Source organism: Pseudophryne corroboree, chromosome 6, assembly GCF_028390025.1.
Source record: "Pseudophryne corroboree isolate aPseCor3 chromosome 6, aPseCor3.hap2, whole genome shotgun sequence".
Taxonomy (NCBI): Eukaryota; Metazoa; Chordata; class Amphibia; order Anura; family Myobatrachidae; genus Pseudophryne; species Pseudophryne corroboree.
Window position 1 is genome coordinate 85440645 of NC_086449.1, and position 144179 is coordinate 85584823.

A 144179-nucleotide genomic window follows, 5' to 3' on the forward strand; every position below is an offset into this window, starting at 1 on the left:
GTGGGTACTGTATGCATGACCAGTATAACTGTTGTGGTTACTGTATGTATGACCAGTATAACGGTTGTGGGTACTGTATGTATGACCAGTATAACGGTTGTGGGTACTGTATGTATGACCAGTATAACTGTTGTGGTTACTGTATGTACAGTATGGCCAGTATAACTTTTGTGGGTACTGTATGTTTGACCAGTATAACTATTGTGGGTACTGTATGTACAGGATGACCAGTATTACTGTTGTGGTTACTGTATGTATGACCAGCATAACTGTTGTGGGTACTGTATGTATGACCAGTATAACTATTGTGGGTACTGTATGTACAGTATGACCAGTATTACTGTTGTGGTTACTGTATGTATGACCAGTATAACGGATGTGGGTACTGTATGTATGACCAGTATAACGGTTGTGGGTACTCTATGTATGACCAGTATAACGGTTGTGGGTACTCTATGTATGACCAGTATAACTGTTGTGGGTACTGTATGTATGACCAGTATAACTGTTGTGGTTACTGTATGTACAGTATGACCAGTATAGCTGTTCCGGGTACTGTATATATGACCAGTATAACTGTTGTGGTTACTGTATGTACAGTATGACCAGTATAGCAATTGTGGGTACTGTATATATGACCAGTATAACTGTTGCGGTTACTGTATGTACAGTATGACCAGTATAACTGTTGTGGGTACTGTATGTATGACCAGTATAACTATTGTGGGTACTATATGTACAGTATGACCAGTATAGCTGTTGTGGGTACTGTATGTATGACCAGTATAACTGTTGTGGGTACTGTATGCATGACCAGTATAACTGTTGTGGTTACTGTATGCATGACCAGTATAACTATTGTGGGTACTATATGTACAGTATGACCAGTATAGCTGTTGTGGGTACTGTATGTATGACCAGTATAACGGTTGTGGGTACTGTATATATGACCAGTATAACTGTTGTGGTTACTGTATGTACAGTATGACCTGTATAACTGTTGTGGTTACTGTATGTATAACCAGTATAACTATTGTGGGTACTGTATGTATGACCAGTACAACTGTTGTGGTTACTGTATGTACAGTATGACCAGTATAACTGTTGTGGGTACTGTATGTATGACCAGTATAACTATTGTGGGTACTGTATGCATGACCAGTATAACTGTTGTGGGTACTGTATGCATGACCAGTATAACTGTTGTGGTTACTGTATGTATGACCAGTATAACTGTTGTGGGTACTGTATGCATGACCAGTATAACTGTTGTGGTTACTGTATGCATGACCAGTATAACGGTTGTGGGTACTGTATGTATGACCAGTATAACTGTTGTGGTTACTGTATGTACAGTATGACCAGTATAACTTTTGTGGGTACTGTATGTATGACCAGTATAACTATTGTGGGTACTGTATGTACTGTATGACCAGTATTACTGTTGTGGTTACTGTATGTATGACCAGCATAACTGTTGTGGGTACTGTATGTATGACCAGTATAACTATTGTGGGTACTGTATGTAGAGTATGGCCAGTATTATTGTTGTGGTTACTATATGTATGACCAGTATAACGGTTGTGGGTACTGTATGTATGACCAGTATAACGGTTGTGGGTACTGTATGTATGACCAGTATATACAATATGTCAGAATGTGACTAGGACATAACGGCAGTGCTGTAACTAGGCATTTTAGCGATGTGTGCAAGAAACGACATTGGCGCCCCCACATGCAAGACAGGGGCAGTGCGCGCCGTAGGCGCACAAAAAATATAGAGGGGCGTGACTTTATGGGGAAGGGGCGTGGCCACAAAATAATAGCAATTCATACTACGGTGCACAGTAGTCTCCATTATTCAAATTACGCTGCACAGTAGCGCCACTACACCAGGTAGAGACCCTTTTATACATTACAGCAGACAGCGTCCCCCTTTTTACACATTACAGCAGACAGTCCCCCTCTTTACACATTACAGAAGACAGCGTCCCCCTTTTTACACATTACGGCAGATGGTGTCCCCCTTTATACACATTGCAGCAGCCAGCGTCCCCCTTTTTACACATTGCAGCAGCCAGCGTCCCCCTTTTTACACATTGCGGCAGCCAGTCCCCCTTTTTACACATTGCGGCAGCCAGTCCCCCTTTTTACACATTGCGGCAGCCAGGCCCCCTTTTTACACATTGCGGCAGCCAGTCCCCCTTTTTACACATTGCGGCAGCCAGTCCCCCTTTTTACACATTGCGGCAGCCAGTCCCCCTTTTTACACATTGCGGCAGCCAGGCCCCCTTTTTACATATTACGGCAGATGGTGTACCCCTTTTTACACATTGCGGCAGCCGGTCCTCCTTTTTACACATTACGGCAGCCAGTCCCCCTTTTTACACATTGCGGCAGCCAATCCCCCTTTCTACACTTTGCGGCAGCCAGTCCCCCTTTTTACACATTGCGGCAGCCAGGCCCCCTTTTTACACATTGCGGCAGCCAGGCCCCCTTTTTATACATTGCGGCAGCCAGTCCCCCTTTTTACACATTGCGGCAGCCAGGCCCCCTTTTTACACATTGCGGCAGCCAGGCCCCCTTTTTACACATTGCGGCAGCCAGTCCCCCTTTTTACACATTGCGGCAGCCAGTCCCCCTTTTTACACATTGCGGCAGCCAGGCCCCCTTTTTACACATTGCGGCAGCCATGCCCCCTATTTACACATTATGGCAGACGGTGTCCGAGAGAGAGAGAGAGAGAGAGAGAGAGAGAGAGAGAGAGAGAGAGAGAGATACTTACCATCTGCCTGCTGACAGGCTCCTCGTGCAGCTTCCTCGGTGCAGGCAGGTGAGAAGGAGGAGGAGGGAGAGGGACTGGAGCCGCAGCAGCGCTATGTAATTGGTAGTATGCGCCGCTGCAGCAGTCCCCTCTTCTTCCGTATTGGCTGCCTGGCGCTGCTGTGGATGCTGGGATGGAGGAACCACATCCCAGCATCCACAGCAGTGCCAGGCAGCCAATACGGAAGGAGAGGGGGCTGCTGCAGCGGCGCTTACTACCAATGAAATAGCGCTGCTGCGGCTCCCGTCCCCCTCCCTCCTCCTCCTTCTCACCTGCCTGGCGCTGCTCTCTTCTCCCTCCACAGCGCGGTGGCGCACAGCACAGAACAGGCGGCATGTAATGAGTCAATTTAACTCATTACATGCCGCTGGCCGTGCGCCCTCAGGGCAACTGCGCTGTGTGCAAAGCCCACTTGGCACACACGTAGTTACGGCCCTGCATAACGGGGCACAGCAGAGGCAAGACCCCCCCTTCCCTGCAGCCTAGGGCTCAGTAAGGACACTTCCATTAGAAAAATGGCCTTGGTGTAAAAGGTGTATGAGTGAGCATACCAACCTCATCTTTGGAAAGGAACCTGTTGCCATGATACTTAGGGGTCTATTTACTAAGCCTTGGATGGAGATAAAGTGGATGGAAATAAAGTACCAGCCAATCAGCTCCTGCCATTTTTCAAACCCAGCCTTTAACATGTTAGTTAGGAGCTGATTGGCTGGTACTTTATCTCCGTTGACTTTATCTCCATCCAAGGATTAGTAAATAGACCCCTTAATCTGTTACGTCCTATTAGTATTATTGTATTTTATTTAAAAAAATAATCCAAGTCTGATGGATTAATCTTCACACCCTCACAACTGCAATAAAACAGACTGATACATTTATCAATGTAATCAGGGGTGTTTCATGGGCTAAGATACAGCTGGACAAATGGAAGTTCCCTTTCATATATTGGTTTTCAATAACTGTCAAGAAATCATGGATAAAGTATTAAACAGACATGGTTAGGCAGTCTATGTGAAGTCTAATTTTATAAAACTATTGAGTACCAATTTATAGCTATACTGACATGTTAAAACACAATATGAAACAGTGGTTCTCAAACTGTGTGCCTCAGGTCACTTGCAGGGGAGCCTTGGACTGGTGGTCCAGGACCAATTTAAATTATTTATGGTCAATGTAATAGGCAAACCCAGTGCTGGTTGCTGCTACCACACAATTGAACCTAAGGATGATATATAAATTATAAACACAATTCATTTAATATTTCTTTCTAAATTTCATTGTGCCTGTCATCGCTCATTGTGTTGACATTAAAAAATGTTGACATATCATCTGTCAACATTGTGAACATATCATATAACAACCCCTCTGGGAGAACATTAAAATGATCTTCAAAATCCATATACACGAGGACAAAAGTAGTGGCACACAACGTTCCTTATATTGTGATGGCTCCCAGTGATTTGTTCCACCCTTGGTAAATTCAGCCCTTTTTATTGACCAGTTTGACGTAATCTGCACCAAAAATTACACTTGATTTGACTTGACGTTACTGTTATTTGAACCATCTCCCTTTAACAAAACTGTACACTTACATTTTTATTCTATGTTACCAGGGTATTGGTATAATAGAAAGGCACAAATCATTAAAATATTAAGAGTACATTTATTGTGCTTATACTTGTATGGTTTACTAAAGCAGTGGTTCTCAAACTGTGTTCCGTGGCACCCTGGGGTGCCTCAGGACACATACAGGGGTGCCCTGGATTAGTGGTCCAGGAACCAAATAAAATTATTGATAGTCAATGTAATTGGCAAAATCAGTGCTGGTGGCTGTCAATCATAACATATGTGGACGAACAGAGAGGGTAATTCAGACCTGATCGCTAGGGTGCATTTTTTGCAGCCCTGCGATCAGATAGTCACCGCCTACAGGGGGGAGGGGTAAAGCCTTTGCTAGTGTGCGTTTGCTTATTTAGCAGAGCTGCACAAACATCAGTTTGTGCAGTCTCTGCGCAGCCCAGGACTTACTCAACCGCTGCGATGGATTCCTGGTGATAGGGCCCGGAGCTGACGTCAGACACCCTCCCTGAAAACGCTTGGGTGAGCCTGCGTTTTTCCGGACACTCCTGCAAAAACGGTCATTTGAAACCCACAAACACCCACTTTCTGTCAATCACCTTTCGATCGCCCCGTGTGATCAGTTTTTTTACACCATCCCGTCGCTAGGCACCGATGCCCGGTGCTGTTGTGCACCGTGCCGGCGCATTGCAGTGCATATGCATGCGCAGTTCAGAGCTGATTGCCCGCTGTGCGAAAACGCACAGCAGTGATCAGGTCTGAATTACCCCCAGAAGCCAATCTTGTCCCTCACTACACAATTAAACCTAAGGATGACATATAAACACAATTTACTTAATTTAGTATTTTTTTCTAAAATTCTCAATAAGAAACTTTTGGCTTAGGGGTGCTATGAAAAAAATTCTGATACTCTAGGGCTCCGGGATTCAAACAAGTTTGAGAACCACTGTACTAAAGAGAAGAGCCATCTTCAGTTCAGACAGATTCAGTGCTGAAGATACAGGTCTAAGCAATTTGTCATATAAAACTTTTGGAAGTGTTCCATGGTAGAACTCACTGAAGATAACAAGATCAATTCACATGAAAACCTCCAACATTTAATGTAGTTTTCCATATTTCTCATTGACCTATAGGGGAACATGAAAGGTGGTTGTACTGCTGAACATATCTCATCACCATTTATATTGTCCATGTGTTGCAGCTTGGACAATTATAACTCAAGAGATACTGTACTCTGTTCACCAGATTTGTATCATGGATTTCTGGTGATTTAAGGGCTCATCGTGTGCCCTGAGCCTACCTGCAAACCAATCCACAAGAACTGCCTCAACAGCAATCCAGTAACTACAGTACAACGGCCTTTGGGCTGAGCTGAAAAATAGGGCACTGGACCCAAAGACAAAAAATTTGCTTGGTATGGTGATGCAGGTCAACATATGTTCCTACATGGAAAGGTATGATATGTGTAGGATCCTGTTCATATGAAGATGCTCAAAAGATGGGGTCATATGTACATTCCTGAGCTGAAAATGAATACAATAGCCTCCAACGAACTTGGGTTGACCACCTGAAAATCTGCGTTTCGAAGTGGCCTAAAGATCTCCTGCAGTTTACACTACAGTCATTTCTATCTGTCAAGGTTTTGGGCACATTACCAATATAAATTAGTCACAATGAAAGTGAAACTAGCACTCTGCTAGCTACAGGTTTTCACAGCCTCAGTGAAATCCGGCCAGAGCTTCAGCAGCTCATCTGGTGTAAAGCGGTGAACTGTAATGAGCTTTGCAAACTGGCATCTGCTGTACTCAATCTTTTCCCCTAAAAACCAGTTTCCTGCTGGCTTGCTGATTTGAATCCCTATTTTTTCCAAACAAATTCCCACAAAAACATCTTCGAAAGGGAATATGTTTAAGGACTCTGCTTGCATGTAAATCTTTTCCGCAAGGTCCCCAGATAAGACGTAACCTGTGCCAGAGCAGTAGGGTGGGTAAATATTTTTGGAGTAAGCCTCGAATGACACATACCACTTGCTGCCTTTGTCTCTGAACGGTGGACCTCCAATTACAACCAGCCCTGTAAAATAATTCACTCTGGGAGGAGTTTTTGGCTGCAAGACTTTCTCCACAAGAAACCAAGGGTTGAAGAACATGTCCGTGTCAATTTTCATAACGTAACTGACACCAGGACATAAGCGGCTGGTCCACTCCATACCCATCAAAGTCTTGAGAGTGAGATTGTTGTAGGAGTCTATAAAGTCTTGCTGTATGATATCATGAAACATGGAGCTCTCCTGTATCACCTTCTCTTGAATTCCATTTTCATTGCTAGTTGGCCTCCCCAGCAGAAAAAGTCTTGTGATATGGACACCCTCCATCAAAGTCTCATTGGCCCAAGTCTTCCTCAAAACATTTCTTGTCTGGGTTTCTTCAGGTCTTGAAGGAATGAGCAGCAGTAAAAATGGTGGACCACTTGTACATTTTTTGTCCTCTTCTATGAGGTAGGGAAACATGGCTGTAGACCGCTTCCAGGGAACTGAAGTGGTATTGGGGAATGAAAAGATATCTCTGCGTGTCTTGATCGTACTGTGATATATATAGGAAAGCAGCATAACAAAGATGACAAAAATGGCACTTTTTGATCTCCTTTTCCAGTGACCGCAACATAGATGAGCAGCAGATGGATTTTTTTTTTCTGAGGGGATTCCTGCAACAAGAGTAATATATAAGACCTGTTACTGGCTGCCCAACGACCAATTCTTATGTCTTGTGGATCAATGGAGACAACAGTTTTGGGGAGACAATGTGGTATGCATGTATTTCTCAGGTCTTTCAGTAATTCTTTTTTAGGCAATATTAGATACACAGATAATCAGAGGCTGATACTGAGTTGGACTTATCCCACTTTGTGTTGAGCAAAATACGTGAAGTAACTTGACTGAAACCCATAAGAATGGCCATGCACATATGCAGCATGTATGCTTTTAACATGTAAGACCACTTGTAACTTAGGCGGAACAGGTAAGGGGCTTCTATTATAGGGGGTCATTCCGAGTTGTTCGCTCGCAAGCTGCTTTTAGCAGCTTTGCACACGCTAAACCGCCGCCTACTGGGAGTGAATCTTAGCTTATCAAAATTGCGAACGAAAGATTAGCATAATTGCGAATAGACACTTCTTAGCAGTTTCTGAGTAGCTCCAGACTTACTCGGCATCTGCGATCAGTTCAGTGCTTGTCGTTCCTGGTTTGACGTCACAAACACACCCAGCGTTCGCCCAGACACTCCTCCGTTTCTCCAGCCACTCCCACGTTTTTCCCAGAAACGGTAGCGTTTTTTCTCACACACCCATAAAACGGCTAGTTTCCGCCCAGAAACACCCACTTCCTGTCAATCACATTACGATCACCAGAACAAAGAAAAAACCTCGTAATGCCGTGAGTAAAAAACCTAACTGCATAGCAAATTTACTTGGCGCAGTCGCACTGCGGACATTGCGCATGCGCATTAGCGACTAATCGCTTCGTTGCGAGAAAAAAATAACGAGCGAACAACTCGGAATGACCCCCATAGTGCAGTACATTAAGGGCATGTTTGCGCAATTGGTAACTAATTCAGTCTTACACAGAGCTGCACCTACACCTATATAAGCCATATCAGTTGCTGGTGCAGAAATGCTTAGGAAAATACACACTGATGACAGTAGCCAAGGCTACCAAGTCACTTGTGATTGCCAATTTGCAAATTCCTCTCCTTTGCGTGTGCCTATTATACCTGTGTGCATGCTCTAGCAATTTCATTTATATAGAAGAGAAGGAAAGCTGTACCTATGTATTAGAGAGGGCTTAGGTTGTACTGAAACTAAAAAAGATTAAAACAAATGGTCAAAGACAGAAATGTTTATGTATGTGACGTAAGGCAGATGTGAACTGGGCACATATACTACTCTCGCAATGCGCAAGCCTCAGGCATTGGGAGAAAAAACCTTGTACTGTGCTCGTCCCCACACATTCTCTCTTTTTTTTTTTTAAGACTGAAGAATTAGTGAGGGAGATGTGGTAAATAACCCCATACTTACCTACTTTTTATGTCTCCTCTCCGTGAGAATCCTGGAGAGAAGATGCAGCAGGATATTTCGGGGGGCAGGGCCAGACTGTGATATCATTAGGCCCTACCCCTAAGACTGGGAAATGCCTGCGATTCGTGGGTCTCCGGTTAGGGGGCGTGGCTAAATGGTGCAAATTTTGTATTTAGCCCCTCCCCTTCACACTTTAGGGTTTTTATCCCCATCCTACACGCTTCACTAGGAAGCCGGTGGGATGCAGGATAGTCACCTACTTTTTCCGGGACTACCCCAAAAATTGGGAGGCTCCCGCAGCTTCTGGGAGAATAGGTATGTATGTAAATAACCAATGCAAGGAAATGGATAATCCAATTTGAATGCAATTTTTTCCCCCTAAGCATGTAATAGCTACTGTACATTATATGGGTGAGGTGCAATCAGGGAGATTGTTAGTCTCTCCAGGAAGTCAGAGAGATTGCAGCTATTTCAGGGTGCCAGGGTACCTGTGAGAGGAGGGACTGATAAGCTGTCTTGGACATGTTCAGAAATATTCCAGGTTTAGAAGTCAAAGACCATAATGGAACAACGCCCGAGACTTGCAGTGATGACCCCAGAGGTGGGGCTGCAGCACAGTCCAAAATTCAAATAGGGGAGCCACCAACTGTCACCCCAAACACTGCCAAACATCACCGGCAGGGACTCACTGGCAGTTGGTGTGGCTCCCCTATTTGAATTTTGGGCTGCAGCGCCACTGCCATACAGTAAGAATTAGGCAGACTGTGGGAGTCTCGGGGAGGGACCCCATGACTCGGCTTGTTGAAGGGAATGTAAACACATTTTTGATGGAGGCTCCAGTTCTCTTTGAACTTACCCATTATTCTCTCATACAGCTGCTACCAGAATAGTGAAGCTCTGAAGCTGGTCCCTTACCGTCCACTGAAGCAAGTCTGAGCGGCCATCTTGGTTCATGCAGCAGCACTGGAAAACAAAATATTTTTAGTTTTAATTTAAGGGTCACTTAAGAAATTAGGAATCATCACAGTTTACAAGCCTTTATAAAGAAGAATAGTACTAGACAGGAACACGTTGCTGATCCTTTGGTTCATGCATGCAATCTGTTCTGTTAGTGAGAAAGCAAACATTGCTTTTTAATAGAAGAGTGAAACACATACCTTGGGGTAAATTTACTAAGATTCGTAATTCTCCCGATTTGGTGGGAGAATAATCACGAATGACATCGAAAGTGTAAAACTGCAACTTTTTGAATTTGTTACGATGGATTTACTAAGCTGCCGTATTTTGCCTTTTCGGGTTTTCCGATGTCGATGTCATTCGTTTTTTTTTTCAGTTTTTTACGGCAGTGATTAGCAAAACACTGCCGACTTTTTTACAATGAATCTCGGCCGGATCTGTGTGATCCGTGCTGGGGTTCATTTTTTATTTTTATTTTAAAATTAAACACTGTAAAATCCAAAAAAAAAAAATTGCGTGGGGTCCCCTCTCCTAAGCATAACCAGCCTCGGGCTCTTTGAGCCGATCCTGGTTGCAGAAATATGGGGAAAAAATTGACAGGGGTTCCCCCATATTTAAGCAACCAGCATCGGGCTCTGCGCCTGGTCCTGGTTCCAAAAATACGGGGGGCAAAAAGAGTAGGGGTCCCCCGTATTTTTAAAACCAGCACCGGGCTCCACTAGCTGGACAGATAATGCCACAGCCGGGGGTCACTTTGATATAGTGCCCTGCGGCCGTGGCATCAAAAATCCAACTAGTCACCCCTGGCCGGGGTACCCTGGGGGAGTGGGGACCCCTTCAATCAAGGGGTCCCCCCCCCCCCAGCCACCCAAGGGCCAGGGGTGAAGCCCGAGGCTGTCCCCCCCCATCCAATGGGCTGCGGATGGGGAGGCTGATAGCCTTTTGTGATAATGAAAAGATATTGTTTTTAGTAGCAGTACTACAAGGCCCAGCAAGCCTCCCCCGCATGCTGGTACTTGGAGAACCACAAGTACCAGCATGCGACGGAAAAACGGGCCCGCTGGTACCTGTAGTACTACTACTAAAAAAATACCCAAAAAAAGACAAGACACACACACCGTGAAAGTAAAGATTTATTACATACATGCACACAAACATACATACATACTTACCTTATGTTCACACGCAGGTCGGTCCTCTTCTCCAGTAGAATCCAAGGGGTACCTGTTGAATAAATTCTACTCACCAGATCGCGGGTCCCAGGGTCCTCGGGGCATCCATTTGTAATCCACGTACTTGCATAAAATAAGAAAACGGAAAGCCGAGCCACGAACTGAAAGGGGCCCCATGTTTTCACATGGGACTCCTTTCCCCGAATGCCAGAAACCCACTCTGACTGATGTCTAAGTGGGTTTCTTCAGCCAATCAGGGAGTGCTACGTTGTAGCACTCTCCTGATCGGCTGTGTGCTCCTGTACTGAGTGACAGGCGGCACACGGCAGTGTTACAATGTAGCGCCTATGCGCTCCATTGTAACCAATGGTGGGAACTTTCTGCCCTGCGGTTGACCTAAAGTGACGTCACCGCTGAGCAGAAAGTTCCCGTTTTCTTATTTTATGCAAGTACGTGGATTACAAATGGATGCCCCGAGGACCCTGGGACCCGCGATCTGGTGAGTAGAATTTATTCAACAGGTACCCCTTGGATTCTACTGGAGAAGAGGACCGACCTGCGTTTGAACATAAGGTAAGTATGTATGTATGTTTGTGTGCATGTATGTAATAAATCTTTACTTTCACGGTGTGTGTGTCTTGTCTTTTTTTGGGTATTTTTTTAGTAGTAGTACTACAGGTACCAGCGGGCCCGTTTTTCCGTCGCATGCTGGTACTTGTGGTTTTCCAAGTACCAGCATGCGGGGGAGGCTTGCTGGGCCTTGTAGTACTGCTACTAAAAACAATATCTTTTCATTATCACAAAAGGCTATCAGCCTCCCCATCCGCAGCCCATTGGATGGGGGGGGACAGCCTCGGGCTTCACCCCTGGCCCTTGGGTGGCTGGGGGGGGGGACCCCTTGATTGAAGGGGTCCCCACTCCCCCAGGGTACCCCGGCCAGGGGTGACTAGTTGGATTTTTGATGCCACGGCCGCAGGGCACTATATCAAAGTGACCCCCGGCTGTGACATTATCTGTCCAGCTAGTGGAGCCCGGTGCTGGTTTTAAAAATACGGGGGACCCCTACTCTTTTTGTCCCCCGTATTTTTGGAACCAGGACCAGGCGCAGAGCCCGATGCTGGTTGCTTAAATATGGGGGAACCCCTGTCAATTTTTTCCCCATATTTCTGCAACCAGGATCGGCTCAAAGAGCCCGAGGCTGGTTATGCTTAGGAGGGGGGACCCCAAGCAATTTTTTTTAATAAAATATCAACTTTCCCACCCCTTCCCACTGATATACATGCACGGATCTCATGGATCCCTGCATGCCTATCCAATCACGGAAAAAAAAAAGCAGGTCTGGTTTTTTTAGCACTTTTTTACGAGTTGTAATTTTTCACGGCAGTGTTTGTTTTTTTTTTGCTTTGCACTTCTTAGTAAATTACCGAGATTCATACTTAAACAGCCGCGTTTTGACCGATGGTGTATTCATTCGTAATTTTTTTCTTGGACTTGCAAAAAATTACGAATGCCCTCATCACTGCCGTGATTATTGCTTAGTAAATTACCGAGATGACACTTTGATGAAAAAATGGCATCTCGGTCAAAATCGGGAGCTTAGTAAATTTACCCCCTTGTGTGACTAGCGAGTGTCAGAGTACAGTGACAGAAATGCAGAAACAGCGATGTTATAGCAGGCGGCTCAATATCCTCTGTCCTGTAGCTTAAACCAGTGGCTCCCAAACTTTTTGAATGACGGCACCCTGGAGTATTAGAATATTTTTCACGGCACCCCTAGGCCAGATGTTTCTTATTGAGAAATTTAGAAATAAATGTAAAATTAAGTAAATTGTGTATCCTTAGGTTCCCTTGTGTGGTGAGGGACAAGATTTGCTTCTGTTTGTCCACATAGATATTTTATGATTGGCAGCCACCAGCCACGGCACACAGTTTGAGAACCACTGGCTTAAACTATGTCCTATACGTCCAACAGGATTCAGTATGATATCCCAGCAGTCGGGATTCCGGTGGTCAGAATACCGGCGGCGAGCGCAGCATGTCCCCTCGTGGGCTCGCTGCGCTCACCACGCTTTGGGCCAGGTGATGACCTTTAGTTGCCACAGGGTTATATTCCAGCCCAGATGGTGGCATGGACTGCCACCCTAGTGGGGATTCCAGGTGTGTCGGGATTCCGGCGTCGGTCTCCTAACAGACGGGATCCCGAAAGCAGACAAATTGAATGCCTCCCCTCCAACAGTGCACTATGCGTCAGCAATGTTTGCACACATTTTGGGGGAAATGTATCAAAGCTTGGACAGAGAGAAAGTACTAACCAATCAGCTTCTGTCATTTTTCAGACACAGCCTGTGTGTAACCTGGCAGTTAGAAGCTGATTGATTTGTACTTTTTTCTGTCTCCAAACTTTGAAATATCTCCCCCGTGTATATGTGCATATTGATCGGAATGGAAGTGTGCGTTACCAGTCTATAGAGCTGAAAATAACATTTTCACATCATTGCCACCTGAGACAGATGTTATTTTCTGCAAGACTAATAAGACGGGTGTAAAGCTTCTTATCGGCTTTCTGCATGTGGCTGTGGGAATGAGACAGCTGCCAGAAACAAACACATTAGTCAGGATATATTATGCTATCTCCGTTATTTGGACCATGACATAATAAGCCTGTGTACAAGCACACCCAGACACAGTGCACAACCCCCCCCCCCTCCCCCCAAAAAACTGTTTACTCATCACTGTCAAAAAAGTTACCCATTGTCCCTAGACTCCTACATCAAAGAATAATCTAGCAGTAGCGATAGCACCACATTATGCATCACTCTGACTGTATTCAGTTCTAAGTAATAAGCTGCCCAGTATCATCAGAGGCAGATTTAGACCTCATGGGGCCCTAGGCAAGATAAAAGTTTGGGACTCTCCTCCTTCAACAATCCAGCACTATATGCTCATTCCTAGTTGCGAATCACAAAAGTACCTTTGTGCATATGTAGTGCGATCGCAGCATGTGCACAGTCCAGCAATAATCGCTCAGTTATATGAACATCTGCATTGCGTACAAATCTGAATCAGGCCCCAGGTCTTGTGAAAGTAGATTTGAAACCTGTGTCACATTTAAAGTAAACCAACTGCCCACATACAGTGGATGGAACCATATCGCCAAACATTTCTCATCGGGGGAGATGTACTAAGCCTGAAAAGTGATAAATATCACTGTGATAAAGCACCAGCCAATCGGCTCCTAACTGCCATGTCACAGGCTGTGTTTGAAAAATGACAGTTAGGAGCCGATTGGCTGGTGCTTTATCACAGTGATATTTATCACTTTTCAAGCTTAGTACATCTGCCTATGAGAGAACATCACTTAGCAACATTGGGGGTCATTCAGACCTGATCGCTAGGCTGCGTTTTCGCACAGCGGGCGATCAGGCAAAAACTGCACATGCGTATGCACCGCAATGCGCAGTCGCATCGCACGGGTACAAAGTGGATCGCTGCTCAGCGATGGGTTTGTGCGACGGATCCGTTTGCACGGGCGATCACAAGGAGATTGACAGGAAGAAGGCGTTTGTGGGTGTCAACTGACCGTTTTCTGGGAGTGGTTGGAAAAATGCAGGCGTGTCCATGCGTTAGCAGGGAGGGTTCCTGACGTCAATTCCGGTCCCCGACAGGATGATGTGATCGCAGCGGCTGAGTAAGTCCTGGACTGCGCAGAGACTGCACAAAATCTGTTTGTACAGCTCTGCTACACATGCGCAGGTCAAATACACTCCCCCTGTAGGCGGCAACTATCTGATCGCAGCAGTGCAAAAATTGCTTGCTAGCGATCAGGTCTGAATTAGGCCCATTGTCATTAGTCCCTAATAAATTGCATTCTCAGGATTATTGGTTCAGGACCTAGCATTTCTTGGACTGGACAGAACCTAGGTGTATAGATGAGTGTGTAAAGGAGACTGCAATTCCACCTTCCACAGCAGTTGAAAACTGGATGCATGTCATCCCTATCCTAATCCTAACTCATAACTAGCCCCAGGCCTCACCCTGACTATAACCCCAATTCCCTAACCCCAAACTCAACCCACTAAAACACTACAAAACCCTAATACCCTAAACCAAACCCCCAAACTATACCTAATACCCTAACCCAAACCTCTAAATTAACCATAATACCCTAACCCTACATTTTTTCCTCTTGGTACTATAAAGGCGGGTGGTCCTCTCCCCGTTACTCCATACATAAACCACACAAGCCTTATCTGAAAGAGTGCTAGGGATTAGAAGGTCACTGCGAGGTGGCATCTGCAGTGGGGGCCGTATTGTGGACACAAACAGCTGGTGGTGTGGTGGGTTAGGGTACATGCACAGTAATGTGTGTGACTGTGCCCTGCTTTGTGCCTATGACATATAATGATGGTGATGAGTTATCACCACAGACTATGGTGGGCTTATCTCTCCCGGGCTCTGTGGCACAGGGCTTTCATTTGCATTTTCACACTGCAAGCATAGCCAGATTAAGGGGGGGATGCAGGGCATACTGTACCCCGGTCCCTCCTCTGTCAGGGGGCCCCCGGTCAGAGCACACTGACATCAGTAGCTTTCCCTCTAATGCAGCAGCGAACCAGACATCCAGAATGCGAGCAGGGCAGTATGAAGTGCAGGCAGAGACACAATAGTTTTCTTGAACTATTGACAGAGCTTCCCAACCAGAGGAGACATAGTGTGGTGGAGAGAACTGTAAGTGACACAGGGTGGGCTCCTGTGTCATTTACAGCTCTCTCCACACCTGGGTGTCTGAGTCCTGTGTAACTTGTTATCTAATGAGGGTCTCGAGAGAAACACACACAGAGTTCTCCTGAGTCCTGTCCCAGTGTGTCAGTAGTACAGAGGCTGGTGCTATTTTTGCAAGTGACAAGATAAATTATAGATTTTATTTTTCTATGTGTGTTTTAAGTTTAAGTTGTCTTTATTCCACTACAAGAACATTTTATAAAATAGTTGTCTTTCAATTAGGTGGAGCTATAAACAGTTTCCAGGCATTATTAAACCATTAGTTAAAATCTAATATACACCATTGGGCTAAATTTAATAAACACAATCCATACATCCCAACATGACCCATTCCAGGTGGGACAAAATGTTCTCTACCTGGACTTCCTTCTTAAGTTATGATTGTAATACCTGTGTTAAAACACCTTTCTTATCAATTAAATACTGTAGTTCAACATAGGTGACTACAATCATATATTAAGAAGGAAGTCCATGTAAAGAGCATTTGTCCCTCCTGGAATGAGTGATATTGGGAGGTATGCACAATCTTATATACAGCCCCCGCCCGCTCCAATGGGGCCCCCCTGTCTAAAGTGCCACGGGCACCCCCAAGGCTTAATCTGGCCCTGACTGCAAGCACTGGGTGCCTGACTAATGTATCAGTGACATTACTGGGGTGCCAGGGTAATTTCATATGCTAGACACTGACTACCCAACAACCCTGCAATTGATAGATGTCAGTAGAAGCATACGGGAGAACAGCCTCCCACATTTTTTTTTCAAGTACACTTTAGGAGTTATTGTTTTATGGTAGGTGGGAAGTGGACAGGACTGCATTACATTACACTTATATTACAAGTAATTAACATGCACAAGTGCAGGCAACAGGACTCCTGGGGTATAGCCGTGTACGTATACGATGTCATGACATCATGTGGCAGTTGCGCAGTGCTATTCTGAGAACGTTTTGGACAGGCTGAATTTCTTTTTGGGGCCTGTTCAAGGGCCTCTTGGGACCCACGGGGCCTTAGGCGGGCTCCTAGTTTCCTTGTGGGGAATCCGGGCCTGAGTATCATGTATAACATAGTGGATAACGGGACCAGTTCTAAAACACTGGGGCCTGTTTTAACAGAAACTTTGCCCAAGTTTCTTGCTGGTTTAGCCCATTCCCTCATCCCTGGCACAGTCACACAACATTTAAAATTCAGTCAGTCCTGACGGAGACTGCAGCCTGTACCTTAGATCTCTATATAGTCAATAGGTTGACAATAAAAATATATAAATCATAAGGATATTAAAGATCACAGTATTTCCATGACCATAGGAAAGGGGTTGTAATAATTAGTAATGGACGCTAGCTCAAGTCACACAAGCCATCAACCCTGGATCCTCATTCCTTCTTCACCTCACCTTTTGGGGGCTTATTATATAAAGCATTTTCACTGTTATTTTGCCAAAACCAAAGTTTTCACCATATTTTCTTTTAAATGAAAGGGGCCAATTCCAGCAGCAGAGAAAAAGCCACTTATCCCCTGTGATATCAGGGCTTTTCACTGCTTCATTTCATTCATAACCAGAACTTTGTGGGACCCATACCAAAATATCAAAGAGGCCCCTGTCCAAGAAGTTCTTGAGACACCTCTCCGCAGCACTCAATTGTATGCCCCATAATAGTGCCCTTAGTTCATTTTCTGAACCATAGTAGAGCCTTAGTTAATATTATGCCCCATAGTAGTGCCCTAGTTTATTTTATGAACCATCATAATTCCCTAATTTACATGATGTCATATTATACCTCACAGTATTCACATTATAGATGCATCATTGTGTGAAGACTGATAAAATGGAGAGTGATAAACTACCAGTCAGCCTTCTCCTGTCATTTTTCAAACACGGCCTGTGACATGGCAGTTGGGACCTGATTGACTGTTACTTTTACTTTCTCCACTTTATCACTCTCCAAGCGATGATGCATCTAGCCTTATATTATGCCACATTAGAGTGCAATCCATTTCATATTGTGCTATAGAACAGTGCCCCGGTTCTTATTACTGTATGTAACATTATAGTGCCCTCCACATTACTATGAGCTGATCAGATTATGCCGCATTATAGTGCCCCCTTACCATTATAACATCCACCACACACTCCTGTCACTGAAAATTTAATGTCACAGGCTGGGCAATGGATCAGACCCAATTGCTTAGCAGGCAAATCTTGGAATTTGGTATGCAACTTTATATCCTGGGTCCAGGTTCCCCAAAGCCTCTGGGCCCTATAGCAATGCCACCCCTTGTACCAACTATAGTTACACCCATGGTTCTACTCCAAATTGCTGCAATGCTGAAGGGGAAAGCTAATCAGAGGGGAATGGAAACTCTTCCCCATTGATCTATTCTCTTCCATGTACTGCGGCCAATCAGAAGCATTGATAAGCCTACTTCTAGACATACAGGAGACCCCACAAACCCCCACTTGCTATTCCTATGCCCAATCTGCCCTTGAATATATAATTATACAAACCTTATTCACTGGCGGTGAATATACTAGTGAAAAGAGAATGGGACACGACATGATGATATACATCTTTGTTGGCAAGCACAGACCAGCTGCAGCCAGGGGCAAATGCACGACAAAGTCTACAAACATCCATTACAGTGTGGAAAATCCAGGGGGTCTGCATCTCCAAGTGGCACAGATATTTCAATGTAGCAAAGATCAACAGATTCCAAGAAATGCACAGGGTCGGGCAAATGTAAATAAAAAGTCACATTGCTTGAATGCACATGACAATTATTTAAAACAAGTAGAGTGGTCTATCTCCCGGGACGATGCTGACCACAGGAATACATGAGGTCACCAGATGTCGTAGAGCTAAAAGGTTTATTGGAAGGATCTGTGTGAGGAAATGGACCTTTCGAGGTAGTTTGCCAGAGGATCAGCCTGGGAGCTTGGACTTGGCTGCAGGAGAGCTACAGATCTGGTCTCTGTAGAAGGCTGCTTACTAGTAGAAACAAGAAAATCATAACCTGAAGCTAAAATACAAAGACAAGCCAATAGGTCAGAGGGAGAAGGAGAGAAGCGCTTTCAACAAGCACAGGGTGAGCAGATAGCAAGCTGAATATAGAGGTCCGGATCCAGGCAGCAGCAAGGAAATGTTTATGTATAGCTGCACAGCAAGATTACTTGTTGCACGATAAGAATAGAAGGAGACCGAGGTGTAACGAGCCTGGGAACATCCTTAATTGGCCACATGGGTATCACAGGTGCAAACAATGAATACATTAGGACATAGGTCTGCAAACTCGGTCCTCATTACCCCACAGTGCATGTTTTGCAGGTAACCCAGCAGGTGCACAGGTGTATTAATTAGAGATGTGCACTTGAAATTTTTCGGGTTTTGTGTTTTGGTTTTGGGTTCGGTTCCGCGTCCGTGTTTTGGGTTCGACCGCGTTTTGGCAAAACCTCACCGAATTTTTTTTGTCGGATTCGGGTGTGTTTTGGATTCGGGTGTTTTTTTTAAAAAACCCTAAAAAACAGCTTAAATCATAGAATTTGGGGGTCATTTTGATCCCAAAGTATTATTAACCTCAAAAACCATAATTTCCACTCATTTTCAGTCTATTCTGAACACCTCACACCTCACAATATTATTTTTAGTCCTAAAATTTGCACCGAGGTCGCTGGATGACTAAGCTAAGCGACCCAAGTGGCCGACACAAACACCTGGCCCATCTAGGAGTGGAATGCAGTGTCAGGCAGGATGCCCCTTCCAAAAAACACTCCCCAAACAGCACATGATGCAAAGAAAAAAAGAGGCGCAATGAGGTAGCTGTGTGAGTAAGATAAGCGACCCTAGTGGCCGACACAAACACCTGGCCCATCTAGGAGTGGCACTGCAGTGTCACGCAGGATGGCCCTTCCAAAAAACACTCCCCAAACAGCACATGACGCAAAGAAAAAAAGAGGCGCAATGAGGTAGCTGTGTGAGTAAGCTAAGCGACCCTAGTGGCCGACACAAACACCTGGCCCATCTAGGAGTGGCACTGCAGTGTCACGCAGGATGGCCCTTCCAAAAAACACTCCCCAAACAGCACATGACGCAAAGAAAAAAAGAGGCGCAATGAGGTAGCTGTGTGAGTAAGCTAAGCGACCCAAGTGGCCGACACAAACACCTGGCCCATCTAGGAGTGGCACTGCAGTGTCACGCAGGATGGCCCTTCCAAAAAACACTCCCCAAACAGCACATGACGCAAAGAAAAAAAGAGGCGCAATGAGGTAGCTGTGTGAGTAAGCTAAGCGACCCTAGTGGCCGACACAAACACCTGGCCCATCTAGGAGTGGCACTGCAGTGTCACGCAGGATGGCCCTTCAAAAAAATACTCCCCAAACAGCACATGACGCAAAGAAAAATTAAAGAAAAAAGAGGTGCAAGATGGAATTGTCCTTGGGCCCTCCCACCCACCCTTATGTTGTATAAACAGGACATGCACACTTTAACCAACCCATCATTTCAGTGACAGGGTCTGCCACACGACTGTGACTGAAATGACGGGTTGGTTTGGACCCCCACCAAAAAAGAAGCAATTAATCTCTCCTTGCACAAACTGGCTCTACAGAGGCAAGATGTCCACCTCATCATCATCCTCCGATATATCACCGTGTACATCCCCCTCCTCACAGATTATCAATTCGTCCCCACTGGAATCCACCATCTCAGCTCCCTGTGTACTTTGTGGAGGCAATTGCTGCTGGTCAATGTCTCCACGGAGGAATTGATTATAATTCATTTTAATGAACATCATCTTCTCCACATTTTCTGGAAGTAACCTCGTACGCCGATTGCTGACAAGGTGAGCGGCGGCACTAAACACTCTTTCGGAGTACACACTTGTGGGAGGGCAACTTAGGTAGAATAAAGCCAGTTTGTGCAAGGGCCTCCAAATTGCCTCTTTTTCCTGCCAGTATAAGTACGGACTGTCTGACGTGCCTACTTGGATGCGGTCACTCATATAATCCTCCACCATTCTTTCAATGGGGAGAGAATCATATGCAGTGCCAGTAGACGACATGTCCGTAATCGTTGGCAGGTCCTTCAGTCCGGACCAGATGTCAGCATCAGCAGTCGCTCCAGACTGCCCTGCATCACCGCCAGCGGGTGGGCTCGGAATTCTGAGCCTTTTCCTCGCACCCCCAGTTGCGGGAGAATGTGAAGGAGGAGATGTTGACAGGTCGCGTTCCGCTTGACTTGACAATTTTCTCACCAGCAGGTCTTTGAACCCCAGCAGACTTGTGTCTGCCGGAAAGAGAGATCCAAGGTAGGTTTTAAATCTAGGATCGAGCACGGTGGCCAAAATGTAGTGCTCTGATTTCAACAGATTGACCACCCGTGAATCCTTGTTAAGCGAATTAAGGGCTCCATCCACAAGTCCCACATGCCTAGCGGAATCGCTCTGTGTTAGCTCCTCCTTCAATGTCTCCAGCTTCTTCTGCAAAAGCCTGATGAGGGGAATGACCTGACTCAGGCTGGCAGTGTCTGAACTGACTTCACGTGTGGCAAGTTCAAAGGGCAGCAGAACCTTGCACAACGTTGAAATCATTCTCCACTGCGCTTGAGACAGGTGCATTCCACCTCCTATATCGTGCTCAATTGTATAGGCTTGAATGGCCTTTTGCTGCTCCTCCAACCTCTGAAGCATATATAGGGTTGAATTCCACCTCGTTACCACTTCTTGCTTCAGATGATGGCAGGGCAGGTTCAGGCGTTTTTGGTGGTGCTCCAGTCTTCTGTACGTGGTGCCTGTACGCCGAAAGTGTACCGCAATTCTTCTGGCCACCGACAGCATCTCTTGCACGCCCCTCTCGTTTTTTAAATAATTCTGCACCACCAAATTCAAGGTATGTGCAAAACATGGGACGTGCTGGAATTTGCCCATATTTAATGCACACACAATATTGCTGGCGTTGTCCGATGCCACAAATCCACAGGAGAGTCCAATTGGGGTAAGCCATTCCGCGATGATCTTCCTCAGTTGCCGTAAGAGGTTTTCAGCTGTGTGCATATTCTGGAAACCGGTGATACAAAGCGTAGCCTGCCTAGGAAAGAGTTGGCGTTTGCGAGATGCTGCTACTGGTGCCGCCGCTGCTGTTCTTGCGGCGGGAGTCCATACATCTACCCAGTGGGCTGTCACAGTCATATAGTCCTGACCCTGCCCTGCTCCACTTGTCCACATGTCCGTGGTTAAGTGGACATTGGGTACAGCTGCATTTTTTAGGACACTGGTGACTCTTTTTCTGAGGTCTGTGTACATTTTCTGTATCGCCTGCCTAGAGAAATGGAACCTAGATGGTATTTGGTACCGGGGACACAGTACCTCCAACAAGTCTCTAGTTGCCTCTGCAGTAATGATGGATACCGGAACCACGTTTCTCACCACCCAGGATGCCAAGGCCTCAGTTATCCGCTTTGCAGCAGGATGACTGCTGTGATATTTCATCTTCCTCGCAAAGGACTGTTGGACAGTCAATTGCTTGGTGGAAGTAGTAAAAGTGGTCTTATGACTTCCCCTCTGGGATGACCATCGACTCCCAGCAGCAACAACAGCAGCGCCAGCAGCAGTAGGCGTTACACGCAAGGATGCCTCGGAGGAATCCCAGGCAGGAAAAGACTCGTCAGAATTCCCAGTGACATGGCCTGCAGGACTATTGGCATTCCTGGGGAAGGAGGAAATTGACACTGAGGGAGTTGGTGGGGTGGTTTGCGTGAGCTTGGTTACAAGAGGAAGGTATTTACTGGTCAGTGGACTGCTTCCGCTGTCGCCCAAAGTTTTTGAACTTGTCACTGACTTATTATGAATGCGCTGCAGGTGACGTATAAGGGAGGATGTTCCGAGGTGGTTAACGTCCTTACCTCTACTTATTACAGCTTGACAAAGGCAACACACGGCTTGACAAATGTTGTCCGCATTTCTGTTGAAATACTTCCACACCGAAGAGCTGATTTTTTTGGTATTTTCACCAGGCATGTCAATGGCCCTATTCCTCCCACGGACAACAGGTGTCTCCCCGGGTGCCTGACTTAAACAAACCACCTCACCATCAGAATCCTCCTTGTCAATTTCCTCCCCAGCGCCAGCAACACCCATATCCTCCTCATCCTGGTGTACTTCAACACTGACATCTTCAATCTGACTATCAGGAACTGGACTGCGGGTGCTCCTTCCAGCACTTGCAGGGGGCGTGCAAATGGTGGAAGGCGCATGCTCTTCACGTCCAGTGTTGGGAAGGTCAGGCATCGCAACCGACACAATTGGACTCTCCTTGTGGATTTGGGATTTCGAAGAACGCACAGTTCTTTGCTGTGCTTTTGCCAGCTTGAGTCTTTTCATTTTTCTAGCGAGAGGCTGAGTGCTTCCATCCTCATGTGAAGCTGAACCACTAGCCATGAACATAGGCCAGGGCCTCAGCCGTTCCTTGCCACTCTGTGTGGTAAATGGCATATTGGCAAGTTTACGCTTCTCCTCCGACAATTTTATTTTAGATTTTTGAGTCCTTTTTTTACTGATATTTTGTGTTTTGGATTTTACATGCTCTGTACTATGACATTGGGCATCGGCCTTGGCAGACGACGTTGCTGGCATTTCATCGTCTCGGCCATGACTAGTGGCAGCAGCTTCAGCACGAGGTGGAAGTCGATCTTGATCTTTCCCTATTTTTGGAACCTCAACATTTTTGTTCTCCATATTTTAATAGGCACAACTAAAAGGCACCTCAGGTAAACAATGGAGATGGATGGATACTAGTATACTTATGGATGGACGAGCGACTGCCGACACAGAGGTAGCTACAGCCGTGGACTACCGTACTGTGTCTGCTGCTAATATAGACTGGATGATAATGAGATAAAAATAAAATATATATATATATCACACTAGTATTGCAGCCGGACAGGTATATATATTATGTAATGACGGACCTGCTGGACACTGTCAGCACTGCAGACTCCTAAAGTAAGCTACTAGTATCAAGAAGATAGAAAAAAAAACCACGGGTAGGTGGTATACAATTATGGATGGACCAGCGACTGCCGACACAGAGGTAGCTACAGCCGTGGACTACCGTACTGTGTCTGCTGCTAATATAGACTGGATGATAATGAGATAAAATTAAAATATATATATATATCACACTAGTACTGCAGCCGGACAGGTATATATATTATGTAATGACGGACCTGCTGGACACTGTCTGTCAGCACTGCAGACTCCTAAAGTAAGCTACTAGTATCAAGAAGATAGAAAAAAAAACCACGGGTAGGTGGTATACAATTATGGATGGACCAGCGACTGCCGACACAGAGGTAGCTACAGCCGTGGACTACCGTACTGTGTCTGCTGCTAATATAGACTGGATGATAATGAGATAAAAATAAAATATATATATATATCACACTAGTACTGCAGCCGGACAGGTATATATATTATGTAATGACGGACCTGCTGGACACTGTCTGTCAGCACTGCAGACTCCTAAAGTAAGCTACTAGTATCAAGAAGATAGAAAAAAAACCCACGGGTAGGTGGTATACAATTATGGATGGACCAGCGACTGCCGACACAGAGGTAGCTACAGCCGTGGACTACTGTACTGTGTCTGCTGCTAATATAGACTGGATGATAATGAGATAAAATTAAAATATATATATATATCACACTAGTACTGCAGCCGGACAGGTATATATATTATGTAATGACGGACCTGCTGGACACTGTCTGCAGAATGCGTTTATAAAAACACCACACGACGAGTGTTTAACTTTTTCAGGCAGACAATCACAATATACTGGTGGTCAGCAGACAATCACAATATACTGGTGGTCAGTGGTCACTGGTCAGTCACACTGGCAGTGGCACTCTGGCAGCAAAAGTGTGCACTGTACTTAAAATATGTACTCCTGCTATAACTGCTCCCCAGTCTCCCCCACAATTAAGCTGTGTGAGCAGTGAGCACTCAGCACAGTCAGATAATGATATACAGTATTACATATGATGCAGCACACTGGGCTGAGCACAGATATGGTATGTGACTGTGTCACACTGTGTATCGTTTTTTTTTCAGGCAGAGAACGGATTAATTAAACTGGTGGTGGTCACTGGTCACACTATCAGCAAGTAGTACTCCGTCCTAAGCAGACAATCACAATATACTGGTGGTCAGTGTGGTCACTGGTCAGTCACACTGGCAGTGTGGCACTCTGGCAGCAAAAGTGTGCACTGTACTTAAAATATATTATTTATGTACTCCTGCTCTAACTGCTCCCCAGTCTCCCCCACAATTAAGCTGTGTGAGCAGTGAGCACTCAGCACAGTCAGATATACAGTATTACATATGATGATGCAGCACACTGAGGCTGAGCACAGATATGGTATGTGACTGTGTCACACTGTGTATCGTTTTTTTTCAGGCAGAGAACGGATTAATTAAACTGGTGGTCAATGGTCACACTATCAGCAAGTAGTAGTACTCCAGTCCTAATATGCTCCCCAAAATTAGTAAATACTAAATAGTGTCTCTAACTCTCTACTCTCTTCTCTATAAACGGAGAGGACACCAGCCACGTCCTCTCCCTATCAATCTCAATGCACGTGTGAAAATGGCGGCGACGCGCGGCTCCTTATATAGAATCCGAGTCTCGCGATAGAATTCGAGCCTCTCGAGAATCCGACAGCGGGATGATGACGTTCGGGCGCGCTCGGGTTAGCCGAGCAAGGCGGGAAGGTTCGAACCTGCCTCGGACCCGTGTAAAAAGGCTGAAGTTCGGGGGGGTTCGGTTTCCGAGAAACCGAACCCGCTCATCACTAGTATTAATTACTCACAGACACATTTTAAAAGGTCCACAGGTGGAGTTAATTATTTCACTTGCGATTCTGTAAGGAGACCTGCAAAACATGCACTGTGTGGGGTCCTGAGGACCGAGTTTGCAGACCTATGCATTAGGATTAGGATTACACAAAGGACTCCAATGCATGGAAACTGTAGTGATTCACAGAACAAGCGGGTGATCTGCAAGACCACCATCTACAGACCAAACAGAGGGAGACAGGAGAGGCCACATCCTAGTATAACAAGGACAGAGATTAGCAATCACAATATGCAGGTCTGGATCCGTTAGCGACTGCAATAGCAGTTACTATTAGATGCATGTCAGCAGCTGACTGAACTAGAAGAAATAAATAATACCTTCCTATAATGCAGATGCCGGGTGTAACTATAGTGGTTGAGGTTGCTATGGGGCCCAGAGGCTGAGACAGGGACGGATTGTGACCTCTTTTCTACCCTGTCATCAGTGTGTGCACGTGTGACGCAAAAGGAGCGTGCGGACACTGCAAATTGGGGCATGCCGCAAGTTAGGGGGCATGGATTTGCGGCACGCTCCCATATTTGCTTTAGAAACGTGGCACTAAGGGCGGTGGCAGCGGGGGACAAGCCAGAGAGCTGGAAACTGCGCTGCGAGCGGCCTTCCCGGCTCTCTGTTGACCGGTCCGGCCCACCAGCCCATCGCCCCTTCTGGCATTTGCCAGACGTGCCACATGAGCAGTCTAGCCCTGGGCTTAGAGGTAGGCTTAATATATTATCCCTTTAAGCCAGGACATTCATGAATTACACAGGTTGCTGTCGGATGTCACGTGATGTCTGCAGCCCAGAGCCCAGCAGAGAGAGCACCGAGACAGTCACAGAGGAGGAGCAAGAGATGATGATGATGATGATTATAGACCCTGCGCTTGGTGGCTCCTCTACTACAGCAACTGCAGAATGGGTACAAATGTAACGGGGGACAATGGAGGAAGTGCCCCCTTCTGGTTTGGAACCCGGTGGCAGCAGACTCCGTTGTCTCCGGCAGTTCTGCCCCTGGACAGACACATAGATAGATAGACAGACAGACAGACAGACAGACACAAAGGGGATCATTCTGAGTTGATCAGGTGAAAAAACTGCATTTCTGCGCATGCGTAAGCACCGCAATGCGCACGCGCGGCGTACGGGTACAAAGTCCTTTGTGGTTGTGCTCAGGTTCCAGCAAAGTTTTTCTGCACACTAGCGGCCGTTAGAAGATTGACAGGAAGGGGGCGTTTCTGGGTGTCAACTGACCGTTTTCAGGGAGTGTTTGCAAAAACGCAGGAGTGTCCAAAAAAACGCAGGCGTGGCTGGGCGGGTGTATGACGTCAAATCCACGAATAGGCTGAAGTGATCGCAAGCGCTGAGTAGGTTCAGAGCTACTCTGAAACTGCACAAACTGGTTTTGCAGAGCTCGACTGCACATGCGTTCGCACTTCTGCTAAGCTACAATACACTCCCCAGTGGGCGGCGGCATAGCGTTTGCATGGCTGCTAAAAACTGCTAGCGAGCGATCAACTCGGAATGACCCCATAGTTAGATAGATAGATAATAGGCCGAGACATAGATAATAGGCAGACAGACAGATAATAGACAGACAGACAGACAGACAGACAGATAGATAGATAGATAGATAGATAATAGATAGACACATAGATAGATAGATAGATAGATAATAGACAGACAGATAGATAGATAAATGATAGATAGAAAGATAGATAGATAGATAGATAGATAGATAGATAGATAGATAGATAGATAGATAGATAGATAGAAAGAAAGACAATCACACATAAAATGAAAACTCACTTAGTTCCTCTGTAGATAGATAGATAGATAGATAGATAGATAGACAATCACACATAAAATGAAAACTCACTTAGTTCCTCTGTAGATAGATAGATAGATAGATAGACAATCACACATAAAATGAAAACTCACTTAGTTCCTCTGTACTGGACCCGGGCAGTCTCTCTGTTGAGTCCTGGCAGGTGATGAGATGGCTCAGTCCATGGAGATAGGGGCATCTAGTGGCTCCTGCTAGTACTGCAGTCAGCTCCTGGAGTGAGTCTCGCCCTTACAGCTCCCCCTGCGAGGGTCACTGTGCTGCCACAGGAGGGAGGAGATGCGTGGCTTGAGTGACCAGTAGAAGAGCCGGTATCCAGGCTGTCGGCTGTTTGTACAGTGATAGGCTCAGCGGCAGCCGGCTGCGCACAGCACAGGGATGCAGAGCAGGGAGAGCGCCACTCCTGCCTGGTGCCTACCTGCTTTGCATCCCTTTGATAAGCGGGTTTCGACGGCTCTGGTCCTATATAAGGTATTGCAGTAATTTGTTTTTCCTACATATGTGAAATGTATCTGTAGTTGAATATATGCTCATATTGCTTATTATACTAATGTATAACTTGTGACTGATTGCTAGTGCGGCTGCTGAATTGCACAAAGTAAACAAGCAGCTATCTTTTACAAAGAAGCAGCCTTGGATATGGGTTTAGTAGCTTCTCAGACATCAGCCTCAGCTGTAGCAGCAAGCAGAACTGTATGGCTATGTACATGGAAGGCTGACTCAGAGGGGGTAATTCAGAGTTGATCGCAGCAGTAAATTTTTCAGCAGTTGGGCAAAACCATGTGCACTGCAGGAGGGGCAGATGTAACATGTGCAGAGAGAGTTAGATTTGGGTGGGTTATTTTGTTTCTGTGCAGGGCAAATACTGGCTGCTTCATTTTTACACTGCAAGTTAGATTTCAGTTTGAACACACCCCACCCAAATCTAACTCTCTCTGCACATGTTATATCTGCCCCGCCTGCAGTGCACATGGTTTTGCCCAACTGCTAACAAATTTGCTGCTGCGATCAACTCTCCCGGGAAACTCTCCAGGAACATCTGCAATTGACGATAGCCAGTTTACAAAGCCACGGCTGGCTCATAAATTGGGCGAAGTCATCCCTGGTTCCGTCACAACGCATGATGCACTTGGGGGCTGTATTGGATTCCAGGCTTCAGACAGTTTTTCTACCTCTGAACAAAATTTCCACAGTACAGACAAGAATTCAGGAGCTACTACACAGTCAAAGAGTATTCTTTCATGCTGCAATGCGAGTGATGAGATCTATGTTGTCAATGTTCGACATGGTGGAATATGCTCAATTCCACTCGAGGCCCCTTCAACGTCTCATTCTTTCCAGATGGAATGGACTACATCAGACGATAAAAACTCAGACTATAGTCCTTCCTCTGGAAGTACGGAGGTCGTTAGCCTGGTGGCTGCAGATATTCCATCTGGACAAAAGGCGACCCTTTTGGATCTCAGAGTGGGAGATTCTGACAATGGACGCCAGTATTTAGGGGTGAGGAGCAGTGTCAGAAGAGTGTTGCTTCCAGGGGCAGTGGACCAAGAAAGTAAGGTGCCTGCCAATAAATATATTGGAACTTCGGACCATATATATGGCACTCACTCAGGCAAAGGACATACTTCAAGGAAAACCGGTGCAGATTCGCTCAGACAATGCATGCAAGGGCAGTAGCGTACCTCAATAATTAGGGAGGAACTCGCAGCCAAAAAGCAATGAAGGAGATAAGCCGCACATTAAGGTGGGCAGAACTTCATCGTCGAGCCTTGTCCGTAGTGTTCGTTCCAGGAGTCCTAAGCTGGGAAGCGGATTTTCTCAGTCAACACGCCATTCATGCAAACGAATGGGAATTACACCCAGAGGTTTTCCAGATTCTGGTAAACAAGTGGGGGCTTACGGAGACAGACCTCATGGCTTCTTGTCAGAACAACAAAGTTCCTGCATACGGGTCAAGGACAAAGGATCCAAAAGCGACCTTCGAGGATGCTCTGTCAGTGAGATGGGACTTTCGTCTAGCCTATGTGTTTCCCCCAATCGCCCCGTTGCCCAGGGTGATGCAAAAAGTCAAACAGGAAAAAGGTGCCGTGTTACTAATAGCTCCTGCTTGGCACTGAAAACATTGGTACACAGATCTGCAGAGGCTGTCAGTGGATACTTTCTACTCCCTCAATGTCCAGATCTTCTGTCTCAGGATCCTTGTTATTACAAGCACCTGGATCGGCTGTCTTTGACGGCGTGGCTTTTGAGACTTCCATCCTGAAAGCAAAAGGATTTTCACAACAGGTAATTCAAACAATGCTTAGAGCCTGGAAACCATCCTTGGCTCGCATTTATTACCGAATATGGTATGCTTATATTCAGTGGTGCAGTGCCAGGAAGTTTGGCCCTAGGTCTTTCAGAGTTTCCAGAGTCCTACCATTCCTTCAGGCAGGAATGGATAAAGGTCTAGGGGTGGCTTCCTTGAGAGTTCAGGTGTCAGCATTGACTGTATGGTTTCAAAAGAAAATTGCTAACCTACAAGATGTTCACACTTTTATCCAAGGAGTGCTACACATCCAACCTCCTTTTGTTCTTCCAACAGCTCCTTGGGACCTAAATTTAGTCCTGAAGGCGCTTCAAGTTGCCCCATTTAAACCGCTGAGTCAAGTGGATCTTAAATGGTTGACAGCTAAGGTTCTCTTTCTACTGGCTATTGCTTCAGCTAAAAGAGTCTCAGATTTAGGGGCATTATTATGTTGAACTCCATTTCTGATTTTTCATCCAGACAGATTTGTTCTCAGAACCAAATGTGGATATCTTTCTAAGGTGGTCTCCAAGTTCCACCTTAATGAAGAAATTGTAGTTCCAACTTTCCAAGGACTGGACCTTTCTACGGGAGATGCGTCACTGGATGTAGTCCGTGCTTTAAGATTCTACCAGTGCCTTCAGAAAGATAGATACTCTCTTCATTCTCTATGGATTTTACAAGAGAGGATGGCCTGCTGACAAGCAGACACTGGCGAGGTGGCTTCGGATGACTATTTCAGAAGCATATTCTCAAGCTGATCTCCCTATTCTGGCTAATGTCTCTGCTCACTCTACTCGTAAGGTAGGTCCTTCATGGGCAGCACAACGTGGTGCCTCAGCTGAACAGATATGTAAGGCAGCCACATGGTCTTCCATTAACACATTCATTAGACATTATGCCTTTGATATCTTTGCTCAGGAAACTGCATTCAGGTGAAGGATTCTCCTGTCCAATGTTAAGGCAGAATATTTATCTTATATAATACCCTTTATGAGGTCTAAGAACACTGTACGCTATCTACGTATGAAGTACCGTAAGGGTACGCACGTTGCGTAACAATCGCTTAGCCGTAGTCGAGACGCTCAAGCGTCACGTTCGCTCACGGCCAAGAGATCACAGGCAGGCACGCTATTGGCTGCCGACTAACGTAATGATTCGCTATAGCGTAGCGGACGCTGTATCGGGAGCGGGCTGCTCGAGAGAGACAGACGCTCACGAGAATACGGCTGTTGGTATCGGGCACACTTATAGGTGAGCGACTACCGCAATGCTACGCTATCAGCGTAGCGGACGCTCGAGACCACGAGGAGATCACGAGCGGCGCAGACGCTCACAATGTTAAACCTTTATCTCTAAACCATAAACAATGTAATATGCTGTAAAACCTTAGTGTAGAGATAGGGTGTAGATGCAACACAGTGTAACCTTATTAGCTTAAAAGCTGTTTGAGCGTCACCGACGCTCTGAGAATACTTTGCACTATAAGAAATACACAGATACCGTGCTTAGGGTCCAACGCCTAACATATATATATTTTGAATGATATACTTGCAAAAGAATTAATACAAATACAAATCATACACTACAATATAACATAGACTACCTAACCAGATAACTACACAGGAAATATAATACAATTACGTTTAAGAGAAAATAAGAGAAAGAGAAGAGAGAGAGAGAAAGATATGGCCCATAATAACAAGAGAGAAACAGTATGATTACGGAGAAAAACTTACGCACAAAGGAAACGATCGCATGCGCCTCTGGACATCCAGCTCCCGATTTTCAGCAATGATAACCGTTGAAGAGTGAGCTGGATGTGATCGGCCTTTCTATTTATGCCCCACACACAATGCAATTCAATGGTCCCTACAATCTCATTGTTCATTGGACACAGGAATTCCTCCTCGCATTATAACAAAAGGTCATAGGTTGATTCATACAGGTGGGCTGTGACTATTTCCAACAGCTCAGGTGGGAGGGAAACTGGGTTTCCCGCCGCATGGGTAATAAAGTGCAAATAAAGTAAATGTTCATAAACTTCTTATGTCCATAACTATTCGCACGAGCGATTAATCTGCTTCAAACCAACACCGGAATATTGCTAATTAAATACTCTTCCGATGGGTACTAAACACCACTGTATTACTCCTGTCTGACCCTTCGTATCAAACAAAGGGATTTCTCTGTTCACGAACATTCTATATTAACCAAACTTTCAGAATCTATCAAAGGGACCATGATCTACTAAATACATCATATAGTGAAAATATGTAACGATTGAGTCGCACGCTACGATCACATAAACTCTACCGTAAATACGCATACCGTGCGCCTGCGGGTGCCCGCGACTGTGAGTATGCGCACGTACGGGAGAGCGTACGCATGCGCAGCACGGACCTGTGTGAGGTGCAAATATGGTAGTGTGCATAGAGATATTTTTCTGACTTTGACAGTCCACCCTTTGGCAGTCAATAATAACTGCCACCTTCTAAAACATTTCAAAAGATAAAAATATATGTCAGGGGTTAATACATTTACATGGTTGGGTAGGGGAGGAGAGGAGAAGGTAGGAAAAGGGTATGACCTAGTGAGATAGCAGAAGCATGTGTGTATGAATCCGTGCTTGGGGGTCATGTATCATCGTGCCGTACGTGTTTTAAATCAAGCTTCGAGGTATTGCGAAGTATACATTTGAATTCCTTCTTATCCCGTGGTACGGGTCTGTGGATGGGCTGTCAAACTTTACCGAGCTCTTTTCGGTTTTGGTTGTAACAAAATGGGGGAGCACATTTTAGTTGATGAAGGGGGGGGAATATGTGATTGCTGATATCTGTGCCTGTATTCCCTATACTATGTGTGTAATTACCTGAGGGTTGTAGAAATGAAGAAAAGACATAATTACGGTAAATGCGGTGGTATTCTATGTCAGGTAAATGTACATTCGTCGATTGAGGTCTTGTTTGGTGTCTGTTGAATGCAGTCTTCTTTGTGCTTTTGCTCATAAGGTGCGAGCAAAGCTGTCAATGTCCATAGATTTACAAAAGTGTTGGGCTAGCGTAATTTTAAAATTTCTAGGGAAACTGGGGATCCATGGCATAGTTCATCAAAAATCTGTGTATCAGGTTGTCAAAACTTCTTCTTTAATCCATCTGTTGTCTGTATATCGGCTCATCAAATTCCTCGTCCAAGTGGGTCTTTTTACCTTGGAGGAAACGGAAAAACAGGTGAAAGAAACGGACCGTAGAAATCGCATTTTCATCACATCATTGTTTCTACATTTGGGTCATAAATCAAGTCCATTGGAATTACAGTTTCCTCACTCCTTAAACTCATTACCCTAGTACGATGATTGCACCTCATTAAAGCCTGACCGCATCTAAATATCAGACCAATCGTTATGATAACACCTAAGATACATAGGAGAAACTTCCCAACATCCATTATAACTCCTTGGGCCCATTCTCCTAAACCGGAGAACCAATTTCGCGGGTTCAACCATGACACTAAACTAGTCAGCTCATTACTCACAGCAGCAAGGGTGAGATTGTGTCTCCTGCGAAATTCCCACTTTAGTTGGAGAATATCGTCCATCTTTTGGTCTATGACCTCGACCGGGTCCTCGGTGCTATTCGTAATATATGTGCAACATTTCACGCCGTATTGTGTTGCCAGTGTGACACAATATCCGCCTGTCACTGCTGTGAGGTAATTAAGAACCATTCTATGCTGTACCAGTTCTGTTTTATAAGCTTGAAGTTCCCTTCCAGTATACCTAAACGTGTCATCATACATTTCAGTGATATTATCTAACAAATTGGCGAGCGCAGAAATGTATTTATAATTCAACACTCCTCTAGCGGTGCGAGTGAAATCTAACGCGATTAGAAACTGAATCCCGGTGGATTCATGGATCATGTCAGAGGCCGGATGCTCTGTTCTTTCTATCAGGTGCCGTTTAACTATGTGCTCGTAATGGGTGTGAGTATAAGGAGTTTGGGCAACACGGTGTATGTCTTTCATTTTGTCATGTGATACAGTCATTACTTCAGGCAGTACTTTTCCAATATAACACAATCCTTCAGAGTTTGGGGCAAGCCACTTATACGCCTTTCTCCCGCATATGAAATATGCATCATCGGGGAGAACATATGGGACGGAGTAGGACATAACCATATTACACACCTTCCATGTGAAATCTCCTAACCCTAATTCTTCCATCTGCTTAGTACACGTATCAGGTTGTACGATATGTGCACAGTATCCTGGTGATACCTCTCCAACTCTCGTAATCCTATTTCCTAAGGTATACCTATACCGGAAAGATTTTCCTCTACTGGCTATGTGGCGTATAAGCTCTGTATCTGTAGGCATTCTATCTGCTCTGTGTGAAAAGGTCATGGTTTGATTACTCCATGACACTTCCCAATTTCCCGGCTTTCGGGGATTGGAGATGTTAAAACATAATAGGGACCTATCCACATGGTATTGGTGGAGCTTCAAACTAGGAGGGCTGGAGATATTAAACCTCCTGTCCACCGGTCTCCCACCACTTAACTCAAGTACCTCCCCTAACGTTAAAGGAAATGGTACTAGCCCTGATTTGCTATGACCTTGAGGTACTTGAGAGCATACCCAACAATCTGTTTTATTTAACACACTACCCACTAAAGAGTGATAGTCACTCAAGGGATGCCGGTCCATATGGATATTAAAACTGGATTGGCATTTCTTTATGCACCCATCCTCAATGACATTGTTACAGAGCCGACAGATACAGTTTTCTTCAGCTAACAATCCTTCACAATTCCTTCTATGGTCAATGCTATCGGATCGTTTTCTGATACTCGCCTTTACTTGTTGGTTAAGTTGTTCTTGGAAAACTACGCCTCCATCTCTGTCATCAGAACCCATTCCAGAACCTCTCTCGACCTCCATGGTACTCTCGCCGGAACAGACTGCTCTGGTCAACATCATGGTCAACAGGAAAATCCGGATCACAGTCTCTTGAGGCAAGTCCATCTTAGGAGGAGACGAAGAAGAATGAGAAGGGGGAAAAAATAATTTGAGGGAGAGGGGATGGGAAGTGGAGGAAAACAATAAAAGGGAACAGGGGATCGACAACTGCTTTTGATCTTGTGGTTCTCGATGCTCAGGTGCCGCCTTAGTCCTCCTGGAACAGACACTCTAGTGATACAACCTCTACCGTCTGTTCCTTATCACAGGACTTCTCTGGATCAACGACCTTCTTACAGTGGGACGAATGAACCCAAGTCTCTCTCTCAGCAACCTTCAATGCTGTAGTGCTAGTCAATAAGACCTGGTATGGTCCTTCCCATCTGTCAATAAGGCAACCTGAGCGTAGAAAATTCCGTATCATTACATAATCCCCAGGTTCAATGTCATGACAATTACTATCTGGTAAATCAGGAATCACTAACTTCAGATTATCATTTTGATTCCTTAACTGCTTACTCATGTTAATCAAGTATTTTACAGTCACTTCATTGTTACACTTCAAATCATCCTGAGGGTTAATCATAACATGCGGTTGTCGACCAAACAAGATTTCAAAGGGAGACAGATTAAGAGGGGACCTGGGAGTGGTTCTGATGCTGTACAGTACAATGGGTAAAGCTTCTGGCCATGTCAATCCTGTCTCTGCCATCACTTTACTCAGTTTATTTTTAATAGTGCTGTTCACTCTTTCTACTTTCGCACTCGCCTGTGGACGGTATGGAGTGTGCAGCTTGCTATCAATTCCCATCAATTTACACATTCCTTGAAAGACATCACCTGTAAAATGGGTACCCCTATCACTTTCGATAATTCTAGGGATACCATATCTACATACAAATTCCTGCACAATTTTCTTAGCAGTAAACATAGCGGTATTTGTGGCCGCTGGAAATGCTTCGACCCAATTTGAGAAAACATCTATACAAACAAGTACATATTTCAAATTTCGACAAGGGGGTAATTGAATGAAGTCAATCTGTATTACCTGGAAAGGGCCGCCGGCAGGTGGGATATGAGATGGTTCTGTAGGTATTGCCTTTCCGATGTTCTTTCTCAGACAGGTAAGGCATGACATTGCCCTTTTACTCGCATGAGATGAGAATCCTGGGGCACACCAATACGCTCTTACCAACTTGCACATCCCTTCCCTGCCCAGATGAGTCAGCCCGTGAGCTGCCTCAGCTAAACATGGAAGGTATGCTCTGGGGGCCACTGGTTTACTTTGTCCATCCGTCCAGAGTCCTGAGGACTCCTGGCCATATCCCTTTGCCTTCCAGACTGCCTTTTCCTGTGTGGAACACAAATTTTGCATCTCACACAACTTCTGTGTGTTGATGGTATTAAATACCATCAGTTGTGTGGTGTCTGTCTGTCTGGGGGTAGCAGCTGCTAACTTAGCTGCTTCGTCTGCTCGGCTGTTACCAAGTGATACTGGGTCTTGGCTATATGTGTGTGCTTTACATTTGATAACAGCCACTCTGTCGGGTTCCTGTATCGCTGTTAGAAGCCTTTTTATGTGAGCTGCATGCGCTACTGGTGTACCAGCTGCCGTCATGAAATTTCTGAGGCGCCATAGGGCTCCGAAATCATGGACTACCCCGAATGCGTATCTAGAATCGGTGTAGATATTGGCTGATTTGCCCTTAGCCAATTCACATGCTCTGGTTAGGGCGACCAGTTCAGCAACCTGGGCTGAGTGAGGTGGGCCTAGCGGTTCCGCTTCTATGGTGCCTTGGTCATCTACGACTGCGTATCCAGTACACAAGTCTCCCGAGTCTGACTGTCTATGACAACTACCGTCCGTGTAGAACGTAAGTTCTGCATTTTCCAGTGGGTTGTCACTGATGTCAGGCCTTGCGGTAAAATTTTGGGTCAAATATTCCATACAATCATGAGTGTCTTCCTTTGTGTTAAATCCTCCTTCCCCACCACTCTCATCTTCCACCCTTTGTGCCTGTCCAGGCACACCTGGGAGATATGTTGCCGGATTTAATGCACTGCATCTCCTTATGGTGATGTTTACGGGGGCCATTAGTGCCAATTCCCATCTTGTAAACCGCGCTGATGAGACGTGTCTGGTTTGGGCAGAATTCAACAAGGCTGACACTGCATGTGGTGTATGAATTGTGAGGTTGTGACCTAGCACGACGTCTTCGCTTTTCGTTACTAGCAATGCTATCGCAGCAACGCTTCGCAAGCATGTGGGGAGGGATCGCGCTACCGTATCTAGCTGAGCGCTGTAGTATGCTACCGGCCTGCTGGCATCACCGTGCTTTTGGGTTAGTACGCCTGCCGCGCAACCAGCACTTTCTGTTCCGTATAGTTCAAAGGGTTTCCCATAGTCAGGCATACCCAATGCTGGTGCCTGCGTTAGGCACTGTTTAAGTCTCTCAAATGCTGTCTCAGACTCGTCTGTATGCGAAATCCGATCAGGTTTGTTTGAGGAGACCATTTCCTGCAAGGGTAATGCTAGGATGGAAAAACCTGGGATCCAGTTACGGCAATACCCACACATTCCTAAAAATGTTCTGATCTGTTGCTGGGTTTGTGGCAGAGTCATGTCTCTAATTGCTTGAATTCTATCAGCGGTCAGGTGTCTCAGTCCTTGTGTTAGACAGTGTCCCAAATATTTTACCTTAGTTTGGCATAATTGCAACTTGTCTTTGGAAACCTTGTGTCCTGTGTCTGAAAGATGAAACAGGAGCTGTTTCGTATCCTTCAGGGATGCTTCCAATGAATCAGAACACAGTAGTAGATCATCCACGTACTGTATTAATACTGATCCACTCACTGGTTGGAAAGACTGTAAACAATCATGCAAAGCCTGGGAAAATATACTTGGACTATCTATGAATCCTTGTGGTAATCGAGTCCATGTGTATTGGACTCCTCTGTATGTAAATGCAAACAAATATTGACTGTCAGGGTGCAGAGGTACCGAAAAGAAAGCGGAGCAGAGGTCAATAACAGTGAAAAATTTCGCAGTGGGAGGGATTTGCATTAGGATGACAGCTGGATTCGGCACTACGGGGAACTGACTCTCAACTATTTTGTTAATCCCCCTTAGATCCTGCACTAGCCGGTAACCCCTCCCCCCACTCTTTTTAACAGGGAAGATGGGACTATTGGCAGTGCTGGACGTTCTTACCAGAATGCCCTGTTGTAGCAAGCGCTCTATTACGGGATAAACTCCTAACTCCACCTCTGGCTTCAGAGGGTACTGTGGGATTTTTGGAGCTATCCTACCATCTTTTACTTGTACAACTACCGGAGCTACGTTTGCCATTAATCCAGTGTCCTGTCCATCTTTTGTCCAAAGTGACTCTGGTATCTGAGATGTCATTTCTTCTACTTGGGAGGGAGTCCTATTTGTCATAATGGTATGTGACATTAATTTTGACGGGGAGTCTAACATGTCTCGTACTTCCTGAGCGTGATTCTCAGGTATGTCCAAGAATACACCTTCAGGAGTACAATAAATGACGCACCCCATTTTACACAGTAAGTCTCTTCCCAGGAGATTGGTCGGTGCCGATGCAGCCAGCAAAAAGGAATGCTTGGTATGTAAAGGCCCTACTGTAATCTCGGCTGGTTTGCTAACAGGGTAGTGCTGGACTACTCCCGTTACCCCTATGGCTGGAATTGTCTTACCAGTGGTTCTCATGCCCACTGTCGAATTTATCACTGATTTGGCCGCCCCTGTGTCTACAAGAAAGTTTAATGATTTACCAGCTACATTGATTGCAATTTCTGGTTCACTTCCAAGGCTTGCAATCAATTTTACTGGCTGCAGATTACAGGTATGGCCGCACCCCTATTGGGTATGGTGACCTCCCTGAATCCCGCTGGCAGCAACTACTTGTGATGGAGTTAATTGGGAACTACCAGAGGCTTGCCAGTCTCTGTTCGGGGGGTATCTTTTTGTTTCCCCTGTATGTGGCTCATAACTCCGTTTCTGCGGACCCTGCTCCCAATGTCGTGTGTCGTGTCGTTGTCTAGGGGGTTGGTATGAATTTCGTGAATTCTTCGCTCTACAGTCTCGTGCCATGTGTCCCTGTTTATGACAAGAATAACAAGTAACCACATTTGACTTACCCACAGGGTTTGGTGATATAAACAAAGGCTGCCTTGTGGTCAGGGCCTGTATACTTACTGCCATTAACTTATCACCTTGTTGTTCCCTGTGTCTGGTGATATTCCTATCGTGATCAATAGCAGCCTCTCTCAAAGTAGCCACAGACAGACCTCGCCAACATGGTTGTGTGGTCTGTACCCTAGTCTTTAATGATTCTTTTAAACCATCCATCAGTACCGATACTGCTACTTCTCGATGGTTTATGTTTGTTTTAATGTCCTCTATGCCTGTGTATTTTGCCATTTCTGATAATGCTCTGTGAAAATACTCTGCAGCTGTTTCTGACTCCTTCTGTTTAATGGAGAATATTTTGTTCCATTTAACTACGGCTGGGAAATACTCCTTTAACTGTAAACTTATTCTTTTTACATTATCTTTGTTGTACACATCTGTAAGAGGTACATCCTGATCTAATCCACAGTCAGCTAAAAATTGAGCTGCGTCGACATTGGAGGGTAAACATGCTCTTAGCAATACTTGCCAATCTTTATTATTGGGCTCTAAAGTGTTTCCTAGGTCTCTGATGTATTTTTGGCTGGCAACTAAATCTTTTCTAGGGTCAGGGAATTCCGACACTATGGTCCTTAATTCCATTCTGGAAAATGGGCTGTACATGGCAATGTTCCTCACAGGGGTGACTCCTGATGTGTCAGTTTTCCCATTTGGAACAGCTATTACCCTAACAGGATTAACTCTAACAACCTCATTCTGTGTAGATTCTACAGGCTGTGGTGAAATAGTTTCAGCATAGTGTATGGTGCCGTACTTACCTGTAGATACGACCTCACCTATCCCTCCGCTAGGGGCCCTTGTTACTAATCTCGTGGGTGGAGCTGTGCCTACTGTGGTCTCTGCTATGGTGGCTGCTAGAGAGAGCGCTGAAATTGTTGCCGATTCGTCTTCTTGATCACACTCCTGAGGAAAGTTCAAAACAGGGTACAACTTGCACGGGTTAATACTTGCATTGGTTAATTGGTTAACATTATCTTTAACATTTACACAGTTGCTAAGTGTTTGTGTGTTACACCTTAGTGCGTCATTCTCCGCAACCAATTTCTCTCCTGATATGTATGGTGGCGGTGGGGCCGTGGCTATCAGTTTTCTGATTGAGCCAGATCCCGCCGCCTGAGCCAATCCTCTCTGTATGTCACCCTCCTGTTGCCACAACTGTAAATAATCATAATGCTTGATTCGTCTCTTGGCTGATTTAATGAGACATATCCTTCTCCTTCAATTCGTTAACACTTCTGTGCTGAAGCTACCTACTCTTGGGAATTTCTCCCCGTCATGTACCGTCATTCTCTCCCATTCATCACATAAAACCTCTGTGTGTGAACCGTATTTTTCACACATCACGTATCTTGCCGACCCGACTGGTCGGTTCACTGAATCAACCCGAACCGAGGTTGATCACCCCCTACCTGAACAAGTGGCCCCCATAGTTCGAAGGTGTTGCTTTATTCAGCCAACCCTTACGCAAACCAAAATGCTCAAAATAGGCTGACGGTGGCGGTTTACCGAGTACCCCACTCACTCGCCCACGCCGACCAATACGACCTGATCACACCGATATGGTGCTGGCGTACTCGACCCAGGGCCCCTGCGACCTGAACCTCTATTTACTGGAACCTGTGAGGGTGATCCGAAGAGCACTTACTCTTTCAAGTAACTATTGGTTGTTGGATAGTTCCTGAGTGAGCAGCGAACCTCCCTTAAAATAAAAAAAAATTACACAAATCACGTTAGAATGTACAAATAGCGTTTATGACCTTCGTACACAAATAGTACCGGTCAGGTTTACTAATGCACACAATTACGTGCGGTACAATCGTTCAGCACATAAGCAACTAATCTTATGTACGGAGCGACCAGTGGAATCGAAAATTGCGGCTGCGAATTCCTTCAGCCAGAGCTTGTATGGCCTATATGGGTGTTGCACCAACCCTTTCTTGGTGTTGTGCCTGTGGACTGTATAGCGGACTTCCTTGTCTGCTGTACCTGAACCTGTTGGTCTGCTATGACCTCCTGGTCTGTTACAGTATGACCTCCTGGTCTGCTACACTCTAATGCTCAAATTGTATGTTTTAACCAGGGATGCCTCCCTAGCCACCATGTACGTCACTTACACGCATGTACCTCACGAGAACTCGACTTTTCTTGTGGTTCAACCTGTAAAATTGTATACAACACACTCACTCACCACATGTACACTTTTGTTTCTATTTCTATTTCTGCGCAGAAATTTCTCTTTAGACCAGATGTGTTACAAATTAGGAGAAGGATCTATTAATTTAAATTTCGAATTTAAAAATAAATTTGCGCGATTTATCGCCTTGCGTTATTTACCGCGTGGCGCTACTTATCGCGTTGAGAGGAGAGAAAAAAAAAACTTGTGATTTGAGTTACGTGGGCGTACCCGTACGCTCCGTTGCGTAATATACGCTGCGTGCGTCGGCCTTTGGTTTGCGTGCACAAATCTCAGTCCTTGTTAGAGACACGTGTACGCAAAATAAAGATCCACCGTAACACAATTTATATGTTTATCAATGTAGATGATCCTTGATCATCTACCGCACACCACACTGACTTCGCCTTATCTCCCAGGCAAAAACTGTGTGTTTGTCTATATTTTAACTATGTTATCTTTACTTTTACACTTTGAAATAGCGGCAAATCTCTCTTAGCACGTTTATCAACTATATAATAGCAAACAGGAGAGTGATATACGAAAATACACGAATGAAAAAGAAATGCAGATATGCGTGCGTGTGTACGCAAGACAGAAAAATAAACAGTTTTAAAAGAGACTAGCGTGTTGTTCTTACCTCCGGTTCCCGGATTCCTTCAGCACCCTTTACTAAGAGAAGCAGACGCTTATCCAAACAGCACTACGAGGAATATGATCTCCCGCCCTTTGCTGCTGGATAATGTCTGCTGAAATTACCTAGTGCAGATATGTGAAGGACAGGACGAGCCCGCAATTGTTAAGGCAGAATATTTATCTTATATAATACCCTTTATGAGGTCTAAGAACACTGTACGCTATCTACGTATGAAGTACCGTAAGGGTACGCACGTTGCGTAACAATCGCTTAGCCGTAGTCGAGACGCTCAAGCGTCACGTTCGCTCACGGCCAAGAGATCACAGGCAGGCACGCTATTGGCTGCCGACTAACGTAATGATTCGCTATAGCGTAGCGGACGCTGTATCGGGAGCGGGCTGCTCGAGAGAGACAGACGCTCACGAGAATACGGCTGTTGGTATCGGGCACACTTATAGGTGAGCGACTACCGCAATGCTACGCTATCAGCGTAGCGGACGCTCGAGACCACGAGGAGATCACGAGCGGCGCAGACGCTCACAATGTTAAACCTTTATCTCTAAACCATAAACAATGTAATATGCTGTAAAACCTTAGTGTAGAGATAGGGTGTAGATGCAACACAGTGTAACCTTATTAGCTTAAAAGCTGTTTGAGCGTCACCGACGCTCTGAGAATACTTTGCACTATAAGAAATACACAGATACCGTGCTTAGGGTCCAACGCCTAACATATATATATTTTGAATGATATACTTGCAAAAGAATTAATACAAATACAAATCATACACTACAATATAACATAGACTACCTAACCAGATAACTACACAGGAAATATAATACAATTACGTTTAAGAGAAAATAAGAGAAAGAGAAGAGAGAGAGAGAAAGATATGGCCCATAATAACAAGAGAGAAACAGTATGATTGCGGAGAAAAACTTACGCACAAAGGAAACGATCGCATGCGCCTCTGGACATCCAGCTCCCGATTTTCAGCAATGATAACCGTTGAAGAGTGAGCTGGATGTGATCGGCCTTTCTATTTATGCCCCACACACAATGCAATTCAATGGTCCCTACAATCTCATTGTTCATTGGACACAGGAATTCCTCCTCGCATTATAACAAAAGGTCATAGGTTGATTCATACAGGTGGGCTGTGACTATTTCCAACAGCTCAGGTGGGAGGGAAACTGGGTTTCCCGCCGCATGGGTAATAAAGTGCAAATAAAGTAAATGTTCATAAACTTCTTATGTCCATAACTATTCGCACGAGCGATTAATCTGCTTCAAACCAACACCGGAATATTGCTAATTAAATACTCTTCCGATGGGTACTAAACACCACTGTATTACTCCTGTCTGACCCTTCGTATCAAACAAAGAGGGATTTCTCTGTTCACGAACATTCTATATTAACCAAACTTTCAGAATCTATCAAAGGGACCATGATCTACTAAATACATCATATAGTGAAAATATGTAACGATTGAGTCGCACGCTACAATCACATAAACTCTACCGTAAATACGCATACCGTGCGCCTGCGGGTGCCCGCGACTGTGAGTATGCGCACGTACGGGAGAGCGTACGCATGCGCAGCACGGACCTGTGTGAGGTGCAAATATGGTAGTGTGCATAGAGATATTTTTCTGACTTTGACACCAATCAGGAGCGTCCCCTCCACTAATATTGCTTTGGGAGATCCCAATGTTATCCTGTGGATAAACTGTGGACCCTGCAGGAGAAATATGTAGTTATGGTAGACTTACCGTCGATAACTCTATTTCTCCAAAGTCCACAGTATCCACAGTGATCCCACCCTGACACACCTGATTTTAGGATACCTACACCTAGTAACCTCTTCCTTCTTGTGCGGAAGTGCGTGCATGCGTGTTCTTCTTGCCCGATTAGGGCTCTCTATGATGCTCCTGCCTTGAGGCAGGCCGCACCCCCACTCTGACTCCACTGGCCTGGCTGAGCCTATCATTGCAAGCAGAGCATTCTGCAGATGATCTCTTTAACATTGCAAAATAAGGCCATCCTTGTATTGTGAGACAGAGCTCCCCATGAGGTGGGGAGGGAAGTTGGGAGGCCTCTTCTCACCTCCTGCTCTTCTTAGCAGAGGAAGCAGTGAATAGATGCTCTGCATATAAGCACAGTGCCTGTTCACCGGAGAGAGGGACTGGGGCTACTGGGTCCAGCAGCTACTGGAGTACTGGGCATGCCTCCAGGCAGGGCCGGTGCTAGGGTGTTTGGCGCCCCGCTGCTAACTATAAATTTGCACCCTCCCATACTTCACAAAGGGTCAGCGCATAATGCCCACCAGTAGTAGCGTCCTTATACGTAATGCCCACCAGTAGTAGCGTCCTTATACGTAATGCCCCCCAGTAGTAGCGTCCTTATACATAATGCCCCCCAGTAGTAGCATCCTTATACGTAATGCCCGGCAGTAGTAACATCCTTATAAGTAATACCCTCCAGTAGTAGAGTCCTTATACGTAATGCCCCCCAGTAGTAGTGTCCTTATACGTAATGCCCCCCAGTAGTAGCATCCTTATACGTAATGCCCGGCAGTAGTAACATCCTTATAAGTAATGCCCCCTAGTAGTAGAGTCCTCATACGTAATGCCCCCCAGTAGTAGAGTCCTTATACGTAATGCCCCCCAGTAGTAGCGTCTCATACGTAATGCCCCCCAGTAGTAGCATCCTTATAAGTAATGCCCCCCAGTAGTAGCGTCTTATACGTAATGCCCCCCAGTAGTAGAGTCCTTATATGTAATGCCCCCCAGTAGTAGCGTCTTATATGTAATGCCCCCCAGTAGTAGCGTCCTTATACGTAATGCCCCCCGGTAGTAGCGCCTTATACGTAATGCCCCCCAGTAGTAGCGTCCTTATACGTAATGCCCCCCAGTAGTAGCGTCTTATACGTAATGCCCCCCAGTAGTAGCGTCCTTATACGTAATGCCTGCCAGTAGTAGCATCCTTATAAGTAATGCCCCCCGTAGTAGCGTCCTTATACGTAATGCCCCCCAGTAGTAGCGTCCTTATACGTAATGCCCCCCAGTAGAAGCATCCTTATATGTAATGCCCCCCAGTAGTAGCGTCCTTATACATAATGCCCCCCAGTAGTAGCGTCCTTATACATAATGCCCGCCATAATGCACGCACATATACACACCTCACACACACACAACACACACACACTCCACACACCTCCCTCACACAGACACATACACACACTCCACACACACCCACCCACCCACCCACCCAAACATTTCTCTCTCACCCTCCACTAACCAAGTCTGGCTGGCCGTCACTGCAATGCTTACTCTCCCACTGTTCAGCTGCCTGGTCGCGTGTAGCCCCGCCCCTCAACACCATGTAGCTCCGCCCCCTCATGCCGTCGTAGCTCCGCCCCCTCTTCAGGACCTGCACTACACACACAGCCACTGTCACAGGTGATTGGGGGGCGGAGAAGGCTTTTCATGCTGCCGGCGCTGCTGCCTGTCATACAGTTACAGGCACAGCAGCAGCAAGGGGGGAGGGCGACACAGCAGCGGGGAAGCAAAGCAGGGAGAGCACCTGTCTCTAGCCTGGCACCTACCTGCTTTGCATCCCTTCACTGAGTGAGTAGCGCAGGCCCTGCCTCCAGGTTGTCGAAAAGGGGGGAACTGGCAAGGCAGCATGGAAAATTCACACAAGGTCATCCCACTTTCCACTAGACCACACTTATGGTGTGCGCGCAAAGTTCAAATTCCACAGTTTTAGAAAGCTGACCTGGGGCCACTTTCAGAAAAAAATCCCAGGGCCACTTTAAATTCCCAATCCACCCTTCCCCTGGACATAAAGTAGAAGTTGTGTGTTCATGGGGGACATTTATCAAAGCTTGGAGAGACATAAAGTGGAGAGGGATACCAACCAATCAGCACCTGTCATGTTACAGGCAATAGCGGATCTTGCCACGGGCAAGCAGGATTTTTGCCCGGGGCGCCGCCTTCCGGAGGGCGCAGGACGCCATCCGGAGGGCGCCGCACCAGGGCAAGATCCGCTGCTGCTGTGTGCCCCCCGCTGCCCCCCTGCTGCCGCTGCCCCCCGCTGCTGCTGGGAAGGGAAACTAGACGCGTACTAGACGCGACCTTCATGGAGAGGTCCTTTACTGTGCGGTGCGCGATGACGTCATCGGCGATGATGTCATCGCGCACCGCACATCATTTCAGTCTGTACAGGGGGCGTAAATGACCACGCCCCCTGTACGAAGCCACACCCCCTAATGCCGCCCGGGGCGCCAGAAGCCCCGGAACCGGCCCTGGTTACAGGCTGTGTTTGAAAATTGATAGCTAAGAGCTGATTGGTTGGTAGCTTATCTTTCTACACTTTATATCTCTCTAGCTTTGATAAATCTCTCCCATAGGCTTAAAATAGGTTTGATCGGAAAAAAAAATATCTTGCTGAAGATACGTATTTTATCTGAAATAAGATATTGTAACATATCTGGCCTCAGAGTAAAACATTTTTATTGGATTGTTTTTTTTTTCTTTGTTTTTTTTTTAGTACAACAATAATTCTGCTCACCCTTGCATAAGCTATGGTCCGTGCAAATGCATCACTTCCCCTGATCACTTACAGGTGCAAACAAACAATTTGTTCTGTAGCTGGGAGTACATTATTCTGGCTCGGTGCCGGAGGTGCAGGAGTCTCAGTATAATTTCGGTTGAGGAACAAGGGAGGATGAGGTAGACCACAGAATATTCAAAGTAGTAGGAAATGCGTAACTTATATATACTGTGGTGGGAAAACAAAAGAGAAAGTTAGAAAAACTAATTTTACAAGATCATTAATATACCAAGAAGTTACAATATGAAGCAGATGTGAGAAATGAAGATAGAACATTCAGATCCAGCCAAGGAGTCTATGCATGTAGTAGTAAAAGCCCTATTTCATGCACTTCTGAAAACAGGGCTTTTCAATGCTTTGTTCTATTCAAGAAGGGGTTTACTGTGGAGAAGTCTAGGATTCCTCCAGTGCTGCCAGTGTCCGTGCCAGGCTCACTTCCCCATACTGTACACTTATATGGGGAGAGCGATTCATAGAAAGACGAAAGAGAGCTCAGCTTTCCGTTCCTCTTCTCTGCAAAAATTTGCCATATCAGTATGGCGTAATGAGGTGAATCTAGCCTCTTGTTAGGAGCAAAGCAGGGAAGATGAATACTTCCCTTCCTCCTCCAAATACTGGGCACTAGTTCTGCCCCCTTTGTACCATCCAGCGGCCACTGCACATGCGCACGATGGGGTGGAAAACGTGCAAACAAATGGTAAAGTAATCGCGATAATTTGTTCTTGCCGGGATCCGGTCTGAAGATCGACAGTGTCTAGGTCGACAAGGTTTAGGTCGACCACTATAGGTCGACAGTCACTAGGTCGACATGGATGGAAGGTCGACAGGTCTAAAGGTCGACATGAGTTTTTCACATTTTTTTTTTCCATACTTAACGATCCACGTGGACTACGATTGGAACAGTAAAGTGTGCCAAGCGAAGCGGTAGCGGAGCGAAGGCACCATGCCCGAAGCATGGCGAGCGAAGCGAGCCATGCGAGGGGACGCGGTGCACTAATTTGGGATCCCGGTCACTTTACGAAGAAATCGACACCCAAAAAAAAATAAAAATCCTCATGTCGACGTTTAGACCTGTCGACCTAGCACATGTTGACCTAGAAACCCTGTCGACCTTCCGTCCATGTCGACCTAGTGACTGTCGACCTATAGTGGTCGACCTAAACATTGTCGACCTAGACACTGTTGATTTGATGAACCACACCCGTTCTTGCCAGCATCACAGAGGGGATGATTTCTGGAGGACGTCCCAAATAGGGTATTTCTAAATGCCTACAAATCCTTAATATATGTCGCATTGATATGATGCGATATATAGTGAAAATTATTAATCTGTGCGCTCTGTCTGTACTACATGAATAGACCCCCTCAGTATTTTAGTTAAAGTTCCTCTTGGCTCACGGCTCTTGAGTACACAGGTCTATTCATGAAACAGTGAAAAAAGTGGTAAAGTGAGCCAATGGAGAAGTTGCCCATAGCAGCCAATTAGTGTTGACGTAATATTCATGATGTGCATTCTATAAAATTACACGTAGCAGCTGATTGGTTGCCATGGGCAACTTCTCCACTGACTAACTTCTAAACTGTATTCACTGCTTCATGAACAGACGCCAACTATCTGCAGCACACTACCATAAGAAAGCTGTGATGGTGGTTTTTCATGGGGGTCAGTTAGTCTTTCAGATAAAAGTCCCCACTTGGATGTGAACAATAGCTATATAGATATTCAAGTACACTGTCAGCAGCAGCCGGTATGCGGATGTGTGAGGTCCCCTATAGAGTATTATAAATACACAGAAAAAAAGGAGGTAATACTGGTGCTGGCTGTAAAGAAAATTGTAGGACGGTTTGTATGAATAAAAAAAGACAATTTATTAATATATATACCCATTAAAAACAGGTGGAGACTTTTGCCACATATTGGGGGTAATTCCAAGTTGATTGCAGCAGGATTTTTGTTAGCAATTGGGCAAAACCATGGGGGTAATTCCAAGTTGATTGCAGCAGGAATTCTGTTAGCAATTGGGCAAAACCATGGGGGTCATTCCGAGTTGTTCGCTCGTTATTTTTTCCCCGCAACGGAGCGATTAGTCGCTAATGCGCATGCGCAATGTCCGCACTGCGACTGCGCCAAGTAAATTTGCTATGCAGTTAGGATTTTTACTCACGGCTTTTTCATTGTTCTGGCGTTCGGAATGTGATTGACAGGATGTGGGTGTTTCTGGGCGGAAACTGGCCGTTTTATGGGTGTGTGCGAAAAAACGCTACCGTTTCCGGGAAAACGCAGGAGTGGCTGGAGAAACGGGGGAGTGTCTGGGCGAACGCTGGGTGTGTTTGTGACGTCAAACCAGGAACGACAAGCACTGAACTGATCGCAGATGCCGAGTAAGTCTGGAGCTACTCTGAAACTGCTAAGAGGTGTGTAATCGCAATTTTGAGAATCTTTCGTTCGCAAATTTAAGAAGCTAAGATTCACTCCCAGTAGGCGGCGGCTTAGCGTGTGCAATGCTGCTAAAAGCAGCTTGCGAGCGAACAACTCGGAATGAGGGCCCATGTGCACTGCAGGGGAGGCAGATATAACATGTGCAGAGAGAGTTAGATTTGGGTGGGGTGTGTTCAATCTGCAATCTAATTTGCAGTGTAAAAATAAAGCAGCCAGTATTTACCCTGCACAGAAATAAAATAACCCACCCAAATCTAACTCTCTCTGCAAATGTTATATCTGCCACACCTGCAGTGCACATGGGCCCTCATTCCGAGTTGTTCGCTCGCAAGCTGCTTTTAGCAGCATTGCACACGCTAAGCCGCCGCCTACTGGGAGTGAATCTTAGCTTCTTATAATTGCGAACGAAAGATTCTCAAAATTGCGATTACACACCTCTTAGCAGTTTCAGAGTAGCTCCAGACTTGGCCCATACACACTTGACGATAAAATGAACGACGTCGTTCATTTCAGCCCTCATCAACGACGTCGCTCATTATATCGTCAAGTGTGTATGCATCCGACGACCACCGATGCGCGGCCCCGCGGGACGTTAACGACCCTCGCTTATCTGTGGAGCATGTATGCTCAATTTCCACTATGGTCGTTACCGACCAGAGACGTCGTTGAATGTGTATGGTGTGAAAGACCAACGACCAACGACCAAGCCACTGTTCACCAGCCCTGTTCCCAGCTCATTATTTTAATAAACTGTTCAGCTTGGATGCTTCAACGATGAATGGTCTATGGTCTTTGGTCTTTCGTCTTTGGTCGTTGGTAGTGTGTATGCTCATGTCGTTTGCTCAGCTGTTCAAGGGAAGTTCAAGGGAAGTCGTTAACGACGGTCGTTAACGATGTGTGCATCGTCAAGTGTGTATGGGCCTTTAACTCGGCATCTGCAATCAGTTCAGTGCTTGTCGTTCCTGGTTTGACGTCATAAACACACCCAGCGTTCACCCAGACACTCCTCCGTTTCTCCAGCCACTCCCGCGTTTTTCCCCAGAAACGGTAGCGTTTTTTCACACACACCCATAAAACGGCCTGTTTCCGCCCAGAAACACCCACTTCCTGTCAATCACACTCCGATCGCCTGAACGAAGAAAAAGCCGTGAGTAAAATACCTAACTGCATAGCAAATTTAATTGGCGCAGTCGCAGTGCGAACATTGCACATGCGCACTAAGCGGAAAATCGATGCAATGCGAAAAAATTTACCGAGCGAACAACTCCGAATGACCACCATGGTTTTGCCCAACTGCTTAAAAATTTCCTGCTGCGATCAACTCAGAATTACCCCCCATGTGCATTGCAGGGGAAGCAGATATAACATTTGCAGAGAGAGTTAGATTTGGGTGGGGTGTGTTCAATCTGCAATCTAATTTGCAGTGTAAAAATAAAGCAGCCAGTATTTACCCTGCACAGAAATAAAATAACCCACCCAAATCTAACTCTTTCTGCACATGTTATATCTGCCTCCCCTGCAGTGCACATGGTTTTGCCCAATTGCTCTCAAAAATCCTGCTGCGATCAACTTGGAATTACCCCCATTCTGTACACAAAATCAATAGTTAGTGCAACCACTAAGTTCCTTAAAAGATCAAATTACCTCAGCTCGGACATTCTCCAGGATAAAAATAATAACACTGAGTAGGCAGCAGTTACCAAGGATGAGTAACAGTCCCCATACGGTTCCCTCTCTTAAAAGATATTTTGGAGACAACGGGTTGGTCCTGGCAATAAACGCAACAGTGAAGAATCCTTAAGGATGACAGTGTCCAAAGGTTTACTAAGGCTTGATGCAAACAGGCGTAGGATGGCTCAGTGGATCAGAATGCTACTCAACACGTTTTGCTGGAAAGAGCCTCCATCTTCCTCGGTAGCATGTGGTTGAAGTTGTGCTGGGGTCTTCTTATACACCCCTATAGATGACTTGATAAGTGGCTCAGTGAGCGGCACCTGTATTGATTTTGTCTTTGCCAATTGTTTCAAAGTCTTTCACAATGACCTCCAATGACGATGTGTAGTCGATGGCTATCCCCTTCAGATCAAACTCCAGAAGCTCTTTCTGTGGCCATTTTCCTGACGTTTTGTGCATGAACAGTAGGAAAATCACCGGGAAAATGGCGAACGCGCTATTTTCCTGGAGACCTGAGAATGCGCATTAGACTCTGGGAAAGCACTAGGGTCTCCTAGTAACCCTAGTAACCAGAGTCTATTGCTCTGCCGGCTAGAGAGGAAGGGGCTCGGATGGAGTCTACACACGGGGCTCCTATTTCTTAATGTGCCCCTGCTTGGGATGCCAACATTTTGCATCAATGCACATTGTAAAACTGCCCTATGGCAGGTGCAGTGTCTCCATTTGAACATGAGCAGGAACTCAGCAACCACCTGACCGGAGGAGAGAGCGCAGTGGCGGATCCAGGCGGGGGGGGGCACTCGGGCCCGTGCCCCCCATGTCATTTGTGGCAGTTCTCCCGTTCTCCCTCCGTCCCCCGTCCCCCGCCACTGCCGGCGCCGCACAGGGAGATGACGGGCGCCCGCTGTGATTGTTACCAGCGGGCGCCCGTCTCCCTGCACAGCGGCAGCCGGAGGCAGGAGCTCAGTACTGAGCTCCGGCTTCCGGCGCTGTCACTGTGCAGTGTGCGCTATGGGAGAGTCGTCAGTCAGTCCTGTGAGTCCTCATTAACAATGAGAGAGCATAGAAAAGAGTACAGCGTATATGATAGATCAGCAAGATAAGTAAAGTGCACTAATTTCCTAACGAGTGTAAGCTGCTTCCCTGCATGCGCTAATACATTGATGCAGGGTGAGCGTCAGAGCCGGCCTTAGCTATAGGCAGGCTAGGCATTTGCCTAGGGCATTCAAGCATGTCTAGGGGCATCCAAGCATGTCCCTGCAGCATCTCATGCAGAGAGGGACAGTCCGCAAACTAACTGTTACTTTCCAAATGTATTCAATCAGTACTTGTATACACTGCTGTTTACATTTGTCAAAAAAAAATGCACACTGTGCCTTAAACTTCCTCTGACATGCTTGAATGCCCCTGACTTGTGAGACCTCAGACAGACAGCAGAAGCCCAGTAAATGCAATTCCTGGACCTGTGACATTTTCAATGACTATATAAGGTTATTACTGGATGGCTTCTTATGATACCACATGTGTATTTTGGAAGACTGCTTCATAGAAACCTGACATCACCTATACTGCTTGTGCACATGGGGGAGGGGGACCCTGTTATCCTGTGTCCCTTATCCCTGTGCAATTCCCAGGTGTCTGCAGGGACATAACATGGGCAGTGTTCTCCCCACACTTTATTTCCTAGTCAGTCCATACCGTAAAATTCCCCTGCCATCTAGCACTGTAACGTGGTCAGTAAGTTGCGTTGTGCTATTTCTATATGAAACATCAGTGCAGCGTGACTTTTGGACACATCAGACTGGAGGGCAGAGCATTTAGCTCCCACAGAATAAAGTAAAGTGCATGCAGTTAACGGGAGTAACAGACACCAGCAAACACACTGAACAGTGAAGAGAATGGACAGTTTCTACATGTTTGATACTGATCTTTTTGTATAACCAGCAAGTGTGGCAGTATCTGTGGCAGTATATGTGTATTATGGGCATTACTAATGTGGGGCATATGTGTAAGGTGCATTACTGTGTGGCATTATGTGTATTATGGGCATTACTAATGTGGGGCATATGTGTAAGGTTCCTTTACTGTGTGGAATTATATGTATTATGGTCATTACTGTGTGGCATTGTGCAGAGTTGAACTGGCCTACAGGGTAACCCCCCGGTGGGCCCCACTACCTGAGCGTTGCAGGTACAGATGCAAAACTAGCGGAGGAGCTAGGGGGCACCAGACAAAATTTTGCCTAGGGCATCAAATTGGCTAGGGCCGGCTCTGGTGAGCGTTACTCTCTTGTCTGCTCAGTAGTGCCTGTAAAAATTAATTAGGTGATAATGCTGGTACCCTAATGGTAGTAATGATCCTGATGCCAATAGGTATTGCAGGATCCGTTACTCACCATGCAATCCTGCTAAGTGTCAATCAAAAAGAGTAAAGAGATACCTGAGAATGGATGTTTTAGATAATGAAGTGTGCGATCCAAATACACTGCGCTGGGTGTGCGGCGTCCCATCTGACGTGGACGGACACCCGCCTCAGACAGCTGTTTCGCTTTTGGCTTCCTCAGTGAGACGAGGAAGTCACATAGTGAACAGCAGCGGCCTCGCTGCACCAATACTAGGTGTGCCTTTTCACTTTTTTCTATATAAAATTACATCTCTAAACAATTGGGATTTTTTTTATATCCCCAGACTCAGGCAACTATTACATATGAATAATATGCTGCATTAGGATGGGGATTAATTGACCAATATTACCTCTTGAAGTTGTAGATGTGATATTATACATTGTTTCATCTGCCTCCCAATACCATACAACAGTTACATGTGAGAAACAAAGTTTTGGATAGATTTTTGTCTGAGGTTGTTTAGAGTTATACTAAGTGTCCCTGCACTAGTATATTGAAATGTATAACAGATAGACTTTAAACACCTGAGATGTGGAGTAGTGAGCTCTATATACTGGATATGCTTACTAGAAATTGAATATATTAATAGTGTGCGAACCTTTACATTGCACTGGGTAAATTTACAGTATTTGTACTAAGACAATTTTTCAGTAAGTTCTACCTACACTGCGGATATCTGTATCCTATATCTGTTAAATAGTGCTATATTATTTTGCTACTACCTCTACAAGATATAATACATCACGTGATTTATAGGGAGCTTTTGGTTATGGTGCTGCAAATCTTTGTGACATATGTAACACTGTCTAAAGGATCCACATGAAATCGTGGGTGCGACTTCAGGAAGTGTGACCTGTGTAATCTGTTACATTGGTATTTTCAACAACTATTAGCTGTGGCGCCAACAAGTGATTCAGTATTATTTTAGTTATAAGAAATAAAAGTTATATTTTATGTGATATACATTTTTCAATGAGTGCCCCCCAAAAAATGAGAGTCTCTTTTTCTCCTGTGTATTATTGATTATTAACCTGTTGTCAAGGGTGCACCTCTACATGAGTCATTTTTGAAACCCTCTTCATAGGGATAGTATTTCAGATTATTGTGGTTTATCAAATTGCTGTTTTTTTCAACAGTATTATTTAATTCTCACTACCTGTGCTCAAGTTTCCCTTTTCCTCTTCCCCTGACCCCACCTTTCCATTATCAAACTCTGTAATACATTCAGGTAAAAAGGGTGTAAAAATACCTTTTTTCACATTATTATAGTCAATATCATTTTGATAAATAAGTGCAGAATTCCTGTCTGAGGATCAGACCAAATGCTCACGGCATACTTAGGGGTCTATTAACTAAGCCTTGCATGGATATAAAGTGGATGGAGAAAAAGTACCAACCAATCAGCTCCTAACTGCCAAGCTACAGGCTGGATTTCAAAACTGACAGTTAGGAGCTGATTGGCTGGTACTTTATCTCCATCCACTTTATCTCCATGCAAGGCTTAGTAAATAGACCCCTTAGACCTTTATTAGCCCTATACCAAGTACCAACAGCTGCCAGCAGGACCAGATGCCAGGACAAGCCAGCACTTGTGGCTCTCAAAGCGCCAGCATGCCCGGGCAGCTGTTCTGGATATATATGAAGTTTTCCATCTATTACGCAGCTCCCCATGCCAAACAAGATTTGGCTTGGTATCTGTAAGGGGGGATTGGGGTTGATTTTATTTTTTTGCAGGCCTGTGGAGCCCAATGTAATTCTTTCCCTCAGATTTCTAAATTAAATAACATATATGTGCTCTGGAGCTCCATCTACATTTACAATTTTAAATTAAAGCCTACAATCCATACTTTGGTGCTGGACCGGGGGTGTGTGGAGTGGGGTGGTACCTCAGTCTCACGTCATTAGGCATTGTACCCTGTCCATGGCTCAAAACAAAATTTAGGTTTTTAATTGGTCTACTCAAAGTTCTGACATAAACCCATAGAGATTAAATGGGCAGTTCATGTTTGAAAACCCTCCATTGTGGATAAAATAAAGCAATTCTGCAAAGAAGAGTCAGTCAAAATTCCTCCATAGCGATGTGTAAAGCTGATTACACACTGGAGCGATATCGGGCATATTTGCCTACATCACTCAGTATGTAAGGGTAACTGCTCGATCCCGCGGTCGCTAGTGACAGCCGCTAGGTTTTATGTCCATGAAACATAGCGATATCGCTAGTAGTGACCTTATTCAAATTAAAGAAGGACGGAACATGATCATTCCGGTCTTCATTAAACTCGTTTCCAGTGCGTACACTCAATCTAGGCTCAAGGGCATTCGTTCCGACATCGGACGATCCAGTGTGTACCCAGCTTAAGATTCATCTCCAGTTATAAGAAGCGTTTGGTTGTAGCTGTTTCAGCTAAAGGTGGAACAACCAGTTATTCAGTTTGTGCATTTATTTTTCACATTGGGTGCTATAGGTTTTGGATAACTTGTTTCCTTCAATAAATGTAATTGATCATTTAAAAACTGTATTTTGTGTTTAACCAAGTTGCCTTTGTTTTATATACAATTTTGTAACAGCCTGAAACAATTAACTGTGGAATATATGCAAAAATAGAAGAAATCTGGAAGGACGCAATGGCTATTTCAGCCCACTGTAACACATCGGCTCCATGATGTTCCTGGTGTGTTGAGCCATCAGTGGTTATGACTACAGTTGGACAGTATGTCCAAGAAGTAAGGGTGGGTAACATCTCCTGTGAAAGATCCTTATTTAATTTAGATTTTTGAAGATCACCTACCTCTCACACACGCCTTTGCCTCTGTATACACTTGATTATTTTTAAGAATTTGGATATAAAATATTTTCAAAGTAAGAGGCTCAGGTGCTTCATACTCCTCCTCAAGCTCAAACACACCTCGTCTAGGTATCCAGTTGTTATACTGATGACTAGGTTGACTATGTGTATGTTGGAGCCCCATTCTAGCACCGGAATACATATTGTTGACCGGCTGTCACCATACCGACAGCGGCATCCCGCCTGCCGGAATCTATGCAGCGAGTCCTCTCGCGAGCTTGCTGCACTTGCCATGCTTCAGCGCGGTGGCTCAGTTCGCTCACCACAGGTTATATTCCCACTTGGTTGGTGGCGCGGACCCTCCAACCGAGTGGGAATAACCTGTGTTTGTTGTGATTCCGCCCATTGCCATTTCAGCGGCTGTCAGAATTCCGGCGTCAGTCTTCTGAGCACCGGGATCCCGACAGCCGGTATATAAACTGCATGCCCTGGCACCAATATACTGACAAAGTTACTATGCTACTTTGAGAAATGTACTGGTGTCCCTGGTATAACTGTGAACATGCTGCTTTCACTGCAGGCTTTTTAGTGACAGTGTTAAAATGCTTTAAAGTTGCACTTTCTCGTCTGCATACTTATGAAGACAACAAGGCTCCCGTGTGGGCAGTGTCAACCTAATGATAGTCACATTGCTGCATGTATCTGCTCATCTCCTCTCTTATTCTTAAATGGCAACCTAAACCAATATAAAATAAAACCTGAGAGTCCATCAGACAATGACAGCCAGGTGTCTGACTCGCCATCAACACAGAGACAGCAACAGTGAACTGTTTGCTATGTGATATGCTATACAATACATTTAAGTGATACTAAAATAATGTGAAAATAATGTGAAGTAGGGAAGGAAAGTGGGCACGGCCGCACCTGGATGCAGCAGGCACCATGGGCTGTGTGGGTGCCTGCAGCAGCTGACACCATTGAGGGAGATAGTCAGATGCTAGAGGTCCCGCTTTACCTCTAACGTCTGTCTCACTTCTCTCCTCAAGATGCTAGAGGGCAAGGGGAACCTCTAGCATCTGACTGTCTCCCTCAATGGTGTCGGCTGCAGCGGGCACCCATGCAGCCCATGGCACCTGCTGCAGCCACGGTTCAGGCAGTGATACATGAACACAGTGGCAATGCGCATGAACCCCATGGCAATGAACAGTAAACCCCTGGCAACGAGCATGAGACCCCTGGCAATGAGCATGGAACCCAGAGCATGAAACGCCTGACAGTGAGCATGAAACCCTCGGCAATGAGCGTGAGACCCTGGCAATGAGCATTAGACCCCTGGCAACGAGCATTGAACCCAGAGCATGAAACCCTGGGCAACAAGCATGAGAGTTATGGTGTGTGGCATAATGTGCAATGGGCACTACGATGTATGGCATAATACATAATGATCATTATGGTATGTGGAATTATGTGTAATGGGCATTACATTGTGTGGTATAACATGTAAGGGGCATTACTATAAGGAGGAAAAATTACAAATAATGTAAAGGGCAGGAATCACGTATTTTCCCCTGTGTTTTTGTTTTTCCTGTGTTGTATAAGGGTCTTTGCCTGGACAAATGTGTATAAGGGGCACTACTGTGTGGTGTAATGTGACTGATGGATACTACTGTGCGGTGTAATGTGAATTGCTACTATTCTGGGCCATGCCCCTTCCCCATTAAGCCATGTCCCTGTTTTTTGCAGTGCATATTTGGTGCACACTTACCCTGTTTGAAATGGGGGAAAGGGAGTTCCAAAGGAAACTTTAGCCGAGGGCGCCGCAAGATCTAGAACCAGCCCTGCAACCTGGGTTAAAGGTGGAAGCCAATCTATGGATCTGCATTTCAAAGTTGATACTTGGATGCAAATGCGTAAATACATGCGTAAAATGTCGTGTGACAGGTTTGACAGACAACATATTTACAAAAGCCTTGATGGCAGATCTATGATTAGCCATCTATTCACAAATGTTTCTTGTTGTCATTCCATTGACAAATCAAACAGACACATATAGTAAGCATGTATATAGCATGGTCTGTGGTACAAGGACGCTTTTGCTTAATCTTTATGGGAACGCCACTTTGTGGAAAGGGAAATGTAGATCCTATCAACACTGCTCTACTTGACACACCCAGAGCATTTAAAACAGCCAGGATTTTGACTCATCATAAGTCGAATGGTGGAAAATTGTTTGGAGAGATTAAGCATAGGAAAAATAAATATCTTCATCAAATTATCTCCTGTTTCAAGATGGGGTAAAACCCCACAATGAGCCTCTGTTGTGGAGAAGATTTGTGTGCTCGTGGGACATTACTGTCATAAGTATTGATGAAAATCCATTTCTGGCCATTTGCAACTTTGTCTGTAGCAACTGTAAGCTTGTAACGAGGATTGACTTTGGTTGTAGCTGTTTCTGCTAAAGGTGGAACAACCAGTTATTCAGTTTAGGGGGGGAAGGGGGGGGGGGGTATTTATTATTTCACATGGGTAATATAGGTATTGAATAACTTATTTCCTTCAATAATTGTAATTGATCATTTAAAAACTGTATTTTGTATTTGCTCAAGTTGCCCTTGTGCTATATTCAATTTTATGTAACGACCTGAAACAATTAATTGTGACAAATATACAAAAATAGAAGAAATCTGGAATGACGCAATGACTATTTCAGCCCACTGTAACACATCGCGTCCATGATGTTCCTGGTGTGTTGAGCCATCAGTGGTTATGACTACAGTTTGACAGTATGTAAGAAGTAAGGGTGGGTAACATCTCCTGAGAGAGATCCTTATTTATGTTATATTTTTTGAAGACCACCTATTCCTCACACAACCCTTTGTCTTTACATTCACTTGATCATTTTTAAAGTCTAGTGCTTTATACTCCTCCTCAGGCTAGAACACACATCATCTAGGTATCCAGTTTTTATATTGACGATTAGTTTGAAAATGCAGACTCTATGATGGAGATCCATTCTGGCAGGGGCGCATTAAGAGAGGAGGAGGCCCGTGTTCAGCCTCCTCCATTTGGGCCCCCTCCTCTCTGCCGGCAACGCTGAGAGTCTGAGCACTAGAAGACTTAGACTCTATTGCACATGAGCAGATCTTCGGGAAAATGGTGCAGCGGCCATTTTCCCTGAGATTTCTCTACTGCGCATGCGCAGTACTCCATGAAAGTGGCAGCTGGGCCATTTTCACTGTGTTTTAACAGCGATGTAGATGCCGGCGCTGGACACCGGAGGGGTGAGTATTTTAAAAATGGGTGCAGCGTGTGCGGTGGGGGCCCCCTCTGGACTCAGGGGCCTGTGTGCACCGCACACACTGCACCCATTACAGAAACGCCAGTGCATTCTGGCCAGTAGCGGATCTTGCCACGGGCAAGCAGGACTTTTGCCCGGGGCGCCGCCTGCCGGAGGGCGCTGGCGCCATCCGGAGGGCGCCGCACCATGGCAAGATCCGCCACTGCTGTGCCCTCTGCTGCCCGCTGTGTCCCCCGGCTCCTGCGGCTGTGGTCCCCTGTGAAGAGAACTAGACGCTACGCGTCTAGTTTCCCTTCGCGGATAGGACCTTTGCTGAGCGGTGCGCGATGACGTCATCGCGCACCGCTCAGCATTTAAGCGGCGCTTCTACTGTACAGGGGGCGTAACTGACCACGCCCCCCTGTATTAAGCCGCGCCCCCATTCCCTGCCCGGGGCGCAGAGGGCCCTCAAACCGGCCCTGATTCTGGCACCAATATGCTGACAAAGTTACTATGCTACTTGAGAATAATACAGTTGTCCCTAGTTTAACGGTAAACATGCTGCTTTTACAGCAGGCTTTTTACTGACACTGTTAAAATGCTTTAAAGTTGCACTTTCTCATTGTCTGCATACTGATGTGGACAATAAGGCTCCAATATAGGCAGTGTCGACCGGATGATAGTAGTATTGTTGTATGTTTCCCCTTGTCTCCTCTTTTATTCTTAAATGGCTATCTAAACCAATATAGAATAAAACCTGAGAGTCCATCAGTCTATGACAGTCAGGAAGATTTTTGGTGTCTGACTCACCATCAGCACAGACACAGCAACAGTGAACTGTTTGCTATGTGATCATGACATATATATATATATATATATATATATATATATATATACACATGCATACATCAATATAAACACTCTCTGTGTTGGACGCATCAGCAGCGACTGTACCGTACAACTGCAGCAGTCTGCACACTACTGTAGCTTATGCAAATGCAAGAATCAATCCACCCCGTATATACCGAATATCTGTGAGCTTGTATGTGGGAGCCTATATGTCACAAAAAAGCACGGCGACCAGCTGACCAGGTCACAGAGGAGCTCACTGGATTATCAATCTCCTGAATAAAGGTAAGTGTTAGCTTATCAGTAGAGTAACTGGTGGCACATGTGCAGGCACTGATCCCTGCATGGAGGTAAGGTGTTTTTTTTGTATTTTAATTATATATTTTCTTTGTGATCAGCTCTGGACTCTACTCTGCATGCCAGCATATAAGCAGAGCGGGCCCTAACCAATATGATGCCTTAGGCAAGATTTTGTCTGGTGCCCCTTAGCACCACCGCTAGTTCCGCTTCTGACCCTGCACCCCTTTCTCAGCACCATCACCCGTCACCCATAGCAGTCCTCATTTTGGTGCTCCTACCCCCTATATTTTAACTACGAACAGTGTGCACATTCGGCGCATAGCCCAAAAAATGGGTGTGTTCTTGCTGGTAATCATTATGGCCACATAATAGTACCCTCAATTCAAATTACGCCACAGAGTAGTGCAACTTTATTCACATTTTATCATGTGATAGTGTCCCTAATTCACATTACATCACACAGTGGTATCACTTTACCTTATATTTATTTATTTATTTATCACCAGTTATTTATATAGCGCACACATATTCCGCAGCGCTTTACAGAGAATATTTGCTCATTTACATCAGTCCCTGCCCCAGTAGAGCTTACAATCTATACTCACTATCACATGTACACACACACACACACATTCACGCTAGGGTTAATTTTGTTGGGAGCCAATTAACCTACCTGTATATTTTTGGATTGTGGGAGGAAACCGGAGTACCCGGAGGAAACCCACGCAAGTACGGGGAGAATATACAAACTCCACACAGTTAGGGCCATGGTAGGAATCGAACCCATGACCTCAGTGCTGTGAGGCAGTAATGCTAACCATTACACCATCCGTTACTCCTCACAGTAGTGCCCTTATTCACATTACATCACAGTGAATTGCTCCTTATTCACATTACATCACACCATATTACTCTTTATTCACATTAGACCACACAATAGTGCCCTTTCTATACATTACACCACACAGTAGAGCACCTTCTACACATAATGCCACACATTAGTAATGCATTTATACACATAATACCACACAGTAATGCCCCTTACACATATGACACACATTATTAATGCCCTTATGAAAATAATGAAACACATAATGTCCCTTTCACATATGCTGCACATTATTAGTGCACTTACACACATAATGACACACATAGTGCCCCTTACACATTGCTGCACATTATTAATGCATTTATACACGACACACACAATGCCCCTTACATATAAGCCGAACACTATTGCACAACCAACCCACCTGTACACAGCACTCACATGGCCACTAACAATGTGAGCTCTGCCTCTGCTGGATACAGATGTGTCCTCATACATCTGTCCTCTACACAAAATGCACAGACACCCACTAAGGCTTGAGGAGAGGAAATTTTGTACTCATCGCAGGAAGGGATTCTTCACTGTAAGGGCAATACGAATATGGAATTCTCTGCCAGTGAAGGTTGTAATGGCGGGCTCAGTCAATGCGTTTAAAAATGGGTTAGATTATTTATTATTTATTTATTAGCAGTTTCTTATATAGCGCAGCAAATTCCGTTGCGCTTTACAATTGGAAATAACAATGATATAACAAACTGGGTAATAACAAACAGTCATAGAGGTAGGAAGGCCCTGCTCGCAAGCTTACAATCTATAGGGAAATAGGCATGGATACACAAGGATAGGTGCTATCTATTGCATAGTTGTCCGCCAGATTGCAAAGGTTCTTGGTGGGCTGTATGATATGGTCATACAGCAATGATGAATCAGGGACGAGAGGAAGGGAAAGTGAAGAATGAGAATACTTGTGAGGATATGTGTGGACTGTGCAGAGTGGATGCAATTTGATAGGAAGGTTTATAAAAGTTATGTGGGCGGTTCTGGAATTTGATAAGCTTGCCTAAAGAGTTGAGTTTTCAGGGAACGCTTTAAGGTTTGGAGACTAGAGGAGAGTCTTATGGTGCGTGGTAAGGCATTCCACAGAGTGGGTGCAGCCCAATGAAAGTCCTGCAATCGTGAGTAGGAGCGAGTAATGAGTGTGGATGAGAGACGCAGGTCTTGTGAAGAGCAAAAAGGTCAGGTTGGGAGATATTTTGAGATAAGCAAAGTGATGTATGTTGGTGTAGTTTGGTTAATGGCCTTGTGTGTGAGTAAAATGATTTTATATTGAATGCGGTAGAATACAGGTAACCAATGGAGGGACTGACAGAGTGGATCTGCAGACGAACGTCTAGCGAGGAAGATTAGCCTCGCAGCTGCATTCAGAATGGATTGTAGTGGTGAGAGTCTCGTTTTGGGAAGACCAGTTAGGAGACTATTGCAATAATCAATGCGGGAGATAATAAGAGCATGGATTAGAGTTTTAGCAGTGTCTTGTGTAAGGTATGGTCGTATTTTGGATATGTTTTTTAGATGCATGATAAATTTCTAGCAGAAAAAAATATCCGAGGATATAGCCTCTAACCAGAATAGAATAAGGGATATAATATATTTCAGGTTAAAGTCGATGGACGACCAGTCTTTTATCAACCTCACCAACTATGTTATGTTACTATGTATCTTGTCTCAATACGCCATGCTGCAGGAGATGCCTGGCGTGAGTCAGCTGGCAGCACTGCTAACATTGGGCGCCTTTTTTGATGAAAATGCATCTTATTTTCATTACTATGTGGCTAGGATGCACAAGCATCTTCTGCTGATTAAAATGATATGTAGCATTTTGTATGCAGATACAGACACAGTCATAAAAACAGAATATAGGCATATCGCATATCATTTTAATCAGCAGATGATGTTTGTGCCCCTAGGCATACCAAATTTCCTAGACACTTGCCTAGTTTGCCTATGCCTAGGGCCGGCTCTGCATATAGGAAGGACAGAGTAGGATTAGGGGAAAGGACCAAAGGCCTAATAATGCCATATGAAGATGGCATTAATATTGCAAGGCTTTCCCCGGTATTATTTAACAATTTCTTTTAGTAAATATGAAACAGAAAGCATTACTAGTATGGGAAATGTGATTTGCTTACTAAAAGTATGTGAATTTAAGAGCTTGGAGTAGTTGTTTTCTTTCTTAAGAAAACTCATTTATCATGGGAATAATGAAATCACTACCTCTGGGTAAATCACCTGGCACTGATGGCTTAAGTGCTGATCATTATAAGTTGTTACTTGCCTTAGTGACCCCTTATTTAACCTCACTGTATAATTCTATATTATCTGGCAATGCTGCTCCCATAAATTTCAACACGGCTCGAATAATTATTCTCCCGAAACCTGGTAAAGATCCTACTTTAGTAACGTCTTATCGTCCTATCTCCCTTCTTAATCAGGATCTAAAGATTTTTTTCTAAATTGATGGCGCAACTGCTACAACCAATTTTGTCTCATTTGATCCATCCGTCCCAAACTGGCTTTATTAGCGGCAGACATTCTGTTCTGAATATACGCACTCTTATTGCAGCTATGACCCATACTCATCACACTAAAGCAGCACAAAATATTATAGTCAGCTGCGATGCTGATAAAGCCTTTGACAGGGTTATTTGGTTTCATCTCTTGCGTATATTTCAATATCAGGGGTTTGGCTTGGAATGTATTAATATATTTAAAGCACTTTATGACTCACCTATGGCTTTTTGACGGTTTTATTCACTTAACACAAGACGCTTTAAATTTTACAGGGGAACGTGGCAAGGATGCCCGCTTTCTCCCCTCTTTTTTAATCTAGCCATCGATCCATTGATTAGACATTTCACACAGCTGGCCGAATGGCAGGGTATGTCTATAGTGAACTAAGAAATTAAAGTATCAGCTTTTGCTGATGACCTTTTATTATATTTTCATTAGTGATGAGCGGGTTCGGTTTCTCGGAAACCGAACAACCCCGAACTTCACCCATTTTACACGGGTCCGAGGCAGGTTCGAACCTTCCCGCCTTGCTCGGCTAACCCGAGCGCGCCCGAACGTCATCATCCCGCTGTCGGATTCTCGCGAGATTCGGATTCTATATAAGCAGCCGCGCGTCGCCGCCATTTTCACTCGTGCATTGGAGATGATAGGGAGAGGACGTGGCTGGCGTCCTCTCCGTTTATTGTTGAACTTGATTGCTTTATTGCTTAATTGTGGGGAGGACTGGGGAGCAGCTGTTAGGAGGAGTACAGTGCAGAGTTTTGCTGATCAGTGACCACCAGTTTTATCCGTTCTCTGCCTGAAAAAAACGCTCCATATCTGTGCTGAGTGTGCTGCATAATATATCTGTGCTCACACTGCTTAATTGTGGGGACAGGGGAGCAGCTGTATTATATAGCAGGAGTACAGTGCAGAGTTTTGCTGACAGTGACCACCAGTATACGTTGTCTGCCTAAAAAACACTCCATATCTGTGCTCAGTGTGCTGCTTTATTGTGGGGACTGGGGACCACCAGTATAATTAATATTATATAGGAGGAGTACAGTGCAGAGTTTTGCTGACCAGTGACCACCAGTATACTATATATAGCAGTACGATACGGAAGGCCACTGCTGTGCCTACCTCTGTGTGGTCATTAAGTATACTATCCATCTACATTCTATACCTGTGGTGCATTTTAGTTTTGCAGTTTGCTGAAACAGTGACCACCAGTATACTATATATAGCAGTACGATACGGAAGGCCACTGCTGTGCCTACCTCTGTGTCATCATTAAGTATACTATCCATCTACATTCTATACCTGTGGTGCATTTTAGTTTTGCAGTTTGCTGACACAGTGACCACCAGTATACTATATATAGCAGTACGATACGGAAGGCCACTGCTGTGCCTACCTCTGTGTCGTCATTAAGTATACTATCCATCTACATTCTATACCTGTGGTGCATTTTAGTTTTGCAGTTTGCTGACACAGTGACCACCAGTATACTATATATAGCAGTACGATACGGAAGGCCACTGCTGTGCCTACCTCTGTGTCATCATTAAGTATACTATCCATCTACATTCTATACCTGTGGTGCATTTTAGTTTTGCAGTTTGCTGACACAGTGACCACCAGTATACTATATATAGCAGTACGATACGGAAGGCCACTGCTGTGCCTACCTCTGTGTCGTCATTAAGTATACTATCCATCTACATTCTATACCTGTGGTGCATTTTAGTTTTGCAGTTTGCTGACACAGTGACCACCAGTATACTATATATAGCAGTACGATACGGAAGGCCACTGCTGTGCCTACCTCTGTGTCGTCATTAAGTATACTATCCATCTACATTCTATACCTGTGGTGCATTTTAGTTTTGCAGTTTGCTGACACAGTGACCACCAGTATACTATATATAGCAGTACGATACGGAAGGCCACTGCTGTGCCTACCTCTGTGTCGTCATTAAGTATACTATCCATCTACATTCTATACCTGTGGTGCATTTTAGTTTTGCAGTTTGCTGACACAGTGACCACCAGTATACTATATATAGCAGTACGATACGGAAGGCCACTGCTGTGCCTACCTCTGTGTCGTCATTAAGTATACTATCCATCTACATTCTATACCTGTGGTGCATTTTAGTTTTGCAGTTTGCAGACACAGTGACCACCAGTATACTATATATAGCAGTACGATACGGAAGGCCACTGCTGTGCCTACCTCTGTGTCGTCATTAAGTATACTATCCATCTACATTCTATACCTGTGGTGCATTTTAGTTTTGCAGTTTGCTGACACAGTGACCACCAGTATACTATATATAGCAGTACGATACGGAAGGCCACTGCTGTGCCTACCTCTGTGTCGTCATTAAGTATACTATCCATCTACATTCTATACCTGTGGTGCATTTTAGTTTGCAGTTTGCTGACACAGTGACCACCAGTATACTATATATAGCAGTACGATACGGAAGGCCACTGCTGTGCCTACCTCTGTGTCATCATTAAGTATACTATCCATCTACATTCTATACCTGTGGTGCATTTTAGTTTTGCAGTTTGCTGACACAGTGACCACCAGTATACTATATATAGCAGTACGATACGGAAGGCCACTGCTGTGCCTACCTCTGTGTCATCATTAAGTATACTATCCATCTACATTCTATACCTGTGGTGCATTTTAGTTTTGCAGTTTGCTGACACAGTGACCACAAGTATACTATATATAGCAGTACGATACGGAAGGCCACTGCTGTGCCTACCTCTGTGTCGTCATTAAGTATACTATCCATCTACATTCTATACCTGTGGTACATTTTAGTTTTGCAGTTTGCTGACACAGTGACCACCAGTATACTATATATAGCAGTACGATACGGAAAGCCACTGCTGTGCCTACGTCTGTGTCGTCATTAAGTATACTATCCATCTACATTCTATACCTGTGGTGCATTTTAGTTTTGCAGTTTGCTGACACAGTGACCACCAGTATACTATATATAGCAGTACGATACGGAAGGCCACTGCTGTGCCTACCTCTGTGTCATCATTAAGTATACTATCCATCTACATTCTATACCTGTGGTGCATTTTAGTTTTGCAGTTTGCGGACACAGTGACCACCAGTATACTATATATAGCAGTACGATACGGAAGGCCACTGCTGTGCCTACCTCTGTGTCGTCATTAAGTATACTATCCATCTACATTCTATACCTGTGGTGCATTTTAGTTGTGCGCAGTATATATAGTAGTAGGCCATTGCTATTGATACTGGCATATAATTCCACACATTAAAAAATGGAGAACAAAAATGTGGAGGGTAAAATAGGGAAAGATCAAGATCCACTTCCACCTCGTGCTGAAGCTGCTGCCACTAGTCATGGCCGAGACGATGAAATGCCATCAACGTCGTCTGCCAAGGCCGATGCCCAATGTCATAGTAGAGAGCATGTAAAATCCAAAAAACAAAAGTTCAGTAAAATGACCCAAAAATCAAAAGCGTCTGAGGAGAAGCGTAAACTTGCCAATATGCCATTTATGACACGGAGTGGCAAGGAAATGCTGAGGCCCTGGCCTATGTTCATGGCTAGTGGTTCAGCTTCACATGAGGATGGAAGCACTCATCCTCTCGCTAGAAAAATGAAAAGACTTAAGCTGGCAAAAGCACTGCAAAGAACTGTGCGTTCTTCTAAATCACAAATACCCAAGGAGAGTCCAATTGTGTTGGTTGCGATGCCTGACCTTCCCAACACTGGACGGGAAGAGCTTGCTCCTTCCACCATTTGCACGCCCCCTGCAAGTGCTGGAAGGAGCACCCGCAGTCCAGTTCCTGATAGTCAAATTGAAGATGCCACTGTTGAAGTACACCAGGATGAGGATATGGGTGTTGCTGGCGCTGGGGAGGAAATTGACAAGGAGGATTCTGATGGTGAGGTGGTTTGTTTAAGTCAGGCACCCGGGGAGACACCTGTTGTCCGTGGGACGAATATGGCCATTGACATGCCTGGTCAAAATACAAAAAAAATCAGCTCTTCGGTGTGGAATTATTTCAACACAAATGCGGACAACAGGTGTCAAGCTGTGTGTTGCCTTTGTCAAGCTGTAAAAAGTAGGGGTAAGGACGTTAACCACCTAGGAACATCCTCCCTTATATGTCACCTGCAGCGCATTCATCATAAGTCAGTGACAAGTTCAAAAACTTTGGGTGACAGCGGAAGCAGTCCACTGACCACTAAATCCCTTCCTCTTGTAACCAAGCTCCTGCAAACCACACCACCAACTCCCTCAGTGTCAATTTCCTCCTTACCCAGGAAAGCCAATAGTCCTGCAGGCCATGTCACTGTCAAGTCTGACGAGTCCTCTCCTGCCTGGGATTCCTCCGATGCATCCTTGAGTGTAACGCCTACTGCTGCTGGCGCTGCTGTTGTTGCTGCTGGGAGTCGATCGTCAACCCAGAGGGGAAGTCGGAAGACCACTTGTACTACTTCCAGTAAGCAATTGACTGTCCAACAGTCCTTTGCGAGGAAGATGAAATATCACAGCAGTCATCCTGCTGCAAAGCAGATAACTCAGGCCTTGGCAGCCAGGGCGGTGAGAAACGTGGTTCCGGTATCCATCGTTAATTCAGAGGCAACTATAGACTTGATTGAGGTACTGTGTCCCCGGTACCAAATACCATCTAGGTTCCATTTCTCTAGGCAGGCGATACCGAAAATGTACACAGACCTCAGAAAAAGAGTCACCAGTGTCCTAAAAAATGCAGTTGTACCCAATGTCCACTTAACCACGGACATGTGGACAAGTGGAGCAGGGCAGACTCAGGACTATACGACTGTGACAGCCCACTGGGTAGATGTATTGCCTCCCGCAGCAAGAACAGCAGCGGCGGCACCAGTAGCAGCATCTCGCAAACGCCAACTCGTTCCTAGGCAGGCTACGCTTTGTATCACCGCTTTCCAGAAGAGGCACACAGCTGACAACCTCTTACGGGAACTGAGGAAGATCATCGCAGAATGGCTTACCCCAATTGGACTCTCCTGGAGATTTGTGACATCGGACAATGCCAGCAATATTGTGCGTGCATTACATCTGGGCAAATTCCAGCACGTCCCATGTTTTGCACATACATTGAATTTGGTGGTGCAGAATTATTTAAAAAACGACAGGGGCGTGCAAGAGATGCTGTCGGTGGTCCGAAGAATTGCGGGCCACTTTCGGCATTCAGGCACCGCGTACAGAAGACTGGAGCGCCACCAAACATTCCAAACATTCCTGAACCTGCCCTGCCATCATCTGAAGCAAGAGGTGGTAACGAGGTGGAATTCAACCCTCTATATATATATGATCCCACAGCCAAGTATCTCCAAGAGCTAGAAGCACATCTGGAAGAAGGGCTAGAGATCGGGATCATAAACAGAAAAGAATATGAATTCATCTTGGAAAAACATCCCAAAATACCAACTTTCTACTGCCTACCGAAAATCCATAAGGACTGTCAAAATCCTCCAGGTTGACCAATTGTGTCTGGAATAAATTCTGTCACATCGAACCTATCAAAATATACAGACTTCTTTCTTCAAGAACTAGTCACTGAACAGAAAAGTTACCTCCAAGACACTACAAGCATATTACAAAAATTGGAACAAATACAATGGGAAGATCATTTCATACTATGTACTACAGATGTCAAATCTCTATACACCTGTATTTCACACGAGATAGGATGTGCCCATACCAGGTTTTTTCTCTCTAACAGTACAAGTCTAACCAACCAACAAATAAATTTCATCTTGTCGAACATTGAGTTTGTACTAACACACAATTACTTTTGGAACGATGACAAGTTCTATTTACAAAAATGTGGTACGGCAATGGGCACATCTCTAGCACCAAGTTACGCCAAATTATTTCTCACCAAGTGGGAAGATGATCACATCTGGACAAACAACCAATACATCACATTCCTCAGATGTTGGTATCGGTATATAGACAATATTTTTTTCATATGGACCGGGACCGAAGAAAAATTGGAAGAATTCAAAACATACATCAATAATAATTCAATTAATTTGGAATTTGACACAACATCAAGTAAAGATAAGATCAATTTCTTAGATTTAGAAATATACATTAACGACCATACCATATATACAAGGACTCATAAAAAACAGTTAATGGAAATAACATGCTCCCAGTAACAAGCAATCACCACAAAAACTGGATCGCCAATATCCCAAGAGGACAATTTCAGAGACTCAGACTACAACCACGTGGTCACAATATAGATATTGAATTAAACGTATTTTTATAAACAATATATCCAAAAAACTTTTTGTGTTGCACCTGTACAGTTTTAAAGTATTTAAAAAAAAATAAAAATTTTTTTCTCTTAACCATGCGGATCACGCTCGTTTTTTACAACTTCCGGACCGGAAGTGACATTTTTCCGGACCGGAAGTGACGTTTTTCTGAATAAAGATTTATGTATAAAAAGACAGAACTTTTAATCCATTCCATCTTTGATAAAGTGCTGGAAATAGCACGAAACGCGTTAGATGGACAAGTGCTGACCAGAAGAGACGCTAAGAACACCAACCGGAGGATCGCCGAGCGCTAAGTGACGTCACCCGCTCACACCATTCACACCACCCAGCTCCACGTCTCTCACCGCTGGACGCAGCGGCGGGTAGACACTGATTCAACAACTCGCCACGGACAGCCGGGCTCCACCTGGCTGAGGAATCCCGTGGCCGGGAGCAAGGTAGGGAAAGTTAGGTTGTTTCTTCACGGACTGGTCATCACAAAAAAAAGCTCCAAAAGGAGCTGTAAACATTACCACTAACCAATCTTTTTTTTCAGGTGCCACACACAAAAACAGCGCTTGTTTATACATTTTTATAATTCCCCCTTTTTTCCAACAAGCAGCTCAATCACAGCGCAGAAAACATTTTTTCTCTATATAGTCAACCCTCTATATGCTTCAGAGGATGGAGGAGCAGCAAAAGGCCATTCAAGCCTATACATCTGCCCATGATATAGGCAAAGGAGGGGGAATGCACCTGACTCAAGCGCAGTGGAGAATGATTTCAACGTTGTGCAAGGTTCTGCAACCCTTTGAACTTGCCACACGTGAAGTCAGTTCAGACACTGCCAGCCTGAGTCAGGTCATTCCCCTCATCAGGCTTTTGCAGAAGAAGCTGGAGACATTGAAGGAGGAACTAAAACAGAGCGATTCCGCTAGGCATGTGGGACTTGTGGATGGAGCCCTTAATTCGCTTAACCAGGATTCACGGGTGGTCAATCTGTTGAAATCAGAGCACTACATTTTGGCCACCGTGCTCGATCCTAGATTTAAAACCTACGTTGTATCTCTCTTTCCGGCAGACACAAGTCTGCAGAGGTTCAAAGACCTGCTGGTGAGAAAATTGTCAAGTCAAGCGGAACGTGACCCGTCAACATCTCCTCCTTCACATTCTCCCGCAACTGGGGGTGCGAGGAAAAGGCTAAGAATTCCGAGCCCACCCGCTGGCGGTGATGCAGGGCAGTCTGGAGCGAGTGCTGACATCTGGTCCGGACTGAAGGACCTGCCAACGATTACTGACATGTCGTCTACTGTCACTGCATATGATTCTGTCACCATTGAAAGAATGGTGGAGGATTATATGAGTGACCGCATCCAAGTAGGCACGTCAGACAGTCCGTACGTATACTGGCAGGAAAAAGAGGCAATTTGGAGGCCCTTGCACAAACTGGCTTTATTCTACCTAAGTTGTCCTCCCTCCAATGTGTACTCCGAAAGAGTGTTTAGTGCAGCCGCTCACCTTGTCAGCAATCGGCGTACGAGGTTACTTCCAGAAAATGTGGAGAAGATGATGTTCATCAAAATGAATTATAATCAATTCCTCCGTGGAGACATTCACCAGCAGCAATTGCCTCCAGAAAGTACACGGGGACCTGAGATGGTGGATTCCAGTGGGGACGAATTAATAATCTGTGAGGAGGGGGATGTACACAGTGAAAGGGGTGAGGAATCGGAGGATGATGATGAGGTGGACATCTTGCCTCTGTAGAGCCAGTTTGTGCAAGGAGAGATTGATTGCTTCTTTTTTGGTGGGGGCCCAAACCAACCAGTCATTTCAGTCACAGTCGTGTGGCAGACCCTGTCACTGAAATGATGGGTTCGTTAAAGTGTGCATGTCCTGTTTATACAACATAAGGGTGGGTGGGAGGGCCCAAGGACAATTTTCTTTCATTTTTCTTTGCATCATGTGCTGTTTGGGGACAATTTTTTTGAAGTGCCATCCTGCCTGACACTGCAGTGCCACTCCTAGATGGGCCAGGTGTTTGTGTCGGCCACTTGTGTCGCTTAGCTTAGCCACACAGCGACCTTGGTGCGCCTCTTTTTTTCTTTGCATCATGTGCTGTTTGGGGACAATTTTTTTGAAGTGCCATCCTGCCTGACACTGCAGTGCCACTCCTAGATGGGCCAGGTGTTTGTGTCGGCCACTTGTGTCGCTTAGCTTAGTCACACAGCGACCTTGATGCGCCTCTTTTTTTCTTTGCATCATGTGCTGTTTGGGGACAATTTTTTTGAAGTGCCATCCTGCCTGACACTGCAGTGCCACTCCTAGATGGGCCAGGTGTTTGTGTCGGCCACTTGTGTCGCTTAGCTTAGCCATCCAGCGACCTCGGTGCAAATTGTAGGACTAAAAATAAAATTGTGAGGTGTGAGGTGTTCAGAATAGACTGGAAATGAGTGGAAATTATGGTAATTGAGGTTAATAATACTATGGGATCAAAATGACCCCCAAATTCTATGATTTAAGCTGTTTTTTAGGGTTTTTTAAATAAAAAAACCCGAATCCAAAACACACCCGAATCCGACAAAAAATTTTCGGTGAGGTTTTGCCAAAACGCGTCCTAATCCAAAACACGGCCGCGGAACCGAATCCAAAACCAAAACACAAAACCCGAAAAATGTCCGGTGCACATCACTAATTTTCATAACCCCAAACAAGCCATTCCTCTGCACATGGACAAACTGTGTGATTTTGAATCAATAGCGGGTTTCTTGATAAACTCTACTAAGACTGAAGCGTTAGCCATCTATCCAGAAGGTAGATTGGGCTGGGGAAAGTGAAACACATTCCCATTTAGATGGGCCTTATTGGCCATCAAATATTTAAGTACAGGTTGAGTCTCCCTTATCCAAAATGCTTGGGACCAGAGGTATTTTGGATATGGGATTTTTCCGTATTTTGGAATAATTGCATACCATAATGAGATATCATGGTGATGGGACCTAAGTCTAAGCACAGAATGCATTTATGTTACATATACACCTTATACACACAGCCTGGAGGTAATTTTAGCCAATATTTTTTATAACTTGTTTATTGCTTCTGAGTATGCCACCCACATTCTCCTACCCACCCGTACTAAGATCTGACCAAAATAATGTTATCCCGATTTTACTTCTGCCTCTAATTACCTGCTATTGTGTTTTTTTCTTTTTTTTTTCTTTCCATTGCTCGCTTCACCCCACCATGTGTTTTTCCTGTAATGTTAACCTCCACTGATTGCACACCTTTCCATTGTGCCCTACATACAGGGTACATCATACTACTACATAAGCATAAGTTTTCCCATATATGAACTTGGCCCTTGTATGGCTCACCTCCCACAGTGTAACCTTCAAAGTGCGCCCAACATGGCTGTCCCATATGGTACACTTGTGGATGGGATGAAAAATACATGGACCTTGTGGTTTTGTTGGAACCCTACTCTAAACTGTAGGACTCTGAAATCACCCCCATTTTGTATCATCTCTTCTAGGGGTGGACTATTCCACCTTGGGTAATCCTACGCTGAGCGCCCAAGATGGCTGCCGCACTTGGTACCTTGTGAGAGTGGAATACACAACCCTTGGAAGTTATTACCCAAAATGCCTACACCAATCCTGCATTATGCTTACTGTGTGCTTAAGGTTTTCTTTTATGTCTGTGTGGCTTATCTATTGCTATATTACTTAAATCTTCTGTATTATGTGTATTGTTTTTGATGTCTGTAAAGCGCCTTGAGTCCTGTTGGAGAAAGAGCGCTATATAAATAAAATTATTATTATTATTATTATTTCACAAAGTGTGTCTACATTCACACAATTCATTTATGTTTCATATACACCTTATACACACAGCCTGAAGGTCATTTAATACAATATTTTTAATAACTTTGTGTATTAAACAAAGTTTGTGTACATTGAGCCATCAAAAAACAAAGGTTTCACTATCTCACTCTCACTCAAAAAAGTCCGTATTTCGGAATATTCCGTATTTCGGAATATTTGGATATGGGATACTCAACCTGTATCACTATTCCCTCCCACCCCTCCCAATTGTACTTCTCTAATTATCCTAAGCTTTTAAAACAAACATTCAATGATTTCAAGAAATGAAGCACACTCCCGCTCTCATATATAGGCAGATGTCATGTAATCAAGATGGTTAGTTTCCCATGCATTTTATAAGTTATTCAGTTGCTACCTCTCCTTCTTTCGAAGAAAGAGCTTCAGTTACTGAATAAAGAAATGCAACGTTTTATTTGGGCAAAGAAACGCCCCAGGATTTCTCTTTTCAAAGTTCAGTAACCACAGGAGATATTCATTGGCGGCTAATTATCGTATCGCCATGCATTGGATAGGTCAAACTAATAATAATACCAACTTTAACTTAGAGCAGGCATTCAGCCCGCACATTCATCTTGCCACTTTGCTCCATACTAGACTACCCTCTTTACTACAGGACATTAGGACAGTAAAGATAATATATTGTTAGCAACTACTTGTAGAGCTTGGAGGCAAACTCGCTCACTTTTGAATTTATCTCCTAGTAATACGCTCTTTCTTTCAATAGTAGATAACCCAGCTTTTGCGGATAGTTATCCATCTCATTATGTTAGGAGTTGGTTTATTCAGGGTTTGTAACATTTATATCAATTTGTAAATTTTTACACCTTACAATCTCTCACACTGAGTCAATTACAAATTAAATACTCAAATATTTGTATTCCACCTTTCACGTTTTTGCAAGCTCAAAGTTCAGTAGCGCACGCAGGGGGGGTTTCTGAGTACCCAGACACCCCCCTGACGGACCAAATTCTTTTTTTTCCAGAGATGGACAGTCTTGTCTTTGTCTCTGCAACAGCCGTGAGCCCCCAGCTGAGATCAGAGCTGCCTGGCCTCCCACTGTCAGTTCAGCTATCAGCGCTTCCGTGTCAGGTGGCTTTCATATACCTGATGTGGAGCGCTGACAGCTGTACGGGCAGTGGGCAGCACATCGCAATCACAAACAGGGACATGGGAGGATCTGTGCTGCCTAGCTGCCGGGAGGGTTACAAAAGACACACACACACAGGCATCAGCAGGTGTGGTGACACCCGGTGTGCACCCTTGGTAGATGCTAGAATCAAGTGGGCTAAGGGACCTTTTCCGTAAGGGGGAGGAGTTACGACGCAAGGGGGAGGAGCTAGGCCAGCGGGATAGTTCCTCTACTATCCACGCCACCAACTATTACCTTTAGTAATCAGGTGGCGAGCGAAGCGGAGCGGAGCGAGCCACCGTGCCCGAAGCGTGGCGAGCGAAGCAAGCCCGCAAGGGTACTTTTCGGGTACCCTGTTCGCCCGTAGCTCCTCCCCCTGGTGACGTAGCTCCTCCCCTAGGTACGTCACAAGGTCCCTTCAGCCACTCCGATATAGAACCAACCGTGCACCCTTTGGTGCCAGGGGGCGTGGTCACAAATTAAGGGGGCGTGGTCACAAATAAAGGGGGCATGGCCTTGCAGGGTCGTCAATACGGGTGCGTGCCCAGCATCTCCGGAGATGCTGGGCTGTACTTGGCTGCCCCCGGAGACTGTCTGCAGTGCTGTCGGCTCCTCTTCTATGACAGGAGCCGGGTGCTGTAACAGACTTTCACCCTGCAGCACCTGGCTCCTGTCACTGCAGAGGAGCCCACAGATTGATGTCAAACGCGGGCGCGGGCTGCACCCCTTGCACCTGCCTTCTGACGCCAGTGCACGCACAGCTTGTCTACAGGAGCTGCGGACTTAAGTATGCTGTGTGCCCTGCATTTGTAAATGTAAGATCTGTGTATGCTGTGTGTATAACTATGCTATGTGTAATGTGCTGTATGCTATGTGTGTGTTTGTGTGTGTGTATGTATGTATGTATGTATGTATGTATGTACTGTATGTATGTTGTGTGTGTAAGTATGTTATGTGCATGTTTGTAAGTATGCTGTGTTTGTGCTATGTATGTATCTATCTGTGTGTGTGTGTGTGTATGTATGCTATGTGCATTAATGCAAGTATGCAGTGTGTACTGTATTTATGTGTGCGACACATGTTTAAAAAAATAAAATTAAAATAGTCTATGCCGCTCGGCACTCCCATCCATTCAATTATATCCATCGCCGGATGCCCTACATAATAAAATGATGCACACGTTCCAAACTGGCAGCACTCACAGACCACAAAAGAATCACAGCTAGGTGCTTTGCTTCTATGTGTAGGTTTATTTAACCATCATCAGGAATACAGATATAATAAATTGCTGTATGCAATGTAACTAACAGCTGAGATATAAAACATTTGTAGAAGCAAAGCTGCTACCTCTGAATCTTTTGGGGTACATCAGAGCTGCCACTTTGGAACAAGATACAATTACGTGACCGGCGGCCAGGAGACTGATGGTCACAATACCAACATATACCGACCAATGTATAGAACTCCCCCCCCCCCCCCCCCCCCCACACACACACTGAAAATCCTGTGTCTGCCCCTGAAGTTACAGTATATTAATAAAACACTCAGATTATTAACTGAAAGAGACAAACAAAGCAGACTGGATGCTATGTTGTGGTGCAGTCCAGAATCTATTGTACCTCTCTCTTCCTCTAATATTTATGCTCATATTCGACATGTTCTAGATTTGAATAATATCACAGGAGGACTAGCAAAATGGAAGCCTATTTTTCCTGAACTTTCGCTACCTCAAATAGTAAATGCTACCAAAACTTTAAATAAGAAATTGATATCCACTTCATACTCTGAAATTAATTATAAAATTCTAGACCATGTGTATTATGGGGGTAATTCCAAGTTGATCGCAGCAGGAATTTTTTTAGCAGTTGGGCAAAACCATGTGCACTGCAGGGGGGGCAGATATAACATTTGCAGAGAGAGTTAGATTTGGGTGTGGTGTGTTGAATCTGCAATCTAAATTGCAGTGTAAAAATAAAGCAGACAGTATTTACCCTGCACAGAAACAAAATAACCCACCCAAATCTAACTCTCTCTGCAAATGTTATATCTGCCCCCCCTGCAGTGCACATGGTTTTGCCCAACTGCTAAAAAATTCCTGCTGAGATCAACTTGGAATTACCCACATATCCCTAAATTAAAATGTATAACTGGACAATCCAATAACTCTGACTGTTTCAAATGTGGTTCATCTGAGGCAGACATATTTCATTGCCTCTAGTTATGTTCCAAGTTAGCGGATTTTTGAAACCAAATTCATGTCTTTATTACCACTACCATACACATACATATCCCATTGTCACAAACTTGGATATTTTGGGCAGAGCCGGCCCTAGGCATAGGCAAACTAGGCAAATGCCTAGGGCATTTGACATGCTTATGGGCACAAGCAGCTTCTGCTGATTAAAATTATATGCAGCATGCTTTATTCTGTATGTGACTGTGGCTGTATCTGTACACAAAATGCTATGTTACAGTGTATTCCTGGAAATCACTGTAATGTAGCATTTCGTATGCAGATACAGTCACAGTCACACACAGAATATAAGCATGCCACATATAATTTTAATCAGCAGAAGCTGCTTGTCCATCCAAGCCACATAGCAATGCAAAAAAGGTGCCCGATGTTAGCAGAGCTGACAGATGACTCACGCCAGGCATCTCTTGCTTTATGGTGTATTGAGGCAAGATGTACGAGGACAAATCTGGATCCAATAAGAGGCAGAGGTCATAGTATTAGCTGCCATGTGAGTGCTGTGTGCGGGTGGGTTAGTTGTGCAATAGTGTTGGGCATATATGTAAGGGGCATTATGTGTGTCATGTGCATAAATGCATTAATAATGTGCAGCATATGTGTAAGGGACATTATGTGTGTCATTTTGTGTATACGGGCATTAATTACGTGCAGCATATGTGTATGGGACATTATGTGTATAAGGGTATTAATAAAGGTTGGCATAATGTGTAAGGCACATTACTGTGTAGTATTATGTGTATAAATGCATTACTAATGTGTGACATTATGTGTATAAGGAGATCTACTATGTGGTGTAATGTAAAGAAAGGGCACTACTGTGTGGTCTATTGTGAATAAAGAGCAATATGGTGTGGTGTAATGTGAATAAGGGGCAATGCAGTGTGATGTAATGTGAATAAGGGGCAGTACTGTGAGGAGTAATATATATATATATATATATATAAATAAATAAGGTAAAGTAGTACTACTGTGTGATGTAACATGAATAAGGGACACTATCGCATCATAAAATGTGAATAAAGTTGCACTACTGTGTGGCATAATTTGAATTAGGGATACTACTTCCCAGCAAGAACACGCCCCTTTTTGAATTGTGCATTGTTCTTATTTAAAATATAGGGGTTAGGAGCACCAAAATGAGGACTGCTGTTGGTCATGGTGCTGGGAAAGGGGTGCAGGGTCAGAGGGAGAACTAGCGTTGGTGCTAGGGGGCACCAGCCAAAATCTTGCCTAGGGCATCATATTGGTTAGGGCCGGCTCTGATTTTGGGGATTGTTTCCAGAGTTATCTTTCTCTAGGTTATCTAAAGGTTATAAGCTATTGCTATGCAAGATTGGGGGAGCAGAAAAAAACAACAATTCTTTCTGGATAGAACCTTCCACTCCTTCACTTTCCTTGTTTACACCTAGACTGTTCCATTTATTTTTTATGGACTGGACATATACATCAATTAATAAGGAAGGTTTGGCAGACAGGTTCATAGACACATGGCTACCTCATATTCATACACATAAGGGGGGTACTCACAGAGCGATCGCTGCTTAAAATCTAAGCAATCTGACCAGATTGCTTAGATTTTAAGCATGATCGCTCCGTGTGTAACCCCCACAGCGATAGCGATGCGCAGGCCTTTTTCTTATAGCAAATCATAAAGGGGGTCAATCCGAGTTGATCGTTAGCTGCTGTTGTTCGCAGCGCAGCGATCAGGCTAAAAATCTGCATTTCTGCGCATGCATATGCGCCGCAATGTGTACGTGCGTCATACAGGTGCAAAGCCCGTTGTGGTTGTGCATAGGTTCTAGTGAAGTTTTCAGTCGCACTGACGGCTGCAAGAAGATTGACAGGAAGGGGACGTTTTCAGGGAGTGTTTGCAAAAACGCAGGCGTGTCTGGGCGTTCGCTGGGCGGGTGTATGACGTCAAATCTGGACACGAATAGGCTGAAGTGATCGCAAGAGTTGAGTAGGTTCAGAGCTACTCAGAAACTGCACAAACTGTTTTTGTAGAGCTCGGCTGCACATGCGTTCGCACTTCTGCTAAGCTAAAATACTCTCCCCAGTGGGCGGCGGCATAGCATTTTGCACGGCTGCTAGCGAGCGATCAACTGGGAATGACCCCATAATATTCACTTGATAGATATGTTAAAAGGATTGGATAATTTAACCCCCGCGGTGATACAGAGTTCAGGGTAGATATTCCCTTTGTCTCAAGCTTGCATGAAGGGGAGTACACATGGAGAGATCTGTGTTTAAATTGTAAGCAATCTGACCCCCACCGCCCCTCGCTCAGCACAGCTCGCACTGTGCTGAGCCGGGGAGAGATGTGTGCTGAGCGGTCTGTGCTAGATTGCTCAGCACACATCTCTCCCGTGTATATGGGGCTTAAGGCTAAAATATGGTCATCAGCCCGGGTCATAGGTGGAAGCCAATTTATGGATCTGCATTTCAAAGTTGATGCTTGAAGGCTAAATGCGTAAAATGTTGTGTGACAGATTTGACAGAAGACAGGTTTACAAAAGCCTGACGGACAGATTATCTGTGATTAGCCATTCATTCACACATGTTTCTTGTTGTCATTCCATTGACAAATAACAAGGACACATACAGTAAGCATGTATATAGCATGCTAACAAACAATATTGGTATGTAGCCCTGCGCTACCAGATGGAAGCTGCTGGTTTGCAACACATGGGATTTTCCCTTATTAATCCCTTTAGAACGGATACATGCAAAACAATAGGTGGTTGCAAACTAGCGCTGATTTAAAATATTAAAACTTTAAAACTAAAAACTTGAGACTTTTTATCTTCATCCAAAACTTCATTCAGATGTTCTCCCGTTTATCAGAAAGACACTCACTTTATAGTTCTGTCTCACTTTCCCATAAAGGTATCTTTCTGTCACCAAACATCGGGGGTACATTCATTTAAAATGAGCTGAGCTTTTGGAGTAACACTTACATTAGTGTCCTGTCTCGCATACACAAAAAGGTATCTTTTACATCCCTCACAATGTGGGCGGCAGGAATCAAGCAGACCGGTGCTTTTTTCAAGAACACACGATTTTTTATTCGTCCGATACAGCAAACAAATGGTCAGATGTAATAGATAGTAGCAACTTCAACGCGTTTCGGGGATTCCCTCCCCTTCCTCAAGAAGTAAGGTGTCTGTTCTGGTTATCACAGATATATTTAAACTTCAAAAGGTCACATGGTGCACTTAGACCAATCATACACAGAAAAAAATACACAGGTGTACACATTAAACAATTAAGTCTCCTATAGCAGGAATGACTTTCAAATGGGTAATACAATGATTTTTTAAACAAAGATTAAAAACGTAGAAACACAGAAACAAGAACATTGATAATCGCTTGGATCTGAAATCCCCAATTACTAAATATAAGTGGAAATAAGCCTCAGCGGGATTCAAGAGAAATTCCACATTCAGGGGGCGAACGTCCTGATGCCAAAACAGGGCTTAGTTTAATGCGCCCGTACGGAGCGCTAGAAACGGAAGGTAGAGATGCTGTATAATTATATGCAGCGCCGAAAGCCACGCTGCGTGGTAAATAAAATTATACTTGTGCCCATTAACGCGCTGTTATACAGCGCTGGAATAGTTAATTCCTGTCAACGGGCTATAATAAAGGTGATATATAAAATAAATGGAATGAAATAAATAGTATAAATAATGTGCAAAGTGGAACAACCTCTTGGCATGTTAGCTATTCGATCCCTGAAAGGGACGAATAAAAAATCGTGTGTTCTTGAAAAAAGCACCGGTCTGCTTGATTCCTGCCGCCCACATTGTGAGGGATGTAAAAGATACCTTTTTGTGTACGCAAGACAGGACACTAATGTAAGTGTTACTCCAAAAGCTCAGTTCATTTTAAATGAATGTACCCCCGATGTTTGGTGACAGAAAGATACCTTTATGGGAAAGCGAGACAGAACTATAAAGTGAGTGTCTTTCTGATAAACGGGAGAACATCTGAATGAAGTTTTGGATGAAGATAAAAAGTCTCAAGTTTTTGGTTTTAAAGTTTTAATATTTTAAATCAGCGCTAGTTTGCAACCACCTATTGTTTTGCATGTATATAGCATGGTCTGTGCTACACGGATGCTTTTGCTCAGAGGCGTCACTAGGGTAGGTGTCACCCGGTGTGACAACCAATGGTGGCAACCCCCCCCCCCCCCTCCCCACGCACACAGCCCACGATTTAGTTTGCCCACATACAGTGCTCCAAGGAGAGGGCATGGCATTCCCCCCCCATTTTACATCATTCTGGGGATCTGGGAGATGCGGCCCATGCGGGCTTCCCACGGAGACTTATTTGGCTGCAGTGCCAGCTCCCAGGGATGCCATCAGGAATTACAGGGACTGACAAAATAGGCAGGGCCCCCCTGCGCCACCTGTATTATAGTAACTGGTGAGACTGCCCCACCTGTACTATAATAACTGGTGAAACTGCCCCACCTGTATTATAGTAACTGCTGAGACTGCGCCACCTGTACTATAGTAACTGCTGAGACTGCGCCACATGTACTATAGTAACTGCTGAGACTGCCCCACCTGTACTATAGTAACTGCTGAGACTGCGCCACCTGTACTATAGTAACTGCTGAGACTGCGCCACCTGTACTATAGTAACTGCTGAGACTGCGCCACCTATACTATAGTAACTGCTGAGACTGCGCCACCTGTACTATAGTAACTGCTGAGACTGCGCCCCCTGTAGTATAGTAACTGCTGAGACTGCGCCACCTGTACTATAGTAACTACTGAGACTACGCCACCTGTACTATAGTAACTGCTGAGACTGCGCCACCTATACTATAGTAACTCCTGAGACTGCGCCACCTGTACTATAGTAACTGCTGAGACTGCGCCACCTATACTATAGTAACTCCTGAGACTGCGCCCCCTGTACTATAGTAACTGCTGAGACTACGCCACCTGTACTATAGTAACTGCTGAGACTGCGCCACCTATACTATAGTAACTCCTGAGACTGCGCCACCTGTACTATAGTAACTGCTGAGAATGCACCACCTGTATTATAGTAACTGCTGAGACTGCCCCACCTGTATTATAGTAACTGCTGAGACTGCGCCACCTGTACTATAGTAATTGCTGAGACTGCGCCACCTGTACTATAGTAACTGCTGAGACTGCGCCCCCTGTATTATAGTAACTGCTGAGACTGCGCCACCTGTACTATAGTAACTGCTGAGACTGCGCCACCTGTACTATAGTAACTGCTCAGACTGCGCCACCTGTACTATAGTAACTGCTGAGACTGCGCCCCCTGTACTATAGTAACTGCTGAGACTGCGCAACCTGTACTATAGTAACTGCTGAGACTGCGCCACCTGTACTATAGTAACTGTTGAGACTGCGCCACCTATACTATAGTAACTGCTGAGACTGCACCACCTGTACTATAGTAACTGTTGAGACTGCGCCACCTATACTATAGTAACTGCTGAGACTGCACCACCTGTACTATAGTAACTGTTGAGACTGCACCACCTATACTATAGTAACTGTTGAGACTGCGCCACCTATACTATAGTAACTGCTGAGACTGCCCCACCTGTACTATAGTAACTGCTGAGACTGCCCCACCTGTATTATAGTAACTGCTGAGACTGCCCCACCTGTACTATAGTAACTCCTGAGACTGCACCACCTGTACTATAGTAATTGCTGAGACTGCGCCACCTGTATTATAGTAACTGCTGAGACTGCGCCCCCTGTACTATAGTAACTGCTGAGACTGCGCCACCTGTACTATAGTAACTGCTGAGACTGCGCCACCTATACTATAGTAACTGCTGAGACTGCGCCACCTGTACTATAGTAACTCCTGAGACTGCGCCACCTGTACTATAGTAACTGCTGAGACTACGCCACCTGTACTATAGTAACTGCTGAGACTGCGCCACCTATACTATAGTAACTCCTGAGACTGCGCCACCTGTACTATAGTAACTGCTGAGAATGCACCACCTGTATTATAGTAACTGCTGAGACTGCCCCACCTGTATTATAGTAACTGCTGAGACTGCGCCACCTGTACTATAGTAATTGCTGAGACTGCGCCACCTGTACTATAGTAACTGCTGAGACTGCGCCCCCTGTATTATAGTAACTGCTGAGACTGCGCCACCTGTACTATAGTAACTGCTGAGACTGCGCCACCTGTACTATAGTAACTGCTCAGACTGCGCCACCTGTACTATAGTAACTGCTGAGACTGCGCCCCCTGTACTATAGTAACTGCTGAGACTGCGCAACCTGTACTATAGTAACTGCTGAGACTGCGCCACCTGTACTATAGTAACTGTTGAGACTGCGCCACCTATACTATAGTAACTGCTGAGACTGCACCACCTGTACTATAGTAACTGTTGAGACTGCGCCACCTATACTATAGTAACTGCTGAGACTGCACCACCTGTACTATAGTAACTGTTGAGACTGCACCACCTATACTATAGTAACTGTTGAGACTGCGCCACCTATACTATAGTAACTGCTGAGACTGCCCCACCTGTACTATAGTAACTGCTGAGACTGCCCCACCTGTATTATAGTAACTGCTGAGACTGCCCCACCTGTACTATAGTAACTCCTGAGACTGCACCACCTGTACTATAGTAATTGCTGAGACTGCGCCACCTGTATTATAGTAACTGCTGAGACTGCGCCCCCTGTACTATAGTAACTGCTGAGACTGCGCCACCTGTACTATAGTAACTGCTGAGACTGCGCCACCTATACTATAGTAACTGCTGAGACTGCGCCACCTGTACTATAGTAACTGTTGAGACTGCGCCACCTATACTATAGTAACTGCTGAGACTGCACCACCTGTACTATAGTAACTGTTGAGACTGCACCACCTATACTATAGTAACTGCTGAGACTGCGCCACCTGTACTATAGTAACTGTTGAGACTGCGCCACCTATACTATAGTAACTGCTGAGATGCGCCACCTGTACTATAGTAACTGCTGAGACTGCCCCACCTGTACTATAGTAACTGCTGAGACTGCCCCACCTATACTATAGTAACTGCTGAGATGCGCCACCTGTACTATAGTAACTGCTGAGACTGCCCCACCTATACTATAGTAACTGCTGAGATGCGCCACCTGTACTATAGTAACTGCTGAGACTGCCCCACCTATACTATAGTAACTCCTGAGACTGTCCCACCTGTATTATAGTAACTGCTGAGACTGCACCACCTGTACTATAGTAACTCCTGAGACTGTCCCACCTGTACTATAGTAACTGCTGAGACTGCGCCACCTATACTATAGTAACTGCTGAGACTGCGCCACCTGTACTATAGTAACTGTTGAGACTGCCACCTATACTATAGTAACTGCTGAGACTGCGCCACCTGTACTATAGTAACTGTTGAGATGTGCTACCTATACTATAGTAACTGCTGAGACTGCGCCACCTGTACTATAGTAAATTCTGAGACTGCCCCACCTGTACTATAGTAACTGCTGAGACTGCCCCAGCTGTATTATAGTACCTGCTGAGACTGCCCCACCTGTACTATAGTAACTGCTGAGACTGCGCCACCTGTATTATAGTAACTGCTGAGACTGCGCCACCTGTACTATATTAACTGTTGAGATGCGCCACCTATACTATGGTAACTGCTGAGACTGCGCCACCTGTACTATAGTAACTGCTGAGACTGCCCCACCTGTACTATAGTAACTGCTGAGACTGCCCCACCTGTACTATAGTAACTGCTGAGACTGCGCCACCTGTACTATAGTAACTGCTGAGACTGCCCCACCTGTACTATAGTAACTGCTGAGACTGCCCCACCTGTATTATAGTAACTGCTGAGACTGCCCCACCTGTATTATAGTAACTGCTGAGACTGCCCCACCTGTACTATAGTAACTGCTGAGACTGCCCCACCTGTATTATAGTAACTGCTGAGACTGCACCACCTGTACTATAGTAACTCCTGAGACTGCCCCACCTGTACTATAGTAACTGCTGAGACTGCGCCACCTATACTATAGTAACTGCTGAGACTGCGCCACCTATACTATAGTAACTGCTGAGACTGCGCCACCTGTACTATAGTAACTGTTGAGACTGCCACCTATACTATAGTAACTGCTGAGACTGTGCCACCTGTACTATAGTAACTGTTGAGATGTGCTACCTATACTATAGTAACTGCTGAGACTGCGCCACCTGTACTATAGTAAATTCTGAGACTGCCCCACCTGTACTATAGTAACTGCTGAGACTGCGCCACCTGTACTATAGTAACTGTTGAGACTGCGCCACCTGTACTATAGTAACTGCTGAGACTGCGCCACCTATACTATAGTAACTGCTGAGACTGCGCCACCTGTACTATAGTAACTGTTGAGACTGCGCCACCTATACTATAGTAACTGCTGAGACTGCGCCACCTGTACTATAGTAACTGTTGAGACTGCACCACCTATACTATAGTAACTGCTGAGACTGCGCCACCTGTACTATAGTAACTGTTGAGATGTGCCACCTGTACTATAGTAACTGCTGAGACTGCTCCACCTATACTATAGTAACTTCTGAGACTGCCCCACCTGTATTATAGTAACTGCTGAGACTGCGCCACCTATACTATAGTAACTTCTGAGACTGCCCCACCTGTACTATAGTAACTGCTGAGACTGCCCCACCTGTATTATAGTAACTGCTGTGACTGCCCCACCTGTATTATAGTAACTGCTGTGACTGCCCCACCTGTACTATAGTAACTGCTGAGACTGCGCCACCTGTATTATAGTAACTGCTGAGACTGCGCCACCTGTACTATAGTAACTGCTGAGACTGCACCACCTGTACTATAGTAACTGCTGAGACTGCCCCACCTGTACTATAGTAACTGCTGAGACTGCCCCACTTGTATTACAGTAACTGCTGAGACTGCCCCACCTGTACTATAGTAACTGCTGAGACTGCGCCACCTGTACTATAGTAACTGCTGAGACTGCGCCACCTGTACTATAGTAACTGCTGAGATTGCGCCACCTGTACTATAGTAACTGCTGAGACTGCGCCACCTGTACTATAGTAACTGCTGAGACTGCGGGGACATGTGGCAGCAGTCAGCGGTATAGATTGCATTGGCATTTGGCACCACCACCTGCAATCACGTGTCCCTGTTAGACACAGCGTGATGGTATTTTAAATTTGGACTGGGTCTGCGAGCCAATCGGAGGTCGCGGACCGGCAACCAATCAGGAGCCAGCGCTCCTGATTGGCTGCCGATTCGCAAGCTCTGATTGGCTAGCGGACTGGCAGCCAATCAGGAGCGCTGCTCCTGATTAGCTGCTGGTCCGCGACCTCCGATTGGCTCACGGACCCAAACCAAATGTAAAATACCGCTGTGCTGTCTCTAACATGGCTGCTGACCGCTTCCACATGCCCCCCCCCCCCCCCCATCTGGGTCCGGTTTGCTAGGCCCGCTAATCCCCTCTTGATGGTGTATTGTTACAGTGCAGCACACGGCTCCTATCACTGAGCAGGAGCCGGCATTTTGGTGTCACCCCTCGCCGGGCACACCTGGGTGTGTGCCGCACACCCCTTGTGAAGCCACTGCTTTTGCTTAATCTTTATGGTAATGCCGCTATGTGGAAGGGGAAATGTAGATCCCTTCAGCACTGATCTACTTGACACGCCCAGAGCATTTAAAAGCGTTGGGTATGTGATACCGGCAGCTGGGATCCCGACTGCTAGAATGCCGGAAGGGGGCGAGTGCATCGAAGCCCCTTGCAGGCTCGCTGCGCTTACCACGTGGCAGGCTCGGTGGCCCGTGACAGGTTCTATTCCCACTCTATGGGTATTGTGGACACCCACAAGTGGGAATAGCCAGGATTCCAGCTAGCGGCATTGTCAGTAGTCGGGATTCCGGCGTTGGTATTCTGACCGCCGGGATCCCGACTGTCGGCAATGTAACTACATCCCATTTAAAACAGGTAGAATTTCGACTTATCGTAAATCATATTGTGGAAAATGGCTTGGTGAGTTTAATCATAGGAAAAATAAATGTCTTCCTCAAATTAACTCCCGTGTGGTAAGCCATCAGAAGTGGCTTTTCATCAATTACAAGGCGTGGTAAAGCCCCACAAGGAGCCTCTGCTGTGGAAAGGATTTGTGTGCTCATGGGGCGTTATTGTCATGAGTACTAGTGAAAATCCATTTTAGGCATTTTGAAACTTTGTCTGTAGGACCTGTAAGCTTGTAAAGAGGATTGGCTTTGGTGAGGCTCCACTCAGTGGCCTTTTATGAATAACCACATTCTAGGAAGTATAATTTCATTTTGTTACTCTGTCACTGGAAAACATCTAAAAATTATTTCTCAACTCTTGTAATGCAGCAGGGTGGTGACTTGTTGCACGTTATATAGTATTATGGTCAGTCAATTTACAAAATGAGGAGGTTCCAATGTGATACCTTGGAAACCGAGGGGTTAATGGCTGGGTGTTAGGACCCTGTGGACTTCCAGGGCAATCTGGAAGTTCTGGCAAATGCTAGAAAGGCAATGCCAGATGGGCCGGTCAAGTCAAGCAGCAGATACATACATAGTACACCTGCTGTAACACTGTCCCTGATGAAGAATGACTTGATTGGCCGGCCAAAGTGAGTTGGACTCTCCCGGATGTCACCCCTGATGGCCAAAAGAGCTCAGCTGGAAGCATGATGGAACAAAGGAGATACCGGTTCCCCCTTACAGCAGCAATTCCATCTGCCCACTGCAGGAAGCTGCCACACTGTAATCTATTGGCGGAATGGTGGTGTTGGTGGGTTGGGGGTATAGAGGACATTATTCAAGGTTGTTTATTATTCTGATTCTAATATAATAAACAAGGTGCCTCTTTAATATGCCTCTTTAAACCACAGCCGGGTGCAGTACAGAGTGTTACTGATTGTTCCCTAATAATACACATACAATAAAACATTCAACATTTCAAGTGGCAATCTATCTATAATGTACAGCAATGTAAAGCACTATACTAATACCATGATCAATCTGATCATCATTACAATATATGAAACAACACAATCTACAGATGAATAGTGATAATTTAATTCAAACATCCAGTTTGCTAATTGATTTAGGCAATATAAAATGGTCGCTGCTCAATCAATTTAGCAGTACTACTCAGATGCATGAAAGGGAGGGATTATTCTAAACAAGAAAAAAAAGAAAAGTTTTCCCCTTGCACACAAGAATGTATCAGAAATAAAAACAGAATACTGCATGATAATAGAAAAATTCAGTGATCTTAGTTGCATATGTTAACAAAGTTATGGTTAAGTCACCAGGCCACATCAAGGCCTCTCTGATACTGGTGGTCCCTAATGCTACATGATAATAGCACCGACTCTGGGTCATATAATTCATTATTGTTATGCTACATGATAATAGTACGTACAAAAATTAGACATGTGTGAGTTCAGATTTACCCAGATTCCAAAATGGCATCTTATTGGCTCTCAGATGTCACATGTTTTGGATAGCCATTAAGAAAAATCTGGATAAATCTGAACTCGCGTTGATTTTGGCGTTAAGTACTGCGTAAATCCAAACCCACACATCTCTAACAAAATATATCTAAATTAAGAGTCAACTCACCTGTAGTGAAACCTGGATCCTCTAATAGGCACTACAAGAGGTAGCATGCCCTCCGAATGCTGGTCACATCTATGCCTCTTAGAACAGCAATATAAAATGGTAGCTGCTCAATGTAGTAATACTTTTCAGGCACATGAAATGCAGGGGTTATTGTAACAAAGAAAGAGGGAAAAGTTTTCCCCCAGCACACCAAGAAGTATTAATAATTCAGATTTCAAATTTTTCTATTAAAATGCAGTGGTCAAATCTTACTGCTGATACTTTTTGGTGTACGTGGGAAAAATGTTTTTCTCAATTGCCCTAGACAAAATACTAACTCAGTGGTCGCTTTGTCCTATACATGAAGGGTATAAAACAACTTGGTTACTGCTGGCAATTAAATTCTCCAGGTTTCAGCAGCAAATCTTTCCCCATACTATTTCTTTCAGTCCCTAGGTGGATCTAAAAGGCCAAGTCATGCACATATGCACTGAGACTGGCCCGCGGCAGCGGTAATATCACTCTGGGGCCATTGCAAAATGTCATTGATAAACTGTGGAGATAAGTGATTTTCTACTATTGTGATGAGTAGAAATATAACTTCTGCATTGATGATGTACGTTGATAAATATGTAATGCTCAGGTAAGTCCTAACAGTTTAGGAGCTTCAGATGAGCAGGAGACACCACCAGGGTTGCACTTCTTACCAGAGTTTGGTGAATGGATGGTCTGCCCAATACAGGTTCCACAGAGAGGTAAAAATGATCTTTACTCACAGAAATTATTATAACTTACCCAGCGATAGCGTTTATCACAGTTTAAATGGAAACTTATCAGGCTCGGCCCTTGTTACTGAAATAGCTTTGGATCAATAGATACAGACCATTATAGACAAAATATTGATTTACTATAAACTGGAACACCTTAACATATGCAGTTCACTCTTATCAGTACAATTAACTAATAGTAAATGCTTTCTATGTTTTTCCCATAAACTTTAGCAGATAAGCATAGCTAAAGACATACAATAAGTAAGATCAAATTTGGCCAGTATTCAATAACATCAATTAACTTAAACAATCTACAGCAGAAACATTGCCTTAGTACCTAACCATATAAAACTTGTGGTTCCGCATACTTGCTTAGTACAGACTACAATATAACAGTTCTCATTATTTTCAATTTACTGAAATGCCTTGGTCCTATTTTACCTGGATTTCAAGTTCAGAGGTTAACACTAAATATTAAAGGTTTGCAATGGTAGGTATGCTCGATTCAAGACGTGAAGATTTCCTTTCTTTGAATAGTATTAGTTTGCTACTTTCAGTCATTACTTTATAGCTTTCCAGGTAATCACTGTAACAAATGTATCTTTTGTTGCAGTCCAATAAGTACCTATCCTTTTCTGGCACATTCAGTCTTCCTGCGCTGCTGCAGGTTAGAGGACTGCTATGGCAGCCGTAGTCAGCTAACTAGAATAATAACTGGAGTTTTCATTGCTTGTCAAAATGACAATGGCCATTCCTACCTGGATCCTGTGGGAGAACCTTACTTGCATCTCTTATCTCCCGCTGCCCTGCAATACAAAACAAATCTCCCAGTTCTTTGGATTCTTCGCTGCAGCCAGGGGACCGGTAAGGAATTTCTCTGCAAGGACAGTGATTTGCAGCTGTCACTAGCATGAATTCTATACTGGCTCATCAGCCTCTGCTATGACTCTCAGCAAAACCTTGTAGGACCCCTGGCAATAGAGAATACATACTTAACCCCTTGGATATGTGTCTTCTTTCGTCTAGTGTGTGAGCTTTGAAATGTTTTATTAGTAATCTTTAGTTAAACACACTTAAAGAACAATGCAACAAAAAGTTTTAAAATCCGTATTTAACAGTGAGATGACCATTGAAGTAAGAATTCACACAAGTTAAATTGCATTTGGAATTTATTAGATATGCTTTACTTACGTACTGTAAATGATGCCACTCCGGGAAATGCCTGGAGAGGACATGCATGTGGGTGGCAACAGGGGCGGGGCAGAGATAGTAATGTCTTTAGGTCCACCCCCTCATGGTAAAAATGCAGCGATTTGCAATAATTGTTTCCATAGAAGCACATCACTAAGCCCCGCACCCTCCCCGATGTCTGCAGATTCCTTGTATTAAACTCCCCATCCTTCCTACTCACTAGGAAGTGGGCAGGATACAGGAGGGTTGCCCACTCTTCTGGGGGCGAGAGGGACTACCCAAAAATTCTAGAAAGTAGCAAAGGATGGCGTAGGCTTCACATTTATCATGTATGTTGTGCAAGAAATTAAATACCACAGCAAATATTTGTGAACTAGAGATACAGTATTGCAGGCAGCAACGTTAGTATCAACAATTGCTAAATTTCCCTAAATATATTGCTACTAATGTTATATAAGCAATATCTTGCAACAATAATTTAAGCCAGAGGTCCTGAAGGCGCCACCAACGGTCCTTGTTTTAGGAATAGCCATGTCTCAGCACAGATGGTTAAATCAAATTGACTGAGGTAGTAATTAAGTCACCTGTGGCCAAGCATAGTTAAACTTAAAACCTGGACTGTTGGGGTGCCTTGGGGGCTGCATTCGAGAACCTCTGATTTAAGTGTAGCTATGCCCATACGTAGAGATAGGCACACCCTTCGGTTGGAGGTAGACACCCCTCCTCAATGGTATACCATGGCTTCACTCTGAATTCTACTACCAACTATCATTTCCCTGAAACTAGCTTTCACAAGTAGGCTAGTATGACATGGATAATTGAGTAAAATGCAGGTGATAGTTGCTCAGCTTGCCGAAAGCTGCTGAACAGAGAAATCTCTGTGGGGCTACATATACCAGATGTATTTGGACAGGATACCATGCACTGACTTATTGAACTGTCATACGTTAAAATAAATACTATCTAACTGTCACCAGAAGAGTCCTTTTCAGATAAGTGTTTATGTTGAAAATAGCTGATGAAATCTAAGATATGTAAGATATCATTAAGGCTGACATTTAACTTATTTATGTGTCATGTAGAAAGCTAGGACACACTTGAGTCTGAGAATGTAGTATTCTGAAGTACACACTTCTTTTTAATTTTGCGTCTTGCTTAAGACACTCCAATCAACTGTAACTCTCAGAATGATTACATTTAAAGGGCTAGTAATACTAAACTGCTATGTGATCCAGGGGGAGATGTTTCAAACCTTGGAGAGAGAGAACATACAGTTAAATTATCAACCAATCAGCTCCTTACTGCCATGTTACAGGATGTGTTTGAAAAAAGTCAAAAGCTGATTGGTTGGTACTTTATCTCTGCTTTATCTCTCTTCAAGGTTTGATACATCCCCCCTCAATATGATAAGGAATCTTGTGTTATTTAAGGGGGGTACACACGGAGCGATCCATGCTTAAATTCTAATTAATCTGACTAGGTTGCTTAGAAATGAAGCACAGATCGCTCCGTGTGTAGGGTGCTGGTGACAGCAATGTGCAGCCCCACGCGTCGCTATCGCCGGCTCTAGATTTGGCACGCATGCATGCCAAATCTAGTGAGATTGGTCATTTCACCACAGGGTGAAATAAGTGGCCACCCCACCTCCCACCCCTCCTCGCTCAGCACACATCGCGCTGTGCTGAGTGGGGGAGAGATGTGTGCTGAGCGGTCTGTGCTAGATCACCCAGCACACATCTCCCCCGTGTGTACGGGGCTTTACTAATGTATGTGCAGCAGGTAATATCTACTTGGGCTTCCTGGGACTACTAGTGCCGCATACTAAAATACTACTGTGAGGAGATGGGATTCTTTTAACCTGACACCGAGCAGATGAAACTGAAGTAATGGTTTATTTTTCACCACACACAGAAATAGATAATACACAGAAATTAAGAGGTTAATGTAGCACAGAAACACTATGTGGGTAGCAGTCCTGAAGTCCTGATAGAACCAGTCTTAGTAGAGGTTATATTTCCATAACAATTCCACACAGGAATTAAAAACAAATAGTTCCACATAGGTAAACTATCACTGAATCCACACGGAAGTGATGTTGTATAGGTCCACACAGTAAAATAGCTTGTCCACACAGGTGTAATGGGGGTGATTCCAAGTTGTTCGCTCGTTAGTTTTTTTCGCTACAGAGCGATTTGTTGCAAACAATGTTAGCAGTGCGCCTGCGCCAAGTAAATTAGCACAAAAGTTTGGTATTTTACTCACGGCGTAACGAAGATTTTTCATCGTTCTGGTGATCGGAGTGTGATTGACAGGAAGTGGGTGTTTCTGGGCGGAAACTGGCCGTTTTATGGGTGTGTGCTGAAAAACGCAGACGTTTCTGTGAAAAACGCAGGAGTGTCTGAAGAAACGGGGGAGTGTCTGGGCGAACGCTGGGTGTGTTTGTAACGTCAAACCAGGAACTAAACTGACTGAACTGATCGCTATGTGTGAGTAAGTCTGGAGCTACAGTACTCAGAAACTGCTAAGAAATTTCTATTCACTATTCTGCTAATCTTTTGGAGGTCATTCCGAGTTGTTCGCTCGGTAAAAATCTTCGCATCGCAGCGATTTTCCGCTTAATGCGCATGCGCAATGTCCGCACTGCGACTGCGCCAAGTAAATTTGCTATGCACTTAGGATTTTTACTCACGGCTTTTTCATCGTTCTGGCGATCGTAATGTGATTGACAGGAAATGGGTGTTACTGGGCGGAAACAGGCCGTTTTATGGGCGTGTGGGAAAAAACGCTACCGTTTCCGGAAAAAACGCAGGAGTGGCCGGAGAAACGGGGGAGTGTGTGGGCGAACGCTGGGTGTGTTTGTGACGTCAAACCAGGAACGACAAGCACTGAAATGATCGCAGATGCCGAGTAAGGTTGAAGTTACTTCGTTCGCAATTTTAAGATGCTAAGATTCACTCCCAGTAGGCGGCGGCTTAGCATGAGCAAATCTGCTAAAATCCGCTTGCGAGCGAACAACTCGGAATGACCTCCTTTGTTCGCAATTCTGCTAAGCTAAGATACACTCCCAGAGGGCGGCGGCTTAGCGTGTGCAATGCTGCTAAAAGCAGCTAGCGAGCGAACAACTCGGAATGAGGGCCAATGTTCTATAGGTCCACACAGTAAAATAGAAGTTTACACATGAGAAATAGCTGGTCCACACAGAATAATAGAAGCTCCAGATAAGAGAAATAGCTTGTCCACACAAGAGTAACGTTGCATATGTCCACACAGGACTGGTTATGCATTCCACAAGGTACCTTGGCAGAGTATTACCCCTTAGCCAAAGTCAGCGACTAACATCACACACCGCGCTCCATGACGCAAATATTTCCACTAATGGCCACCATCATACCTAGACAGGGTCTGTGCTGCAAATATCCAGCTTCAAGCTCTCCTGAAAAAAACCCTGTCCTTTTAGAGCCTGGTATTTTCCCACAATGTGGTGACACCTCTGGATCTTAATTACCAAGCCCTAAGGCCTGCTATTAACTGCCATGTCACAGGCTGGGCTTGAAAAATGACAGTTAGAAGCTGATTGGCTGGTACTTTATCTCTGTCCAATTTATCTCCATCCAAGGCTTAGTAAATAGACCTCTAAATCCCCTATGGAGCAAAGAACTCCACCATTTTGACAGTTATTAATAAACATAAGATTGTTAACATTCACATATCACAGGGACAAGCAAATGTGTAACTAGGGCTTGCCCTGGGCACTGTTACAGTCCCAGAAGAGGGGGCACCACCTATCAGGGCACTATCCACCACCGTACTGTTTACTAGACTAGGTGCCCATCTTTCTCCACCATCAGCGCTGCAATGAAATCTCTATTTCCTGGTGCCCACTGGCTGCATATTACACAGCACTAGCGGTGTGCCTGGCTCCTTCTCTGCCCCCCAGCTACCGCACTATGTGGCAAGAGACGTCATGAGGTCTCCCACTCCCACAGTGCCATGCAAGGAGCGCATTCGGCAGCTTGCTTTTTTCATTATCAGTGGCTGGCTGGGCTGGGGGGCAGGCTGCGCTCACACATTCGGTCACGTGGCTGCACACCTCTGCTGGGAACAGAGAAGAGAAAACCTCCATCCTCCAAAATAATGGGAGACCTGACCAAAATGAAGCAGGTAAGTTGCCAAGGGGAGTGCTGTGGAGGTGTTGGGGGGTGGATATTGCAGGAACTGAGGGGGAGGAGGTAAGTTTGTGGGATGGGTATTGAAAGTGCTGGGAGGGGTGTTGTGGGAGAATACTGTGGTGTGAGCATTGCATTGCATTGAAGGTGCTGAGAGGGGGGGTTTTGTGGGGGAATATTGTGGGGTGAGTATTGCATTGCATTGAAGGTGCTGAGAGGGGGGGTGTTGTGGGAGAATACTGTGGGGTGAGTACTGCATTGCATTTAAGGTGCTGGGAGGGGTGTGGTGGGAGAATACTGTGGTGTGAGTATTGCATTGCAATTAAGGTGCTGAGAGGGGGGGGGGGTGTTGTGGGAGAATATTGTGGAATGGGCATTGCATTGAAGGTGCTGAGAGGGGGGTGTTGTGGGAGAATATTGTGGAACGGGCATTGCATTGAAGATGCTGAGGGGGGGGTGTTGTGGGAGAATACTGTGGGGCGGGCATTGCATTGCACTGAAGGGGCTGAAATGGGGGGTGGTTGTGGGAGAATACTGTGGGGTGAGTACTGCATTGCATTGAAGGTGCTGAGATGGGGTCTTCCACTTCTCCCTCATGCACAGCTCCCCTTGCAGATAGTGGGATGTATATGTTTTATGTATGTGTGGCAGGCAGCATTTACTATGGTGGTGACAGCGTTATGGTCTGTACATTTTTTCGGGGGAATTCTGTGGGCCCACTCATCCATGTGGAAGGCACTCTCAACTGATTTGGTGATGAATCCAACATTGCAGATCACGTACACCCATAAATGCTGATTGTCTTCCCTGGGGCAGATGGGATCTTCCAACAAGACAATATGACATGTCACATGGCTAGAAATATCTGACAGCGGGTGAATAAGCTGACATGGGGCACCGGCCCATGAGGGGCACCACTTAATTCATCTACCAAAAAAACTGAAGGATGTCGCTGTATGTGGCCTCCTCCTTTTACAATGCGCTGGCTGCTGCTATCAGGCTGTACCACAGTGTCTCAGCACTTCCTCCGTGCTGACATGTGTAACATCACAGTCATGTGAAGACACATAGGAGGAGGGTGTAAATATGGCCCCGGAGGGGCACCCGCTTGTCCGCTCCTCATAGCCCTTATGCACCTACTCCAGGCCCCTGGATCCCGGCTCTCCAGCATCAAGCAGCACCTGACTACATGTCTGCACCTGCAGCGTCGCTGTAATGCTGCTGCCACCTGTAAGAGGAACCCTGCCAATACCGAGGAAACAACTTTTAAGTAACCCCCATATTCTGCGGGACCACAGACAGTATAGATCTTACAGCCTGGTGGGTGGTTTGCACTTGTAAACAGCACAATAGGCAAAACACAGTCACTGGGGCACAATACAGTACATACATAGGAGGGAAGGGGGGGGTTAGTAATGAACTTACAGATGGGAGATGGAACACAATAAGGAGCATTCAAATTTATGTATGTGTAAATATACAATTAAATATCCCCACTCTACCTCATATGCACTATATATCTATATATATATATCTATATATATCTATATATATATATATATATATATATATAGACCGTATGGCGACACTCATACGTCTGGAATAAAGTTCACTAAAACACTCCCATGGTGACCCACCATGGGAGTGTTTTAGTGAACTTTATTCCAGACGTCTGAGTGTCGCCGTACGGTCTACATATGTGTGCCATCTCCTGAACAGGAGAGTGGCAATTGGAAGGCACTGACGCAGATTATTATAGCAGATGCGGAGTGTCGGTTCCACAAACTCTTGTATATATATATATATATATATATATATATATATATATATCTATCGAAAGAACCCTGCACTCTCCTTAGCAGTTTCATTCACCTTAAATTTTCACAACAATTTTCACATAGATTTTTTTAGAGACCTGGCAACTGCTGCTTCATTTTTTCCTATGATGCAGCAGTTGCCAGGTCTCTAAAAAATCCATGTGAAAATGTGTGTGATAGAACAGGACTTGCAGTGAAGTGGGGTCCCGTGGAGTGGGCTGCAAGCTTACATGCATTGTACAATTCATAAACCAAAACCCAATTGTTTATCAAGTTGTATGTTAAAGCATTAAGGTGAATGACACTGATAAGGAGATTGCAGGATTCTTCGTATATGTATATTTGAGTTAGGTTGTCACAGCCCACCGCTCCCCAACCTAGGGGTGGGGAGTACATAAGTGAACCCCTCTCCTGGGAATGATATATATATATATATATATATATATATATATATATATATATATATATATATTAGCTGTTCTACCCGTTCTTCACACAGGAGTTTCTGATTTATATGGTTGGAAATATTGTTGTTGGTATTTTGACCGTCGGGATTTTGATTGTAAGTATTTCATACTAACCCCATGTATACTGTATGCCTGATCCATGTATACTGTATGCCTGATCCATGTATACTGTATGCCTAATTCACAGCAAATAAATAATTAGAATCTGGTAGATAAAGTTAATAAGTCACCTGGCATAGGCTACATAATATGCAAACAGATACTGATATGCACAGAGGAGATTTTAGATGCAGAGTTAAAGACCACAATATAAGATCTGCGGATCCTTAGGAAGTGTATAAACCAGAATTATTCATGCTAACACCCTACACCAGTGGTTCCCAAACTTTTTTGATCCAGGGCACGCTACAGTACAAGATTTTTTATCACGGAACCCCTAGAGCAAAAGTTTCTTATTGAAAACTTTAGAAAGAAATATTACATTAAGGGCGGGATGTATTAACATCAGTGATGTGCACCGGACATTTTTCGGGTTTTGTGTTTTGGATTAGGTTCCGCGGCCGTGTTTTGGATTCGGATGCGTTTTGGCAAAACCTCCCTGAAAATTTTTTGTCGGATTCGGGTGTTTTTTTTTACAAAAAACCCTCAAAAACAGCTTAAATCATAGAATTTGGGGGTCATTTTGATCCCATAGTATTATAAACCTCAATAACCATAATTTCCACTCATTTCCAGTCTATTCGGAACACCTCACACCTCACAATATTATTTTTAGTCCTAAAATTTGCACAAAGGTCGCTGAATGACTAAGCTAAGCGACCCAAGTGGCCGACACAAACACCTGGCCCTTCTAGGAGTGGCACTGCATTGTCAGACAAGATGGCAGATTTAAAAAATAGTCCCCAAACAGCACATGATGCAAAGAAAAAAAGAGGTGCAATGAGGTAGCTGTGTGACTAAGCTAAGCGACCCAAGTGGCCGACACAAACACCTGGCCCATCTAGGAGTGGCACTGCAGTGTCAGACAGGATGGCAGATTTAAAAAATAGTCCCCAAACAGCGCATGATGCAAAGAAAAAAAGAGGTGCTATGATGTAGCTGTGTGAGTAAGCTAAGCGACCCAAGTGGCCGACACAAACACCTGGCCCATCTAGGAGTGGCACTGCAGTGTCAGATAGGATGGCACTTCAAAAAATAGTCCCCAAACAGCACATGATGCAAAGAAAAAAAGAGGTGCAATGAGGTAGCTGTGTGGCTAAGCTAAGCGACCCAAGTGGCCAACACAAACACCTGGCCCATCTAGGAGTGGCACTGCAGTGTCAGACAGGATAGGACTTCAAAAAATAGTCCCCAAACAGCACATGATGCAAAGAAAAAAAGAGGTGCACCAAGGTCGCTGTGTGACTAAGTTAAGCGACCCAAGTGGCCGACACAAACATCTGGCCCATCTAGGAGTGGCACTGCAGTGTCAGACAGGAAGGCAGATTTAAAAAATAGTCCCCAAACAGCACATGATGCAAAGAAAAAAAGAGGTGCAATGAGGTAGCTGTGTGACTAAGCTAAGCGACCCAAGTGGCCGACACAAACACCTGGCCCATCTAGGAGTGGCACTGCAGTGTCAGACAGGATGGCACTTAAAAAAATAGTCCCCAAACAGCACATGATGCAAAGAAAAAAAGAGGTGCACCAAGGTCGCTGTGTGACTAAGCTAAGCGACCCAAGTGGCCGACACAAACACCTGGCCCATCTAGGAGTGGCACTGCAGTGTCAGACAGGATGGCAGATTTAAAAAATAGTCCCCAAACAGCACATGATGCAAAGAAAAAAAGAGATGCAATGAGGTAGCTGTGTGACTAAGCTAAGCGACCCAAGTGGCCGACACAAACACCTGGCCCATCTAGGAGTGGCACTGCAGTGTCAGACAGGATGGCAGATTTAAAAAATAGTCCCCAAACAGCACATGATGCAAAGAAAAAAAGAGGTGCAATGAGGTAGCTGTGTGACTAAGCTAAGCGACACAAGTGGCCGACACAAACACCTGGCCCATCTAGGAGTGGCACTGCAGTGTCAGATAGGATGGCACTTCAAAAAATAGTCCCCAAACAGCACATGATGCAAAGAAAAAAAGAGGTGCAATGAGGTAGCTGTGTGGCTAAGCTAAGCGACCCAAGTGGCCAACACAAACACCTGGCCCATCTAGGAGTGGCACTGCAGTGTCAGACAGGATAGGACTTCAAAAAATAGTCCCCAAACAGCACATGATGCAAAGAAAAAAAGAGGTGCACCAAGGTCGCTGTGTGACTAAGTTAAGCGACCCAAGTGGCCGACACAAACATCTGGCCCATCTAGGAGTGGCACTGCAGTGTCAGACAGGAAGGCAGATTTAAAAAATAGTCCCCAAACAGCACATGATGCAAAGAAAAAAAGAGGTGCAATGAGGTAGCTGTGTGACTAAGCTAAGCGACCCAAGTGGCCGACACAAACACCTGGCCCATCTAGGAGTGGCACTGCAGTGTCAGACAGGATGGCACTTAAAAAAATAGTCCCCAAACAGCACATGATGCAAAGAAAAAAAGAGGTGCACCAAGGTCGCTGTGTGACTAAGCTAAGCGACCCAAGTGGCCGACACAAACACCTGGCCCATCTAGGAGTGGCACTGCAGTGTCAGACAGGATGGCAGATTTAAAAAATAGTCCCCAAACAGCACATGATGCAAAGAAAAAAAGAGATGCAATGAGGTAGCTGTGTGACTAAGCTAAGCGACCCAAGTGGCCGACACAAACACCTGGCCCATCTAGGAGTGGCACTGCAGTGTCAGACAGGATGGCAGATTTAAAAAATAGTCCCCAAACAGCACATGATGCAAAGAAAAAAAGAGGTGCAATGAGGTAGCTGTGTGACTAAGCTAAGCGACACAAGTGGCCGACACAAACACCTGGCCCATCTAGGAGTGGCACTGCAGTTTTCTAACGAGAGGATGAGTGCTTCCATCCTCATGTGAATCTGAACCACTAGCCATGAACATAGGCCAGGGCCTCAGCCATTCCTTGCCACTCCGTGTCGTAAAAATGGCATATTGCCAAGTTTACGCTTCTCATCAAACGCTTTTAATTTTGATTTTTGGGTCATTTTACTGTACTTTTGTTTTTGGGATTTTACATGCTCTCTACTATGACATTGGGCATCGGCCTTGGCAGACGACGTTGATGGCATTTCAACGTCTCGGCCATGACTAGTGGCAGCAGCTTCAGCACGAGGTGGAAATGGATCTTGATCTTTCCCTGTTTTACCTTCCACATTTTTGTTCTCCATTTTTTAATGTGTGGAATTATATGCCAGTAATATATCAATAGCAATGGCCTACTGTACCGTACTGCTATATACTGTATTATATACTGGTGGTCAGCAAAATTATGCACTGTCCTCCTACTACTGCGCACAACAACTAAAATGCACCACAGGTATGGATGGATAGTATACTTGACAACACAGAGGTAGGTAGAGCAGTGGACTACTGTACCGTACTGCTATATATTATATATTGGTGGTCAGCAAAATTATGCACTGTCCTCCTACTACTGCGAACAACAACTAAAATGCACCACAGGTATGGATGGATAGTATACTTGACAACACAGAGGTAGGTAGAGCAGTGGACTACTGTACCGAACTGCTATATATTATATACTGGTGGTCAGCAAAATTCTGCACTGTCCTCCTACTATATATACTGCGCACAACAACTAAAATGCACCACAGGTATGGATGGATAGTATACTTGACGACACAGAGGTAGGTAGAGCAGTGGACTACTGTACTGTACTGTTATATATTATATACTGGTGGTTAGCAAAATTATGCACTGTCCTCCTACTACTGCGCAAAACTTAAATGCACCACAGGTATGGATGGATAGTATACTTGACGACACAGAGGTAGGTAGAGCAGTGGACTACTGTACCGTACTGATATAATACTGGTGGTCACTGGTCAGCAAAATTCTGCACTGTCCTCCAACTATATACTACAATGCAGCACAGATATGGAGCGTTTTTCAGGCAGAGAACGTAGATATTTTCAGCACACTGAGCACAGATATTTGCAAGCACACTGAGCACAGATATTTGCAGCACACTGAACACAACTGAGAGAACGCTGCACGTCCTCTCCCTTATATAGAATACGAATCTCGCGAGAATACGACAGCGGGATGATGACGTTCGGGCGCGCTCGGGTTAACCGAGCAAGGCGGGAGGATCCGAGTCTGCCTCGGATCCGTGTAAAATGGGTGAAGTTCGGGGGGGGTTTGATTTCGAGGAACCGAACCCGCTCATCTCTAATTAACATATATCACCGCCCCTCGCAGCGATGCTAATCGCATAAGTAGCATCACAATGCGGTGACGGAGGCCCCCCGCGATACCTGTGAGGTGGTGTGCGGGGGGTCTCCGTCACCTCCCTGGGCTCTCATCTCACCTGCCGGGAAGCAGCAGCAGGCTGTCCCTGGCACCACCTCCTCCTCCCTACAGCCGGAAGGACCTCCGGCTGGGTGGCTAGGGGGAGGAGGAGTTTGACTTCCGGTGCCAGGATGCCTTAGTGGAGGTATGCCGGGGGTAGGGGGGGCGTTGGCAGTGGCGGGGGGCAGAGGCAGCGGGTTGCTGCGGCCGGTGTTAAGAAGCCCATAGTCTTCTATAGGGTATCGCCATCAAAAGATGGTGATACACTGTGCAGCGAAAATGCGGCCGTCGGGGATTAGTACATATGAAAATTCTGTAAAATCCCCCTGGGGGGTTTACCGCATTATTTTCCATTAGTACATCCCAGCCTTAGTGAATTGTGTTTATATATCATCCTTAAGTTCAGTTTTGTAATGAGGGACAAGATTTGCTTCTGTTTGTCCACATATTTTATGATTGGCAGCCACCAGCACTGGTTTTGCCAATTACATTAACTATAAATAATTTGAATTGGTCCTGGACCACCAACTTGAGGCACCCCTACAAGTGTCCCGAGGCACCGCTGGGTGCCACGGCACACAGTTTGAGAACCACTTCCCTAGACAAAACAGATTTTCTACACAGCCAAACAGTCAAATGAAAATCTTTGATGAATGAAGAAATGCCAAATTATATGATTCCAAAGCACTCTCCTTGCTTGCCACCTTGGGGCAGACTGAGCAGACACGTTTTGTGACTCCATGCCTGATTGAGCAGAATAAACCAGCTTGGTTCAGAGTTTGTTTTGTGACATCTTAGAATGAAAATGGAAAACCTATAATTAGCCATTGCATTGAAAACACTAGGAGAATATACCAGCTAAATGGTTAGGTTCGGTATAGATACATAAGTTCAGTCAGGAGAGGTTAAGGGGCATACTGTATTTATTAACATTATTTTTACAAAAAATATTTGAAAAAGGGGTGTTTTCACATTCTTTTCACATTCTTCTAGTATCACTCAAATGTATTAAAGGGCTTTTGGAATAGTTTTCGTAAAACACTGCTCCAAACTTTTTAATACCTTTTTTTTTTTTTTAGCAATCAGAACGCATTCCCCACACTTATATTGGGAAATGCGAACTGGGCAAATTTACAATTTTTTTTTTTTAAAAACCGCAATGAGCCCTGTGATAATTATGCTTACTTCAGCTGGCGAAATTACAGGGATCATTGCGATATCCCTGCTTTTGCGCAGCTTTTTCTAGCCCCCCATCCTCCAGCAGAGAAAGCTGTGCAGTGACCCGAATTCAGTGATCAGCTATGTGTGTCTGATGGACACACAAGCTGATCACAGTTAAAAAAATAAAAATAAAAGAGTATAATTACCAGTGCCAGGGGCTGGTGACTGGTGCTCCGGTGCAGGTTGCCGGTCATCAGGTCCTCCTGTGCACTGCTGTGACTCCCGGTGCAGTAAAGTGATGCTGCAAAACGGCAGCTCACTTTTCAGCACTGAGGGTCAAAGCAGGGTAGATGCTAGAATCAAGTGGGCTAAGGGACCTTTTCCGTCTGGGGGAGGAGTCATGACACAAGGGGGAGGAGCTAGGCCAGCAGGATAGTTCCTCTACTATCCACGCCACCAACTATTAACTTTAGTAATCAGGTGGCGAGCGGAGCGAGCCACCGAGCCTGAAGCGTGGCGAGCGAAGCGAGCCCGCGAGGGTACTTTTCGGGTACCCTGTTCGGCCGTAGCTCCTCCCCCTGGTGACGTGTCTCCTCCCCTAGGTACGTCACAAGGTCCCTTCTGCCACTCCGATATAGACTCAACCGTCAAAGCAGTGCACAGGATTCGATGCCCGGCAGCCCTTCAGGAGCACTGATCACCGGCGGGAGGCGGTAACAACACCGGCATCGCATGTGCAGCAGGAGCTCAGGGTATTTATTAAAAAAAATGCCCCAATAATGCTACGGAGGGCATTCGCAGGGACAGAGCTTTCTCGCAACCTCTGACCCTGCATGCATTTACTGATACATCCATGCAATGTATACAATGATCTCATTCGTGAGTTTGGCTGATTTTATCACATCCCATCCTAAATCTGAGGATGCGGATGGTAATAAATCGGCCCCTAGGTCAGAAGATGAAGTAAGTCAGAAGAAGAGAAGATGAGGAGTTAAGAAGAAATTGGAGCTGGAGGAGATGGTGACACAGAATATTCCATCATGATCGCTCATTATTGTAACTATGTAAATATATACTCACAAGTATACAATTTATGTAGGAAGTGCTAAGCGGGGTGATTCAGACATAATCACTGCTGTGCGTTTTCGCACAGCAGGCGATCAGGTCCTAACTGCGCAGCATCGTCAGTCAGCAACAGGATGGTGCAAAAAATATGATCGCACAGGCATTCGCAAAGTGATTGACAGGAGGAGGCTGTTTGTGGGTAGTAACTGAGCGTTTACTGGGAGTGTCCGGAAAAAATGCAGACATATATGATAAACTCCTTATATGATATATGATATATTAAATATAAATATAATATATATATGATTCCAAAAATATATTTTATTTTCAATGTGCATCATATGCGGCAGTTTTTTTTTAAATCTCCTGCCGGCAATTGAATCTGCCCCTTGGACTGTATCTTATCGTGGCCACATTTTGTCTGCCTTTTTTCTGTTGATGTAACTTAATATACGTACACATCATTTGACTGAAAATAACCAGGTATTATGTAACACTCCCTCTTAAATACTTCATACGACACCTGTATTATATTCTCAGTGTTATAAAATGTGAGTGTAACGTAATACGTTTTGCACTAATCAGTTAATAAATACATTTCACACTGTGCACTATGGGCCTTTTTCAGGAATGGATGCAGCCGATGCATTTGCATGCAACGGCCGCATCCATAGGGTCTGCGCAGGCGCTCCGGCCTTAGCATGACCCTTTACCATGCCATCGCATCCCGGAAGGATGCAATTGCATGGTGGTTGACAGATGATCGGTGTCTGGGGGTGGCAAAGATTGGGAAATGAAGGTGCGTCATGGCCGTTTTCAGGGCCGTCCGATGATGTCTGCTGCGTTTCTGTGATATGAAACATGGCGGTAGGGCCCCTGCCTACGCAACCCGGATGCATAGGTAGGGGTCAACCTATATTCAATGCAATCACAATTGATTTTTGACCACATTACGATGTGGCGCCACACATGCTGGGCGGCCTTGCATTGTGCTGGGCGGCCCCCAGCATGTGAGTATACGGTCGCAGATTTCGCTCTCTGAATAGCCCCTTAAGTTCTAGGTATTTTTCTCTTCAATGTTTTTGTTTTCACAGAGAGAAAGACACACACCATGTGACATGAAGGGAAGAGAACTCTATATTACTGTATATGCAACTCAATCTAGGTGAGTGTGGATCTTGCATTATTTCACGTAAGCCCTGGTGCACTTACTAGTTGTCACTGCAGTGCACACAGAGGAATACCGTGGGCACAGCAGGTGGAGAATGTGCTTAAAAGGCCCCTTTCTCTGGCTGTTATTTTATTTCCGCAAGGTATCAAAAATAGACTAATATAAACCTATCTATGCGAGTACATCACTAAATGGGATACAATCAGGTAATGCTCTCGTTATATACTGAATATTGTTATGTTCTTCTTACTAGACTAATCACAGTATGACAAGAATGTGCATTTTCATCAAATACAACTTGTTCCAAACCCTCTTTATTTATTCATTTAAAACTATTTTCCCTATAGTTTTGTCATTTACAATAGATATCTAATTTTAGACATATTATCAGTAGCAGTATCATTTGTAGATTATTATTGTCAGTACAGGTTGAGTATCCCATATCCAAATATTTCGAAATACGGAATATTCCGAAATACGGACTTTTTTGAGTGAGAGTGAGATAGTGAAACTTTTGTTTTTTGATGGCTCAATGTACACAAACTTTGTTTAATACACATAGTTATTAAATATATTGTATTAAATGACCTTCAGGCTGTGTGTATAAGGTGTATATGAAACATAAATGAATTGTGTGAATGCAGACACACTTTGTTTAATGCACGAAGTTACAAAAAATATTGTCTAAAATGACCTTCAGGCTGTGTGTATAAGGTGTATATGTAACATAAATGCATTCTGTGCTTAGACTTAGGTCCCATCTCCATAATATCTCATTATGGTATGCAATTATTCCAAAATACGGAAAAATCCGATATCCAAAATACCTCTGGTCCCAAGCATTTTGGATAAGGGATACTCAACCTGTAATAATAATATTAATACCTCTATTCTGAGTTCGTGCTGACAGTTCTTTGGAGGAAAGCACATTGTCTGTTACTCAGCAAAGGATCAGGTTTTACCATGCATCAGTCTGGCTGCACTACAATGCTACAAACATTAACGTTTCATTATAATAATAGCTCTTCTTTCCATCCATGTTAATAAATATACTCTGAGCTCCCCCATTGTTTTTCACCTTGCACATGTGCAATATTTTCCCTTTAGTAACACTAAGGTCCGTAAGACACAGAACTGACTAGAAAAGTTAGTTATTACTTACCACACTCTGTAGAACCCTGCCACGGTCGGATGGAAATACAGGTATGATTTCTTGCTCACTGTGAGATCTGACAGGTCCAGTGCAGCAGATGCTCTGTTATGCTGTGTGTAGATAGGCAGACTGGGGCTGTACAGCTACTGAGAGACAGGAGAGGTGGGAGTTGGCTCAGTATAGGAAATATCTTGCAGAGTCTGCACTTCCTCAATATATAATCTTGTATAAACCATTTAAACCAAAGGTTTTCAAAATATAATGAACAGGGGAAGTTGCATGTAATGTCACAATGGGATGACCAGTATATGATTGTTGCAACATCCAGCATAATACATGTTGATCTGCATTCTATATAACTGTCAATATTTCACTAGTATTATAATGACCACTGCTACTCCAAATTATTCACAAAGAGATTTATTGTGAGGTCTCAGCGGCTTAAAATAGGCCCAAATATAGTTGTCCAACACATTGCAGGCATGTTGTTAGTTTAGAAAAAAAGCATTTTGTTTCCACCAGCACCGTGAATGATACCAGCAACCAGATTTAAATCCTACACAATTTTAGAATTCAGAGATCTTGGTTACATATATTTGCGCAAATGTATGAATAAGCCCCCAAGCCGCGTCAAGGCCTCTCTGTATATTGGGGGGCCCTAGTGCTATATCTAGGTGCAGGGTGCGGCACCCCAAAAATCAGCATAAGCCAGTAAGCCCAGGGCAGCATACTAGGGAAAAAACTATAGTGTTAATAAAGTAGTGTTAGGAAGCCGAAGCTATATACAGAAAGTGATCCAAACATAATGAGATAAAAAAAATAAGAATTTACTTACCGATAATTCTATTTCTCGTAGTCTGTAGTGGATGCTGGGGACTCCGTCAGGACCATGGGGTTTAGCGGCTCCGCAGGAGACAGGGCACAATAATAAAAGCTTTAGGATCAGGTGGTGTGCACTGGCTCCTCCCCCTATGACCCTCCTCCAAGCCTCAGTTAGGATACTGTGCCCGGACGAGCGTGCATAATAAGGAAGGATATTGAATCCCGGGTAAGACTCATACCAGCCACACCAATCACACCGTACAACCTGTGATCTGAACCCAGTTAACAGTATGATAACAACGAAGGAGCCTCTGAAAAGATGGCTCACAACAAGAATAACCCGATTTTTGTAACAATAACTAAGTACAAGTATTGCAGACAATCCGCACTTGGGATGGGCGCCCAGCATCCACTACGGACTACGAGAAATAGAATTATCGGTAAGTAAATTCTTATTTTCTCTAACGTCCTAAGTGGATGCTGGGGACTCCGTCAGGACCATGGGGATTATACCAAAGCTCCCAAACGGGCGGGAGAGTGCGGATGACTCTGCAGCACCGAATGAGAGAACTCCAGGTCCTCCTCAGTCAGGGTGTGCCCCTGACCAAGTAGCAGCTCGGCAAAGTTGTAAAGCCGAGACCCCTCGGGCAGCCGCCCAAGATGAGCCCACTTCCTTGTGGAATGGGCTTTTACTGATTTTGGCTGTGGCAAGCCTGCCACAGAATGTGCAAGCTGAATTGTACTACAAATCCAGCGAGCAATCGTCTGCTTAGAAGCAGGAACACCCATCTTGTTGGGTGCATACAGGCTAAACAGCGAGCCAGATTTTCTGACTCCAGTCGTCCTGGAAACATATATTTTCAGGGCCCTGACAACGTCACGTAACTTGGAGTCCTCCAAGTCCCTAGTAGCCGCAGGTACCACAATAGGTTGGTTCATGTGAAAAACAGAAAACACCTTAAGGAGAAATTGAGGACGAGTCCTCAATTCTGCCCTGTCAGAATGAAAAATTAAGTAAGGGCTTTTATATGATAAAGCCGCCCATTCTGACACACGCCTGGCTGAAGCCAGGGCTAATAGAATCTTCACCTTCCATGTGAAATATTTTAATTCCACAGTGGTGAGTGGATCAAACCAATGTGACTTTAGGAAACTCAAAACAACATTGAGATCCCAAGGTGCCACTGGGGGCACAAAAGGAGGCTGTATATGCAGTACCCCTTTTACAAACGTCTGAACTTCAGGCACTGAAGCCAGTTCTTTCTGGAAGAAATTTGACAGGGTCGAAATTTGAACCTTAATGGACCCTAATTTTAGGCCCATAGACAGTCCTGTTTTCAGGAAATGTAGGAAACGACCCAGTTGGAATTCCTCTGTAGGGACCTTCTTGGCCTCACACCACGCAACATATTTTCGCCAAATGCGGTGAAAATGTTTTGCGGTTACATCCTTCCTGGCTTCGACCAGGGTAGGGATGACTTCATCTGGAATGCCCTTTCAGGATCCGGCGTTCAACTGCCATGCCGTCAAATGCAGCCGCGGTAAGTCTTAGAACAGACAAGGCCCCTGCTGGAGCAGGTCCTTTCTTAAAGGTAGAGGCCACGGTTCTTCCGTGAGCATCTCTTGAAGTTCCGGGTACCAAGTCCTTCTTGACCCATCCGGAACCACGAGTATCGTTCTTACTCATCTCCTTCTTATGATTCTCAGTACTTTTGGTATGAGATGCATAGGAGGGAACACATACCCTGACTGGTACACCCACAGTGTTACCAGAGCGTCCACCGCTATTGCCTGAGGGTCCCTTGACCTGGCGCAATATTTGTCTAGTTTTTTGTTCAGGCGGGACGCCATCATGTCCACCTTTGGTTTTTCCCAACGGTTTACAATCATGTGGAAGACTTCCCGCTGAAGTCCCCACTCTCCCGGGTGGAGGTTATGCCTGCTGAGGAAGTTTGCTTCCCAGTTTTCCACTCCCGGAATTAACACTGCTGAGAGTGTTATCACATGATTTTTCGCCCAGCGAAGAATCCTTGCAGTTTCTGCCATTTCCCTCCTGCTTCATGTGCCGCCCTGTCTGTTTACGTGGGCGACTGCCGTGATGTTGTCCCACTGGATCAATACCGGCTGACCTTGAAGCAGAGGTCTTGCTAAGCTTAGAGCCTTGTAAATTGCCCGTAGCTCCAGTATATTTATGTGGAGAGAAGTCTCCAGACTTGATCACACTCCCTGGAAATTTTTTCCTTGTGTGACTGCTCCCCAGCCACTCAGGCTGGCATCCGTGGTCACCAGGACCCAGTCCTGAATGTCGAATCTGCGGCCCTTTCATAGATGAGCACTCTGCAGCCACCGCAGAAGAAAACACCCTTGTCCTTGGAGACAGGGTTATCCGCTGATGCATCTGAAGATGCGATCCGGACCATTTTCCCAGCAGATTCCACTGAAAGGTTCTTGCGTGAAATCTACCGAATGGGATCGCTTTGTAAGAAACCACCATTTTTCACAGGACCCTTGTGCAATGATGCACTGATACTTTTCCTGGTTTTAGGAGGTTCCTGACTAGCTCGGATAACTCCCTGGTCTTCTTCTCCGGGAGAAAACATCCTTTTCTGGACTGTGTCCAGAATCATTCCTAGGAACATTAGACGTGTCGTCGGAAAAAGCTGCGATTTTGGAATATTTAGAATCCACTCGTGCTGTCGTAGAACTACTTGAGATAGCGCTACTCCGACCGCCAACTGTTCTCTGGACCTTGCCCTTATCAGGAAAGCATCCATATTTCTTTTAGGAAGAATCATCATTTCGGCCATTACCATGGTAAAGACCCGGGGTGCCGTGGACAATCCAAACGGCAGCGTCTGAACTGATAGTGACAGTTCTGTACCACGAACCTGAGATACCCTTGGTGAGAAGGGCAAAATTTGGACATGTAGGTAAGCGTCCCTGATATCCAGTGACACCATATCGTCCTGGTTCGCTATCACTGCTCTGAGTGACTCCATCTTGATTTGAACCCTTGTATGTAATTGTTCAAATCTTTTAGATCTCACCGAGCCGTTTGGCTTCAGTACCACAATATAGTGTGGAATAATACCCCTTCCCTTGTTGTAGGAGGGGTACTTTGATTATCACCTGCTGGGAATACAGCCTGTGAATTTTTTTCCAATACTGCCTCCCTGTCGGAGGGAGACGTTGGTAAAGCAGACTTCAGGAACTTGTGAGGGGAAGACGTCTCGAATTTCCAATGTACACCTGGGATACTACGTGTAGGATCCAGGAGTCCACTTGCGAGTGAGCCCTCTGCGTGCTGAAACTCTTGAGATGACCCCCCACCGCACCTGAGTCCGCTTGTATGGCCCCAGCGTCATGCTGCGGACTTGGCAGAAGCTGTGGAGGACTTCTGTTCCTGGGAATGGGCTGCCTGCTGCAGTCTTCTTCCCTTTCCTCTAACCCTGGGCAGATATGACTGGCCTTTTGCCCGCCTGCCTTTATGGGTACGAAAGGACTGAGACTGAAAAGACTGTGTCCTTTTCTGCTGAGATGTGACTTGGGGTAACAAAAGTGGATTTTCCAGCTGTTGCCATGGCCACCAGGTCCGATGGACCGCCCCTTTATACGGCAATACTTCCATGTGCTGTCTGGAATCTGCATCACCTGACCACTGTCGTGTCTATAACATCGTCTGGCAGATATGGACATCACATCTACTCTTGATGCCAGAATGCAAATATCCCTCTGCGCATCTCGCATATATAGAAATGCATCCTTAAAATGCTCTATAGTCAATAAAATATTGTTCCTGTCAAGGGTATCAATATTTTCAGTCAGGAAATCCAACCAAGCCCCCCCAGCGCTGCACATCCAGGCTGAGGCGATTGCTGGTCGTAGTATAACACCAGTATGTGTGTATATACTTTTTAGGATATTTTTCAGCTTCCTATCAGCTGGCTCTTTGAGGGCGGCCGTATCTGGAGACGGTAACGCCACTTGTTTTTATAAGCGTGTGAGCGCCTTATCCACCCTAAGGTGTGTTTCCCAACTCGCCCTCACTTCTGACGGGAAAGGGTATACCTCCAATAATTTTCTATCGGAGGAAACCCACGTATCATCACACACTTTAATTTATCTGATTCAGGAAAAACTACAAGTAGATTATTCCCACCCTACATAATACCCTTATTTGTGGTACTTGTAGTATCAGAAATATGTAACACCTCCTTCATTGCCCTTAACATGTAACGTGTGGCCCTAAAGGAAAATACGTTTGTTTCTTCACCGTCGACACTGAAGTCAGTGTCCGTGTCTGTGTCGACCAACTGAGGTAAATGGGCGTTTTTACAAGCCCCTGACGGTGTCTGAGACGCCTGGACAGGTACTAATTTGTTTGCCGGCCGTCTCATGTCGTCAACCGACCTTGCATCGTGTTGACATTATCACGTAATTCCTAAATAAGCCATCCATTCCGGTGTCGACTCCCTAGAGAGTTACATCACCAATACAGGCAATTTGCTCCGCCTCCTCACCAACATCGTCCTCCTACATGTCGACACACACGTACCGACACACAGCACACACACAGGGAATGCTCTGATAGAGGACAGGACCCCACTAGCCCTTTGGGGAGACAGAGGGAGAGTTTGCCAGCACACACCAAAAACGCTATAATTATACAGGGACAACCCCTTATACAAGTGTTTTCCCTTATAGCATTTTCACATATGTAATCATATCGCCAAATAAGTGCCCCCCCCTCTCTGTTTTAACCCTGTTTCTGTAGTGCAGTGCAGGGGAGAGCCTGGGAGCCTTCCTCACAGCAGAGCTGAGCAGGAAAATGGCGCCGTGTGCTGAGGAGAATAGGCCCCGCCCCCTAAAACGGCGGGCTCTTCTCCCGGAGTTTGTGAGATCTGGCAGGGGTTAAATACATCCATATAGCCTCAAGGGCTATATGTGATGTATTTTAGCCATAAAAAAGGTATAATACATTGCTGCCCAGGGCGCCCCCCCCAGCGCCCTGCACCCTCAGAGACCGCTGGTATGAAGTGTGCTGACAACAATGGCGCACAGCTGCAGTGCTGTGCGCTACCTTATGAAGACTGAAAGTCTTCTGCCGCCTGTTTCTGGACCTCTGGACCTCTTCAACTTCGGCATCTGCAAGGGGGGTCGGCGGCACGGCTCCGGGACGAACCCCAGGGTGAGACCTGTGTTCCGACTCCCTCTGGAGCTAATGGTGTCCAGTAGCCTAAGAAGCAAATCCATCCTGCACGCAGGTGAGTTTACTTCTCTCCCCTAAGTCCCTCGTAGCAGTGAGCCTGTTGCCAGCAGGACTCACTGAAAATAAAAAACCTAACTTAAACTTTTATTCTAAGCAGCTCAGGAGAGCCACCTAGATTGCACCCTTCTCGGCCGGGCACAAAAATCTAACTGAGGCTTGGAGGAGGGTCATAGGGGGAGGAGCCAGTGCACACCACCTGATCCTAAAGCTTTTATTATTGTGCCCTGTCTCCTGCGGAGCCGCTAAACCCCATGGTCCTGACGGAGTCCCCAGCATCCACTTAGGACGTTAGAGAAATAAGATTTTACTTACCGGTAAATCTATTTCTCGTAGTCCGTAGAGGATACTGGGACTCCGTAAGGACCATGGGGAATAGACGGGCTCCGCAGGAGATAGGGCACTTTAAGAAAGCTTTGGATTCTGGGTGTGCACTGGCTCCTCCCTCTATGCCCCTCCTCCAGACCTCTGTTAGGGAAACTGTGCCCAGAGAAGATGGACAGTACGAGGAAGGATTTTTGTAAATCTAAGGGCGAGATCCATACCAGCCACACCAATCACACCGTATAACTTGTGATAAACTACCCAGTTAACAGTATGAACAACAACATAGCCTCGGTTCAACCGATAAACTATAACATAACCCTTATGTAAGCAATAACTATATATAAGTCTTGCAGAAGAAGTCCGCACTTGGGACGGGCGCCCAGCATCCTCTACGGACTACGAGAAATAGATTTACCGGTAAGTAAAATCTTATTTTCTCTAACGTCCTAGTGGATGCTGGGACTCCGTAAGGACCATGGGGATTATACCAAAGCTCCCAAACGGGCGGGAGAGTGCGGATGACTCTGCAGCACAGAATCGAGCAAATAGGAGGTCCTCCTCAGCCAGGGTATCAAACTAACAGAACTTTGCAAAGGTATTTGACCCAGACCAAGTAGCAGCTCGGCACAGCTGTAGTGCCGAGACCCCTCGGGCAGCCGCCCAAGAAGAGCCCACCTTCCTAGTGGAATGGGCCTAAACCGATTTAGGTAACGGCAATCCTGCCGTAGAATGCGCCAGCTGAATCGTGTTACAGATCCAGCGAGCAATAGTCTGCTTTGAAGCAGGGCCGCCAACCTTGTTGGCTGTATACAGGACAAACAGTGCTTCTGTTTTGCAGATCCTAGCCGTTCTGGCCACGTAAATTTTCAAAGCCCTGACCACATCAAGGGACTCGGAATCCTCCAAGTCACGCGTAGCCACGAGCACGACAATAGGTTGGTTCATATGAAAGGATGAGACCACCTTTGGCAGGAATTGAGGACGGGTCTGCAATTTCGCTCTATCCATATGGACAATCAGATAGGGCTTTTAGTGAGAAAAGCCTCCAATTCCGAACTCGCCTAGCCGAAGCCAAGGCTAACAACATGACCACCTTCCAGGTGAAATATTTCAACACCACTGACTTAAGTGGTTCAAACCAATGTGACTTAAGGAACCGTAACACCACGGTAAGGTCCCAAGGCACCACCGGCGGTACAAAAGGAGGCTAAAAATGCAGTACTCCCTACACAAACGTTTGTACTTCAGGAAGAGAAGCCAATTCTTTTTAGAAGAAAATGGATAAGGCCGAAATTTGAACCTTTATCAATCCAAATTTCAGGCCCAAGTTCTCTCCAGTTTGAAGGAAGCGAAACAGACGTCCCAAAAGGAATTCCTCCATAGGAGCATTCCTGGCCTCACATCAGGAAACATATTTTCGCCATATTCAGTGATAATGTTTCAACGTCACTTCCTTCCTAGCCTTAATTAGGGTAGGAATGACCTCCTCCAGAATACCCATGACCGCGAGGATCCTGCGTTGAACCGCCATGCCGTCAAATGCAGCCGCGGTAAGTCTTGGAACAGACAGGGCCCCTGCTGCAGCAGGTACTGTCTTAGAGGAAGAGGCCACGGATTCTCTGTGAGCATTTCCTGCAGATCTGGATACCAGGTCCTCCGTGTCCAATCTGGAACAATGAGAATTGGTCTCACTCCTCTTTTTCGTATTATCCTCAACACCATGGGTATGAGAGGAAGAGGAGTAAACACAGAGACCGACCGGAACACCCACGGTGTCACTAGGGCATCCACAGCTTACTGTCTGAGGGTCTCCTGACCTGGCGCAATAACTCTGCAGCTTTGTGTTGAGGCGGGACGCCATCATGTCTATCAGTGGCAGTCTCCACCGAATTGCAATCTGTGCTAAGACTTCCTGATGAAGTCCCCACTCTCCAGGACGTAGGTCGTGTCTGCTGAGAAAGTCTGCTTCCCAGTCGTCCACTCCCGGAATGAACACTGCTGACAGTGCGCTTACATGATTCTCCGCCCAGCGAAGAATTCTGGTGGCTTCCGCCATCGCCACTCTGCTCCTTGTGCCGCCTTGGCGGTTTACATGAGCTACTGCGGTGACGTTGTCTGACTGGATCAGAACCGGTTGGTCGCGAAGTAGGGTCTCTATATGACCCTTAGTTCCAAGAAGTGAAGACAAGTCTATAGATTTGACCAAAGACCTTGGACATTTTATTTTTCCCTGTGTGACTGCTCCCCAACCTCGGAGGCTCGCGTCCGTGGTCACCAGGATCCAGTCTTGAATGCCGAACCTGCGGCCCTATAGAAGGTGAGCACCCTGCAGCCACCACAGGAGAGATACCCTGGCCCTGGGGGAGAGGGTGATCAACTGATGAATCTGTAAATGTGACCCGGACCACTTGTCCAGTAGGTCCCATTTGAAAGACCTCGCATGGAACCTGCCGAAGGGAATGATTTTCCCCAGACTCGGGTGCAGCGATGCCGACACCTGTCTTGGTTTCAATAAGTTCCTGACCAGAGTCATGAATTCCTGGGCCTTCTCTATCTGAAGGTAAACCCCTTTCTGGTCCGTATCCAGAATCATACCCAAGAAGGGCAGACTAGTCATAGGAACCAACTGTGACTTCGGGATATTGAGAAACTAGCCGTGTTGCTGTAACACCTTCAGCGAAAGTGACACGCTGTTCAACAACTGCTCTTTTGATCTCGCCGTATAGGAGATCGTCCAAGTATGGGATAACTGTGACTCCTAGCTTGCGTAGGAGCACCATCATTTTCGCCCATTACCCTGAAATTGGTAATGACAATACTGTACCGCAATTCTCAGGTACGCCTGATGGGGTGGATAAATGAGAACATGAAGGTATGCAGCCTTTATGTCTAGATACACCATCAAATCCCCCCTTTCCAGGCTGGCCATGATCGCTCTGAGCGATTCCACCTTAAATTTAAACCTTTTCCAGTATAGGTTCCGAGGTTTTAATTTTAAATAGGTCTGACCGAACCGTATGTATTCGGGACTACAGCCAAGGTTGAGTAATAGCCCCTTCCTTGTTGCAGGAGGAGAACCTTGAGCACCACCTGTTGGAGATACAATGTGTGAATTGTATTTAATATAACTCCCCTGCTGGGGGAGAAGCCGTTAGGTCCGATAAGGAAAACCGTTGAGGAGGCACCTTTCGAATTCCTTTGTAACCCTGAGAACAATATTTATTGCCCCGGGATCCACCTGTGAGTGAACTCAGATGTGGCTGAAGAGTCGAAGACCTGCTCCCCCTGGGACGGACTCCCTTAGCGGAGCTCCCGCATCCTGCGGTGGATGTAGTAGAGGCCGGGGAGGACTTCTGTTCCTTGGAACTAGCTGTGCCCCGTGCCCTTACCTCTGGTAAGAAAGGACGCTCCTCATACTTTCTTGTTATTCTGCGACCGAAAGGACTGCATTTGATAATGTTGTGCCTTCTTAGTCTGTGAGGGAATATAAAGCAAAAGATCAGAATTACCAGCTATAGCTGTGGAGACCAGGTCCGAGAGCCCTTCTCCACACTATTCCTCAGCCTTGTGAGGTAAACCCTCCATATGCCTCTTTTAGTCGGCATCACCTGTCCATTGCATGTTCCACAGGACAAGTCTAGCAGAATCGACATAGCGTTGACTCTAAAACCCAGTAGACTAACGTCTTTTTGAGCATGTCTTATATATATATATAAGACAACATCTTTTACATATAAAAAAAAAAAAAAAAATATATATATATATATATATATATATATATATACATACTAGGGACAATAACATGGCATCCTTATCTAGTGTTTCAATCTCCGCTGATAAGGTATCTGTCTACGCTGCTACAGCGCTATAAACCCATGCCGACACAATCGCCGGTCTGAGTAGTGTACCAGAATGTGTGTAAATGGACTTCAAAGTACTTTTACTGCATGCTATCTGCAGGATCCCTGAGGATAGCTGTTAAGTCAGCGCTACCTTTTTGGGTAAACGTGTCAATGCCTTGTACACCCTAGGGGAAGATTCCCATCTTATCCTGGCCCCATTAGGGAAAGGGTATTCCCTGAGAATTCTTTTTGGGAAGCTGCAGCTTCTTGTCTGGAGATTCCCGCTCTTTTTCTTCAGGAGAGGAGGGAAATTTACCTCAGCTTTCTTCCCCTTAAACATGTGTAGCCTTGTGTCAGGGACAGATGAGACATCAGTGATATGCAAAACATCTTTTATTACAATAATCATATATTGAATACTTTTCTGCCAGTCTTAGCTGTACTTTGCATTATCGTAGTCGACACTGGAGTCAGACTCCGTGTCGATAACAGTGTCTATTATTTTGGATAGTGAGCGTTGTGAGACTCTGAAGGTCTCTGTGACATAGGGGCAGACATGGGTAGATTCCCTGTCTGTTCTCTAATCTTTTGTAATAAGTTAATTTTAGCACTTAATTTCACATATCCAATCAGGTGTCGGCGTTGTCGACGGAGACACCACACACACACAGATTTGCTCCATCTCTTCCTTAGGAGAGCCTTTTACCGCAGACATGTCGACACACACGTACCGACACACTCCACACACACAGGGAATCTCTTATCTGAAGACAGGTTCCCCCCTAGGCCCTTTGGAGAGACAGAGAGAGAGTATGCCAGCACACACCCCAGCACTATATGACCCAGGAAAAAACACAGAATGTTTACCCAGTAGCGCAGCTGTAATGTATAATCGCCAAATATGTGCCCCCCCTCTACTTTAAAACCCTCTTCACCGTGTGTCAAGCAGGGGAGAGTCCGGGGAGCTTCCTCTCAGCGGTGCTGTGGAGAGAAAATGGCGCTGGTGAGTGCTGAGGGAGAAGCCCCGCCCCCTCGGCGGCGGGCTTCTGTCCCGCTCAAACTTATTAAAAATAAGATTTTACTTACCGGTAAATCTATTTCTCGTAGTCCGTAGTGGATGCTGGGGACTCCGTAAGGACCATGGGGATTAGACGGGCTCCGCAGGAGACAGGGCACTTTAAGAAAGAATTAGGAATACTGGTGTGCACTGGCTCCTCCCTCTATGTCCCTCCTCCAGACCTCAGTTAAGGAAACTGTGCCCGGAAGAGCTGACAGTACAAGGAAAGGATTTTGGAATCCAGGGTAAGACTCATACCAGCCACACCAATCACACCGTATAACCAGGGCCGTTTCTTGGGGCAGGCGAGCAGTGCAACCGCACTGGGTGCCCGCCGCGGCACTAACTGTGGCTCCCTACTTCCCCTCCTATTTCTCCCTGAGTAACCTGCTCGGGGGGCGGAGTTTCACGGAATGACGCGGTTGCGTCGTTACGTCACGACGCAACCCCGTCACTACGCAAAACTCCCCCCCCCCCGAGCGGAGTACAGAGGGGGATCCAAGTTAGGAAGAGGGAAAGGCCGGCGCGAGGAGCGACTGGTGAGGCGGGCCGAAGAGCGGTAAACGCCTCTGTAAGTATTCTCTCTCTCTCTCTCAATGTGTAAAATGGGGACACCAGCCGTAATGTGTGAAATGGGGACTCTTGCCTGCCGTAGTGTGGGGATTTAATGTATCAAGGGCATTGCGGTGTGTGGCATAATATGGTGCAGGGGGCATTACTGTGTGGGGCTTAATATGGTAGAATTTTTTTTTCCTGTGGTGGTCGTGATCTGTTGGAGCAGGGTCAAAAACTGGATTGTGAGGTAGTATTTTCAGACGAGGCCATGCCCATTTAAATGAGGCCACACCCATTTAGATGAGACCACGCCCCCTTGCCGGGTGCGCGTGCATGTTTTTTTTAATCTAGGTGTGTGTGTGGGGGGCCACGTTTTTTAATGTCATGGGGGGGGGGGGGGGGGCGCATTTTTAAATCTCGCACTGGGAGCCAAATTGGCTAGAAACAGCCCTGCGTATAACTCGTGATAAACTTAAGGGCCCTACACATTTTACGATGCGCCGCCGAGGTGCCCGACGGCCGATACGGCCGACGAGCGACCCGGCGGCGGGGGGGGGGCAGTGACGGGGGGAGTGAAGTTTCTTCACTCCCCCCGTCACGCGGCTGCATTGAAGTGCAGGCAAATATGGACGCGATCGTCCATGTTGGCCTGCATGCACAGCCGACAGGAGACCAGCGATGAACGAGCGCGGGGACGCGCATCGTTCATCGCTGGAGTCTCCACACTGAAAGATATGAACGAGTTCTCGTTCATTTATGAATGAGATCGTTCATATCTTTCAGAAAATCGGCCAGTGTGTAGGGCCTATTACCCAGTTAACAGTATGAACAACAACAGAGCATCAGACAAACCTGATGCAACCATAACATAACCCTTATTTAAGCAATAACTATATACAAGTATTGCAGAAGAAGTTCGCACTTGGGACGGGCGCCCAGCATCCACTACGGACTACGAGAAATAGATTTACCGGTAAGTAAAATCTTATTTTCTCTAACTTCCTAGTGGATGCTGGGGACTCCGTAAGGACCATGGGGATTATACCCAAGCTCCCAAACGGGCGGGAGAGTGCGTATGACTCTGCAGCACCGAATGAGCAAACACAAGGTCCTCCTCAGCCAGGGTATCAAACTTGTAGAACTTTGCAAAGGTGTTTGAACCTGACCAAGTAGCCGCTCGGCAAAGCTGTAATGCCGAGACCCCTCGGGCAGCCGCCCAAGAAGAGCCCACCTTCCTTGTGGAGTGGGCTTTGACTGCTTTTGGAAGCGGCAATCCAGCCGCAGAATGAGCCTGCTGGATCGTGTTACAGATCCAGCGAGCAATAGTTTGCTTTGAAGCAGGAGCACCCAGCTTGTTGGATGCATACAGGATAAACAGCGACTCAGTTTTCCTGACTCTAGCCGTTCTGGCTACATAAACCTTCAAAGCCCTGACTACATCCAGTAACTCGGAATCCTCCAAGTCACGAGTAGCCACAGGCACCACAATAGGTTGGTTCATATGAAAAGATGACACCACATTCGGCAGAATATGCGGACGAGTCCGCAATTCTGCCCTGTCCATATGGAAAACCAAATAGGGGCTTTTATGTGACAAAGCCGCCAATTCTGACACACGCCTAGCCGAAGCCAAGGCTAATAGCATGACCACCTTCCATGTGAGATATTTTAACTCCACGGTTTTAAGCGGCTCAAGCCAGTGTGATTTCAGGAAACTCAACACCACGTAAAGATCCCAAGGTGCCACTGGAGGCACAAACGGGGGCTGAATATGCAGCACTCCCTTTACAGACGTCTGAACTTCAGGTAGAGAAGCTAGTTCTTTTTGAAAGAAAATGGATAGGGCCGAAATCTGGACCTTAATGGACCCCAATTTTAGGCCCAAAGTCACTCCCGACTGTAGGAAGTGAAGGAAACGGCCCAGCTGGAATTCCTCTGTAGGGGCATTCCTGGCCTCACACCAAGCAACATATTTTCGCCATATACGGTGATAATGTTTAGCCGTCACGTCCTTCCTAGCCTTTATTAGCGTAGGAATAACCTCATCTGGAATCCCTTTTTCTACTAGGATCCGGCGTTCAACCGCCATGCCGTCAAACGCAGCCGCGGTAAGTCTTGGAACAGACAAGGTCCCTGCTGCAACAGAACCTGCCTTAGAGGCAGAGGCCATGGGTCCTCTGTGAGCATTTCTTGCAGCTCTGGATACCAAGTCCTTCTTTGCCAATCCGGAACAATGAGTATTGTTCTCACTCCTCTTTTTCTTATGATTCTCAGCACCTTGGGTATGAGAGGAAGAGGAGGAAACACATAAACCGACTGGAACATCCATGGTGTCACCAGTGCGTCTACAGCTATCGCCTGAGGGTCTCTTGACCTGGCGCAATACCTCTGTAGCTTTTTGTTGAGGTGGGATGCCATCATGTCCACCTGCGGCAGTTCCCACCGACCTACAATCTGCGCGAAGACTTCTTGATGAAGTCCCCACTCTCCCGGGTGGAGGTCGTGCCTGCTGAGAAAGTCTGCTTCCCAGTTGTCCACTCCCGGAATGAACACTGCTGACAGTGCTCGTACGTGATTCTCCGCCCATCGAAGAATTCTGGTGGCTTCCGCCATCGCCACCCTGCTCCTTGTGCCGCCTTGGCGGTTTACATGAGCCACTGCGGTGATGTTGTCTGATTGAATCAGCACCGATTGGTTGCGAAGCAGGGTCTCCGCTTGACTTAGGGCGTTGTATATGGCCCTTAGTTCCAGGATATTGATGTGAAGGCAAGTCTCCTGACTTGACCACAGCCCTTGGAAACTTCTTCCCTGAGTGACTGCCCACCACCCTCGGAGGCTTGCATCCGTGGTCACCAGGACCCAGTCCTGAATGCCGAACCTGCGGCCCTCGAGAAGGTGAGTACTCTGCAGCCACCACAGAAGAGACACCCTGGCCCTGGGGGATAGGGTGATCAGCCGATGCATCTGTAGATGCGATCCGGACCACTTGTCCAACAGATCCCATTGAAAAGGTCCTTCCATGGAACCTGCCGAAGGGAATGGCCTAGTATGACGCCACCATCTTTCCCAGGACTCTCGTGCAGTGATGCACCGACACCTGTTTTGGTTTTAAGAGGTCTCTGACCAGTGTCATGAGTTCCTGAGCCTTCTCCGTCGGGAGAAAAACCTTCTTCTGGTCTGTGTCCAGAATCATGTCCAGGAAGGGCAGACGCGTCATAGGAATCAGCTGCGACTTTGGAATATTCAGAATCCAGCCGTGCTGTTGTAACACTTCCCGAGAGCGTGCTACACTAATCAGCAACTGCTCTCTGGATCTCGCTTTTATGAGGAGATCGTCCAAGTATGGGATAATTGTGACTCCTTGCTTTCGTTAGCACCATCATTACTGCCATTACCTTGGTAAATATTCTCGGTGCCGTGGACAGACCAAACGGCAACGTCTGGAATTGGTAATGACAATCTTGTACCACAAATCTGAGGTACTTCTGATGAGGTGGATAAACGGGGACATGAAGGTAAGCATCCTTTATGTCCAGAGACACCATAAAATCCCTCTCCCTTGCGATGACCGCTCTGAGCGATTCCATCTTGAACTTGAACTTTTCAAGTATATGTTCAGGGATTTTAAATTCAATATGGGTCTGACCGAACCATCTGGTTTCGGGACTACAACATGGTCGAATAATAACCCCCTCCTTGTTGAAGGAGGGGAACCTTGACCACCACCTGTTGAAGATACAATTTGTGAATTGCAGTTAACCCTGTTTCCCTCCCGGGGGGGGGGGGGGGGGGGGAGCCGGCAGGGCCGTCAGTGAGGAGGCATCTTTTCAAAGTCCAGCTTGTATCCCTGAGACACAATATCTATTGCCCAGGGATCTAACAGGGAGTGAACCCACTATTGGCTGAACTTACGAAAGCGTGCCCCCATCGGGCCTAGCTCCGCCTTTGGAGCCCCGGCGACATGCGGTGGATTTTCGTAGAGGCCGGGGAGGACTTCTTTTCCTGGGAACTAGCTGTGTTGTGCAGCTGGTTTCCTCTGCCCCCGCCTCTGGCAAGAAAGGACGCACCTCGGACCTTCTTGTTTCTTTGTTCGAAAGACTGCATTTGATAATGACGTGCTTTCCTAGGCTGTGCAGGAATATAAGGCAAAATATCAGAATTACCAGCTATAGCTGTGGAGACCAGGTCCGAGAACCCTTCTCCACACAATCCTTAGCCTTTCATATGCCACTTAAGTTGGCATCATCTGTCCATTGCATATTCTACAGGATACGTCAAGCAGAAACGACATAGAAAAATAGAAAAATACCTTGGCGCACCAGGGGTTAAAGAAAAGAGTACCAGAAGGGAATGGTCAGACTAATTTGAATTAGAATTTATTTATGCATTAAGACACATTTGACATATTTATAAAATCATATAAAAGTTAACACAAGTTATCTTTGCATAACCTATTAAGTACAACAATAAAATGATTATGGCAACTTGATGTCTTTTGCCAATAATTGTATCAATGTGCCAATACTTATAGTTATAATTTCATATTCGTCCCAAAAAGCATAGGGCACAGGAAAAATAAAAGGTCCCGAAATCTGTTTATCCCACACGGGTGACACTAAATGTCTTTTATAAAAGCAGTCTTTAAATGATAGGGACTTCCCTATAAAGACATACAGCCGTGTGTGACCTTGTCCCAGCAGCTCAATTGAATAGCTGATGGACTTTTTGGGATGGTCACTGAACTTAAATGTCTAGGTGGCTCCCAGCCCTCCTCTTTCCTACACACCTCAAGTGTGTGAGCTGGTGCTCGTAAGATGACAGTACCTGTGGATGAGCAATGTCCAGAGTCCTCCGTGCCTTCCTCTCCCGGGTCCGAACCTCGTAGACCTCCGGTGAAGCCGGGCCAGACGGTACAAGCCGTATCGTAGCTCTGGGAATCGGCTGCCCGGCTTCACCGGAGGTCTACGAGATTCGGGACCTTTTATTTTTCCTGTGCCCTATGCTTTTTGGGACGAATATGAAATTATAACTATAAGTATTGGCACATTGATACAATTATTGGCGAAAGACATCAAGTTGCCATAATCATTTTATTGTTGTACTTAATAGGTTATGCAAAGATAACTTGTGTTAACTTTTATATGATTTTATAAATATGTCAAATGTGTCTTAATGCATAAATAAATTCTAATTCAAATTAGTCTGACCATTCCCTTCTGGTACTCTTTTCTTTAACCCCTGGTGCGCCAAGGTATTTTTCTATTTTTCTATTTCTGATTCAGTTCATACTAGTAAGGGTACTAGTCTACCTGTTGGCTTGCACCATTTCCAAAATCTTTCCAGCTACATCCCATCCCAACTATATCCCACTCTTTTCTTTTCGAAATTAACATGCATTTATACTAAGGGGACTTGCGCAGATAGTGTCTGTTTTTATAGAAACGACATAGCTTTGCCTCTAGGACCCAGTATACTCATGTCTCTTTGGGCATGTTTTATGATATATATCTCTTAAGACAGCATCTTTAATTAATATATATATTTCTCTCTCTCTCTCTCTCTCTCTCTATATATATATATATATATATATATATATACATACTAGGGTCTCAATTTCTGCTGATAAGGTACCTGTCCACGCCGCCACAGCGCTATAAACCCATGCCGACACAATCGCCGGTCTGAGTAGTGTACCAAAATGTGCACGCTATCTGCAGGATCCCTGAGAATAGCTAGGGCTACCTTTTGGGCAAACGTGACACCCTTGGGGAAGATTCCCATCACATCCTGGCCCTAGTGGGGAAAGGATACTGCCTGAGAATTCTTTGTGGGAAGCTGCAGTCTCTTGTCTGGAGATTCCCGCTCTTTTTCCTCATGAGAGGAGGGAAATTTACCTCAGCTTTCTTCCCCTTAAAATGTGTACCCTTGTGTCAGGGACAGATGAGTCATCAGTGATATGCAAATCATCTTTATTACAATAATCATATATTGAATACTTTTCTGCCCTTTTGGCTGTAACTTTGCATAATCGTAGTCGACACAGGAGTCAAACTCCGTGTCGATATCAGTGTCTATTATTTTGGATAGTGAGCATTGTGAGACTCTGAAGGTCTCTGCGCCATAGGGACAGACATGGGTAGATTTCCTGTCTGTTCTCTAATCTTTTGTGCAATAAATTCACCTTAGCACTTACACATATCCAAACAGGTGTCGGCGTTGTCGACGGAGACACCCTCTCACACACATATTAGCTCCATCTCCTCCTTAGGGGAGCCTTTTACCTCAGACATGTCGACACACAAGTACCGACACACCACACACACAGGGGATGCTCTATTTGAAGACAGTTCCCCCCCAAGGCCCTTTGGAGAGACAGAGAGAGAGTATGCCAGCACACACCCCAGCGCTATATGACCCAGGAATCACACAGTAACGTAGTGTTAACCCAGTAGCTGCTGTATACATTGGCCCTCATTCCGAGTTGATCGGTCGCAAGGCGAATTTAGCAGAGTTACACACGCTAAGCCGCCGCCTACTGGGAGTGTATCTTAGCTTCTTAAAATTGCGACCGATGTATTCGCAATATTGCGATTACTAACTACTTAGCAGTTTCTGAGTAGCTCCAGACTTACTCTGCCTGTGCGATCATTTCAGTGCTTGTCGTTCCTGGTTGACGTCACAAACACACCCAGCGTTCGCCCAGGCACTCCCACCGTTTCCCCGGCCACTCCTGCGTTTTTTCCGGAAACGGTAGCGTTTTCAGCCACACGCCCCTGAAACGCCGTGTTTCCGCCCAGTAACACCCATTTCCTGTCAATCACATTACGATCGCCGGAGCGAAGAAAAAGCCGTGAGTAAAATTACTTTCTTCATAGTAAAGTTACTTGGCGCAGTCGCAGTGCGAACATTGCGCATGCGTACTAAGCGGATTTTCACTGCGATGCGATGAAAAATACCGAGCGAACAACTCGGAATGAGGGCCATTGTTTTTACGCCAAATTTATGTGCCCCCCCCTCTTTTTTTCACCCTCTTCTATCGTGCTTCTGCAGGGGAGAGCCTGGGGAGCTTCCTCTCAGCGGAGCTGTGGAGAGAAAATGGCGCTGGTGAGTGCTGAGGAAGAAGCCCCGCCCCCTCAGCGGCGGGCTTCTGTCCCGCGATTTTGTGTAAAATGATGGCGGGGGCTCATGCATATATACAGTGTCCAACTGTATATATCCCCACTTTGCCAAGAGGTCTCTAATTGCTGCCCAGGGCGCCCCCCCTGCGCCCTGCACCCTACAGTGAACGGATTGTGTGGGTGTAATGTGGGAGCAATGGCGCACAGCTGCAGTGCTGTGCACTACCTCATATGAAGACAGGAGTCTTCTGCCACCGATTTTGAAGTCTTCTTGCTTCTCCCGCCGGCTTCTGTCTTCTGGCTCTGCGAGGGGGACGGCGGCGCGGCTCCGGGATCGGACGACCAAGGGTGCGTTCCTGTGTTCGATCCCTCTGGAGCTAATGGTGTCCAGTAGCCTAAGAAGCATGACCTATCCGCAGTTAGTAGGTCTGCCTCTCTCCCCTCAGTCCCACGTAACAGAGAGTCTGTTGCCAGCAGATCTCTCTGAAAATAAAAAATCCTAATAAAATACTTTCTTATTAGCAAGCTCAGGAGAGCTCACTAAAGTGCACCCAGCTCTGTCCGGGCACAGATTCTAACTGAGGTCTGGAGGAGGGACATAGAGGGAGGAGCCAGTGCACACCAGTATTCCTAATTCTTTCTTAAAGTGCCCTGTCTCCTGCGGAGCCCGTCTATTCCCCATGGTCCTTACGGAGTCCCCAGCATCCACTAGGACGTTAGAGAAATATGGCGGGGGCTCTTTTATATACATGTACAGTGCCCACCTGTACATGTATATTGTCTTTTGCCATAAGAGAGGTGTTATATTGCTGCCCAGGGCACCCCCCCCCTGCGTCCTGCACCCTTACAGTGACCGGAGTGTGTGAGGTGTATGGGAGCAATGACGCACAGCTGCAGTGCTGTGCGTTACCTCAGTGAAGCTCTGAAGGCTTCTGCCGCCTGAGACGTCTTCTGACTTCGTTTCTTCTGGCTCTGTGAGGAGAACGGCGGCGCGGCTCTGGGGGTGGACGCCCAGTAAGATCCTGCGTTCACCCCCTCTGGAGCTAATGGTGTCCAGTAGCCGAGGAAGCAGGGCCTATCTTAGACAAGAAGGTCTGCCCCTCTCTCCTCAGTCCCTCGATGCAGGGAGCCTGTTGCCAGCAGTGCTCCCTGTAAAAATGTAGAAAAAATCCAAACAAAAATGCTTTCTAGGCAGAGAACTCAGGGAGCTCCCTGCAGTGCACCCATCTCGCTCTGGGCACAGTGTAAAACTGAGGTCTGGAGGAGGGGCATAGAGGGAGGAGCCAGTGCACACCCAGAATCCAAAGCTTTCTTAAAGTGCCCTATCTCCTGCGGAGCCTTTCTATTCCCCATGGTCCTTACGGAGTCCCAGCATCCTCAAGGACATTAGAGAAAATAGTGTTAGTGAAGAAATTAGTATGTGATAAGTGTTAATAGAATGTAAAGGTATGCCACACTAGAGCCATCCAGCCCAGCCAATCCAGGGGCACTGCACCCCGTCCACATCTCCATTACTCCAATCTGGGTCTATGAGTAACCAGCAAGGAGCCACATGATAATGGCTCCTTACTTAATATATCTAAGCTAAGAGCAAATACAGTGGGGCAAAAAAGTATTTGGACAGCCACCGATTGTGAAAGTTGACCCACTTAAAAAGACAAGAGAGGTCTGTAATTTTCATCATAGGTACACTTCAACTATGAGAGACAGAATCTGAAACAAAAAAACAGGAAATGACATTGTATGATTTTTAAACAATTTACTTGTATATTCTTGTGGAAAATAAATATTTGGACACCTACCAAGCAAAGAAAAGAATAAGGAACAGGGATCAGTTTCTATGGGTGCACTCACTCCCATGAATACAAAGTATTATTATTAATGTTGTGTCTGTGTCATTAAACTTTTTTGTATATATATGAGTTGACACTCAATTTAAAGTACAGTACCAATACCCATATGCAATGAATCAACTTTATTAGTATCCCATATGAAGTATTTTGTCCTCTATATGAGGCCACAAATGGTGAAATATAAAACAATAAAAGATAGTTGGACGTGATATAGAAAAAATGGACAAACAAAGGAAAAAAGTTTTATTTTGTCCTGGTGAAAAATAATAAAGAAATATTAAAAACAGGCTAGAGCCCTGACGAATCTCTAATATAGAGCTAAATGCGCATAGGGACTAGCCGTGCGCCGTCTACCTAATGAAAATGTTATTTATGTACTGTATAGGAACTGTTAATCTACCAATATACCTGGCAACCTAGTTCATTGTGATGAATTATTGAATGTATAGGAGAGCCTTAGCTATAAACAAAACGGCTTTGTGAGATCCTGGTAGCACGTATCACAGACGGGTGTAGTATGGAATGCCGGCGGCCGGGCTCCCGGCGACCAGCATACCAGCGCCGGGAGCCCGAGCGCCGGCATACCGACAGCGTGGCGAGCGTAAATGAGCTCCTTGCGGGCTCGCTGCGCTTGGCACGCTGCGGGCACGGTGGCGCTCTATGCGTGCCACGCTATTTATTCTCCCTCCAGGGGGGTCGTGGACCCCCACGAGGGAGAATATGTGTCGGTATGCCGGGTGTCGGGATTCCGGCACCAGTATACTGTGCGCTGGGATCCCGACATTCGGCAACCAGAAGACCACCCATCACAGACAGCACCTGCTGTCTTGTGAGAGATTTATGGCACTGAGTAACACAGATAGTGACCGTATATGTGCCATATAAAAACATAGTATAGCACATGTTAGCACTGTGTATACACTACACCCATAGGGTATTATATTGTTAACACTACTAGTGTATTTAAAGCTCACAGAGAAAAATATATTAATTGTGTGACAGCAATTTATCAGTATTATAGCCCTCATATTGGTGGTCATTCTGAGTTGTTTTTGGTATAAACTCCACTCGCCGTGTTTGAAGGGAGAAGAATGATGAATAGCATCCCAAAAACACCATACCCACTGTGAAGCATGGGGGTGGAAACATCATGCTTTGGGGCTGCTTTTCTGCAAATGGGACAGGACGACTGATCCGTATTACGGAGAGGATGAATGGGGCCATGTATCGTGAGATTTTGGGCAAAAACCTCCTTCCCTCAGTAAGAGCATTGAAGATGGAACGTGGCTGGGTCTTCCAGCATGACAATGACCCCAAACACACCACCCGGGCAACTAAGGAGTGGCTCCGTAAGAAGCATTTCAAGGTCTTGGAGTGGTCTAGCCAGTCTCCAGACCTCAACCCAATAGAAAATCTGTGGAGGGAGTTGAAAGTCCATGTTGCCCGGCGACAGCCCCAAAACATGACAGATCTAGAGAAGATCTACATGGAAGAGTGGGCGAAAATACCTGCTACAGTGTGTGCAAACCTGGTCAAGAACTACAGGAAACGTTTGACCTCTGTAATTGGCAACCGAGGTTACATTACAAAGTATTGAGTTCAACTTTTTGATTGTCCAAATATTTATTTTCCACAAGAATATACAAATAAATTTATTTAAAAATCATACAATGTGATTTCCTAGTTTTTTTTCCAGATTCTGTCTCTCACAGTTGAAGTGTACCTATGATGGAAATTACAGACCTCTCTCATCTTTTTAAGTGTATCAACTTGCACAATCGGTGGCTGTCCAAATACTTTTTTGCCCCACTGTATATGTAACCAAGATCTCTGAATTCTAATATTGTGTAAGATTTAAATCTGGTTACTGGTACCATTCAGGGTGCTGGGAGAAACAAATTGCCTTTTTTTCTTGCTTAGAAATATCCCTCCACTGCAAGCACCTGAGTGATAGCATTAAGCTAATTGAGCATCTACCACTATATATGTTGTTAGTTTAAGCAGATTTCCTGCCATACACCAGCTGGGTTCTATGTCAGGCAAACACGGGGGTTAACATCTTTCCCTGGATGATCTCAGTGACAAAAGTTCTCTGGGACATTTCACCAAATCTGTTCCCATCTGTGGCGGCACCAGGGACGGTAGCACCCGGTTTGGCAAATAAACACCCAATAAATAGACATCCAAAGGGGTGTGGCCTAGCATTGAGGGGTGTGGCCTCGTGGATCACTCCAACTTACCTTAATTATGGAGTGTGGCTTCAGTGGGAGGTGGAGTGACCTTGCGGGGAAGCCCCCAATTACATCACTCCGAGAGCATGTCCAGCATTCCCGGAGACAGCTGCCCCCAGAGACAGTTTGACAGGAGATTGGTGCTGCATGAGAATTGCTGCCCATACACCTAACGATTTATTGTTAGATCTGGACAGTTGGAATGAAACCTGGTAATGGATGAGCGCAAATGACAGTTGGCCATTTGCTCCTAAATACTGTAAAACTGACAAAAAACGGACGTGGATATAACCAATTTGTCTGTTTGACAATTTTTGTCTGTATTCCAGTATTTGGGAGCAAATGGTTGATTGTGATTTGCTCTCATCCACTACCAGATTTTCATTCCAACCAGCCAGATCTGACAATAAATCTGTAGGTGTATGGCCAGCTAATGTCACAGTGCAGGACCCAACTCCCAGTCACTGAGGAGGATCCAGCATTTTGTTGTCACCCACTGGAAGGGTGACACCCCGGAGTCGAACACATTCTCCACACCCCATAGTGATGCCTCTGGTTCCCACTACCTGGGGCCCGTAGGATAAGGCTGTACTGCCCACAGTGGGGCTAGCTGTAGATAAGGGATAGATAACAGGTTAGCTTGTGGTGATCTATAATAGCTTGTAATATATAGTGCACTGAGTGTCGCTGGTACTTGATGTATTTAGTGCTCAGTTTGGAACTTGATTTAGTGCTTACAGTGAATATTGCACCACCTGAAACAATACAGTACTTGCTGTGAGTCACCAACAGCCTGCAATGGATATTTGCCATTTTCTATGAGTAGCGCACAGCCTGGACTGGATTATGGGGGTATTCAGATCTGATCATAGATAAATTTAGCACATCTATGATCAGTTTCTCTTAAATGTGGGGAGATGCCTAACACAGGGCTAGTCCGTTCCGCATGTCAGATCCTACACCCCCCGCACAGGTGCAAAAGCATCACTGCCGTGCTGGCAGGCGGCTACCCGCCGCATCCTGGGTTGCAGCGGTTGTGTGTGTCGTCATGCAGCCGCCGCGGCCCACCCCGGCAGCGGTCAGGACACGCCTGCGTTGTCTGGCCCGTGCCCCTCCAACGGCATTCTAACGCCATTGGAACGCCCCCTCCTGACCCGTGACCGCCTCTGCCTGTCAATCAGGCAGAGGCGATCGCAGCCCTGAGATGCTTTTTTGGTTCTAATTCATTTGCCAAAACCACCCATTGGTTTTGGTTTTGGATCTGTATTTTTTTCAAAATCACATAATTTGGGCCTTTTTTATTCATACAGTATTTTAACCTCAATAAAATTAATTTCTAGTCAATTTTGACCACTTCACAGCTCACAATACTGTTTTCATCCAATTTAGGTATAAGGCTGCAGCGAGCTGGCTGGTTACTAAGCAACAGAGCAGCAGCACAAACACATGGCACACCTATGAAACATTGCCACACAGCAGTGGCAGATATGAAAACTGGTGCAAGATGGAATTGTCTTTGGGCCCTCCCACCCACCCGTATGTTGGACGTTTAAAACAGTGACGTGCGGTGACGTCAGAGGCTGGGGAGGCACAAATGGTGGAGGCTCTCAGTGCCAGGAGCCTGTCTCACCCCCTACACAATTTAACTCTTATGTCCCTGCACTATATCAATGCAAACACAGGGAGATCATACATACAGTAATAGTCAGGTCACAGCCATCACCCTAGTGTTGTGAGTAAACTGGTAGATACTAAATTCTGGGTTAGGTGCCCCCATTGCCCCCTCACCTGCAGAAATTCAGCTGGCCTGGTGCAGCAGGTTACACAGGTAAATACAGTTATCAGTGATATTGTCAGCAGCACCTGGGGAGGGAGAGCAGGAACATATCTGTATACTAAGTCTCACTACTGTAGCCACACATAGAGTCCTGTCCCCACACTCACTACAGATCACACACACACACACACACACACACACACACACACACACACACACACACACACACACACACACACACACACACACACACACACACACACTCCTGTCCCCACACTCACTACAAATGTTACACACACAGTTCTGTCCCCACACACTACAAATGTTACACACACTACAGATTACACACACACAGTCCTGTCTCCACACTCACTACAGATTACACACACACACACACACACACACACACACACACACACACACACACACACACACACACACACACACACACACTCCTGTCCCCACACTCACTACAAATGTTACACACACAGTTCTGTCCGCACACTCACTACAAATGTTACACACACTACAGATTACACACATACACACACAGTCCTGTCCTAACACTCACTACAAATGTTACACACACACTACAGATTACACCCACACAGTCCTGTCCCCATACTCACTACAAATGTTACACACACTACAGATCACACACACACACACACACACACACACACACACACACACACACACACACACACACTCCTGTCCCCACACTCAATACAGATTACACACACACACATACACACACAGTCCTGTCCCCACACTCACTACAAATGTTACACACACAAAGACCTGTCCCCACACTCACTACAAAAACAAATGTTACACACACATACTAGATTACACACACACACACACACACACACACACACAAACACACACACACACACACACACACACACACACACACTCCTGTCCCCGCACTCACTACAGATTACACACACACAATTCTGTCCCCACACTCACTACAAATGTTACACACACACACACACACACACACACACACACACACACACACACACACACACACACACACACACACACACACACACACTACAGATTACACACACACACACACACACACACACACACACACACACACACACACACACACACACACACACAGTCCTGTCCCCACACTCACTACAAATGTTACACACACACTACAGATTACACACACACAGTCCTGTGCCCACACTCACTACAAGTGTTACACACACACACACACACACACACACACACACACACACACACACACACACACACTGTTAATTCTGATTAACTTTCAGGAAGAAAAAGCAATACCTTTAACTTATATTTATGCAGGCTGCTGCGACCGCTAAGCGTGTGTGTAACCCCTAACAGATGCGTACACGTTGCATGTGCACACCGTCACGCTGTAAGCACAGAGTAGCTACACTTGAGGCGGAATACACTCTATAACCCCTAGCAGGAAAGGGACATGACACCAATTGTATTTAAATATGTTGGGATCCAACCCACCAACAGTTATTTACTAAAAGGGGGTTACAACAATAATACAATCACAATAAGAGAAGAGGCTACAATCAATGGATACATACGTTTGTTCGCCAGCGCCACCCGGTTCCGGTCCTCAGTCTATCTGGATAGATGACCTTCAGAGAATGTGTTTGACCGGCCAGGCAGCGTGGCTTTTATACATTTGTCCAAATCATGAAACAATGGAATCTGTAATCCCTTCACCCATAGGTCAAAGGGGTGGTCATTTACAGTACAGGAGGGGTCATAGGTCGGTTTGAATAGGTGGGTGATGCCTGGTTCAGGTGCACTTCCAGATGTTATCCATTGGGTTCCCACCGAATATCAGAGTACAGTAAATACAGTGTAATATTAATATTCTGTTCCTGCGCATATCTATGCGCAGGAGCATGCTCTCTTCTGCAAACTGCTACCGGAATATTGCTCTTAAAATACTGTACAGCTGGATACCAAACACCACCTCCTAACCTAATTCTGTCCCCTCATATCCTGTAAAGTTGAATCCCTCTGTTGTTATACCTTTTAAACAAATGAAACTCGCTGGTGTGGTGCGTGCAGACTATGTGTAAAATATGTGCTATGTGAATTAAATATGAGATATGTCTTTGTGGCTTTTCCATGCAATGCATATGCTACCGTAATTACTCGTACCACGCGCTAACACGCAAGACCGCTTGAGCGATTATGCGCAGCTTGCGAGTATGCGCACGCACGGCAGAACAAGCACCTGCACGGAGGCCATCTGTGTGGTGTTTGTACGTGATGAGTGTGCCTATAATATTTTTGACTTCGACAGTCCACCCTTTGGCAGTCAATAATAACTGCCACACATAACTAATAAACTGAAAATATTATCTATACATTATATATAAAGTTTGGATGACTGGGGGAGAGTTGTAGGTGGGAAATGTATAACCTAGTGAGATAGGAAAAAGCATGTATGTATGAAATAATGTCTGAGGGGCATGTATCATCGTGACGTACATGTTCTAAGTAAGCTTCGAGGTATTGCGAAGTATACATTAACTCCTTCTTATCCCGTATTAAGGGTTTGTAAATGGGCAAGCAAACACTATCGAGCTCTTTCTAAGCATGGGCAGTAGCCCTCACCTTTCCGGCTTCTTATACCAACAAATGGGGAGCACATTTATCTGATGATACATGGAGGGGAAACATATGTGAGTGCTACTATATGTGGATAACATCTGTCGACTATGTGTGCCATTAACTGGAGGTTGCAGAGATGGGGATAAGACATATTCATATATAAAGAAAATACATTCACATTAAATTGTGTATGGTTGACGTCTTTTCCGGTTGGATGTTTCTGGGTTGAGGGGGAAACAGAGAAAAAATGGTGAAAGAAACAGGCCATGAAATTCATTTGCAATCCTTAGCATAACACTGTTTCTACAGTTGGGTCATAAATCAAATCCGCTGTGTGACAACACCCTCGCTCCTTAGACTCATGAAATTTGTGCTGTGCTTGCGCCGCGTCAGAATTTGAACACACCTGAATATCAAACCAATAATTATGATGACACCCAGGATACAAAGGAGAAACTTTCCTACAGTCACAATTACACTTTATGCCCATTCTCCTAACCCTGAGAACCATTTGCGTGGGTTCCACCATGAGACCCAGCCGGTCAGTTTGTTACCCACAGACGTCAAGGTAAGGTTGTGTTTCCTCTGGAACTTCCACTTTAACTGCAAGATCTCGTCCATCTTTTGATCAATGATCTCCGTGGGGTCGTCAGTGCTATTCGTAATATACGTACAGCACTTCACACCATATTGAGTTGCCAGAGTAACATAGTACCCACCTGTCACAGCTGTGACATAATTAAGGACCATCCTGTGCTGGATCAGCTCCTTCTTGTAGGCTTGTAACTCCCTGCCCGTATACCTGAAGGTGTCATCATACATCTCAGCGATATTATCTATCAAGTTTGCTAGCTCATGGATATACCTATAGTTTATAGTTCCTCTGGCAGTACGGGTGATGTCTAATGCGAGAAGGAACTGAATCCTGGTGGATTCATGGATCAAATCAGATGTTGTGTGCTTCTGTCCTATCTATGAGGTGTCTCTTGATGATGTGTTCATAATGGGTATGAGTATAAGGAGTCTGAGCATTGCGGTGAATGTCTTTCATTTTATCGTGCGTTATGGTCATGACCTCTGGTAGTACTCTCCCAATATAGCACAACCCTTCAGCGCTCGGAGTAAGCCACTTGTACGCTTTCCTCCTACATATGAAATATGCATCATCTGGGAGAACATAAGGGACAAAATGTAACAACACCATATATCACATATCTTACTGATAAAGAAACCAGTCCCTAGTTCTCTCATTTGCTCAGTACAAGTATCGGGCTGGATGATATGGGCACAATACCGCTGCGACACTTTCCCAGCCCACATGGTTTTGATCCCACGTGTATACCTATACCGAAAATACTTCCTACTGGTGGCTATCTTGCGTACAAGTTCAGAGTCGATAGGTAGGCTATCAGCTCTGTGTGAAAAGGTCATTGTCTGGTTATTCCATGTCACCTCCCAATTTCCTGGTTTCCGGAAATCGGACACATTAAAGCATAATAATGACCTATCTACGTGGTACTGGTGGAGCTTCAAGCTAGGGGGCCTAGATATATTGAATTTCTCACATGTCCTAGAGGATGCTGGGGATGCTTCAAGAACCATGGGGTATAGACGGGATCCGCAGGAGACATGGGCACTTTAAGACTTTAAAAGGGGTGTGAACCGGCTCCTCCCTCTATGCCCCTCCTCCAGACTCCAGTTAGATTCTGTGCCCAGGGAGACTGGTCACACAGAGGGGAGCTCTACTGAGTTTCTCTGAAAAAAGACTTATGTTAGGTTTTTTATGTTCAGGGAGCTCTGCTGGCTCCCTGCTTCGTGGGACTGAGGGGAGAGAAGCAGACCTACTTCTGTGAGTTCAAAGGCTCTGCTTCTTAGGCTACTGGACACCATTAGCTCCAGAGGGTCCGATCACTTGGTACGCCTAGCTGCTCTTTCCCGGAACCGCGCCGTTACCCCCCTTGCAGAGCCAGAAAAAAGAAGCCGGGTGAGTAAAAGAAGAATCGAAGACTTCAGTGAAGGCAGAAGACTTCAGGTCTTGAGGTACCGTGCAGCGGTCGCGCTGCGCGCCATACTCCCACACACACAGCAGCACCAACAGGGTGCAGGGCGCAGGCGGGCGCCCTGGGCAGCATGTAGACCTGAAATAAACTGGTAAAATTTATATGAAAAGTGCCTGGGCACTTAATATAGACCCCCGCCAGTATAAATATGCTAAAATGAGCGGGAATGAAGCGCGCCGGTGAGGGGGGCGTGGCTTAGCCCTCACAGCTCTAACCGGCTCCATTTTCTCTTCACAGAAGCTGCAGAGACGCTGGCCCTGACCTCCACACTGCTGTACAAGTAACAATGGTGCAAAACAGGAGGGGGGCACAGTACATTTGGTGCTATTATCTTTATTATAAAAGCGCTAACAGGTCTGAGGCATTGTATATAAAGTTTCAGTACCGGGATAGGCGCTGGGTTGTGAGCTGGCAATCTCCCTCTGTGTCTTTCTAACAGGCTTTGCTGTGGGTCTGTCCCCTATAGCCCCAGTGTGATTGTAGGTGTCGGTACGTGTGTGTCGACATGTCTGAGGCTGAGTGCTCTTCCCAGGAGGAGGCTGGAGTGGGGACAGAAAAGACTGTGGGAGTGACCGTGTCGGCACCGCCGACGGCTGATTGGGTAAATATGTTGAGTGTTTTGAATGCAAATGTGGCTCGGTTGACTGAGAGATTAGATAAATCTGAGTCTAAGAACCAGACATGGAGAAAATCCATGGAGGATGCATTGTCACAAGCTCAGACCGCTTCGGGATCACAGAAACGTGCATTTACCCACATAGCAGATACAGATACCGACACAGATTCTGATTCCAGTGTCGACTATAACGATGCCAGATTAAATCCTAAACTGGCTAAGAGCATTCAGTACATGATTGTGGCGATAAAAGAAGTATTGCATATCACAGAGTACCCTGCTGTTCCTGATACAAGGGTCTGTATGTTTAAAGGAAAGAAACCAGAGGTAACGTTTCCTCCCTCTCATGAACTGAACGCTCTTTTTGAAAAAGCTTGGGAAAATCCTGACAAGAAGGTACAGGTTCCCAAAAGAATTCCAGTGTCATATCCATTTCCCTCTGGGGACAGGGAAAAGTGGGAGTCAACCCCCACGGTCAGAGCCGGCCCTAACCAATATGATGCCCTAGGCAAGATTTTGGCTGGTGCCCCCTAGCACCACCGCTAGTTCTGCCTCTAACCTTGCACCTCTTTCCCAGCACCATCACCCCTCACCCATAGCAGTCCTTGTACCCCCTATATTTTAAATAGGAACAGTTCGCACATTTGACGCACAGCCCAAAAAGGGGCATCTTCTTGCTGGGAAGGGGCATGGCCACACAATAGTAACCCCAATTCCAATTACGCCACACAGTGCTGCAACTTTATTCACATTTTATCTTGTGATAGTGTCCATAATTCATATTACATCCCACAGTAGTATCACTTTACCTTATAAACGTTACTCCTCACAGTAGAGCCCCTTATTCACATTACATCACACTGAATTGCTCCTTATTCACATTACACCACACCTTATTGCTTTTTATTCACATTACACGACACAGTAGTGTGAGAGTAATATTGATTAAAATGCTTTTGCTTTATTATTGTTTCACTATATTCTAAAGACTGTATATATGTCCCTTTACATATATTATAAGGTCATCGTTGCTTGTATTGTATGTGTGAGACAACAGGTGGTTTCCTTAAAATACTTTACAAGATAAGAATGTGAAGCCAGGAGACAGAGAATAACAGAAATAGAGATCTTCAGCAATCGCTCATTCTCTGACAAGACAGACTCCAGGAATACTTTGGAACTGTGTCTTCTGAATATTACCTTCTATGTCACTGAAACTTGTAATATATATATGATTAGCTAACTTTATACTTCACTGTGATTGGAGGGCATGTAAAAGCCCACTTCTCTTATGGTATAAATAAAAGCTCTCTCTGTCACAAGACAGAGCAGTGTTATACTGGCATTGTGTCTAGTGTGACTTCTTGCTCTCCGGCCGGCTGTATCCAGAACCATGAATCTCCAAGACAGAAGGGCTACTAAGGCGTTGATAGTTAAGGTGTAAGCCTATTACCCTAACATTTCCTGGGGGTCTTGTCCGCGATTCCCTACATTCCTGCCGTCACTGACCAGACCAACCGCTGATGCCCAGGAACCAGCTGAAATAAATCTGTACAGTGGGGTAAGCAAAGACAAGTGCTCTGGCACCTTCTTACTCTCTTTCAGCTCTTCCTGAGGTATGGTGGGGCTCAGTGGGGACGGGTTAGCGGGATCCAAGAATCCAGTAACCTTCTGTCTTTAAAGTATAAGTTGTCTCGTTATCAGTGTATGACTGCATGATATGAGTGTGTTGTATGAGTGGTACATGAGATGTATATAAAAGGCTGGCGAAATTGATCAGAGGACCAAAGACTACCCCTTCCTGAATGCAACCTAAAGGCTTGTCCTGTCTTCTTGGGAATAGGTGCCCCTGGGTCCAAAGATCTTTTCTGCATATAGACCTTGGCTCTCATGAGAAAGAAGTGATACGTGGACATTCTTATGTAAGGTGTCCGGATACGTACCCGCGATTCCAGGTCAGGGTCCTTCACGTTTCCTCTAGGTGACCCTACGGGGCTCCTAAGGCTGGAGGGTGTCTTGTATGACATTTGTGTTATATGTCTAGATTGCCAGACTTATGTTAAAACTGCATTTGTTTTTTGCTTAAATGTTCAGTCTTTGCAGCATAAAAAATTGTAGGAATTGCAGATAGGTCTGTTGGTTGTATTTGGGTGAAAAACAGGGTGATGGGGGAAACAGTGGTCATTGTAGGAACACATCTCAGTAGAAAATATCTGTCACAAGATGTAGGATAAGATTGGTGTAAGGTGATCACATACTATCCAGTAAGTTTTATTTCTGTATAGATACATAGTATGTGTCCTATGGTCCAGCTCTATATACCTGTTGCATCAGATATACATACATATATAGGAAACATTATTTTTTTAAGAGGATACCCTGAAGTTCAGAGTATCAGAAATAGTAGACGCACAGACTCTTTGAACATGAATGACTTATATGAGTGAATTCAGTAGAGAACTTATAAGGATGCACTATTGAAAGGTTTTCTCACTATATTAATGACGGAAGCTGTCAAATACCTTATAATAAAACCATCAGACATATTATGAGATCTACTGGGGTATTATATACTGAAGTTATGGGAATTCATTAAAATTCATAAGTAACTTAGTGAACTTATGAAAATGTAACTGGAGGGAGTATTCAGTGATTCTGATAAATAGTCATATTTGTATCAATCTGTAACAACTTCAGCTATTACTGAACAGATGGAATAATTACACTTATATTAATTTGTGACAACTGTAAACACTATTGAATAGATGGTAGTTTAAGAAGTCTATAAAGATATATCTGTCATAGGTAGCAGGCTCTCACTTAGAGATAACATGAATGTGATCTATATAGTATGAACAATCTATATGTATGTATGTATGTATGTATGTATGTATGTATGAGCTCAGTATAATGGAGGTAAATAATCACCAGGCAGACTACAATATATATTGACACAGTATATGTGAACATTGAATAATTATTCTTGGTGTGATTATGGAACACTTAGGTGATGGTTATTAATACCCTCTTTCTCCACACATAACAGTTCAATCAGAGATTGATATTTGGACTCTGATCTACAGTAATATATTCAAACTATTTGATGAATAAATACATGATACAGGTAGCGAGCCTTGATTTTTTTTAAATTTCACTTTATTAACCACTTTATTCACTGAAAAGTATGTATGATAAATATATTATTGTTATATTATTTTTATTTCGTTATCAGACATTTTTTAATGTATTTATTAAAAGTTAATTTTTAATTATTCTACGTGCACCAACAAAGAGACATTCTTTTCTCTTCTACTGGTCAACTAATTTTGTCTCTGAATATCCAGTAGTAGATTCATAACTTATTGACGGATATTAGTCAGGATCTTTTCATAGATATGACAAAAGGAATTGTTATCTGGTGCAGAGTGTTTCCAATTTCCCCATTCTTTCTATGATTCTAGATGGAGGGTACAGAAATTGGGATAATTACTTTAGTGTGTCTCTAAGCGCTGTTAGTCATATTATACTGTCTTTGATAACTTAGGCAGGGGGTACAAGGTGTTAGGAAAATACTGAATGGTGGAATAAGGGTCTAGTGATCTTAGTTGTGTGTATTGTACAGGAGTTGTAGTATTCCAAACAGAGGGAGATCCCATACCCACACTTACGGGGGATCCTGCTTCTAGGAACAACTCCAGGGGTGTACATTAGAGAATCACATAAAGGCACAACACGCACTGACCATATTAGTCAGAGAACACACTCATCATACCACAATTATCTAAAGAAATTACAAGGCATTATTTGGGTATCACTGATGTTAAATTTGCCCATGAATAAAAGCAGGGCAAATATTTTTGTCTTTACAAAATAATACAGGAGGTAATAGAAGTTGTAGTATATAAGGTAATTGAATCTAGAGAGAGGGGAATATAAGGACCTTGAAAGGGTCAGACTATACATAAAGTATCTGTGACCAGGAACTCATACGGGGGCACTAAGGTAACTGTGACCAGTAACCCATATGGGGGCACAGGGGAGCAAGGGTATGGCGGACCTAGCGCCCAAGACTCCCATTGAGATAGTCAGACAAAAGGAAGGTCCTGAAGCCATTAAGGGAATACAAAAAGTATTCAAAAGGGCAGGATTTTCCCCTCAGGGAACTCTAGATTTCAAGAGATGGGAAATATTTTTTAAGGGAACAGAATGTTTGGATAGAAAAGAAACATCAAGTAGAAATGTGGAAGAAAGTAGCTGCAGAATATCTGCCCAAAAAAAGAACAAACATTTTTAGAAGACATACAGATACCAGTACCAACACCAGTAGTAAACTCACCACCACCATTGATTCAGGTACCACCACCATTTGTACCTAACACAGCACCAACCCTGACTACACCTGCAGCACCCTTACACTCACGAGAACCTAATGTGGTACTGAAGAAAAGAGATGGCAAGTGGTATACAGTTTCCTCAGAATCATACAATCCAATATATCCAGAACTGCAAAAGGAATTGAGACAGAGAAAGTGTCCACAATGTCACCAATGTATACCTGAAGGATATGAACATTGCCCCTTTTGTGACAATTGGGTACCCCCCAACGAACCACACTCTGACAATAGCCAGAACACACCCATAATCTCTAAGAACAACCCGTTTCTGGCAAATAGTCCCCAGACTATTGGGACAAGGATAATACATAGAAAAGAACAGTGTAAGAAAATGCAATCAGGGGACTTTAGTACACCATGTCCATGTAATACCTGTGCACCACATGTCCAGATGTTTTATCAGATGCAGCCACTACCATATCCTGAAGAGACTATCACGGCATACCCAGTATCTGTACAAATCACTAGAGACCTTAATGCCGCGGGACTAGCAGACAGGAACACCACAGACTATGGGCTGCATCAGACATGAATGACATCATTTCTAGAGCTCCAGACCCACGCAAGTGTCCAAATGCATATTTGAATTATATGAAGAGAATAAATCTTGTTTGGACAGGATCTTGGATAGATCTTCGAGAACTAAACTCAGTGTTATTGGGTTCATCAGCTGAAGCTGAAGTAAGAGGATATCCAGCAGGAGCAGCTGCAAACATAGTAGCCCCACTAGCAGAAGATGCACAAAGGACAAAGATAAGCGGGGAACAGTACATGCACAGATTAGAACACTGGTGTAACCAGCAAAGAAACAGAGTACCTGCATTTCCAGATGTTAAACAGAAGAGTGGTCAGACTGTCAGACAGTACCATGATATGGTGCATCAAGGACATATAGATGGAGGATTTGATGTGGCCAATACCCAACATGAAAGGCTTTTGAAAACACATTTCTTAAATTATCTCTCAGAAGCCCTGAGAGGAGAATTGTTCCAGGTTAGACCAGAAGCCTCTACCTTAACCATGGAATCACTCCTACAAGTCTTAGAGGCAATAGAAGAAAGACAAGAAGAGAAGAAAAGAAAACAGAAAGAAAAGAGCTCTGTACCCAGAATAACTGTCCATGTATGCAAGAAACAGGAACAAGATCCAAGTAACAGATGTCCAGAAACACAGGAAAGAAGCCCTAAAGGAAAGTCTCTTCAGAAGAAGCGAAGACAAAGGGTTTGTGTTTCTTTAGCAATGAACAAGGACATATGAGGAAGGAATGTTCCAAATACAAGACATGGGCTCAGAACAAGGCAGCCTCTGAAGCCAGCCCATAGGAAACAGGCGCTCCAGAACTGTACCTTTTGGTCCAAGTAATTGACTCTCCTGGATCCAAAGTAACAACCACACTTACCCCACCGGGAGGGGAACAATTGGACTGTATTGTAGATACCAGAACAAGATGAACTATATTAAGATAACAGGAGGTACCAACAAAACTGCAAGCACAAGAAACTATATTGGGAACAGGAATGGCAAGTACAACAGTCCCTCTAAAGAAAAGCAATCCTGCAAAATCAGTGTGGGACAAGAAGTCATTTTAGTACCTGTGCAGTTCCTCATCTCTGAAGACTGTCAAGTCAATTTATTTGGAACCAATGTGTTATCAGCCATTCAAGCCACAGTACAGTATACAAGTAAAGAAATAACATTATCCACAAGAACAAGCGACAAGCTTCAACAAGCTGTACTAGCTGCTACAATGTTGATGGAAGAACAGAAGCCACAAGGTGATCAATTTCCAGAATGGCTAGACCAGGTACCATAAACTCTGGTCCAAAGGAAAGACAGATGTTGGATTACTGACAGTACAACCTGTCCACCTGAAACTTAGAGAGAAGACTTCAGATATTGTGCTTAACCACCCCTAACAATACAGGTACCGCACGCAGTTACAGAAATTCTGAATCAAGCAAGAACCAAACATCTCTCAGCAGCTAGAATAACCAAATACGAAGTAGCTCTGTTGAGTCCTACGAATGTCACCATTTCAAGTTGTACGGTATTGAATCATGCTACATTGTTACCAGTAGAGGATTCAAAAGAGGGGAGAAAGTACACATTATCTGATGAACTATATGATGACAGAAGATACAGCAAACTCTGGAAATACACACAAAAAAAAAAAAAATGTCATCATGTTTGTTTTGAACTTATGAAATCAGAGAAGTCTCCTCTTGATAATGTTATCGAACTGGTATTGGACAATGCAGATATTACCCTGTTTATGGATGGATCCAAGTATTATCATGAATGGTCACCATGTACAGTTTATGCAGTAACAACAATGGATGAAGTCCTGGTCCAAGAACTCCAACCACACTTTTCTGCACAAGAAGCTGAACTAAATGCACTTTAAACAGCGTGTATAATAGTGGAAAACCAAACAGCTAAGAAACTAATGGAAGATGTGGTCTGCAGATATGGGGTTCCAGAAACAATTGATCGGACAGAGGAACTAATTTTATAGGAGAAATAATGCAACACATAATGCAGGACTTGGGTATCAGTTAGGCATTTCACACACCCCCTCCACAGGTCAGAGGCGAGTGGCAGAGTAGAACACCTGAAACAGCACCCCCTTAAATTAAAAAGATGCAGGAAATAATGGCAGAAACAAAGTAAATATGGTTAAAGTGTCTACCTATAGCCCTATACTCTGAACCACACCCAATAAGAAACACAAACTGACACCATATGAAGTGTTATTCCTGACAGCACCTAAGACAGGATGTTATTTTCCCCAGCAGATGTGACGTAATCATGGAGATATGATTACTTATGTTACCTTGTTAAGCAAACAAATGACTAATGTACACAATACAGTGTTTCCATCTCTTCCAGATCTTGTCTCCATTGTAGGATGATGTTCATTACAAACCAGGAGATTGGGTCTATACTAAGTGGATATAAAGAAAGCACTAGAACCACGCTTTGATGGTCCATTTCAGGGTCTGCTAATAACCCCTACAGCAGTCAAGCTTTGAGGGAAAAGAGACCTGAATACACGCCTTGTAAAGCTGGCTGTGAAGATCAAGTCACCATGAATCCTTTTTACGTGTTAATAACAATACTTAGTTTAGAGATATTAAAGAACAGGTGACACCAGGGGGTAAATGATGTTCTCAAAAGAGGTTCAAGGTATTATCAATGCCATTAACAAGACGATAAAACGTGAACTACATCTAGAGAGAGTAAACTATTCAGCTTGTTACGTTCAGATGTAAACAATTATAGAACCAGAAAAATTAGCAGAAAAAGCAGCCGAATTAAAGGGAAAACGTACAGCATCATTGGTGGGATATATTTAGAGGTAAATCTCCATCATTCTCTAAAGCATATAACATTCTGATACATCCAGTGAAAGGGATAATAGTACTATTGATTCTGCTCATCCTTTGGAACTGTTACCTATCCTGTAGTTTCAGAAAAATGATTACTAGAAGTATGACCCCAGCAAAAAGTGCTTGTTGCGAGCATAAAGGAAGAAACATTTAGCAAATGCAAAAGACCTAAAAACATGGGAAATAGAAGTACATGTATGTATTGCTCACATCCCCTAATGGTTTAAGAAGGAATAGTATTGTCATAGTTTAATCGGAGTATGGGTTCCGAATGATCGGTTGACATCCATCCATATGTGGTTCTTATGATAACATATGAGGTGATATAAGGTATCAGAAGTGCTCAGGTTATTACTATTACAATATGTGTAAGGCAGGATAAGAGTAAGATTTTAATCAAAAGAGGGGTTTGTGAGAGTAATATTGATTAAAATGCTTTTGCTTTATTATTGTTTCACTATATTC

The 144179-nt window shown here is 45.1% G+C and overlaps 1 protein-coding gene across 2 annotated transcripts; it reads right to left on the reverse strand.

Annotated features, from left to right (window-relative positions):
* Positions 1–4467: 4467 nt before the first annotated feature.
* Positions 4468–105916, reverse strand: LOC134936380 (beta-1,3-galactosyltransferase 2-like). 2 transcript variants are annotated; one of them, XM_063931409.1, is made up of 3 exons: positions 105780–105916; positions 9330–9436; positions 4468–7105 (listed from the first exon to the last, which is right to left on the reverse strand). In XM_063931409.1, the coding sequence occupies exons 2-3, from the start codon at positions 9331–9333 to the stop codon at positions 6099–6101; spliced, it is 1011 nt and encodes a 336-aa protein (XP_063787479.1). In that variant the 5' UTR covers positions 9334–9436; positions 105780–105916; the 3' UTR covers positions 4468–6098. The 2 variants fall into 2 exon arrangements, with proteins under 2 accessions (XP_063787479.1, XP_063787477.1); XM_063931407.1 differs by lacking the exon at positions 105780–105916 and adding an exon at positions 17887–18566.
* Positions 105917–144179: the final 38263 nt, after the last annotated feature.